Source organism: Pelophylax lessonae (genome assembly GCF_965119305.1).
Source record: "Pelophylax lessonae genome assembly, chromosome: 2".
Taxonomy (NCBI): Eukaryota; Metazoa; Chordata; class Amphibia; order Anura; family Ranidae; genus Pelophylax; species Pelophylax lessonae.
Genome location: NC_138769.1, coordinates 616,478,753 through 616,622,931, shown reverse-complemented (window position 1 = coordinate 616,622,931; position 144,179 = coordinate 616,478,753). Strand labels below are relative to the sequence as shown.

Sequence of the window (144,179 nt, the reverse complement as noted above, 5' to 3'; positions counted from 1 at the left end):
AACAATGAAGGAAGAACTAACCATCCTATTGGAGGGGAAAAAAGAGGAATTAAAAGATTTATTAGAACAGGAAACCAGACAGGAATTTAATAGGGTGGCTAGAGAGAAATATGTGGAGGGGAACAAAATTGTAAAAAATCTAGCTAGGATCCTCAAAAAAAAAAAAAAAAAAAAAAAAACAATGAATTTTATTGATGAGATTAAAAATAAAAATGGGGAATTAGTTCATTCAACTACGGAAATAGCAGGAGAATTTCAAAAATTCTATGGGGATCTATACGCTGTAAGAGGAGATGGCAAACAAGAAAATAAGTCGGATAGAGGCGAGAGGATTAAAACATATCTGGAAAAGGCAAAAATGAAAAAAATAGAAAAAGGAAAAATTAACACTCTTAGAGGAACCAATTACAGAACAGGAGATAATAAGAGCGATAAAGGAAACCACTGTAGGAAAAAGCCCAGGCCCGGACGGGTTCACTATTGGTTATTATAAACAATATAAGGAATTACTGGTCCCAAGGCTGAAAGGGTATATGAATGGCCTAGGCACCCAGTTTAACATGAGAAAAAAGAAGCCCTCTTAGCCTCGATAACAGTCATCTTAAACGAAGAGAAGAATCCAACGCTATGTTCCAGCTACAGACCTATTTCTCTCTTAAACGCAGACACTAAGTTGTATACAAAAATCTTAGCAACAAGAATGAAATGGTTGATGGAGTGCATCCATAATGATCAAGTAGGGTTCATACCAGGTAGGCAAGGGAGAGATAATGGGATTAGAACGATACTCCTGATGAAACAAATGCTTAAAAACAAGACACCAAGTGTGATACTGTCAATTGATGCTGAGAAAGCATTTGACAGAGTCAACTGGGAGTTCATGATAAGAACCTTAGAGGAACTAGGTATAGGACCCAGAATGATGGCATGGATCAGTACATTGTATAGTCGACCATCAGCAAAAATAAAAGTTAATGGGACATTGTCTGAACCATTTGAAATGCTCAATGGAACAAGACAGGGATGTCCCCAATGTTGTTTGTCATCTCCTTAGAACCCTTGCTTGCTACAATAAGAGGATGCCCAGATGTCAAGGGGGTGGAAGTTGGAGAGGTAGAGCATAAAGTCGCGGCATTCGCCCATGACGTCTTGCTCTACGTCTCCAACCCAAGGATTTCCCTACCCAATATAATTAAAGTTCTAAAGCAATATGGAGAAATCTCAAATCTAAAAATCAACCAAACAAAATCTGAGATATTGAGTATTAAAATGAGTACACAAGAGAGTAACAGACTAAAAAGTGAATTCCCTTTCGTATAGAGAAGAGACGAATTAAAATATTTAGGAATAAAATTAACACCAACCCCAGGAAAACTATATAAAGCCAACTTCCTCCCACTATTAAATGAAATAAAAACGGAGATTAACAGATTAATAGCTAGAGCTATATCATGGTCGGGAAGAAATAACCTCATAAAGATTGCAGTCCTTCCAAAGATATCGTATAAATTTCAAATGATCCCTATACAGATCCCGCACGCCTTCTTTAAGACATTGAGAACACTAGTAACTAAGTTTGTATGGAAAAATAAAAAACCACGGATTAAATACACAACACTATGTAAAAGTAAAAGGGATGGGGGGCTAGCACTACCGGATTTTAGGAAATACTATCAAGCATCAAATTTATTGGATATTTCAAACTTTGTTAACAAATAAAAAACTGGAAAATTGGGCGTGCAAAATTATTCAGCCCCTTTACTTTCAGTGCAGCAAACTCTCTCCAGAAGTTCAGTGAAGATCTCTGAATGATCCAATGTTGACCTAAATGACTAATAATGAGAAATAGAATCCACCTGTGCGTAATCAAGTCTGCGTATAAATGCACCTGCACTGTGATAGTCTCAGAGGTCCGTTTAAAGCGCAGAGAGCATCATGAAGAACAAGGAACACACCAGGGAGGTCAGAGATACTGTTGTGGAGAAGTTTAAAGCCGGATTTGGATACAAAAAGATTTCCCAAGCTTTAAACATCCCAAGGAGCACTGTGCAAGCGATAATATTGAAATGGAAGGAGTATCAGACCACTGCAAATCTACGAAGACCTGGCCGTCCCTCTAAGCTTTCAGCTCATACAAGGAGAAGACTGATCACTCTGGATGAACAGCAGAGATCTACAGCTGAGGTGGGAGACTCTGTCCATAGGACAACAATCAGTCGTATACTGCACAAAATTGGCCTTTATGGAAGAGTGGCAAGAAGAAAGCCATTTCTTAAAGATATCCATAAAAAGTGTAGTTTAAAGTTTGCCACAAGCCACCTGGGAGACACACCAAACATGTGGAAGAAGGTGCTTTGGTGAGATGAAACCAAAATCGAACATTTTGGCAACAATGCAAAACGTTATGTTGGCGTAAAAGCAACACAGCTCATCACCCTGAACACACCATCCCCACTGTCAAACATGATGGTGGCAGAATCATGGTTTGGGCCTGCTGTTCACAAATGCTCTCCATCCAACCTCACTGAGCTTGAGCTGTTTTGCAAGGAGAAATGGGCAAAAATTTCAGTCTCTCGATGTGCAAAACTGATAGAGACATACCCCAAGCGACTTACAGCTGCAGCAAAATGTGGGTACAAAGTATTAACTTAAGGGGGCTGAATCATTTTGCACGCCCAATTTTTCCGTTTTTTATTTGTTAAAAAAGTTTGAAATATCCAATACATTTTGTTCCACTTCATGATTGTGTCCCACTTGTTGTTGATTCTTCACAGAAAATTACAGTTTTATATCTTTATGTTTGAAGCCTGAAATGTGGCAAAAGGTCGCAAGGTTCAAGGGGGTTGAATACTTTCGCAAGGTACTGTATTTAGGTAAAATCATTTGGATACCACTAAAGTACAGAAAGTTGAATAGTAATACACATATAATTACACGACAAGCATTAAAAATTTGGGATAGGTTATGCACCAGAGAAAAATGGGAATACAACTCACCACTTATACCACTACAAGACACAAAATTCTTTGCACCAGGGGAGGGGAGGGAATATGGCAAATGGATGGGAGAGGAGGATGTAAGATTAAAAGAAATAATGGAGAAGGGAAAAATTATTACGTTACTAGACCTAAAAAAAAGAAGGTAAATTGGAATCTAATCGAGTGGAGGTACTGTCAGCTGAGACATTTTGTTGCTTCGCTGCCTCAGCCAAGAGAGGCAAATGATTTATCACCATATGAGCAAATGTGTATGTCTCAGAAAATAATAAATAATATTTCAAGCATTTATAAAATACTGAACGTAGGAGAGAAGCTGACAGTGCTCCCACTCCTAGAAAAATGGGAAAGTGAACTAGGGGCCCGAACTGAGGGATTTCAATGGGAAAAAAGTATAAAACTAGTACATAACTCTGCGATAGTTATGAGTACGGTAGAAATGAACTATAAATTCATCTCCAGATGGTATCATACTCCAGATAAAGTGGGAAGATACCTTCTGTGAAGTTCAGATTACTGTTGGAGAGGGTGTCAGGTAACGGGCACAATAGCACATATCTGGTGGGATTGCCCTAAAATCAAAAAATACTGGAAGGAAGTTCTATCCTTAATTAAAAAGATTACCAACATAGATTTAAATGAAGACCCATGGACATGCCTATTCCATGGGACAAAAATGTCAATAAAACAATATAAAAAAACATTGATCCCCCATTTGTTAAACCCAGCAAAAAGTTTAATCCCCTTAAATTGGAAAAAAATAGAACCCCCTTCACTAAAAGAGTGGCTAATACGGGTAGAAAGAACAAGAAAGCTAGAATATCTAAGAATGTGGGGAGAAGAGGAATATGAGAATAGGATAGAGATGTGGGAGAAATGGCAAGATTTTAAAGAAACAAGTGAGTACCAAAGGATCCAGGGGAGGGGGGAGGGGGGGGGGGAGGGGGAGGAGGAGGAGGAGGAGGGGGAGGGGGGAGTTTGGGGGGGGGGGGGGGAAAGATTGGGTGGATATTGGATTAAGAGTTCTTTTTTCTGTTCTTAAAAGGAAATAACGGAATTTTTGTAAAATCTTACCTGTAAAATTCCTTTCTCTGAGTCCTCCGACAGTCGCCGCCCCTTCATATTCGTCACAATAGGGGTTATTGACCTTTGCTCCGTAGGAGTGGCTAGACAACAGAATATGTTAATATCAAAGCTTTTAGCATACCCCACCCCCAGGGGGTGGTCCCCTCAGTCAATACCCTCCTGCTTCCTGCATTCCTACCTCAGTTTCAGTAGCATAGCAGTAGAGTACATAAACAAAACCCCAAAAGAGGGGCGGGGCGGCGACTGTCGGAGGACTCAGAGAAAGGAATTTTACAGGTAAGATTTTACAAAAATTCCGTTTTCTCTTACGTCCTCCGACAGTCGCTGCCCCTTCATATTCGTCACAATAGGGACGTCCCAAAGCAGTGTAGACATGAGGGGTGGGAAAAAAGCAGCCGCGTCTAAGGCAACGCAATACCCACATCAGAGAAAGGAACCTTACCAAAGGAAGGAAACCAACTGGGCAACATGAAAAAAACTTGCTCAACAGGAGCAACAAGCCCAGGAAAAAACAAGTAACCTAGGGGTAAAAATACCCCAACAGCCAAAGACCCAAACCAGGGACCCTAAGGCACTGCCGCACTAAGAACTTTGCGGTCAAAGGAAGCATCTGCCGATGCCTGAACATCCACCTTGTAGAATTTTGAGAAGGTGTGAACGGACGACCAAGTCGCCGCCTTACACACCTGGGCCACAGAAGCCCGATGATGACAGGCCCAAGACGTACTCAGAGATCTTGTAGAGTGCGCCTTCACAGGCATGGGGGGAACTTTCCCCATCAAAGCATAGGCCTGTTCAATGACCTGCCTGATCCATTTGGCGATGGTAGAGGCTGACGCCGCCATGCCCTTCCGAGGCCCTTCTGGAAGGACAAAGAGAGAATCCGTCTTGCGAAAGGATTCAGTCGATGACAGGTAAACCCTGATCGCCCGAACAACATACAAGGAATGCAGAGCCACTTCCTTTGGATGTTTAGGCTTTGCGCAAAGCGAAGGCAAGACAATGTCCTCATTGAGGTGAAATTCCGAGATCCTTTTCGGAAGGAAAGACGGGTTAGGACGCAAGACCATCTTATCCAAGTGAACCACTAAATACGGAGATCTGCAGGACAAGGCAGCCAGCTCCGACACCCTACGAGCCGAGGTGATTGCCACCAAAAAGGCGACTTTCTTGGACAACAGACAACGAGATCTCCCTGATGTTTTCAAAGGGAGCATGTTGCAACACGGACAGAACAAGATTCAAGTCCCATGGAGGCAAAGGCTCCCTCCTAGAAGGACCAGATGCTGCACCCCTTGAACAAAGGTGCCAACTAAAGAATTAGACGCCACAGGGCGCTGAAAAAGAACGGCCAGAGCAGAAATCTGACCCTTAATCGTGGCCAACGCCAAACGCTGGTCCACGCCCGTTTGAAGAAAAGCCAACACCCTCGAAACCGAGTGTGAACGAGGGGAATACCCCCTGGACTCACACAAGGCAAAATAGGCCTTCCAAGTACGGTAGTAAACTTTCCCCGAAGAGGACTTTCTAGCCTTAATCAAAGTGTGAATGACCTAAGGGAAGAGACCCCTATCCTTCAGGATCTGGCTTTCAACAGCCAGGCCGTCAAAGCCAGCGACTGTAAAGCAGGATGAAATATCGGCCCCTGAGACAGGAGATCGTCTCGAAGAGGCAGACGCCACGGAGCGTCGACCGCCAGATTCACAAGGTCTGCGTACCAAGACCGGAGAGGCCAGTTTGGTGCCACCAGAATCACAGTTTTTGGTTCCGAGGCCAACCTCCGAAGGAACCTGGAAAGCAGCTGAATCGGTGGAAAGGCATACATCAGACGATACTGATGCCAGAGCGCCAACAACGCGTCTGAGGCGTCCGCCCGAGGATCGCGCGTTCTTGCCACGAACCTTCCCACCTTGTTGTTCAGACGAGACGCGAACAGGTCCACATCTGGGGACCCCCACTTCTCGCACAAAATCAGAAAGACATCCGGGTGAAGGGACTATTCTCCCTGGTCCAGGGTCTGGCGGCTCAGATAATCCGCCTGTCAGTTTTCCACCCCCGGAATGTGAACAGCAGATATCGCCGGGACATGCGCCTCGGCCCAAGACAGAATGTCAGCCACTTCCCGAGCCGCTCGGGCACTCCTCGTGCCCCCTTGGTGGTTGATGTAGGCCACCGCTGTGGCATTGTTCGTCTGCACCCGAACCGGACGGCCCTGCAGCCTGTCCGACCAACGCCGAAGGCAGAGATTTATAGCGCGTAATTCCAGAATGTTGATCGGAAGGGAGGACTCCTCTTCCGACCAAGTTCCCTGGGCAGACAGAACGCTAAGAACACCACCCCAGCCCGACAGGCTGGCATCCGTGGTGATCACTGTCCACGAGCAAGGGCGAAAGGACTTGCCCCCCGACACCGTCGGGGACTGGAGCCACCACAGAAGGTCCCTTCTGGTGCGATGACTCAACGAAGTCTGGAGATCCAGAGATTGCGGTCGTCCGTCCCACCTGGCCAGAATCTCCCTTTGGAGACCCCGAGTGTGAAACTGGGCAAAGGGTATCGCCTCGAAAGCCGAGACCATCAGTCCCAGACACCTCATGCACGTCCGGAGGGACGAGCACTGAACGTCCCTGAGGGACCCGACTTCTTCTTGAAGCTTCCGAAGCTTGTCTTCCGGCAGGAAGACCTTCGCCTGAACAGAGTCCAGAATCATTCCCAGGTAAGGAAGACGAACCGACAGACACAGCGTCGACTTTGGAAAATTTATCGTCCAACCGAACTCTTGCAGAGTCTGCATCGTGACAGACAGGTCGTTCACCAGGCCCTGACTGGACGCAGACCGAACCAGAATGTCATCCAGATACCCCAGGATCGAGATGCCCTGGGCTGTCAACAAGGCCAGAACCGGCACAAGCAACTTGGTGAAAACCCGCGGAGCCGAGGCGAGACCAAAGGGCAACGCCACGAATTGGTAGTGATCCTCCGCAATGGCGAATCGAAGGTACTGCTGGTTACCCTTGAAAATGGGGATGTGAAGGTACGCATCCTTCAAGTCGATGGAGGCCATGAATTCCCCCGGAACCAGGGCAGCCACCACCGAGCGCAGGGATTCCATGCGGAACTTGCGGACCCGCACAAAGCGGTTCAGAGCTTTCAAGTCCAGAATCGGACGTACCTTGCCCTCCTTTTCTGGGCACAGTGAACAGATTTGAATAGAATCCCCGAAATCTGTCCCGATGAGGCACAGGAATCACCACTCCCTGAGCCCGCAGGTCCCGCACCGCCAGGTGCAGATCCCGTAAGCGCTCCTGAGACAGCTGAAGATTTGAGGGAAAAAATCTGCCCGCCGGCCGAGAGAGAAACTCGATCTTGTAACCAGATCAAACGATTTCCTGAACCCACCTGTCCCGAACTCGGTCCAGCCAGGGTTGAAGAAAACCGAGCAAACCTCCCCCCACCCCAGAACTGGGTGAGGGCGCCCCTTCAGGCCGCATTGTTATGGGCAGCGGACCCGGACTGGCCGGACTTCTGCTTACCTGCCCACGGCTTTTTCTGGGAGCCTTGTCCCTTGAAAGGCTTACCCTTATAGTGCGACCGAAAGGCACGAAAGGACCCCTGAGAGGGTCTAAACGAAGCATTCTTCTTACCGCGAACAAACTTAGACTTGTGAGTCTGGGGCAAAAGAGTACTCTTCCCCCCAGAAACACCCTTGATCAGAGTATCCAAGGATTCGCCAAAAAGGCGAGAACCCGCGTAAGGCAAATTAGCCAAAGTCTTGCGAGAAGATTGGTCAACAGACCAACATTTCAGCCAGATCAGGCGACGGTTCAACACCGCCACACTCTGCAGACGCGCAGCCAAAGGGACCATATCTAGGTCCGCATCACACAAATACATGACACCCTGATGAATCTGATCCACCATAGCCAATGTCGCCGGCGAAGCCACCAGAGTGTGCCTGAGCACCTGCGTCCAATCGGCAATAGCCTGGGCTGCCATAATGGAAGCAAAAATAGGCTTCAGCATAGAGCCCGCAACCGTATAAGAGTGACGGGCCAGAGACTCCAATCTCCTGTCCGTAGGGTCCCGGAACACCGGGGTATCCTCAGCAGGAATCACAGTAGATTTATTCAAAATCGCCACCGCGTGATCCACCTGAGGCTGCAAACACCACCGCTCATCAGTAGCTGGTGTAAAAGGATAACACAGCCTGAATCTACTCGGCACAGCAAAAGGTTTCTTTATGTTGAGCCATTGCTCCTCAACAGCGCGCTGAAATTCCGTAGAGCAAGGAAAAACCTGCGACATTTTGTGTTTTTTCTGCGTCCCATAAGAGGACATCAAAGCAGGAGGACATGGTTTATCCTCCAAATGCAGCGTTTGTTTGATAGAAGCAACCAACTCATCCATGATTGCAAGCTCTTCAGACGAGCCAGGGGGAGAATCATCAACCCCTTCCACCTCAGCCTCCCCTTCAGACCCCGCAAGGTCTAGAGAAGAACGAGACCCTGAGAAGGGCACACCAGCCATAGCATCCCCATCGCCCTCTGAATCAGAGGAAATGGACACCCTGGGCCTTTTTGTGGATCGATCAGCCACCAGCATCTGCACCTGAGCAGCAAGGTTAGCCACAATAGCAGCCAGTTCAGCCCCCTCGGGGGAAGCAGCAGTAGCCCCCTGGCCCCCTACCAAGGAGGGAGGGAACTTGCTTTCCTGAGAATCCATGCCCCAGTAACTCAGAAAAAAAGAAGTACTGCCCCTTTAAGGCCGCGGCGATCGTTCACCGCACTCACAACACACACTGACCCACCGGGCTAGGAACACAAAGGCAAGGAATACAGGAATGGAAGGTAAAAACCTGGAGAGGTCACACAGGCTGCTGCTTCATCGATCGCTGTCCTCAGAGCAAAAGGAAGTTATGCGAGACTGACCGCCCTCATACAGCCTATGTAAGGCTACACAAACATGGCCGCCGGCCGAGGCTAAAGAGGTAGAAACACTGACATGTGGCCCGCGCGATCGCTGCCAAAATGGCGGCGTTTGGCGCCAAAAACGGCGCTCTCACCACACAGGATCAGTCACCACAAAACTGTCACAAAAAAATGGCGGACCGCAGCAGCGGCCGCCGCACAGTATGCCCACAACATGTCTCACAAACACGTCCTTCACAGCACACAGCATGTCACACAGCCTGTTACACAGAGCAGAGCAGGAGAGCCCCCCCTTGCAGCCCACAGAGAGCAGCTATACTGACAGAGAGCTCAGCATTATGCACAGACATGCAGGGTCCCACAGTCCCAGACTGACACCCAAGACAGACAGGTCCCCACACAGAAATATACTTACCATCCGGATGGCGTGGGGAGCCTGCACAAGCGATCAAACCGCTGCACTAACGACAGGGAGAATCGCAGCCAGGACGCAGTGGAATTGCGGTGCGAACCCGCATGGCGTCCAGTGAGATAGCCACCTCACCGCAGCATCCCTGCAGCGGACAGGGATGGGTCATTCATATTTGCCAGGGAAACCTAGCTGAACGCTCGATGGCAGGCTGGGAAGCCACTGGCCCTGAACCCCGGATAACCAGGGAGGCCAGCCCGAGACCCAGCACCGCACAATCATCTTCATCAGAAGATCTGACTAGAGCTGAAAATAAACAGCTAAGTAAAGAAAGAGAAAAAAACTCCAAATAAAATCAAAAAGAGAGAAGAAGCTGAGGCTGAAAAGCCCCAGCACAGGAAACGTCTAACCTACTCCTGAGCTAGACAAATGAAACTGAGGTAGGAATTCAGGAAGCAGGAGGGTATTGACTGAGGGGACCACCCCCCTGGGGGTGGGGTATGCTAAAAGCTTTGATATTAACATATTCTGTTGTCTAGCCACTCCTACGGAGCAAAGGTCAATAACCCCTATTGTGACGAATATGAAGGGGCGGCGACTGTCGGAGGACGTAAGAGAAATTAAATTTTGAATGTGGAAAATTTTCAATAAAGAAAAAAAAAAAGAAAAAAATAATTTTCCATTCTTGTGGTCTCCTGACTCATCCTTATTGTACCTAGGACTCCACCTGTCCTCCCCCCAGTAAGAATCTTCCAACCTGGTGGACCTCGTAGGAAAGCTCCAACGTTTATCTATAGACCTAGATCAATCCTTCGTGTCTTGGGCTGGCAGAATTTATTTGGCCAAAAAGTTTATTTTCCCACACATCCTGTACACCTTTCGCACTCTACCAGTTCGATTTCTTCCGGCACACGTAAAAACACTTCAAGTAATCCTCAACTCCTTTATATGGCAAACTATTCAGGATAAAAATGGAAAACCTATTGACACCGGCCAGATTGGGGGAATGGGAGCCCCCTAATATACACCTTTACTACAAGGCAGTTCTGCTGGGCCAATTTAAATGCTGATGGACACCATCTGCTAAATCCAATTGGAAGCAAATAGAATCAGGTGTTATCTACAGAGCCCAAACTGCTCCTTGGTGCCTTACTTTTGACCCCAATACCTAGACACTTTCCACTGGACACGACAACAGCCTCCTTGCGGGTGTGGACATCTACCTCTCAAATGAAAAAAGGCATACCTTACCCAATTCTGTTACATTTACCACTTAAATTTCTCATCATCATTATCCCTGACCTACAAATACAACCATGAATAACTGAGGGTATAAATACTCTTGAAAACCTCTTTGACGCAACCACCCTACTGTCCTTTGCAAATCTGCAAGCCGCTTATGGCCTCTCCTCCAAAACGTTCTATATCTTAGGATTAGATTCCTTGTCCCCAAACTCCAATGAATCACGTAATACAGAATCGTATGCCAATTGCAAAAATTCTACAACTCATCCAATAAAGTACATAAGTGAATATCATTTATATATAATCTCTTCTCACAAACATCAAGGGACTCCACCCAACTCCAAATCTCACTTGGTCAGTGCATATGACCTTGACACCTTCAATGGACCAATGGTATAAAACATTACCATTACCCTCAAAACTCTCTCAACTCTCTCACTGTCTTACACATTTTAGAATCGTTACAGAAATTGTTCCATCATTGATATTACACCCCAATCAGAATTGCGAAAATTTACCCCAAAACCGCTCATCTGTGCTGGAGGATTTAAGGACTTCCAGGCACCTTATTTCACATTTGGTGGGAAAGCCCAATCCTACAAAACTTTTGGATTCAGATCAAAAATTTCCTTTAATCAGTTATCCCTCATATCAGCAAAACTAACCTCACTTGATCGACTACTTGGACTGGCAATACATCATGGCCTAAACCATTCCAAACAGTGGCCACTCAAATTCTCATTGCTGCAGTTAGCAATCGCCAGAAAATTGAAATTTTTTAATACCTCCAACTCTCCAAGAGGCGATCACAATCTTAATCTCAAAATTGAATACCTTTTCTCCATAACCAAATTATCCACTGCAAAATTCTTCAAGAACTAAGAACCATGGATTACTGATCCACGAAGCACCAAATTGATCTGACTTTCACTTATCAAACTTTATGGCTCATAGTTTGATCGAGTTCACAAGTTCAAATTCTCTATATAGTTTCTAGATAAATGCTCACAGAGCGGGAGCCATGGTTGGGGGTGGAAATGAGCCGCTTCACCCATGGGCCACAGTTTGCTCCCAGTATAGTGCTCAGGAAATCGGTGGCGCGCACAGACTCACCACTGGGTAATGGACTCACCTGCACACAGTGTTAACTTAGTCTCATCTTCAGTTATCTTTTTTTTTTTTTTTCCCTCAAATCCGTTCTTTTACTTCTGTAACATCTACATAACTTATTCTAAGTAGCTCTTATTCGTTCTCATTCCCGTATGCTTAAAAAGAAAACATGTGCTGTTTGAAAACTGGAATGTCTGTTAAACCACAATGCTTACTTTTTTTATTTAATGTTTAAATTCTCTAAAAATCTTCAATAAAACGTATTTAGTTAAAAACAGCAAGCTACTTCGGGTTCCGGCGCCGCATGAACAGGGAGTGAGAGATCGCGGCTCCCACAGCCTGCTTACAAGATCTGCTCCTAACACCGCTCGCACCGCTGACTGACTGGCCCGCCTAATCCCTTCTTCTACCGCTACATCTACTCACCACGCTAGACCGTTTTCTGGTCCACGGTGGGACCGGGACTACCGCATCATCCACACCTGATCCTCTACCTCAGAGCGCACCTACCCCCTCAGGAAATATGGCCGTCGAGGGCCTCATGGACAGCTCTGCCTCTCCTCCTAAGGTTCATCAGCTGGAACAATTCTCTGATCCCCAATGTCAGCAAATGGCCCAGGCGGTGGCTGCGATACTTTCCCCCACCATAGCGTAAACTGTTGAGCGGGCAGTAGCGGCAGGCATCTCCCAGCTCCGCAAAGAGCTGGGTGAACAGGCCAGACGTCTATCTGATGTGCAACACAGAAAGTCAGATTTGTAGGCGATACAATCCACATTCACCAATGACGCCAGGTATGTCCAAACACAACAATATCTGCTGGATAAGATCGATGATCTAGAAAAAAGATCTCACAGGAACAACCTAAGAATTATCGGGCTGCCAGAATCTGTAAATGCGGGCCTGCTCCCTGAGGTCTACTCCCTGCGATCAGATCCCACAGGCCCTGGGTATCAGTTCTGCCTGCACCATAGAATGTGCACATCGCCTGGGATCCCCATCTAATGACCGCAGATCCCCGCGCCGTTACTGGGCGATATTTAAACTATGCGGACAGACTGGCCATGATAAAATTGTTTAAAAATGTCAAATAGTTTATCCTGGATGGCGCCAAATTATTGTTGTTTGCCGATTATTCTCAAGAGGTGGCCCGCAGATGCAAGGCCTTCCAACCATCCAGCAGCGCTTTATACCAGAAAGGTCTAAAGTTTACACTTGCTTATCCTGCTACTCTCCGTTTCACGGATCAATATGGGGAATCAAAATCCTTCACACACCCTGACAAAGCGATGGATTACATCAAATCGCATCTACATCTCTCTATGGAAGTTCAGTCGTCTGCTGCTCCCTCTCTCTCACCCTCCAACAGAGATCTCCGCAGTCCCCACAAAATCTCCCAAGAGAGCCAGACTCTCTGGCAGGCCCTCTTCTAGAGGCAGACCCTGCTGAGCATTTCCTATAAGCCCCTGGGAGCTCAGGGTGCAATTCCACATGTGAGGCTGATATTTTCTCTCAATGAAGGTAACTGCCATTACTCCGTCATTCCTTTAATGTTTAATGCGTATAGGCCCACTAAGTTTTGTTATTTTGTTTGATAGGAGATTTTTATTTCTCTATTATTCACGCCCTTTCTTCCTACACAGCCTTGCCGGAGTCTCTGACTCCTCTCGCTACTTACCTGCATACAGCGGCATAGGTCTTCACGTCTCTCTCCGATCCTGGTGCGCACCAAGTTAAGAGTATTAGCAAGCGGACCCAGTTTTCATACCGGTAACGCTGACGGAGGAGTGTGTTTCATGTGGAAAAAGGTGAGATTACCCCGCACTATGGTGTGTTTTAATTTATTTTGCTGTTTTTTTTTTGTTATTTTGTGTTACTTTCTCAGGTACATCCTAGGACCACTAAATCCCTTATGGCCTGGTATCCAATCCTTACTTGATCAACCTCCCCACCACTATTTGAACTCCCTGTAAACACTGATCTGTCGTTCAAGCATAGCACCATCCCCTCTATCGTTAGTAGTTGCAATATTCTATCCTGCAAGACCCTCTTATATAAACCTCCTTGATCTTACAATAGTGTCCTGGAATGTCAAGGGACTCCGCTCTCCCCACAAACGAATGGCCATACTAAGACATCTTCGGCGACTTGACACTGACGTAGCATTGCTCCAAGAGACGCATCTCCCCTCTTCTGACTTTGTTCGTATGCGAAAACTCTGAGTGGGCAGAGTGTTCGGCTCTGCTTCACCCAGGGGCAAGTCGGGGGTCCTCATATTGGTCCATAAACGGGTCACTTTAGATGTCACCCTGGTTTACACAGACAAGGACGGCAGAATCCAGATCCTTAAATTAGGTCAAGACACTGACTCGCTTGTCCTTTCCAATATTTATGCCCCCACACCCTCCTCCATCCTTTACTCTCAGACTTTGACTGGACTGCTGGCCCCTCACGCCCACCTGCCTATGCTAATAGGAGGCAATTTTAATGCAACAATGGACCACTTGGCTGATAGGTCAGCCGGGTCTCCCTGCGCACTTACCCCCACCAATATTCCCTCCTCCCCTCTTCTCCCTTTTGTAGACAGCTTACTCCTTGTTGATGTTTGGAGACTGGCCAACCCTACGGGCAAAGAATACACTTATTACTCTACCCCCCCACGACTCTTTTTCTAGAATCGATTATTTTTTCAGTAATTCCCTGCTGCTCAACTCTTTACACTCACCCCTTATCTCAGACTTAGTAATCTCTGACCACTCTCCGATCTCCATCCTCTTTTCACCCTCCACCCCTTCGCACTTCACATAAGCCATGGCGGTTCTCCTCCTATCTTGCCAACAACACTGACCTACTGTTATCCCTTCGGGAAACGTGGGACAAATTTCTGGCTGATAATGCCCAACACGCCAGTGACCCGGTCTTGCTGTGGGAGACGGGCAAAACAGTCCTTAGAGGTCGGATCATTGCCTTTGCTTCCTCATACAAGAAGAAAGCGACCCTCAACTATAAGGCGGCAAGTGAGGCCCTACAACAAGCCCATGTTCGTCTCCGACAGCAACAATCTCCTGAACATACAGCTCAGTGGAAAGAAGCTAAACATCAATTTGACAAATGGGCTTTGGACCTAGAACAATTCCACAAATCCACACTTGACCTATATTACCACTAATTTGGGAACAAATCAAGGAAGCTCTTAGCCAGGCTATGCAAAGGCCCCTACAACCCTACTCACATAACTGTCCTTAAAGATTCCTCGGGCACCCTGAATTCTTCTCCTGAAGGCATAACTTCTGTCCTGAAAATGCACAATTATATGGATCATATCCGATTGATGTGCTGGAGGCTACAAACTTTCTGAATGAGGTCCACTTGCCCACGACTTCAGAATCTCAATTAGCCCAACTTAATGCCCCTATCACTCAGGAAGAAGTCACTGCCTCCATATCCTCACTTTCCCCTGGTAAAGCTCCTGGCCCCGATGGCTTCACCTCAGAATTGTTCAAGCTTACGAGAGACCTACTTTCCCCCTCTCTGACCACCCTGTACCAACACATTATGAATGGAGGTAACTACATCCCGACAGGCTCACAAGCATATATTAAACTCATCCACAAGCCGGGCAAAGACCCCACCGAACCTGGCTCGTACGGCCCAATCTCCCTGATAAACTTAGACGCAAAGTTGCTATCTAAAATAGTTGCAAATAGGCTGGCCCAGATTGTCCCTTCTCTTCTTCACCCATCTCAGGCAGGCTTTACTAGGGGGCGCTCAGCGACAGCTAATATCTGTAAAGTACTAGCCGTCCTTTCCCAACAACCATTGAATCCCTCTTCCGACCTTGCCATAATTACCCTTGATGCCAAAAAAGCCTTTGACAATGTAAGCTTTCATTGGCTCCAACTTCAAAAATGTGGCTTCTTCTGACCTTTCCTGCATTTAGTTTCTGTAATGTATGCATCCCCCACTGCCAAAATTTTTACTCTCCATACCACTTCACAAGGGTACTCGTCAGGAATGCCCCCTATCCCCTCTCCTTTTCAATCTCGCTATCGAGCCCCTCTCTCGCTACCTCAAGTTCATTGCCCCCCTATCAGTTGGGGGGAAATTAGATCCACTTTGTTCGCGGACGACATTCTCCTTTTCACCTCCAACCCAGCTCAGGATATCCATACCATAAAAAGCATCTTTGATGAGTTCAGGTTCTGCTCGGGACTCCACGTAAACTATTCTAAAAGCGAGATCCTTCCATTAGGCGCCCCACACTCCTTAAATTGGACTTAATCCTCTCCCTTCGCCATAGCCAACTCCCACATCAAATATCTAGGAGGTCATAGTTGGTAAATCCCCAGCCGCTCTGTTTCACCTGAACTACACCCCACTCTTAGGAAAAATCTCTAGGGAACTAGATAGTTGGGCTTAACTCCCTCTTTCACTTATAGGTAGATGCCACCTATACAAGATGGTCAGTTTCTCCAAAATGATGTATCTCATGCAAACGCTACCCTTACTCATTAAACATGCCAAAATTAAGCGCTTTCACAAGTCTATTTCCACATTCATTTGGTCTACCAAAAAGCCACGCTTAGCCCTTCACAAATTTACCCCCCAGACACAAAGGGGATGTGAACCTGCCAGACATTAGACTATGTAACATTTGTTGTTTACTGAGAGTAGGTACGGATTGGATAAATGGCACTTCTCACTTCTCTAATTTCTCGATAGAATCTCATCTTGTGAACCCTTTTAATCTAGCAGCTATACTCCACTGTAAACTGGGTGACTTACCGCTACCTTTGAGACAAAATGTCCTTCTGAGGGATACCCGAGTAGCTTGGAGGGAGATCAGGAAAAAAACTGCATTACCCCCAATTGATATCTCCATATTTACCTATCAAGGGTAATCCAGCCTTGAGGGCACTGTGCCTTGAACCGATTTATGCCTTGTGGGCCTCCAGAGGCCTGAAATATTTTGCCCAACTATATGACCCCTTATTGGGATCCCCCTATTCCTTTCAGTCTCTCCAAAATATGTATAAGATCCCCTCAAGTCATTACCTTTACATTTACCAGCTTATGGCCTATGTGAATACACTGTGCTTGGACAATGCTGCACGCTTCGCCCCCACAGCCTTGGACTCAATCCTACAGAAGGGGCCTCTAGCATTATCATGCATATACAGTCCCTTACAAACCTTGCTCTTATCAACCTCTAAGGACTCTCTGCATACCTCTTGGGACAAAGCCTTCTCCTGTACCAGATCAAAAACCTACATTTTGGCTGGTTTCAACTCTACTTGCACATTCATATGAAATACATTTTGGAGGGAGCAGCAATTAAAGATTATGCATCATGCCTATGAACCGTTCTCTTCTTCGCCTCTTCATTCCCCTTTCCAAGGCTGCTCTTGGTGCCTGTGCTATCGCCCCACTCTTCATAATCGACTATGGTCCTGTCGTTTAGTATCATCCTTCTGGGACTGAGTTGAATCTCTTGTGCTAAAGGTCACTGGACTACCACCCACGAGGAACCCTATCTCTCTGTTATTTGGCTACCTGGATGAACTTCCATTCTTTCCATCACAGTCCCTTGTAAAGTCTCGAACCTTAATCATCAGGACCCACAAAGCTTGGATAACATGTTTTATGATAGCCAAGAGAGTGATACTAAGAAACTGGACTTCCCCTAACCCCCCCCCCCCCCCTGAACATTCAATCAGTCAAATCGGATATGAATGCTATGTTTACTAAAGAACACCTGGATTTAACAATTAATAAAGCCGATCCTCCACGTTTCTGGAAAAAGTGGTCTGCATACAAGGTCACCCTAAATACATCCCTCCCTTCAGACCGTCTTGTCCGTGCTCATTCGCTAGTTCTCTTGGATATGGCCTCCTCCCTTGACTAGCATTCCTCCCCCCCCCCCTCTTCATCTCTCCCAAACATGATATTTGCTTGAATGATCAGTTTACTCCTACCGCATGTTTGTCTAGATGTTATCGGCATTGTAAGGTCTGCTAGTAGACTTCTACTGTTTCTTACCGCAGGGCTGCTGATATCCCCCTTATCTAAGTCTCACTGGCTGCGGATACCGGAAGCCATGCAAGACTTGGTTACCTGCCTAGGTTTGATTTAATGCTATATTTTATAGGTCCTTCACCCCCCCCCCCCTTTTCCCTCGTGGCCACGAAGTTTTTGCCAGCTTGTGTTATTGTTATCTACATTGTACCTAGGCCAAATATTGATGTATGATCTTTGTTTTATATTTACTTCTGTGGTTTTGTATTTTGGAAAAAACAAAAACACAAAAAAAAAATAAAACAGCAAGCTCAAAGAAAAGAGGAATCAATTTTCCTATGCTATACCTGGGCTGGCAGACAGTTTTTTTTTTGGCTAGTATCCAATCCTGCTGTATAAGCAATAAAACCTGAATGTTATTGACTTCCCGTTTCCCTCAATGGACAAGAAAGAAAGAATAATTGTACAATATCACTATGCACTCCCATTCATGTGTAACAAGACAACACTTACTTTGCCAAAAGCGAGAAGACAAGAGTTTCTCGAAGTGAAGCTGGCATGTCACTTATTTTACTTGTGACAGGCTTCTTCAAATCAACAATTAGTGTATTGCTCTCTTGCCTGAGGATTTTCATTTGCACACTTTTGTTGTTTATCATCTTGAGGATATATTTTCTAACTTCCTTGGTCCATCTTCCATCCTGAGAAAAAATTAAACATGAAACCTATTTAACAAAATAAAACCTAAATGAAACACATTTTGTTTTCTTAAGAGCTGTGTATCATAACTACCAAGTTTTAATTTTGTATGTAATTAAAAAACTGAATTTTTGTAAAATCTTACCATAAAATTCCTTTCTCGGAGTGCTCCGACAGTCGCCGCCCACTCATACAGTCTTCACCAATGGGGTATTGACTTCATCTCCACAAGAGTAACTAGGCATAAGACTTGCATAAGACTTGTTAAAAACCAAAGCATTTACATAGACACACCTATGGGGGCTGTCCCACTGGTCCAATACCCCCTGCAATCAGCCATCCCAACTCAGTTTGGTAGCAAGCAGTTAAGTGTATAAGAACCCCAATAGAGGGGCGGGGGCGGCGACTGTTGGAGGACTCAGAGAAAGGAATTTTACGGTAAGATTTTACAAAAATTCAGTTTTCTCTTACGTCCTCCGACAGTCGCCGCCCACTCATACAGTCTTCACCAATGGGGATGTCCCAAAGCAGTGTAGACATGAGGGGTGGGCAACGCAACCGTCAGAAAGGCAACGCAGTACCCACAACAGAGAAGGAAACTTACGTGAACAGAAAGGTAACCCCCTGGGTAACAAAAAAGGCTCAACAGGAGCAACGACCCAGGAAAGCAAATAACCAAGGGGATGAACAACCCCAACAGTCAGGGACCCGAAATAAAACCAGGTTTCCCTTATGGTACAGCCGCACAGAGAACTTTGCGGCCAAAGGAGGCATCCGCCGATGTCAGAACATCAATTTTGAAAAGATGTGTACTGAAGACCAAGTCGCAGCATTACACACCTGGGCCACCGAAGCCTGATGCCGGAAAGCCCAGGACGCACTCACCGCTCTGGTAGAGTGCGCCTTGACAGGGAACGGAGGTACCCGTTCCTTCAACAAATAGGCCTGTACAATTGTCTGTCTGATCCATTTTGAAATGGTCGCCGCAGAAGCAGCCATACCCTTCCGAGGTCCCTCAGGAAGGACAAAGAGTGAATCCGATGTTCGAAAGGATTCAGTCGACGACAGGTAAACCCTGATCTCCCTGACAACATCCAAGGAATGCAAGGCAACCTCCTTAGGATGCTTAGGCTTCGCACAGAGCGAAGGCAAAACAATGTCCTCATTAAGGTGAAAATCAGAAAACACCTTTGGAAGAAAGGACGGGCTAGGTCACAAGACCACCTTATCCCTATGAACCACCAGGTAAGGGGAGCGGCAAGTCAAGGCCGCCAAGTCCGACACTGCGAGCGGAAGTGATTTCCACAAGAAAGGCAACCTTTCTAGACAGCAGAGGTAACGAGATTTCCCTAATGTTTTCAAACAGGGAACGTTGCAATAAGGACAGGACCAAGTTCCAAGTCCCATGGAGGTAAGGGCGGCCTTCGAGGAGGGGCCAAGTGACGCACACCTTGATCGAAGGTGCGAATCAACGAATCAGACGCCACGGGGCGCTGGAAAAGGACTGCCAGTGCAGATACCTGGCCCTTAATCGTGGCCAATGCAAGGCGCTGGTCCACACCAGTCTGAAGGAAAGCCAGCACTCTCGCCACCGAGTATGAACAAGGAGAGAAGCCCCTGGACTCACACCAGGCAAAATAAGCTTTCCATGTCAGGTAATAAATCTTACCAGATGATGCTTTCCTAGCCTTAAGGTAGGAATGACCTCTGAGGAGAGACCCTTGTCCCTCAGAACCTGGCTTTCAACAGCCATGCCGTTAAAGCCAGCGACTGTAAAGCAGGATGGAAGATCGGTCCCTGAGACAGTAGATCTTCGCGCATTGGCAACCACCATGGAGGCTCGACGGCCAAGTGACCGATCTCCGTGTACCAGGACCGGCGTGGCCAATCCGGCGCCACCAGAATCACCAATGTTGGTTCCGAGGCCAACCTGCGAAGGAACCTGGACAACATCTGAATCGGAGGAAAGGCATACATCAGATGATACTGATGCCAAGGCACCACCAGCGCATCCGAGGCGTCTGCCAGAGGATCGCGAGTTCTTGCCACGAACCTTTCCACCTTGTGGTTTAGCCGAGATGCGAACAGATCCACATCCGGGGATCCACATTTCGCACACAGCATTTGAAACACCTCCGGGTGTAGGGACCATTCCCCCTGATCCAGGGTCTGGCGGCTCAGGTAATCGGCCTGCCAATTCTCTACACTTGGAATGTGAACTGCGGATATTGCCGGGACATGAGTCTCGGCCCAAGACAGAATACTGGTCACTTCCTGCGCTGCCCGGGCACTCTTGGTGCCCCCTTGGTGATTGATTTAAGCCACCGCAGTGGCATTGTCCGTCTGCACCCATACAGGGCGGCCCTGAAGATGGTCCGACCAGTGGAGTAGGCACAGCCTGATCGCTCTCAATTCCAATATGTTAATGGAGGAGGATTCTTCCACCGACCATGTGCCCTGGGCAGACAGGTTGCCCAGGACTCCACCCCAGCCCGATAGGCTGGCATCCGTGGTAAGTACTGTCCACAGTAACGGCCGGAAGGATTTTCCATCCGCCACCGCCGGGGACTGAAGCCACCACAGAAGATCCACTCTGGTTTGGTGACACAGAGATACCCTCAGATCCAAGGACTGCGGGAGTCTGTCCCATCTGTTCAGGATCTCCGCTTGAAGAGACCTTGTGTGAAACTGTGCGAACGGTATCGCCTCGAAGGCTGACACCATAAACCCCAGGACCCGCATACAGGTACTGAGTGACAAGGATTCATTGTTCCGGAGGGCTCTGACCTCGTTCTAGGGTCCGGAGCTTGTCCTCCAGCAGAAACACCTTCGCTTGAGCAGAGTCCAGAACCATTCCCAAATATGGGAGACGAACTGAAGGAGACAAGGTCGACTTCTGTATGTTGATGGTCCATCCGAACTCCTGAAGCGTCTGCACCGTAATGGACAGATCGCGCAGCAGGCTCTGGCTGGCACTCGATCTTAACAGGAGATCGTCCAGATATCCAAAGACCGCATTGCCCTGAGTCCGCAACAGGCCCAGAACGGGAGCCAGCACTTTGGTAAAAACCCTTGGACCCGAAGCGAGACTGAAAGGTAACGCCACAAACTGATAGTGTTCCTCCGCGATAGCGAATCGGATGTACCTCTGATGACCCTCGAGAATGGGGATGTGTAAATACGCATCCTTCAGGTCGATAGAGGCGAGGAACTCGCCTGGACTCAGGGAGGCTACCACCGAGCGGAGCGATTCCATGCGGAACTTCCAAACGCGTACAAAGCGGTTCAGAGCTTTCAAGTCCAGAATAGGACGCACCTTGCCCTCCTTCCTGGGCACGGAAAACAGGTTTGAGTAAAACCCCCGAAATCTGTCCCGATGAGGCACCGGGACGACCACCCCCTGGGCGAGGAGATCTTGCACCGCCTGATGCAGGTCCTGTAACCGCCCTGGAGTCAAATGAAGATTTGAGGGAAAGAATCTGTCCGCCGGCCACGAAAGGAATTCGATCTTGTAACCCGATCAAATGATTTCCTGAACCCACCTGTCCGAAATTCGGAGCAGCCAAGGTTGGAGGAAACCGTGCAAACGTCCCCCAACCCCTGAAACGGGTGAGGGCGCCCCATCAGGCAGAGGCGGACTGGGTCACCGCACCAGCTGGGCCGGATTTTGGTTTGCCTGCCCAGGGCTTTCTCTGGCCACCCTGGCCCTTGAAGGGTTTCCCCTTGTTCTGTGCCTTGAAGGCACGAAAGGACCCCTGATTTGGTTTAAAGGAGGGGCCCCACTTACCGTGGAAAAACTTGCCTTTAGGATTCTGGGGCAGCAGAGTGCTCTTGCCCCCAGTGACCCTTTTAACCAATTCATCCAGGGATTCCCCAAACAGGCGAGACCCCGCATAGGGGATGTCAGCCACCGTTTTTCTCGGAGTCTGGTCAGCCGACAAGCTTTTCAACCATATCAGGCGACGGTTAATCACCGCGACACTGGACAGGCGTGCAGCTAATGGGGCCTCATTTAAGGCCGCATCACACAAATACATGACTCCCTTTTAGATCTGGTCCACCATCGCCACAGTAGTAGGAGGAGCGGAATCAGCCACGAGGGTGCGTCTTAGCACCTTGGTCCAGTCAGCCACAGCCTGAGCCGCCATGACAGAGGCGAAAATAGGCTTAGCATGGAACCCACCACCATGTAGGCATGGCGGGCAAGGGATTCCATTCTCCTATCCGTAGGATCCCTAAACACCGGAGAATCTTCGGTGGGTACCAGAGTGGCCTTGTTCAATCTGGTCACAGTATGATCCACCTGAGGGGCCACACACCAGCGCGAATCCGTAGGAGACACAAAGGGATAAAGGAATTGAAACCTTTTTGGCACCACAAAAGGTGTGTTTCAAATTACACCATTGATCATTCACAGTAGCGTGAAACTCAGCGGGGCCAAAAGAGGACACAATGCCCGGAGGATTGGACACAATGCCCGGAAGATTGGGTTCATCCTTTAAATGTAGGGTTTCTTTAATGGCAAGAATTAGCGCATCCATAGCTGCGCGGTCCTCTGCCGTCCAGGGGGGGGGGAATCATCCATCCCTGCAACCTCCGCCTTCCCCTCAGACTGAGAAGAGCGAGACCCTGCAAGGGACATGTCACCTATGGCAACCATATCAGATTCAGAATCAGAAGACAAGAAAAAAGAGGCCTTTTTCTGGCAGCACTTTCAGTCATCAGAATCTCCATTTTGGACAACAAAGTCGCCACTGCAGCAGACAAAGTAGACAGAGCAGAGGATTCAGAGGAATCAAAGATACTGGCCCTTTAAGCGTGCCGCGGACCCCCGCAGCACACCGCTACGACTGAAAACACAGACCCCTAATCAGTATAAACTGATAGCCAGAAGGAGTGCACAAGTAAAAAGACAGCAGACAGACCCCCACAAGGGTTACCACCGCAGCCGAACTCTCCTGATTAAAAGGAGGAAGTGATGTCACCGCAGGAGGCTGAACTGAGGCTTCAGGCTAAGGAAAAATGGTTGCCAATAGAAAGTAATGGGAGGCTTCGGTAAAATGGCCGCCGACGTGCTCGGAAAGAACGATTTGGCACACACAAGATGGCGCCGCAAGGCACCAAAAACACACCACATACATGCTGTATAAGCGCCCATAGTGAAGCCAGACATGCTGCCCACACCGAAAATGGCGAACCGGCGGTTTTTCACCCCGCAGCGGTCGCAACACGTGTCTGTACCTCCAAAAGCACCCTAAAATGACACAAGAGAGGGACCCCCAGAAACCCACACAGCGCACCGACTGAGAGAAAACCCCCGCAGGGACCGGGATCAGGGAGCCCAAAAACACACAGACATGAATGAGGGGATAACACAGACATACAGGACTGCCAGCCCCAGACAGAGGCCCCACACAGAATGTACTTACCTGCACTCGATGGCTTGGGGTGCCTCACATTGCACAGGAAACCGCCCACCCTCAGATGGCAGGGGCGCCGTCAGCCAAAAAACGCAGGACGCTAACAGTACACGGAGAACCGTGGATGAGACGTCCGAGGAGTGAGGTAGCCACCTCACAGGCTGCATCCCTGAGGACAGGGATGGGTCGTTTGCGAGGCCAAGGCGAACACATAGCCTGCTAAACGCTCGATGGAGGGCTGGGATTCCATCTGGCCCTCTGTCCTGGAGAACCAGGACGACCAGTCCGACTCCCAGCTCCGCAAACGCCGTCTTCATCAGAAGATTCGACTAACTAATGCTGACAAAATAAACAGCTAGTAATGCAAAGAAAAAAACACATTTGCAGTAAATAAAATCATAAACTAGAAGAAGAAGGCTAGAGGGAAGCCTATCTTACTCCTTAACTAGGCAGAAGACAAACTGAGCTGGGATGGCTGAATGCAGGGGGGTATTGGACCAGTGGGACAGCCCCCATAGGTGGGTCTATGTAAATGCTTTGTTTTTTAACAAGTCTTATGCCTAGTTACTCCTGTGGAGATGAAGTCAATACCCCATTGGTGAAGACTGTATGAGTGGGCGGCGACTGTTGGAGGACATAAGAGAAAACTGAATTTTTGTAAAATCTTACCGTAAAATTCCTTTCTCTGAGTCCTCCGACAGTCGCCGCCCACTCACAAGTCTTCACCAATGGGTATTGACCTTTGCTCTGCAGGAGTAGCTAGGCACACGATTTGTTAATGACAAAAGCTTTTAGCATAGACACACCCCTAGGGGCTGTCCCCTCAGTCAATACCTCCCTGCACCAGCATTCCCAACTCAGTTTGGTAGCATAGCAGTAAGAGTACACAAAAACCCCAAAAGAGGGGCGGGGGGCGGCGACTGTCGGAGGAGAAAGGAATTTTACGGTAAGATTTTACAAAAATTGTGTTTTCTCTTACGTCCTCCGACAGTCGCCGCCCACTCACAAGTCTTCACCAATGGGATGTCCCAAAGCAGTGTAGACATGAGGGGTGGGAGACGCAGCCGCATATCAAGCAACGCAGTACCCACATCAGAGAAAGGAACCTTAACATAGTAAGAGAACCAACTGGGCAACAGGAAAACGTGCTCAACAGGAGCAACAACCCAGGAAAAACAAGTAACCCAGGGGTAAAACACCCCAACCGCCAAGGACCCAAAAACAAGGGTCCCTAAGGCACTGCCGCACTGAGAACTTTACGGCCAAAGGAGGCATCGGCCGATGCCTGAACATCCACCTTATAAAACTTTGAGAAGGTGTGAACGGACGACCAAGTCGCCGCCTTACACACCTGGGCCACAGAAGCCTGATGCCGGAAAGCCCAAGACGTACTCAAAGACCTGGTAGAGTGCGCCTTCACAGGGAAGGGTGGAACCTTCCCCTTCAAAGCATAGGCCTGCACAATGGTTTGTCTGATCCATTTGGCGCTTGTCGCAGCCGACGCCGCCATGCCCTTCCGAGGTCCCTCAGGAAGGACAAAGTGGGAATCCGACTTGCGAAAAGATTTAGTGGACGACAGGTAAACCCTGATCGCCCGGACAACATCCAAGGAATGCAAGGCAACCTCCTTCGGATGCTGTGGCTTCGCGCAGAGCGAAGGCAAGACAATGTCCTCATTAAGGTGAAAATCCGAGACCACTTTCAGAAGAAAGGACGGAATAGATCGCAAGACCACCTTATCCTTGTGAAGCACCAAGTAGGGAGAGCTGCAGGACAAGGCCGCCAGCTCCGACACCCTGCGAGCCGAAGTGATCGCCACCAAAAATGCCACCTTTTTGGACAACAGAGGCAATGAGATATCCCTGATCTTTTCAAATGGAGCATGTTGCAACACGGACAGAACTAGGTTCAAGTCCCACAGAGGCAAAGGCTCCCTCCGAGGACCTCAAAGGCTCCCTCCCTGGCGCACCCCTTGAACAAAGGTGCGAATCAACGAATTTGATGCCACAGGGCGCTGAAAAAGAACGGCCAGCGCAGAAACCTGGCCCTTAATCGTGGCCAGCGCCAAAACGCTGGTCCACTCCAGTTTGGAGGAAAGCCAACACTCTCGACACCAAGTATGAGCGAGGGGAATACCCCCTGGACTCACACCAGGCAAAGTATGCTTTCCAAGTACGGTAGTAAATCTTCCCCGAAGAGGCTTTCCTAGCCTTGATCAAAGTGGGGATGACCTCAGGGGAGAGACCCCTATCCTTCAGGACCTGGCTTTCAACAGCCAGGCCTTTAAAGCCAGCGACTGTAAAGCAGGATGGAATATCGGCCCTTGAGACAGAAGGTCTTCCCGAAGCGGCAAGCGCCACGGAGCGTCGACTGCCAGATTGACGAGGTCTGCATACCAAGACCAGCGAGGCCAGTCCGGTGACACCAGAATTACCGTATGCGGTTCCGAGGCTAACCTGCGAAGGAGCCTGGACAGCAGCTGAATCGGGGGAAAGGCATACATCAGACGATACTGATGCCAAGGCGCCACTAACGCGTCCGAGGCGTCCGCCCGAGGATCGCGCGTTCTTGCCACGAACCTTTCCACCTTGTTGTTTACACGAGACGCGAGCAGGTCCACATCCGGTGAACCCCACTTCGCGCACAACATCTGGAAGACATCCGGGTGAAGGGACCATTCCCCCTGGTCCAGGGTTTGGCGACTCAGATAATCCGCCTGCCAGTTCTCCACCCCTGGAATGTGAACTGCCGTTATCGCCGGGACTTGTGTCTCGGCCCACGACAGAATGTCGGCCACTTCCCGAGCCGCTTGGGCACTCCTGGTGCCCCCTTGATGGTTGATGTAAGCCACCGCGGTGGCATTGTCCGTCTGAACCCGAACTGGACGGCCCTGAAGTCGTTCCGACCATCGCAGAAGGCAAAGCTTTATCGCTCGCAATTCCAGAATGTTGATCGAAAGGGAGGACTCCTCCTCCGACCAAGTTCCCTGGGCGGACAGAACGCCCAGGACACCACCCCAGCCCGACAGGCTGGCATCCGTGGTGACCACCGTCCACAACAATGGACGAAAAGACTTGCCCCCCGACACCGCCGGGGACTGGAGCCACCACAGAAGATTCCCTCTGGTGCGGTGGCTCAGCGAGACCCGCAGATCCAGGGACTGCGGTCGCCCGTCCCACTTGGCAAGAATCTCCGCCTGGAGACCCTGCGTGTGAAACTGGGCAAAGGGGATCGCCTCGAAGGCCGAGACCATCAACCCCAGACACCTCATGCATGTCCGGAGAGACGAGCTGTCGTTGTCCCTGAGGGACCTGACCTCGTCCTGAAGCGTCCGGAGCTTGTCCTCCGGTAGGAAAACCTTCGCCTGGACAGAGTCCAGAACCATCCCCAGATAGGGAAGGCGAACCGAAGGGCACAGAGTCGACTTCGGAATGTTTATGGTCCAACCGAACTCTTGCAGTGTCTGCACCGTGGTGGACAGGTCTGTCAACAGGCTCTGGCTGGTATTCGACCTTATCAGGAGATTGTCCAGATACCCCAAGAAAGCAATGCCCTGTGCTCGCAACAGGGCCAGGACCGGCGCCAGCACCTTGGTAAAAACCCGCGGAGCCGAAGCGAGATTGGAGTAAAACCCCCGAAATCTGTCCCGATGAGGCACCGGAACCACCACCCCCTGGGCCCGCAGGTCCCCTACCGCCAGGTGCAGATCCTGCAAGCGCTCCGGAGACAGCTGAAGATTTTAGGGAAAAAATCTGCCCGCCGGCCGAGAAAGAAATTCGATCTTGTAACATGATCGAACGATTTCCTGAACCCATCTGTCCTGAATGCGGACCAGCCAAGGTTGGAGGAAACCACGCAAACGTCCCCCCACCCCTGTAGCGGGTGAGGGCGTCCCTTCAGGCGGAATTGGCATGGGTTGCAGAGCCGGCATGGCCGGATTTCTGCTCACCCGCCCACTGCTTCTTCTGGGAGCCTTGGCCTTTGAAGGGCTTGCCCTTGGATTGCGACCGAAAGGCACAAAAGGACCCCTGAGGGGGCCTGAACGAGGAGTTCCGCTTGCCACGGAAGGGCTTGTGCTTGAGATTCTGGGGTAAGAGAGTACTATTGCCTCCAGTAACACCTTTCACCAGATTATCCAATGCCTCGCCGAAAGGGCGAGATCCCGCGTAGGGAAAATCCGCCAACGTTTTGCGAGAAGATTGGTCGGCCGACCAACTTTTCAGCCATATCAGGCGACGGTTGAGCACTGCCAAACTAGACAGGCGTGCAACCAAAGGAGCTAAATTCAAGTGAGCATCACACAAGTACATAACTCCCTGATGGATCTGATCCACCATATCCAGCGTGGTCGGCGGAGCCGAATCAGCTACCAGGGTGCGCCTGAGCACCTTCATCCAATCGGCCACCGCCTGGGCCGCCATAACCGAAGCAAAAATAGGGTTGAGCATAGAGCCAGCAACCATATATGCATGACGGGCAAGAGACTCCAACCTCCTGTCCGTAGGATCCCGGAAAACTGAAGTATCCTCAGTAGGAACCAGAGTAGCCTTGTTCAAAACGGCTACAGCGTGATCCACCTGGGGTGCCACACATCAACGCTCGTCGGTGGAAGGCGCAAATAGATAAAGCAGTTTAAACTTATTTGGCACTGTAAAGGGCTTCTTTAAATTGCGCCACTGCTCATTAACAGTATGATGAAACTCTGCAGGGCAGGGAAAAACCTGCGCTGATTTGCGAGTTCTGTGTGTCCCAAAAGAGGACACCCTAGCAGGAGGAGTGGGCTCATCCTCCAGGTGCAGTGTATCCTTTATGGAGGCGATCAGCTCATCCATGAGTGCAAGCTCTTCAGGCGAGCCAGGGGGAGAAGTATCAACCCCTTCCACCTCAGCCTCCCGTTCAGACCCCATAAGGTCCAGAGATGAGCGAGACCCTGAGAAGGGCACGCCAGCCACAGCAGCCACATCGCCCTCTAAATCAGAGGAAATGGATAACCTGGCCCTCTTTGCAGATCGTTCAGCCATCAGCACTTGCATCTGAGATACTAAGGATGCCACCACAGTGGCCAGATCAGCCCCCTCGGGGGGTGCAGCAGCCCCCTGGTCCCCCACCAGGTTGGGGGGAAACTTGCTATCCTGAGAATCCATGTGCAACAGCAATGAGAGGAAAAAAGGTACTGGCCCTTTAACACTACGGTGAGCGCAGCCCACCGTATACTACTGTATGCACCGACCCCGCAGGGACAGAGAACACAGCAAGGAATGACAGGACAATGAAGGAAAAACCTGGAGAGAGCACAAACAGGCTGCTGCCACCAATCGCTGTTCCAGAGAGAGATGAAGTGATGCAATAACCGGCTGACTTATATAGCCTATGAGGCTCCGGCAAAATGGTGCTCGGCTGAGGGATAGAGGCTACAAGAAAATGGCGCCGACGTGCTCGAAAACTAGCGTGCCTCGCCAAAATGGCGCAGAATGGCGCCAAAACACAGCGCTGCACAGGGTCAGAGGAAAGCTGGCCACCCACAGCATTATGCAAAAAGATGGTGGACCGCAAAAGCAGCCGCCGCTGCAGCATAGCGGGAGGGCCCCCCACCCCCCACAGCCCACAAAGGCCTGCTAACCCATACAGGGATCTGTCAGGGAGCCCGCACTTTACACAGACATGGGGGTACACACAGCCACAGACTGACACCCCACACAGAAGGTCCCCACACAGAAGGTGCTTACCGTACCGGATGGCGTGGGGAGCCGTCTCCAAGCGAACAAACCGCTATCCTTCATGACAGGGAGAGTCGCAGCCGGGACGCAGCGGACCGCAGCACAAGACCGCAGAATGGCGTCCAGTGAGGTAGCCACCTCACAGGCAGCATCCCTGCAGCGAGCAGGGATGGGTCGTTCATGGCGCCAGGGCGAACCGTAGCTGAACGCTCGATGGCAGGCTGGGGATCCATCTGGCCCTCAGCCCTGGGATCCAGGGCGGCCAGTCCAAGACCCAGCTCCGCACGATGTATCTTCATCCGAAGATCCCTAACTAAGAGCTGACAAAAAAACAGCTAGTAAAGAGAAAACTCCTGAAATAAAATAAAAAAAAAAAAAGGGTAGAAGGCTGAGACTGAAGCCCCAGCACAGGAAAGCCTGCTACTCCTAAGCTAGGCAAGATCAAACTGAGTTGGGAATGCTGGTGCAGGGAGGTATTGACTAAAGGGACAGCCCCTAGGGGTGTGTCTATGCTAAAAGCTTTAATTAACAAATCTTGTGCCTAGCTACTCCTGCGGAGCAAAGGTCAATACCCATTGGTGAAGACTTGTGAGTGGGCGGCGACTGTCGGAGGACGTAAGAGAAACTGGATTTTTGTCTTACTGTAAAATCCTTTTCTGAGGTTCACTGACAGACACACACAACTTCAATTCTTCAGATCACTGGGCTTTATGCCGCATCTCTTCAGGAGTAGGACTAGGGGGAAACTTTTTTGGTTAAGCCCCTGGAGCAGTCCCAGAGGGTATACCAACACTTCCTGCTGTAGGACTCCAGTTTGTAAAGAGCAGTGTCAGAACAACAAATAATTCAACCCCAGAGGGGCGGGTGCTGTGTCTGTCAATGGACATCAGAGAGAAGGATTTTACAGTAAGACAAAAATCCAGTTTTCTCTTTCGTTCACTGACAGACACAGCTTAAATTCTTCAGACCAGTGGGATGTCCTAAAGTAGTGTCAACATGAGGGGTGGGAATAAAGACAGCAAATGCAGAATTCCCAACAAGGCTAAACATAGCCAACCAGATAACAACAGGAGCTCAACTAGGAACAACTGGAGCTCACCACAATCAAGAAGCAGAAGCCTTTGCAATCACGCCGCATCCAAAGATGCAAGTACATCCATCTTATAAAATTTTGGGAATGTATGGACAGAGGACCACATAGTCACCTTGCACACCTGAGCCACAGACCCCTGATGATGGAAGGCCCAGGAGGCACTAATACACTTTAAACAGGGAAAGGAGGAACCTGACCCTTAATGGAGTAGGCCTGCACCACTATCTGCCTGATCCACTTGGAAATGGTCACAGCAGATGCGGACTGCCCTTACAAGGTCCATCCATAAGAGCAAACAAATGGAGTTTCTAATCAGTTCAGTCACCGCCTGGTACACCCGAATCGCCCTTACCACATCTAAGGAATGTAAGGAAATTTCCATAGGATGTTTTGGCTTAAGACATAGGAACGGTAGCACAAGGTCTTCATTCAAATGAAACATGAGACAACCTTAGGAAGAACGCCTGAAAGGGTCGCACCACCACCTTGTCCCTATGAATTGCCATGTAAGATAACCGACAGGACAACGCAACCAACTCCGACACGCCACATGCGGAAGTAAAACGTAAGGCACCTTTTGCGACAGAGTGAGAAGAGGAATTTCTCTAATATTTTCAAAGGTAGGCTTTTAAAGCACCTACAAAACGAAAATCGAGATCCCATGGAGATACCAGAGATCGCACCGGAGGAGCCAGATGGCAAACTCCTTGCACAAAAGCGTGAACCAAGGACTACGCCGCCAACGGCCTTTGGAAAAAAATAGACAAGTAAGAAATCTAGCTTTTGATGGTGCCCAAAGCCAAACGTTGATCTAAACCCAATTTTAGAAACTCCAACAGGCGAAAAACCGAAAAGGAGCGCCCCCCCCCCCCCCCGACTCACACCAAGTAACGTACGCCTTCCAAACTCGATGATAAACCTTCCTGGAAGTAGATTTCCCAGCCTTCAATCGTGTAGGAATCACCGATTTTGATAGCCCTCTATCTTTAAGCACCTGGCTTTCAATAGCCAAGCCATTAAAGCCAGCGACCGTAAGGCAGGATGGAAGATAGGTCCCTGAGACAGGAAGTTTCCAAGGGACGTCTGCTACCAGTCTTACCAGGCCTGCGTACCAAGACTTGCGAGGCCAGTCTGGTGCAACCAGAATGACTGGAATTCCTTCTACCTAGATTCTACGTAGCAGTCTCGACAGAAGTTGTATTGGAGGAAAGGCGTAAATCAGACGATACTGACCCCAAAGGGGCCACCAGAGCGTCTGCGGTGTCGGCAAGAGGATCCCGAGACCTTGACACGAACCTCTGCACCTTCCTTTTAAAACGGGAAGCCAGCAGGTCCACATAGAGGGTCCCCCACCAAAGAAACAGTTGAAGAAATACCTCCAGGTGAAGAGACAATTCTCCCGGATCCAACGTCTGCTGACTGTGATAGTACGCGTGCCAATTCTCTACCCCCAGGAATGTGCACAGCAGAGAGGGCCGGAAAATATTGTTCTGCCCACCTCAAGACGTTGGTCATTTTCCAGACTGCCAGGGCACTTCTTGTGCCCCCCTTGATGATTGACAAATGCCACAGCCATAGCATTGTCCGATTGCATCTCACAGGGAATCTCTGCAGATTATACGTCCATTGAGACAAAGTCTGATCGCCCGAATTTCAAGGATGTTGATTGGCAACCTGGATTCCTCCTGATTCCAGACACCTTGGGCCGAACACACTCACAAGACACCTCCCCATCCGGACAGACAGGCATCTGTGGTGACTACAATCCAATACAGGGGAAGAAGAGATTTTCCCAGGCGTAGAGCCAGGGATCTGAGCCACCATAGGAGAGACTACCTCAAACCCCCACTCAACCTTGTGCCATTTGATGAGAATCTCCCTTTGCAAAGGTCTGGTGTGGAACTGCGCCAAAGGAACCGCCTCAAAGGTGGAGACCATCAGACCCAGCACTTGCATGCAAGTCCTGAGTGATGATCGATGGTTGGACAACAGGAACCCAAAAGCATCCTGTAGCTTAAGAAGTTTTGTCAGAGGAAGAAACACCCGGGCTGATGCTAAATACAGTTTCAGACCCAAGTAGTCCAGCTTTGTGGATGGAGACAGTACCGATTTCTGAAAATTCAGTGTCCATCCGATCTCCTACAGAGTTTGCACCGTAACCTCCAAGACGCCTTCTAGAGCCGAGGAAGACTCTGTACGCAGAAGCAGATTGTTCAGGTAACCTAGTACTCCAATCCCCTTCTGCCACAACAAGGCCAACACTGGGGCCAAAATCTTTGTGGACATCCAAGGAGCTGAGGCGAAACCAAAGTGTAACTTCACAAATTGAAAGTGCTCCTCGCCAACTGCAAAACGCAGAAAACACTGATGCTCGACATTGGAATATAGACGACATCCTCCTGATATGGAGGGGTATTCATAATTCACTGGACTCCTTCATGTCATTTCTTAATACCAATGATCGAGGTATCCAGTTATCCTATGAAAGTGACAACAAAATCATCCACTTTTTAGATTTAGAAATCTCACTGGTGGATAATCAAATTATTACCAGTACGTTTTTTAAGATTGACCACAATTCTTTTTTACCTATAGATAGCGGTCACCACAGGAATTGGTTGAGATCAGTGACTAGAAGCCATTTCACGAGACTCAGGCGAAACTTCACTTAAATTACAGATTTTCATAGACAGGCATCTACTCTAAAACAAAGGTTTATTGCTAAGGCCTACAAATCTACCGATTTGGAAGCCAAAATGAATTGAGTCGCACAAATGGACAGAGACAGGGTTCATACACATTTTTACAAATAAAATTCCATTACTTTTCCATGACTTCACGTAAATATTCATGACCTAAAGTTTCATGAAATGTCTATGTATACATGTTAAATAAGAAGAAAATCCATGTCACACCCAGCATATTTTTACTAAAATAAATGACAAGCTTTGTAATGAAGTACCTCTGCAGTAAGGGTTTTGTTTCTGGATACAGCGCGACTCAAAATGGTCCCTAGTTTTACAGTGGATGAGATGGAAGCACCGCTGCCGCAGCTGGGAGCCGGTGTCACTTCAGGCGCACGGGTGAAAAAAGCCAGCGATCGGATTGGAAGCTGTCGAGCACGCAGCTGCAGACTGGGACTTTGCACCTTTAGCGTGGCTAGACAGCGCTGCCTCTCCCATGTTTGAAATGTCAAACGTTTTATGACACAGTGTACATTTAGCACGTCCCGGGTCCTGATCTTTCTCCAGCCACCTCTCATACTTTTCATCATAAAGCCATACATTTTAAAGCTGCATTTCCCTGGCATTGCTAACCTGTGAACACACTAACTTTAGCTGAAACTGTGTTACCCCCATAAAGTTAACTTGTAATTTGACCAATATACTGTAACTGGAGAAAGAAGATTAATGGACGCTCCTGCTTGCGGATAAAGCTTCAGTTCAGGCAGTCATGATGGAGCTGCAGCCGGACTGGTATGGATGGCACAGTCAGATGCACCAAATGTGGCGCTTACTCTTTAGGCCCAAGCCACAGTCATGATGTAGGTGCAGGTGGACTGGTATGGATGGCACAGATGCACAAATGCGGCGCTTACTCTTGTCTATACTCAGGGGTCAAGTCCTGGGGAAAAAAGTGTGGGGCTGTGGACATGATACAGGAGGTGGTCAGGGGCTGCGGACATGATACAGGAGATGGTCAAAGGCTGCAGACATGGTACAGGAGATGGTCAGAGGTTACAGACATGGTAGAAGAGATGGTCAGAGACTGCGGACATGGTAGAAGAGATGGTCAGAGACTGCAGACATGATACATTAGATGGTCAGAGACTGCAGACATGGTACAGGAGATGGTCAGAGACTGCGGACATGATACAAGAGATGGTCAGAGACAGCGGACATGATACAAGAGATGGTCAGAGACAGCGGACATGATACAAGAGATGGTCAGAGACAGCGGACATGATACAAGAGATGGTCAGAGACAGCAGACATGATACAAGAGATGGTCAGAGACAGCGGACATGATACAAGAGATGGTCAGAGACTGCGGACATGACACAAGAGATGGTCAGAGACTGCGGACATGATACAAGAGATGGTCAGAGACTGCAGACATGATACATTAGATAGTTAGAGACTGCGGACATGATACAGGAGATGGTCAAAGGCTGCAGACATGGTACAGGAGATGGTCAGAGGTTACAGACATGGTAGAAGAGATGGTCAGAGACTGCGGACATGATACAAGAGATGGTCAGAGACAGCAGACATGATACAAGAGATGGTCAGAGACAGCGGACATGATACAAGAGATGGTCAGAGACAGCGGACATGATACAAGAGATGGTCAGAGACAGCGGACATGATACAAGAGATGGTCAGAGACAGCGGACATGATACAAGAGATGGTCAGAGACTGCGGACATGATATAAGAGATGGTCAGAGACTGCGAGCATGATACAAGAGATGGTCAGAGACTGCAGACATGATACATTAGATAGTTAGAGACTGCAGACATGATACAGGAGATGGTCAGAGACTGCGGACATGATACAAGAGATGGTCAGAAACTGCGGACATGATACAAGAGATGGTCAGTGACTGCGGACATGCTACAAGAGAAGTTCAAGAACTGCGTACATGATAAAAGATAGAAGAGCACTAGGGGGGCCGGAGAGCACAGGAGAAGCAGAGAGCACAGGAGGAGCTGAATGGCACGGAGGGGGGGGGGGGGACTTGAGAGAATTAAGGGGGGTTTGGGAAGCATTGCAGGGGGGTTGGAAGGCGCAGGGGGGTGGAGAGAACTGGGGTGGGGGGGGGGAGCAGGCAAAACCAGGGGGATGGAGAGCACAGGGGGAAGAAACTGGAGAGCACTGCCTGGGGGGAACTTGAAATCACTGAGGGGGGAGCCAGGGAGCATAGGGGGGTGGAGAGCACTGGGGGAGCCAGAGCGCATGGGGGGCGGGAGATGAAAAGCACTGTGGGGAGCTGAAGAGCAACGGGGGGAGCTAAAGAGCAACGGGGGGAGCTGAAGAGCAACGGGGGGGAGCTAAAGAACACTGAGGGGGGGGTTAATAGTACTGAGGGGGTGGGGGTTAATAGCACTGGGGGGGTTATTAGCACTGAGGGGGGGCTAAAGAGCATGGGGGGGGGCTAAAGAGCACTGAGGGGGGCCAGCAAAGGAAGTTGTATAGGAGGGGGATGGGGCAGCTGCATATAGATGAATCGAACTTTCCATATTCCTCCTGCAGCCGCTGAGAGGAGTAACAAGCATTCAGCGACAGCAGGAGGAATATGGAAAGTTCAATTCATTTCTAAGCAGCTGCCCCATCCCTCTCCTATCCAGCACACAAAACAAGGCTGCTCAGACACTCTCACTGACCTTCTTCCTGCTGCTGCAGCTGCCTTCTTCACACGGAGATGCGGGCGGCCCGGCGGACACCGGCCTGACACACCCCAGTGTGACCTGACACCCTCAGTGCGGCGATGCGGGTGGCCCGGCTGACACCCCCCAGTGCACGCCCCCCCCTCCCTCAACGCTGGTACGCCCCTGGGAGCGGGGACAGTAAGTGCACTATTTCTTGGTTTCAGGTTTAGGCAGATCGATCCGCCGCAGAGTTCCTAACCTGTCACGGTCTATTCATATTGAAGAGGCCAGTGAACAGGCTTCAGCTGTGCAGCGCGCTGCGACTGGTTAATCTACCTAAACCCGAAACAGAGAAAATTGTCCACTTACTGTCCCCCGCTCCCACAGAATACAGGGGGCCCGGAGACATTTTCCAAATTAAATAGTTGCACAAAATTCCATGACTTTTCCAAAACTTAGTGGGGTTTACTCCTTTTCCATAACTTTTCCAGGCCTGGAAAGTGTCATGTCAAAATCCCATGACGTTCCCAGGATTTCCATGACCGTATGAACCTTGAGAGATAAATTACTATCTCCAATCAACCCAGGAGGTCAATTTATTCCAACTTTGCGAGGTGGTCTTCACAGAATTTTCCAAACAACACAGACAGATCAAAAATATTTTCAACAAATACTGGGATAAATGATCGAGTTCTTGGCCCTCTACTTTCTGAATGGGCTATGGCTACTTTCAGAGGAGCCCCTTCTTTGAAAGATAGCTGAGCTCCCAATGTATTTGATCCATTGGTTAAACCAAGATTTTTTCAAAGTATGGTGTTTTCATTTCCCCCTGTAGAAGGTGTAATGTTCGCAGGTGGAATTGTAATAAAAAGAAAATTTTTGACGTTTCAATCTACAGTAACTAATTCCATTTATCACATTTTTTTTTCGACATATACTAAGACCCATGTTGTTTATTTATTAACATGCCCATGTAAAAAATAATATGTGGGTCGTATGATTAGGACGTTTTCCATTAGGGTTAACGAACACATCTCTAATATCATCAAAGGGAAAACCAATCAGTGTCCCCAAACATTACTTGCATTACCATAAGAAGCACCCTACAGGTACCTCTTTCCAAGTGATTGATCACTTTGTGGCTCCTTGGGGGGATCTAGGATTTACACCCTTCAATCATATACGCCTTTTGGACTCAACCTCAAGTGAGACATTAAAGTGTTTATTAAAAATGTTTATATATATAGTCCCATGTCATAGGAGGGTTGCATGACAATACCATAATCTAGACAACTTACTTTCATCATTTGGACCTTTTTTAAGATCGGTTATCCATCCACTCTATTTTTTTATGTTCTATATTTTTTTAATTCTACAAATTTCACCATTGTTTTAATTGTGATGATAACACCATTGATTTGATTATGGTACTATCCTTTTATTGCTGTGTATCTATTTTTATGCATTTGAGGCTTTTTATGTTAAGAATAATGATGGTGGGTGCAGAGGCTGTGTCCCTGTGTATTTAGTTGTTCACTCTAAGTTCACCTCAGACTTCCTGTGTGTAATCCCCGGAAGTTGGTCTGATCGAGAAGCGATGTGTACTGCTTCTTAGATATGCTGGAGCCGCGCATGACGCACTTCCTGTAGCGGTCTTCACAGGGAACCTTGCGATTACTGGGCTTGAAACGCCTCGTTCCCGGAAGTAAACACCGCTATTGAGATGGTTTGATTCCAGAATGAGGCTTGGAATGCACACCGACGCCATGTTGAGCGTACGGCGGGATACAGAGCATTGGAGGGTTGTACACAGAGGTGATCTATTTGGCATTGATTTATTTCCTTATAAATACTCTTGGAATGACTACAGATTCTGGCTACATCCTTTGAAGGAGTTCTATCAGACGAAAGGCGTCAGGGCCATACAATCTGTCATCCGCCATCATTCCCTATTGTGTCTATTGACTATGCCATTTCATATGGACGTCTAAGTAGTTTTATCCTTTTAATAAAGCAATTAATTAAGCAGTATCACAATATGTTCGTGTCATCATCTTTTATATATGGAAAATGGATTCCCTGGAAGTTGGAGTCATGTATTCCCAGAGATCTATCGTTATAGTGTGATCGATTCTACCCAGGACTACCATACATTGTGGGAGCCGTGGATCAATACTAAGAGTGTTAGACCCATTTGCTATAAAGGCACCTGGATCCAGTGTCTGGTGAGCATATATCTATATCCCCCTTTCGCTGGTGTGGGCTCTTCACTTGCTTTCCATTACCTGCACAATATTGGAAGATTCACATCTCACGGTTTGGAACTATCCATTGAATATTTTCACTTTATTAAATCATCCTTTATCTAAAGACTTTATTGTACTACTTATTTTTTTAAGTTTTCACTTTTGATGCATTGGTGTCAGTGTATCGATCATGACTTAGCGCTGCACTTTATATTATATCATATATTGGAATATGAAGGTAAGCTTCCTTGAAATCGATTGAAGCTAGCAGATCTCCTTGAATAAGGATAGCAACTACTGTGTGGATGGACTCCAACCAAAAATTCTGAACCCACACAAAGTGGTTCAAAGCCTTGAAATCCAAGATTGGACGAACCTTGCCTTCCTTCCTGGGAACTGTAAACAGATTTGAATAAAAACCTTTAAAACGTTCCGACTCTGGAACCGGCACAATAACTCTTTGTGCAAACAGGTCCTGAACTGCTTTATAGAGGCCCTGTAGCCACTCAGCAGACTGGCATAAGTTTGAAGGAAAGAACCTTGCCGGAGGCAAGGACCAAAACGCGATCTTGTAATAAAACCGAATCCGTTCATGGACCCATTTGTACTGAATGAGTGAGGTTCACTGATCCGGAAAACAGCAAAGACGCCCACCTCCCCACCTCAAACTTGGGTGAGGGTGTCCCCTCAGGCTGATGAAGGCTTGTCTGTTGAACCAGAAGTGCCCACTTTGGACTTACCATTCCAGGGTCTCTTGGAGCCTCCCGATCTCGAGCCCTTTTCCTGCGATCCAGACGGATGATAGGGCCGCTTGTGAGCCGAAAAGAAGGGACCCTGCTTACGGCGAGGTTCCTTGCCCTTAGCAGCCTGCGGAAGCAATATACTCTTGCCTCCCTTAATGATTTCTTCCAAAGAGACTCCGAAAAGAAGGTCACCTACAAAAGGAAGGTCAGCACCTTTTTAGAAGTCTGGTCAGCTGACCAGTTCTTCAACCAGATCATGTGGCTAAGGATCACCGCCGTTACAGAAACCCTGCCGGCCAAGGGGGTTTCCGCCAGGTCTGCCAGCTCAGAAGGGTGTTGACTGCACTCCAGATCATAGCGCAAAATCTTGGCAGATTCCGTTAAGGTATGGGATACCAAGGTGATAGCAAACACCGGTCTTAAAATTGAACTAGCCATGGTGAAGAGGTACTGGACCTCTACCGGCAAAAGTGTGGCCTTATTCAGCCTGGAAACCTGAGAATTCACAGACTGTTGAACCGTTAGCTTCTTCAGAGGAGGCTCCGCAAAGGGATATCTCAGAGAAAAACACTGAGGTATTCCAACCATGCGTTTCGGAGAACTCCACTGACTAGTGACAATTTCTTCAACATAAGCAGGAAAGGGAAACACCTTGGTCACCTTGGACAATTATCGAGTGCCAAACTGCACCGGCGTCGCCGACTCAGCCTCAGCGGTTTCCTCCAACTTTAAATATTCTCACACTGAAACAATCAGAACCTCCACCAGCACTTTTTCATGCGCGGCTGTAGAGGAGGAGGACTCATCCTCACTATTAGAGCACTCAGCGTACGTGGACGCAGACCCAAATGCCAAATCTACCTCAGAATCAGAGGAAGCAGAGGATACAGGTGAATACGGGGGCGCTTCTTGCCAGGCCTCCTCTGCATGGCCAAATAAACTTTGGCTACTAGTGACTGCAGGGCTGCTGTCATGGCCGCCAGGGCAGACTGAGCCCCAGAGGGTCCCGCAGCTTCCAGGAGTGGATCCGGTGGTGAAACCCGCTCCAGAGGCTCCTTGACCACAAAGGGTTAAACTAAACCGTGCTGCTAAGCAAATAACATTTATAAATATAGATTTTTTATTTTTTTTTGGGGGGGGGGGGGGGAGAGAGATGGGAGACCCCTCACCCTGTGCATCGCTGAGGCACCACAATATTCGTCGCACCCGCAGAGCAGAGGAAGGATATATACCTCCAGAGACTCACTACTCGGGCTGGAAAGCGCCAAAACGGTCTGCCACGCTGCTGGAAGGAGGAAGAAGAAACACTGACCTGACACTACAGGCCCCCGCAGCCTTCGCACTGTCTCAAACTACTGGAATATGGCCGCTATAGAAACTCTATGGGGAAACCAAAAAACATGGCCGCTGGTCTACATAAATATGGCTGCCAAAGCCAGGAATACAGAATTCACGACAAAATGGCGACACCACCTGCCGCTGCACGGGACCCTGGACCCCACAGAAAATTTCACAGACCCCCGAAGTGGACCCCCCGCAGCACCTAGCTACGGACACCTGGGGGCCGACAGCGGTATCAACCACCGCTCCTCCATCCCAGCACCATGCAGCCCCTGTACCCAAATTCACCCATGCCCCAAAAGAGACAGGGGGGGGGGGGTGTAATGGGACAGATGACGGCATTACCTCAGGGAGGAACCCCAGCAAAGGAGAAGGGGGAAAACACAAGGGGGAGGAAGGACAAAGCAAGGGGCCTACCATCCCCTGGGGGACCGTCGACCACCCCAGCATTTCCACAGGAAAAACTACTCACCATACCACGGTCACAAGGTGGGCGCCACTTCTAGCAGTCCACCGCACCATCTTGGAATGGGGGTGCTGCGGCCTGAGGTACCCTGCGACTCTGATAGTGACTGCTGTAGTGACCAGGGCTATGCAACCTCGCAAGGTGTTTCAGTAGCCGGTCAGCCCACGTCCAGTGGGGCTATGTTGCAGCCAGCCAATTTTGGAGCGAATAGTTGGTTCGTGCTCGCAGGCCAAACTGGCAAGACCATAAGCATCTAAGATACCCAGTGTGTCGCTCAGTCTGCCTGTTTATTGCAGTTCACACTGGAACAAAAATAATAAAAAAAAAAGTAAAAAATTCCATTTAAATAGGAAAAAAATGCAAGGATCGCAGATCCCAGCAGAGAGCCAGGTCCTTACTCCTGACTAGGTAGAGTTTTACAGCAGAAGTGATGGTATACCCTCTGGTACTGCCCCAGGGACGTACCCAAAAAGGTTTCCGCCTAGTCCTACTCCTGAAGAGAGACCGCATAAAGCCCACTGGTCTGAAGCGGTGTCTGTCAGTGGACGAAAGAGAAATAGGATTTGTGTACATGCTGTATATATCCTGTTCTTTGAGTTTATCAGGGGACTAAGAATTCAGACATTTTAAAGGAAGATTTTAACATCGGAAAATAAAATAAAAAATAAATTAAAAAAAGCGAACAGCTTGGAATCACCCTTCACACTCCTAACATTGCTCAGATTTCTAGAAAAACAGTATTAGGAATACAATCACAAAAATAAGGGTAGGATATATGTTACTAAGTGAAATTAAAAAAAAAATAATCTACAGCAAGTCCAAATATCAAATTTGATTTTGCTTTCATCAGAGGACACAGGAGTTGGCAACAGCAACAAAGCACAAACAAGCCCAAACAGCAGAAATTAGGAAACTGAAGGCTGAAGCAATAACACATCTAGTAGAGAGAGAGCTTTAAAATGAAAGAATGGAACACTATTTTTATAATCAAAGGTTTGAACAAAGATATAACCTAATGAGAAAAGGTGGTACGACAAGCTGGATTCCCTTTATGGGGACCATCAGGGAAGACAAAAGGAGCGAGTCTTGTGAAGCAAACCTCCACAGCTCGAGCTACATCTAGACAAGAGGATCAACATAAAAGTAAACCCTCTAAGCCAAAGAAAGGAACACTAGCATCCATTAAAGAAAAATTGTGATGGCTGAAATAAGTTCCTTGATAGTACTCCAAGCCAAATGAGTTTAAAACTTTATAAAGTTTAAAAACTTCAGAAACATTACCACAGAGCATTACTTGGGTGAAATGTTCTTTCTCGTAACAGGCTAAAATGCTTTTAATTTGTAATGATATACTTTTGCAAGGGGTAGACCTTCTAGCTTTTAACAGCATAGAAATTAGATTCAGAAAAGCCGGTCTCTTTGGGCTTCAACAGCCTAACTTTTAAAGATCTGTAAATTTTTAGTTTTGCTTTCCACAAAAGTTTAGCTTAAAAAAAAAGAAAAAGTTATCCTTTTCCATTTCATAGCTGTAGAGTGACAAAGCATTCTTATGCTGTTACTTTGCCACCCAGCACAGAAGCCAGACTGGGCTGTGAAACTGAAATGAAGAAAAGATTACCCTTAAAAACTTGGCTATCATCAAGCGCCTAGTAGGTTATAAAGAGCAATGCAACAACCAGCAATTTAACGCAATCAATAGTTAAGTGTAAAGAACAGATGTTGTCCGATACCAGCTTAGTGAAGTAATCAGCCAGACTCTGGTAGATTAACCACTTCCCGCAAACCGATGTACCAGTACATCGGCTTGAAGAAGCGGTTGTACCAGGGTGATGCCTGCAGCTGCAGGCATCAATGTGATACCGTTATTTAGAGCCAAGGGTCGGCTTTCTGGAGATAATCGATGCAACTTAGCAGAACCGAAGCGGCCCATGCTTATTTCAGCATTTTGAATACTTTGACGTACAGTGGAGGGGTCTGGGGTCTTAAAGATCCCAGATCCCTCCATAAAGAATACCTGTCACTGCCTATTACTGTCACAAGGGATGTTTACATTCCTTGTCAACATAAAAAATTATCAGATTTTTATTTTTTTTTTAAACATTGTTAAAAAAAAAAAAAAAAAAAAGTAAGGGGAAAAAAAATAATAATTGAATGTGTCCCTGTCCTCATGAGCTAGCGTACCAAAGAAATTGCATACGTAAGTCGCACCCGCAAATAAAAACGGTGTTCAAATCACAAGTGAGGTATCTCTGCGATTGTCAGAGTGACAGCAATAATTCTGGCAAAAAACCTTCTCTGTAACTCAAAACTAATAAATCAATTTTCTCTATCGTTCATCGACAGGCGCAGCTCCAAATCTTCTTTAGACCATTGGGATGTCAAAGCAGTATATTCATGAGGGGTGGGAAGACAACGCAAAGAAGAAGATAACTCCCCAATGGATAAATGTAGCCAACCAAGTAATATGGAGCTAAACCAGGAACAACTGGAGCTCACCTAGCAAAACATACACCCTCAAAAGAACAAAAAAAAATTATCTTTAAACAGAAGATTGCAAAATCTTGCGGCCAAAGGAGGCATCCGCAGATGCCAACACATAAACTTTGTACAATTTTGTGAAAGTATGCAAAGACGACCAAGTTGCAGCTTTGCAAACTCGCATCACTGACACCTGATGGCGAAAAGCCCAAGAGGCACTCCGTGCTCTCGTAGAATGAGCCTTCACAGGGAAAGGAGGAACCTGAACCTTCAGCGAATAAGCCTGAACAACGGTTTACCTGATCCACCTGGAAATGGTCGCAGCATATGCAGCCAATCCCTTATGAGGTCCCTCAGCAAGGACAAAAAAAAACATCAGATTTTCTAAAAGACTCAGTAGCCGCCAGGTAAACCCGAACCACATCCAAAGAATGCAAGGCAATTTCCTTAGGATGCTTGGGCATGGGACAGAGTGAAGGAAGAACGAGGTCTTCATTTAAAAGAAAATCAGAAACCACCTTAGGGAGAAAGATTGATTTGGGCAGAGCACCACTTTATCTCTGTGGACCACCAGATAAGGTGAACGGCAGGACAACGCCACCAATTCAGACACTATGCGATCAGAAGTGACAGCGACCAAAAAGGCAACCTTCTGATACAATGAAAGCAGAGAAATATCATGAATGTTCTCAAAAGGAGGCTTATGAAGAATGTATGATACCAGATTTAGATCCCACAGAGGTAGCGGGGACCGCCTCGGAGGAGCCATATGGTTCACTCCCTGAATGAAGGTACGAATCAAGGCATGTGTAGCTAATGGGCGTTGAAAATATATTGCCAAGGCCGACACTTGGTCTTTGATATTGCCCAAAGCCAACCGCTGTTCAACCCTTTTCTGCAGAAAGGCCAAAACCCTGGCAACCCAAAACAAGTGAGGGTGCACCTTCAGCGACTCGCACCATGAAATGTACGATTTCCAAGTACAATGATGATATATATTCCTATAAGTCGACTTCCTAGCCTTCAAGAGCGTAGGAATCACAGAGTCAGAAAGACCCCTATCCCTCAACACCTGGCTTTCAGCAGATCGACCTCGGGTTTCCCCCACGTGAGACAAAGGAGAAGAAATACTTCCAGGTGTAGGGACCACTCCCCTTGATCCAACACCTGACTCCTCAGGTAATCCCCTTGCCAGTTCTCCACACCTGGGATGTGCACAGCAGAGAGGGCTGGAACAAACTGTTCCGCCTAGGCCAACATTTAGGCCACCTCCCTGGCCGCCAACACACTCTTGGTGCCCCCCTGGTGATTGATATAAGCCACAGCTGTGGCATTGTCCGATTGAATCCGAACCGGACAATCCTGCAAACGAGTTGTCCAGTGGCTCAGACAAAGCTGTATTGCTTTGAACTCCAAAACATTTATTGGTAGTTTGGACTCTTTTACTGTCCAGGTTCCCCAGGCACAAAACTTCCCCAGTAGCCCGCCCCAGCCTGACAGGATGGCATTCATGGTTACCACTTGGCATAGTGCTGGAAAGTGAAGCCACCATAACAGAGCACATCTTGTGTTGTGGCTCAACCGAATCAAAGTGTCTAAAGATTTTGGATCTTTGTTCCACTTGACTAGAATCTCTCTTTGCAAAGGTGTGGTATGGAACTGAGCAAATGGAACCACCTCGAAGGTTGATATCATAAGAGCCAAGGCCTGCATGCAAGTTTGCAGAGAGGACAGATTGTTTGCCAACAACCGGATCGTCCCCTGCAAGCTCTGCAGCTTGTCCAGGGGAAGAAAGACCCTCGCCAAGGCTGAATCCAGAGACAGGCCCAGATAAGCCAGTCTCAAGGAAGGTATCAGGGTGGATTTCTTTTAATATGAGGGTCCATCCAAATTCCCGCAGGGAGCTAACAGTGATCGTCAGCTCATCAGGGCTGAATGAGAATCTGCGCTCAACAGGAGATCGTCCAGATACCCCAGTACCGCAATCCCCCATTGGCGCAACAATGCAAACACTGGGGCCAGTACTTTGGTAAATACCCTAGGAGCGGAGGCGAGACCAAAGGGCAACTCCACAAATTGCTAATGTTCTTCTGCTAGGGCAAAGCGTAGAAACCGCTGGTGACCAGCGTAGATAAGGATGTGTAGATATGCGTCCTTGATATCTATGGAGGCCAAAAAGTCTCCCTGGTGTAGTGACGCCACTACCGTTCGAATAGATTCCATGTGAAGCCTCTGTACCTGCACAAAGTGGTTCAGAGCCTGGAGATCCAGATTTGGATGCACTTTGCCCTCTTTTCAGGGCAAAGTGAACAGGTTTGAATAAAACCCTTGAAAGCGTTCCTGAGGGGGAACTGGTGCAATCACCCCTTGCGACAGCAGATATTGTACCGCCTCACGTAGATCCCTTAACCGGTCTAGAGAGAGGCGCAGGTTGGACAGGAAGAATCTGTCCAACGGACAAGACCGGAAATTCGATCTTGTACCCTGATTGGATCAGTTTGTGAACCCATTTGTCCTGAATCATGGAAATCCAAGGTTCCGGAAAGAAGCAAAGACGTCCCCCCCCCCCACCCCAGAAGCAGCTGAGGGCGTCCCTTCATGCAGATGAGGATTTGTCCGCAGATTGGGACTGGCCGGTCTATGATTTACCTGATCATGGCTTCTTGGCATTCCAAGAAGACCTGAACGACTTTCCCTTTTCTTTGCGACCCGGAAGTACGGAAAAGCCGCTTATGAGCAGTGAAGGAATGCCCCCCGTCTGACGTGGCACCTTGCCTTTAGAGGACTAAGAAGAGTACTTTTCCCCCCAGAAGGCCTTTGATCAACTCGTCCAGAGAGGATCTAAACAACCTCTCCCCCAAATAGGGAAGATCTGTCAAAGCCTTTTTGGAAGCCTGGTCCGCAGACCAGCTTTTCAACTCCATGCGTCCAATCGCAATCCCCACTGCCGACACTCTGGCCACTAGGGGAGCCGCTCCAGGGACGCATCACACATGAACAGCAGGGCTTGAGCCATCTGGTTCATTAATTCCAGCACTGCTGGGGGGAGCTGCTCAGCTACCAAGTTACCTCTTAGTAACTTTGCCCATTCAGTAACCGTCTGACACCATGACATTCACAAATATTGGTTTTAAAATGGAACTCGCAAGCACATGCAGATGGCGGGATAGAGACTCCCCTTGTCTATGCACAGGGTGCGTGAAGGACGGGAATTCTTCCACCGGAACCACAGTAGACCTATTCAGCCTGGAAACCGGGTGATCTACCTTAGGTGGCACAGTCCACCTAGAGGAAACTACATCTGCAAAAGGATAACGGCGTTTAAAGCGCTTAGACACCATTAGCATGTGCTTGATGCGCCGCCATTTATCATTGACAATTTTGTCAAAAAGTTCCGGACAAGGGAACACCTTGCCCTAATTTGCAGGATTTACAGGGAGCCAAAAGACATCTGCGAACCAGACGCTGTAGATTATCTGACAATTTTAAAGTTAACATGAAACTATAAGTGCTTCCACCAATGCACATTCCCACGTGGCGGCGGATGAGGACAGGTCCTCTTCACCATCAGAATGCAAAGCCACGACCCCTCAGGGTGGGGAGCATCTGCGGCGGCCAAATCTGCCTGCGAATCTGAGGAAACTACCGTGGGAGGCGAAGGCAGAGGGCGTTTGCGGCTAGCAACGCTTTTACATACAAAATCTACCTTAGACACAAGGCTTTCCAAGACTGCTGTAAAGGCAGACAGGGGCTGCGACCCAGAAGATTCCACAGCCACTCCTAGTGAGTCTGTAGGTGAAATAGCACCCTGGGATCCATATTACACTGATATGAAAAAAATGCAGTGTTCACTTTAAAAGTTGCAAAATTGCGATCACATTGCTAACTTAGCAGTATACCTAGACCCAATACAATACAAGCCAATAGAGTGTGTGTCTAAAACCTATAAGGGACTCCAGAAAAGGTTACCAGACCGCTCAGGAGACTGCCAGCAGGTTATTGTGAAAGTAAAACATTCCTTCACAGGAAATGACAAGCACAGCCTGTCATTGATAGAGGTTTATGTTATATGCCGTTTGCCTGTGCAGCTATTGGGGACTAAAAGAAAATGGCCGCCCCATGCATTCCTATGGGGAACTAAAAAAATGGCTGCCCATGCATTTCAATGGGATAATAAAAAGTATGAATCTACAGCAAAATGGCAGCCCCCATGGAGCACCATGTGGTCTCTCAGACCCAGACAAGAGGCATCAAAGGGTCCCCACCAGGACAAGGCCACCCCCGAAGAAAAAAATTGTGCCGCCGTGGCCACAATAGCCCCCCCCCCCAAGGTAGGACCTGCTATGGGTAGGGGAAAAGACTTGAGGGGGTAGGCCCAGTATTCCAGAGGCCACAGGAACCGAGTCACAAAATAAAAAAAATCCCTTTTTAGCAGAGGCTGAATTCCCAGCAGGGAACTAGGTCCTATTCCTAAACTAGACAGAAACAAACTAGATGCTGTAGCAGAGTGTGTGGGGTTATGCCTGCATGGACAGCCCCCATAGGCATGGCAACATTTTTTCCTGCCTAGTGTCCTATTCCTGATTAGAGGAGCAAAACCCAATGGTTAAAAGAAGATATGGAGCTGTGTCTGTCGATGAACGATAGAGATATTTGGGCTAACTTTACTGTTTAGTTCTTTTTTTTAATTCAGTGAAGTGCATTTTTTTTAGAAACAAATTAAGTCTGAAAGACCGCTGTGCAAATACCACGTGACAGAAAATTTTGCAATGACCACCATAATATTCTCCAAAGTCTTTGCTAAACAAATATAGATGTTTGGGGGTTCTAAGTAATTTTCTAGCAAAAAATACTGATATTAACTTGTAAACAACATGTGTCAGAAATAGGCTTGGTCCTTAAGTGGTTAACAAGTGGATGATGATGAAAAGATCTTGAAGTGAAGCTATAGGTCTCTAAAAATAACGCCCAGACACCTGATAATGAAGAAACACACAGCCTAGATTTAAAAGAAACAATTTTCTTCTGCCTTGTAGAAAACAAGCACTGACTGAATTTCAACTTTAACCAGCCATAGATGGATTGAATCTTGGCTGATTCAGCAGGGAACGACCAAGATTAGATCCATCTATGGGCAGGCTTGTTGTACCCAAGTCGACTTGAGTACAACCCGCCTGCCGGATTTTTTACATGCAATTACTGCAGGTGGCTATAGCCACTAGCACTAATCGTGTTCTGCATGAGGGATAGGCTCCCTGGGGCAGAACACAATAGCTTGAGGATTTCCCCATCAACACTGTTTAAGAGGGAAACAAATGATTTCTTTCCTTCCACCCGTGCTAGAAGGAAAGAAAATCTAATAAACTCTGACTTGCTTAACCACTTGCCGACTGCTCACAGTAATCCTATTGGGGCAGTGCGGCTCTCCTGGGTCCAGCAATGCAGACCTACGTCACGGGAGCTCATGTGATTCCGGTGGCGCGCGCCGCCGCTGTGTTTAGCTGCAGCGAGAGTAAGGCTGAGGGAGGAGAGGCGGCGATTGCCACCTCCCTTCGCCGATTGTCGTGGAAACGGTGAGACGACCGCCTGCTTCTGTAAACAAAGCAGGCGTAGCTTCTCAGTGACAGACAGGAGGGGATCACAGGATTCAGCATAGCTGAACCTGAGATTTCTGTCTGTGTCACAGAACCCCCCCCCCCCAACCCGGCAGTAAGCATGAGGCATACATTTAACCCCTTGATCACCAACAGTGTTAACCCCTTCCCTGCCAGTGTCATTATTACAGTAACAGTGCATATTGTTAGCACTGATTACTGTAGTAAAGTCACTGGTCCCCCCAAAAGTGTCAAAAATATCAGTTAGGGGCTCTATCTGTCCGCCGCAATGTAGCAGTCCCGCAAAAAATCGCCATTACTAGTAAAAAAAAAAAATAATAATAAAAATGACAAATCTTTCCAGTAGTTAGTAAGCGCGAAAACTTTTGCTCAAACCAATCAAAATACACATTGCGATTTTTTTTACCAAAAATATAATTTAATATGGGTAAAGCGTTGCACGACCGTGCAATTGTCCGTTAAAGTAACTTAGTGCCGAATCGCAAAATAGGGCCTGGTCAGGAGGGGGGTAAAATCTTGCAGTCTTAAAGTGGTTAAGAAAGAGAGGACCTTAGCATCCAACAAGTTCTATGTAGAATCAAAGAAAACAGAATTTTTGTAAAATCTTACCTGTAAAATTCCTTTCTCTGAGTCCTCCGACAGTCGCCGCCATCTTCATATTCGTCACAATAGGGGTATTAGACTTTGCTCCGTAGGAGTAGCTAGGCAACAGAATATGTTAATATTAAAGCTTTTAACATATCCCACCCCCAGGGGGTGGTCCCCTCAGTCAATACCCTCCTACTTCCTGTATCCATACCTCAGTTTCAGTGGAATAGCAGTAGAGTATACAACCAAACCCCAAAGAGGGGCGGGGACGGCGACTGTCGGAGGACTCAGAGAAAGGAATTTTACAGGTAAGATTTTACCAAAATTCCGTTTTCTCTTACGTCCTCCGACAGTCGCCGCCATCTTCATATTCGTCACAATGGGGACGTCCCAAAGCAGTGCAAACATGAGGGGTGGGAAACGAAGCCGCGCCTAAGGCAACGCAGTCTCCACATCAACGAAAGGAACCTTACCAAAGGAAGGAAACCAGCTGAGCAACATGAGAAAAAACTTGCTCAACAGGAGCAATAACCCAGGAGAAAAACAAATAACCTAGGGATAAAAATATATCCCAAACAGCCAAGGAGCCCAAAACAAGGGGCTCTAAGGAACCGCCGCACTAAGAACTTTGCGGCCAAAGGAAGCATTTGCCGATGCCTGAACATCCACTCTGTAGAATTTTGTGAAGGTGTGCACGGTCGACCAAGTCGCCGCCTTACACACCTGGGCCACAGAAGCCCCATGACGACAGGCCCAAGATGTACACAGAACTGGTAGAGTGCGCCTTCACAGGCACAGGGGGAACTTTCCCCTTCAAAGCATAGGCCTGTTCAATGGTCTGTCTGATCCATTTGGCGTTGGTAGAAGCCGACGCCGCCATGCCCTTCCGAGGGCCCTCTGAAAGGACAAACAAAGAATCCGACTTGCGGAAAGATTCAGTCGATTTCAGGTAAACCCTAATCGCCCGAACAACATCCAAGGAATGCAACTCCACCTCCTTCGGATGTTTAGGCTTCGCGCAGAGCGAAGGCAAGACAATGTCCTCATTGAGGTGAAAATCCGAAACCCTCTTCGGAAGAATAGAAGGGTTAGGTCGCAAGACCACCTTATCCAGGTGATTGACCAGATACGGAGACTTGCAGGACAAAGCTGCCAGCTCCGACACTCTGCGAGCCGAAGTGATCGCCACCAAAAAGGCGACCTTCTTGGACAACATAGACAACGAGATCTAACTGATCTGTTCAAAAGGAGCATGTTGTAACACGGACAGAACAAGATTCAAGTCCCAAGGAGGCAGCGGTTCCCTCCTAGGAGGGACCAGATGTCGCACCCCTTGAACAAAAGTACTAACCAAGGAGTTAGACGCCACAGGACGTTGAAAAAGAACGGCCAGCACAGACACCTGACCCTTGACCGTAGCCAGCGCCAAACGCTGGTCGACACCCGTTTGAAGGAAGGATAACACCCTAGACACCGAGTATGTGCGAGGTGAAAACCCCCTGGACTCACAGCAGGCAAAATAGGCCTTCCAAGTACGGTAATAGACCTTCCCCGAGGAAGATTTCCTCGTGATGATCAAAGTGTGAATGACCTCAGGGGAGAGACCCCTATCCTTCAGGACCTCGGTTTCAACAGCCAGGCCGTCAAAGCCAGCGACTGTAAAGCAGGATGGAATATCGGCCCTTGAGACAGGAGATCTTCTCGAAGAGGCAGACGCCACGGAACGTCGACCACCAGATTCACGAGGTCTGCGTACCAGGACCGGCGAGGCCAGTCCGGCGCCACAAGAATCACTGTGTGTGGTTCCGAGTTCAACCTGCGAAGGAACCTGGACAGCAATTGAATCGGTGGAAACGCATACATCAGTCGGTACTGATGCCACGGAGCTACCAACGCGTCTGACGCGTCTGCCCGAGGATCGCGCGTCCTTGCCACGAACCTTTTTACCTTGTTGTTCAGACGAGACGCGAACAGGTCTACCTCCGGAAGACCCCACTTCGCGCACAACATCTGGAAGACATCCGGGTGGAGGGACCATTCCCCCTGGTCCCGGGTCTGGCGGCTCAGATAATCCGCCTGCCAGTTCTCCACCCCCGGAATGTGGACCGCCGATATCGCCGGGACGTGTGTCTTGGCCCAAGACAGAATGTCGGCCACTTCCCGAGCCGCTCGGGCACTCCTGGTGCCCCCATGGTGATTGATGTAAGCCACCGCCGTGGCATTGTCCGTCTGCACCCGAACCGGACAGCCTTGCAGCCTGACCGTCCAACGTCGAAGGCAGAGAATTATTGCACGCAACTCCAGAATGTTGATCGGAAGGGAGGATTCCTCCTCCGACCAAGTTCCCTGGGCGGACAGAACTCCCAGAACACCACCCCAGCCCGATAGGCTGGCATCCGTGGTGATCACCGTCCACGAAAGAGGACGAAAAGACTTGCCCCCCGACACCGCGGGGGACTGGAGCCACCACAGAAGATCCCTTCTGGTGCGATAGCTCAACGAAATCTGGAGATCCAGAGATTGCGGTCGCCCGTCCCACCTGGACAGGATCCCCGCTTGGAGTCCCCGCGTGTGAAACTGGGCGAAGGGAATCGCCTCGAAAGCCGAGACCATCAAACCCAGACACCGCATGCACGTCTGGAGGGACGAGCACGGAGCGTCCCTGAGGGACCCGACTTCCACCTGAAGAGTCCTGAGTTTGTCGTCCGGTAGGAAGACCTTCGCCTGGACCAGGATCATTCCCAGGTAGGGAAGACAAACCGATGGACACAGCGTCGACTTTGGATAATTTATTATCCAACCAAACTCCTGTAGAATCTGCATCGTGACGGACAGGTCCTTCTCCAGACCCTGGCTGGTCGCAGACCGAACCAGAATATCGTCCAGATACCCCAGGACAGAGATGCCCTGGGCTCTCAACAAAGCCAGAACCGGTGCAAGCACCTTGGTGAATACCCGTGGAGCTGAAGCGAGACCAAAAGGTAACGCCACAAATTGGTAGTGATCCTCCGCAATGGCGAATCGAAGGTACCTCTGGTGACCCTCGAAAATCGGGATGTGAAGGTACGCATCCTTTAAGTCGATGGAAGCCATGAATTCCCCCGGAACCAGGGCAGCCACCACCGACCGCAGGGATTCCATGCGGAACTTGCGAACCCGCACAAAGCGGTTCAGAGCCTTTAAGTCCAGAATTGGACGTACCTTGCCCTCCTTCCTGGGCACGGTGAACAGATTGGAATAGAACCCCCGAAATCTGTCCCGATGAGGCACCGGAACCACCACCCCCTGAGCCCTCAGGTCCCGCACCGCTAGGTGCAGATCCCGCAAACGCTCCGGAGACAGTTGAAGATTTGAGGGAAAAAATCTGCTCTCCGGCCGAGAGAGAAACTCGATCTTGTATCCAGATCGAACAATTTCCTGAACCCACCTGTCCCGAACACAGGCCAGCCAGGGCTGAAGAAAACTGAGCAAGCGTCCCCCCCACCCCAGAACTGGGTGAGGGCGCCCCTTCAGGCCGCATTGTTATGGGCAGCGGATCCGGACTGGCCGACTTCTGCTTACCTGACCACGGCTTCTTTTGGGAGCCTTGACCTTTGAACGGCTTGCCCTTATAGTGCGACCGAAAGGCACGAAAGGATCCCTGAGAGGGCCGAAAGGAAGCATGCTTCTTACCAGGAGCCGCCTTAGCCTTGTGGGATTGGGGCAAGAGCGTGCTCTTACCACCCGTGATCCCCTTTATCAGTGTATCCAAGGATTCTCCAAAATGGCGAGATCCATCATAGGGCCGATTGGCTAAGGTCTTGCGCGAAGATTGGTCCACAGACCAACACTTCAACCAAACTAGGCGGCGAGACAATACCGCCACGCTGTGTACGCGTGCAGCCAACGGTACTATATCCAAGTCCGCATCACACAAATACATGACACCCTGATGGATTTGATCCACCATATCCAATATCGCCGGTGAGGCAGAATCAGCCACCAGGACGCGTCTAAGCACCTGCGTCCAACTCGCGACAGCCTGGGCTGCCATAAGAGAAGCAAATATAGCTTTTAGCATAGACCCCGTAATAGAATAAGTATGACGGGCAAGAGACTCCAGCCTCCTGTCCGTGGCATCCCGGAATACCGGGGCATCCTCTGCAGGAATCGCAGTGGACTTATTCAAAACCGATATCGTGTGATCCACCGGAGGCGGTACACACCAACGCTCATCAATAGCGGGCGTGAAAGGATAACGCAGCTTCAACCTACTTGGCACAGCAAAAGGCTTGCGTATATTGCGCCATTGTTCCTTAACAGCGCGCTGAAAATCATCCGTGCAGGGAAAAACCTGTGATGTCTTGCGTCTTTTCTGCGTCCCATAAGCTGCCAGGGCAGCAGGAGGACATGGTTCATCCTGCAAACGCAGTGTTTGTTTGATAGAAGCAACCAATTCATCCATGAGTGCAAGCTCTTCAGACGAGCCAGGGGGAGAATCATCCACCCCTTCAACCTCAGCCTCCACCTCGGACCCCACAAGATCCAGGGAGGAACGGGACCCCGATAAGGAGACCCCAGCCATAGCAGACCCATCACCATCACCCTCTGAATCAGAAGCAATTGAAACTCTGGGCCGTTTTGTGGATTGAGCAGCCACAAGCATCTGCACCTGAGCAGCAAGGTTAGCCACAATCTCAGCCAAATCCCCCCCCTGGGGGGGAAACAGCAGTCCCCTGGCCTCCCACCAAAGTGGTAGGAAATTTGCTCTCCTGAGAATCCATTGCCCCCAAAAAATATGCTGGAGAATAAAGGGTTAACTGCCCCTTTAACAAGCGCGGCGAGCGCAGCCCACCGCACACACACACTAGCACAAGTAGACCCCCACAGGAATAAAAGCTCAACTCAGGCAAGGATATAGGGATAGCGAGGATAAAAACCTGGAGAGACCACTGCTGCTGCCTCGATCGGTGCGCCCAGGGAAAAGGAAGTGATGTAACTCAGGGCGCTCTATTAAAGCCTATGGAAGGCTACAAGAAAATGGCCGGCTGCAGTGTGAACATGCGGCCGGGGCGAGCGCTGCCAAAATGGCGCTGTTTGGCGCCGAAAACGCCGCTCCTCCACCACAGTGAGGACCGCTGAAAAACACTACAGTACAGTAAAACATGGCGGACCGCCGCAGCGGTCGCTGTAATGTGCCCCAACACGATACAATCATGCCCCACAGCACACAGCCTGCCACACAGTCACAGTCTGACACAGAATAGTGCAGCACAGCCCACCTCCTTGCAGCCCACAGAATGCAGCCAGACAGACAGGGAGCTTAACAGTGTGAACAGAGGTAGGGTTACACAGTCCCAGACTGACACCCCCCAAACAGACAGGTTCCCACACAGATCCACTTACCTCCTAGATGGCGTAGGGAACACGCACAGGCGAACAAGCCACTGCACATGTGACAGGGAGAGTCGCATCCAGGACGCAGAAAAAACTGGGGTTAAGAAACCGCACAGCGTCCAGTGAGGTAGCCACCTCACCATAGCATCCCTGCAGCGAACAGGGATGGGTCGTTCGTTGTGCCAGGAGCATTACCTGACTGAACGCTCGAAGGCAGGCTGGAAAGCCACTGACCCACAACCTGCAACCAGGGGGATCAGCCCGAGACCCAGCCCGCACGAATCCTCTTCATCAGAAGAACTAACTAATGCTGACAAAAACAACAGCTAAGTAAGGAGAGAGAAAAAAACTCAAACACAAATCAAAAAAAGAAGAGAAAGGCTGAGACAAAATGCCCCAGCATAGAGACATCCAGCTACTCCTGACAAGCTAGACATTGAAACTGAGGTATGGATACAGGAAGTAGGAGGGTATTGACTGAGGGGACCACCCCCTGGGGGTGGGATATGTTAAAAGCTTTAATATTAACATATTCTGTTGCCTAGCTACTCCTACGGAGCAAAGTCTAATACCCCCATTGTGACGAATATGAAGATGGCGGCGACTGTCGGAGGACGTGAGAGAAATAGGATTTTTGTCTTAACGTAAAATCCTTTTCTCTGATGTTCATTGACAGACTCTATTTGACCACTGGGTTATGCTGCCCCCTACATGAGGACACTAGGCAGGAAAAAGCTTTACCACGCCTATGGGGCAGTCCCAGGAGGTATACGCCAACTTCCTACTATAGGCCAGCAGTTGTGTTGCAAGCAGTGTAAGAAGAAAAATAACCCAACTCAATAGAGGTGTGGGTGCTGTGTCTGTTAATGAACATCAAAGAAAAGGATATTAAGGTAAAACAAAAAGAAATCGGAATTTTTGTAAAATCTTACCGTAAAATTCCTTTCTCTGAGTACTCCGACAGTCGCCGCCCATTCACACAGTCTTCACTTATGGGGTATTGACTTCATCTCCACAGGAGTTTCTAGGCATAAGACTTGTAAAAGAACAATAAATCTACATAGTCACACCCATGGGGGCTGTCCTAGTCCAATGCCCCCCTGCAATAGCCATCCCAATTCAGTTTGGTCATAAGCAGTGAAAGTGTATAAAAAAGACCCCAAAAAGAGGGGCGGGGGCGGCGACTGTCGGAGGACTCAGAGAAAGGAATTTTACGGTAAGATTTTACAAAAATTCAGTTTTCTCTTACGTCCTCCGACAGTCGCCGCCCATTCACACAGTCTTCACTTATGAGGATGTCCCAAAGCAGTGTAGACATGAGGGGTGGGCAACGCAACTGCCAGAAAAGCAACGCAGTACCCACATCAGAGAAAGGTACCTTACAAGAAGGTAATCTTCTGGGTAGGGCTGAAACAACTAATCGATTAATCGACAACTAATCGATTATGAAAATAGTTGTCAACTATTTTCGTAATCGATTAATCGGTCAGCCGATTAGTTGTCCTGCATTCAGAATGCATTATTTGTTTACATATCAGAAAATACAGTGCAACGCACATACAGCTCAGTACACCATCCATACATGTATATAGATGGCAGAGAACTTGTGAATGTGTGAGGAGCAATGCCCCATGGCAAATGTAATCCTGGGCAAGAGAAGGAACCAATTGATTCTAAAAGCAGGAGGTTTTTTTTAACCTTGCTATAGGAACACTCTATACAGTACTATACTTTGCTGCTTCCTATAGGGGCACCTTGAAGGCAGGAGGGGCCAGAAGTGCAGTGGGGGGGGGGGGGCAGAAGAGGAGAATCAGTGCTGCTCTGTGCAAAATCATTACCCAGAGAGGGTAAGTATGACAAGATTGTTGTTAAAGCAGAGTTCTGGGCACAGAAATCATTTTTCCACAAACATACCCCCGGGAAAGTCAGGGCTAGTACATTCCACAATGGCTAGCCTCTGATCTGTCCCGGTTCGCACTTACCTTTTAGAAGAAATACTTACTTATAAAATTTCTTCCACAGCGTTTCCATCTCTCTTGTGGGCAGCTGAAGCCGGCGCGGTCCTCTTCGGCGTCTTCTTCTCCCAGAATGCGCCTGCACTGGCCCCTCTCGTCACTTCTGGTGCGGCACCGCATTCCTCCACAGCTTCTGGGCATGCCCAGAAGCTGTTTAGCAGGGGAATGCGGCGTCGCCCCGGAAGTGACGAGCGGGGCCGGTGCCGTCGCATTGATTCCTGGGAGCGATGACGTTCAGCTCCCAGGAATCAGTGCAAGCCAGGAAGTGACGGCGGAGCCGCGGCGCTGAGGGAGGAAGTGAAGACTAGGTGAGTATATTCGATCTTCAATTACAAGGTGAGTAAATAAAAAAAAAAACCTAACTATCCAATTCCTTTTCAGGTGAAGGGGAACAAGCGGACGGGCACAAAAAAAAAATATTGATTTTGTGCCCGGAACTCCGCTTTAAAAAGAAAAAATCCAACGTTTACAATCACTTACAGCCCCCGTTCACACTGGGGCGACCTGTCAGGCGGCCTGGTCGCCGTAGGTCGTCTTCCATAGAGAAGCTGCGGACCCGTTCTAATAGGAGCGACACAAGTCGCTCCGACTTAGAAAAAGGGTCCAGAGCTTCTTTGGGGCGACCCGGAGCGACCTGCATAGACTTCAATGTTATGAAGTCCATGCCGGCCGCTCCGAGGTCGCGGTGCGAGCAGCGCGCCGCAACCTGTGAGGTCGTCCCGGGAAGTCGGATCGCCCCAATGTAAACTGGGCCTAAGGGCTCTGTGCAGGGAAGATCAGCATCTGGACCCAGAGAGGTGGAGGCCGATAGACTAGAGGTGATATCAGGCATTACAATTACATATAAAGTAAAACTTTACTAGTATTGTGCATTTAAAATTATTATATCTATAAAAAAAAGAAAAGTCTCAGCTTTTAGTACTACTTTAATATAAAATCGTTATTTTGCCCCCTCCACCCTTCATATAGCTTCATGTTTGACTCCCAGTTAAAATATCCTGCATATCCGATTTCTGGGCATATTTTTTTTATATACATACACATCATACAAGATATAATAATATTTGCATCTATATTTGTACAAAAATGATTTGTATAATTGTTGAATGGACGAGTGTTTGAAAATTCCACTTACATTTTAACATTAAATTTTAAAATAAATATAACTTCTGAGCAAAAACCACATACACTATTTGAAGATTCGTTTGATCGAGAAGTTTTCTATTCTGCTCCTTCAAATTTTCTGGTCACTGTGGTTGACAATGAACACCGAATAGACCCCACTAATGGTTAGAAAAATTGGATAAATGTTGTTTTCTAAAAAAATTTGAGTTTGTGTATGGCCAGCATAGGTGACAGCAGGTGCAGGGAGCTTGTTTTAAGCTACCTGTCTATTAATAAGGGAGTCTATCATGAATATTATATACCAATCCAGTCTGACAATTTGCAAAACAGTGTTTTAGGTCTTTTAAAAATATCGATCTCGGAGTCTGATATGTACCACAATTAAACCTCCTAATAATACCTATATCTGTCTCAGAGTGGATTAAATATCCAACTAGATAGCTAGATATTTATATTTACCACTGCATATAGATATTCAAGAATATTAACTAATATTATACACCAACCTTTTTTTGAGGTTTTTATCCGATTAGTCGATTAATCGAAACAATAATCGGCCAAATAATTGATTATGAAAATAATCGTTAGTTGCAGCCCTACTTCTGGGCAACAAAAATATGGCTCAACATGAGCAACAACCCAGGAAAACAAATACCGGTAACCAAGGGGAAAAACAACCCCAACAGCCAGGGACCCGTACAAAACCAGGGTGCCCTTTGGAACGGCCGCACAGAGAACTTTGCGGCCAAAGGAGGCATCAGCTGATGCCAGAACATCAAGTTTGGAGAACTTTGAGAAAGTGTGCACCGACGACCAAGTCGCAGCCTTGCACACCTGAGCCACCGAAGCCTGATGCCGATAGGCCCAGGACGTACTCACCGACCTGGTAGAGTGCGCCCTGACAGGGAAGGGAGGAACCCGTTCCCGCAACGAATAGGCCTGTACAATGGTCTGTCTGATATATTTGGCAATGGTTGCTGCAGATGCAGCCATACCCTTCGAGGTCCCTCAGGAAGGACAAATCTAGAATCCGATTTTCGAAAGGATTCAGTCGACGACAGGTAAACCCTGATCGCCCGGACAACATCCAAGGAATGCAAGGCAACCTCTTTTGCATGCTTAGGATTCGCACAAAGCGAAGGCAAAACAATGTCCTCATTCAGGTGGAACTCCGAAACCACCTTTGGCAAAAAGGACGGATTAGGTGGCAAGACCACCTTATCCCTATGAACCACCAGGTACGGGGAGCGGCAAGACAACGCCGCCAACTCCGACACTGCGAGCAGAAGTGATCGCTACCAGGAACACAACCTTCTTAGATAGCATGGCTAACGAAAGGTCCCTGATATTTTCAAAAGGGGAACGCTGCAACACGGACAGAACCAAGTTCAAGTCCCATGGAGGTAAGGGCTCCCTCCGAGGAGGAGCCAGGTGACGCACACCTTGAATAAAGTTGTGAATCAAGGAATTAGACGCCACAGGGCGCTGAAAAAGAACAGCCAGTGCAGAGACCTGGCCCTTAATCGTGGCCAACGCAAGGCGCTGGTCCACACCAGTCTGGAGGAAAGCCGACACTCTCGCCACCAAGTAGGAACATGGAGAAAAACCCCTGGACTCACACCAGGCAAAAACTGAATTTTTGTAAAATCTTACCTGTAAAATTCCTTTCTCTGAGTCCTCCGACAGTCGCCGCCTCCTCTAAGTCATCACTGTTGGGTATTGTCCTCTGCTCCGCAGGAGTAGCTAGGCATATAGACTTAGGTCAAAACAAAAGGCATTTGCATATACACACCCCTGGGGGCTGTCCCATCTGGTCAATACCCCCCTGCAGTGATCACTCCCAACTCAGTTTGGTAGCATAGCAGTAGGTAAAAAGAACCCCAAAAGAGGGGCGGGGCGGCGACTGTCGGAGGACTCAGAGAAAGGAATTTTACAGGTAAGATTTTACAAAAATTCTGTTTTCTCTTACGTCCTCCGACAGTCGCCGCCTCCTCTAAGTCATCACTGTTGGGATGCCCAAAGGCAGTATAGACATGAGGGGTGGGAGACGCAACCGTAGAAAAGGCAACGCAGTACCCACATCAGAGAAAGGAATCTTACATGCACCGTAAGAGAACCCACTGGGCAACAGAAAAAACAATGCTCAACCGGAGCAACAGCCCAGGAAAGCAAATACCAACAGCCAGGGACCCAAAAAAAAACTCAAGGGTCCTTCAAGGCAGATGCCAGAACATCTACTTTGTGGAAATTTAAAAAGGTGTGCACCGACGACCAAGTCGCAGCCTTGCACACCTGGGCCACCGAGGCCCGATGCCAAAAGGCCCAGGACATTCTCAAAGATCTGGTAGAGTGCGCCTTAACAGGGAAGGGTGGAACCCGTTCCTTCAAGGCATAAGCCTGCTAAATGGTCTGTCTGATCCATTTAGCAATTGTTGCTGCAGACGCAGCCATGCCCTTCCGAGATCCCTCAGGAAGGACAAAAAGGGAATCCGTCTTACGAAAGGATTCCGTAGACAACAGGTAAACCCTGATCGCCCTGACAACATCCAAGGCAATCTCCTTAGGATGCTTGGGCTTCGTACAAAGCGAAGGTAGGACAACGTCCTCATTAAGGTGGAACTCAGAGATCACCTTAGGAAGAAAGGACGGGGGAGGTCGCAAAACCACCTTATCCTTAGTGAATTATCAAGTAAGGAGAGCGGCAAGACAACGCCGCCAGCTCCGACACTCTGCAAGCCGAAGTGATCGCCACTAAAAAAGCGATCTTTTTAACAGCAGAGGCAACGATATCTCCCGGATGTTTTCAAAGGGTGCACGCTGTAACACGGACAGAACCAAGTTCAAGTCCCATGGAGGTAAAGGCTCCTTCCTGGGAGGAGCCAAATGTCGCACACCTTGAATAAAGGTGCGAATCAAGGAATGAGACGCCACAGGGCGTTGGAAAAGGATAGCCAGTGCAGACATCTGGCTTAATCGTGGCCAGCTCCAGGCGCTGGTCCACCCCAGACTGGAGGAGAGCCAACACTTTTGAAACAGAGTACGAGCGAGGGGAAAACCCCCTGGACTCACACCAAGCAAAATAGGCCTTCTAGGTACGGTAATAGATCTTACCCGAGGAGATTTTCCTAGACATTATAAGAGTAGGGATAACCTCAGGGGAGAGACCCCTGTCCCTCAGGACCTGGGTCTCAACAGCCAGGCCGTCAAAGCCAGCGACTGTAAAGCAGGATGGAAGATCGGTCCCTGAGACAGAAGATCTTCCCGCATTGGCAGTCGCCACGGAGGCGCCACTGCCAGGTGAACAACGTCCTCGTACCAGGACCGGCGAGGCCAGTCCGGCGCCACCAGAATCACAAGGTGCGGTTCCGAGGTTAACCTGCGGAGAAACCTGGACAGCAACTGAATCGGAGGAAAGGCATACATGAGACGATACTGATGCCAAGGGGCCACTAACGCATCCGAGGCGTCCGCCAGCGGATCTCGCATTCTTGCCACAAACCTTTCCATCTTTCGGTTTAGCCGAGATGCAAACCGATCCACGTCTGGGGATCCCCACTTCGCACACAGTATTTAAAAGACCTCCGGGTGTAGGGACCATTCTCCCTGGTCCAGGGTCTGGCGGCTCAGATAGTCGGCCTGCCAATTCTCCACACCCGGAATGTGAACTGCTGAGATCGCCGGGACATGAGTCTCGGCCCAAAACAGAATGTCGGTCACCTCCCGGGCCGCCCGAGCACTCCTGGTGCCCCCTTGGTGGTTGATGTAAGCCACCGCGTTAGCATTATCCGTCTGTACCCGGACAGGATGACCCCGAAATCAGTACGACCACTGGAAGAGACAGAGTATTATCGCTCGCAATTCCAGTACATCGGGAGGGAGGATTCCTCCTCCGACCAAGTGCCCTGGGCAGACAGGTTGCCCAGGACCCCACCCCAGCCCGACAGGCTGGCATCCGTAGTAATCACCGTCCACACCAACGGACGGAAGGACTTGCCCTCCGCCACCGACGGGGACTGGAGCCACCACAGAAGAGCCAATCTGGTCTGACGACTCAATGAGACACTCAAATCCAGAGACTGAGGCAGTCTGTCCCACCTGGCCAGGATCTCCGCCTGGAGAGACTGCGTGTGAAACTGAGCAAAGGGTATCGCCTCGAAGGCCGACACCATTAACCCCAGGACCCGCATACAGGTCCTGAGTGACGAGGACGGATTGTCCCTGAGGGACCTGAGCTCGTCCTGCAAGGTCCGGAGCTTTTCCTCCGGCAAAAACACCTTTGCCTGAGCAGAGTCCAGAATCATCCCCAGATAGGGAAGACGAACCGATGGTGACGTCGATTTACGAACGTTGATGGTCCGTCCGAACTCCTGGAGCGACTGCACCGTGGTGGACAGATAGTGTAATAGGTCCTGGCTGGCACGTGATCTCAGTAATAGATCGTCCAGGTAACCCAAGACTGCAATGCCCTGTGCCCTCAGCAGGCCCAGAACCGGCGCCAACACTTTGGTAAAAACCCTTGGTGCCGAAGCGAGACCCGAAAGGTAACGCCACAAACTGGTAGTGGTCCTCTGCGATAGCAAACCGAAGGTACCGCTGATGACCCTCGAAAATGGGGATGTGCAGGTACGCATCTTTGAGATCTATCGAGGCCAGGAATTCTCCTGGGTTTAGGGAGGCCACCACCGAGCCTCCATACGGAACTTCCGAACGCGCACAAATCAGTTAAGTGCTTTCAGGTCCAGAATAGGACGCACTTTGCCCTCCTTTCTGGGCACAGTGAACAGATTTGAATAAAATCCCCAAAATCTGTCCAGATGAGGCACCGGGACAATCACCCCCTGAGTAAAAAGGTCCTGTACCGCTTGGTGCAGGTCCTGCAGACGCCCCGGAGGCAAATGAAGATTTGAGGGAAAGAATCTGTCCGCCGGCCGGGAAAGGAATTCGATCTTGTACCCCGATCGAATGATTTCCTGAACCCACCTGTCCGATATCCGGAGCAGCCAAGGTTGGAGGAAACCGCACAAACGTCCCCCCACCCCTGAAATGGGTGAGGGCGCCCCTTCATGCAGAGGCGGACTGACCCGCCGAGCCGGCATTGCCTGACTTCTGCTTACCCGCCCAGAGCGATTTCTGGCTGCCCTGGGCCTTGAAGGGTTTGCCCTTGGATTGGTTCCGAAAGGCACGAAAGGACCCCTGAGTGGATCTAAGCGATGAACCCTGCTTGGCTCGAAAGGGCTTGTTCTTCGGGGTCTGGGGCAGCAAAGTGCTCTTGCCCCCCGTGACACCTTTCACCAGGGTATCCAACGCCTCGCCAAAAAGGCGAGAGCCAGCATAGGGAAAATCAGCAACTGTTTTCCACGAGGACTGGTCAGCCGACCAGCTCTTTAGCCATATCAGTCGCCGGTTAAGTACCGAGACACTAGAGAGGCGTGCTACTAAGGGGGCCTCATTTAAGGCCGCATCACACAGATACATGATTCCCTGGTGGATTTGATCCACCATTTCCAGCCGGGCAGGCGGAACATCATCAGACACGAGGTTGCTCCTAAGCACCTTAGTCCAATCAGCCACCGCCTGAGTCACCAAAACGGACACGAAAATGGGCCTGAGCAACGAGCCCGCCACCGTATAGGAATGGCGGGCTATTGACTCCAACCGCCGGTCCGTGGGAACCCGGAAAACCGGGGTATCCTCAGAAGGAACCACCTGTGGAGGCACACACCATCGTGATTCCGTAGCCGGTGCAAAGGGATAAAGCAATTTGAACCGACTAGGCACCAGGAATGGACGTTTTAACGTGCTCCACATTTCATTAACCGGTTGCCGACTGCTCACAGTATATTTACTGCGGCAGTCAGCCCCGGCCAGGCAGAGTGACGTAGGTCTACGTCGCTCGCCTGTCACTCCTTTTAGAGCCAATAGCGGGTGAGCGCGCGCCCGCTGAGGCGCGTGCCCGCTGAGGCGCGTGCCCGCCTCGGCTCATTCACAGAGGAGTGCGGGCATGTGACCGGCGGACCCGATGTCCGCCGCTCACACTACGATCGCCGGTACAGCGGGAGAAAGACAGAGCGGCTTATGTAAACAAGCAGCCTGTCATTCTCCCCTGTGTAAAAATGAAGATCAGAAGGTTCTACTATGTAGAACCATTGATCTTTGTTTTTACACTAGGAGACCTGTCCCCCTACAGTTAGAATCACGCCCCTAGGACACACTTAACCCCTCCCTGTCCAATACAGTTAGCCCCTTCCCTGCCAGTGTCATTTTTGCAGTAACAGTGCATATATATAGCACTGATTACTGCAGTAATGTCACTGGTACCCCCAAAAGTGTCAAAAATGTCAGTCAAGGGTCCGATCTGTCCGCCGCAATGTCGCAAAAAAAAAATTGCAGATCGCCGCCATTACTTGTTAAAAAAATAAACACCAAAAATTACAAAAATCTTTCCCTTTGTTAGTAAACGCGATAACTTTTGTGCAAACCAATCAAAATACGCTTTTTGCGATTTTTTTTACCGAACATATGTAGCGTAAAACAATTTGGCCGAAAATGTTAAAAAATTTTGATTTTTACATTTTTTTGGGGGGGAATTTCATATAAAAAAAGTGAAAAATATTGTTATTTTTGCAAAAATTACGCTCTTTTTTTGTTTATATCGCACGATCAAAAAAAATCGCACAGGTGATCAAATACCACCAAAAGAAAGCTCTGTTTGTGGGAAAAAAAAGGACGTGAAATTAGTTTAGGTACAGCGTCACACGACCGCGCAATTGTCCGTCAAAGTCACGCAGTAAAAAAAAAAAAAAAAAAAAAAAAAAAAAAAAAAATCGCAAAAAAATCCCTGGTCAGGAAGGGGGTAAAATCTCCCCGGGCTTAAGTGGTTAACCGTGTAATAAATCTCAGCTGGGCAGGGAAAAACCTGCGCCGACTTGCGGGTCCTGTGCATCCCAAACGAGGACACAACACCCGGAGGACTGGGCTCATCCTCCAAATGTAGTGTTTCCTTAACAGAAACAATTCATCCATGGTCGCCCGCTCTTCAGGCGACCCCGGGGAGGAGGTATCAACCCCCTCCACCTCTGCCTCCCCTCAGACCCCAGCGGGTCTAAGGATGAGCGAGACCCTGAAAAGGGCACGCTCGCTGCAGCAGCCATATCACCATCTGAATCAGAGGTGAGAGATAATCTGGGCCTCTTTTTAGCAGCACGTTCAGCCATCAGCATTTCCATATTGGACACCAAAGTCGCCACTACAGCGGCCAAATCCGGTCTCTGAGGGGCCACAGGAGAACTGGGGACCCCCACCAGAGCTGGGGGGAATTTGCTGTCCTGAGAATCCATTGCCCAAGGTGACAAAACAACAGTGCAAGAAAGTTTGTACTGCCCCTTTAAGATCGATGCGGAGTGCGCAGCCCACCGCTACAGCTACAGTGACAAAGACCCCCAAACAGAAGAAGAAAAAACTGAGCCAGAAGCGACAATACATAAAGATATTGAGAGCGATAACCTGCAGAGCCCCACAGAGTGTTGCCACCGATGTCCTGCTTCAGAGGAAAAGGAAGTGCTGCTAGAGTAGGCTGAACTTATAGCCTGCATGACTCAGGGAAAATGGCTGCCCCATAGGATTGCATGGAAGGCTCCGCCTAAATGGCCGCCAGACATGTGGTCGGAACGATCGTTCTGCCACCGTAAAATGGCGGCGGATGGCGCCAAAACAGCATGTAGTATTGCCCATAGATAAGCCAAACATGCCTGCCCATACCTAAAATGGCGGACCGTGCGGATTTACCCCGCTGCAGCCGCCACGCACACAGTCTGCACCCCCAACAAGCACCAAAGTGACACAGGGAAGGGGACCCCAAAAAACATACAGCACCGCAGCGCATGCACAAGCGATCCCCGCAGGAACCACATCAGGGAGTCCCACAGGCACAGACATGGGGGACACACAGAAACACAGGACTGCCACCCCAGACAGAGGCCCCACACAGAAGTACTTACCTGTACCAGATGGCGTGGGGTGCCTCTATGAACGGAAAGCCACTGTCCTCATCTGACAGGGAGTGCCGTAAGCCAGGGACATGACACTGCAGCATCGCAGATGTGTCCTGTGAGGTAGCCACCTCACGGCTGCATCCCTGCTGCGAACAGGGATGGGTCGTTCATAGTGCCAGGACGAACCACGGCTGAACGCTCGATGGCGGGCTGGGGGTCCATCTGACCCTCTGCCCTGTAGAACCAGGGCGGTCAGTCCGAATCCCAGCACCACATGATCCATCTTCTTCCGAAGAGTCGACTAAAAACTAAAAGCTGACAAAATAAACAGCTAGTAAAGTACGAAAAAACTGACATTTTCAAAGAAAATCAAATAAAAGATTAGATAGACTGAGACTGTAGCCCCAGCACAGGGAAGCCTAACTACTCCTGACGCTAGGCAGAATGAAATTGAGTTGGGAGTGGTCACTGCAGGGGGGTATTGTCCAGAGGGGACAGCCCCCATGGGTTTGTATATGCAAATGCCTTTGTTCTTTTGACTAAGTCTTTATGCCTAGCTACTCTTCAATACTCAACAGTGATGACTTAGAGGCGGCGGCGACTGTCGGAGGGTGTAAGAGAAATAGTTCTGCTTCTGTCCGGTTTTGCCCCTGCCCCTTGTGGTCCCTGGTTGAGGGCCGCCGTCCTGGTGCGTTCCTGGGCCATCGGGACTGTACAACCCATACAGTCTGTACTTGTCAAATTTAGGATATAAGGCTGAGTGGACCACATATTTATATATGCTTTACAAGGAGTTGTGGAACAATATACCCCCTGAGGAAGACTTTATCAAGTTGAAATGCGTAGGGGTTTGGGGTCCTATGTAGAGAAGTACTCCTTGCTCTTCAAATACGTCTATGTGGTATCTGCCTCTTCTTGACATTGTACTGAGGTTTTATATAAATGTATGTTATATTTTAAATTGTTTTGAAAAGCTATATACAAGATTGTATATGAAGTTTTGACATAAAGTAATTTTTTTTATATCTATTGCCTCATACATTCTATATGGATTCAGCTACTTTTCAGGCATCACAAACATCCCCTTCCCCCGTTTCCTTGGAGAAATCCAATGTAGGGATCTCTTCCGTTTTTCAAGATTTTTCTAATGCTGGGAATATAGAAGCCATTTCTCCCTTTGTGGGCAGTTGGGCGCTCACTGTTTGCTCTGCAGTGCGGTCCAACTCCGAGTCAGTCGCTAGGTCTCATTCCACTCTTGACTGCCCTGTGGTGTCCATACCTGATGCTGACCTGTTTTTACCACTCTTTTCTCTTTTCTCTTACTTCTATTTGTCTCGCACGGTTTCCTTGTTGTTTCTCTAGGATCTTTTTAACATCTATTCTTGTCATCTTCTTGTGTCATGTACTTTTTAATTGATCCAGGGCTTGAACTCACTTTGGGTGATTTTGCAGTCGCTCCACCTCTTGCGGTTTTACCTCTCATAGTTTTAAGCTTTGCTATCCAACCCCTTGAACTCAAAGTCACTGGTAGTTTCTATCTCTCCCATTTAGTTGGTTAGAATCAACATTTAGTGCAAAACAAGGTCAGCAGTCATATTAAATAAAGGAAAAAGAGAAGTAGAATGGTGTCACCACTCTGCTGGGGAGGTCTGCGAGGATATGGTTGATGTCCGTTGGTGGGGTGGATGTTTCCAATTTAGGGGGTTTCAGAGTTCAGATGTACTCTGTTACACTTTTCCAGTTTGACTCCTTCCCCAAATAAGCTTATTTGTCTGTGAGTTACCAGGCTGTCCCCCAGTCTCAACACCAGCTCTCCTGTTACTCTCAAGAGATCTCCCAGCCCTACTGACTCTGGCGGCACCCCCCACCTTACCCCACTCGGCTTACTCTGCGCCACATGTCTGTCCAAGACTTACATTCCGGCAAACAACAAACAGCCCGGGATCGTTCGGGTGTACTAACTGACTCGCGCCTTTCGGCTTGTCGGGTCTGTGCCTCACTGCTGCGGCTGTCATGACCGGTCTTGGCGAATTGCCTAAGTCTTACTCGTACCAAGACAAAACCATTGCTGCATATCCGGATGGTAATTTAGAGCTCCTAGCGAGCCCTCCAGGCGCACACGCCATGCAGGCTCCTTCACCATCTACACCTCCTCCCTCTTCTGCATCTCACTCTTTATAGTATTTCGTCGCAGCATTGTAGGCTGTGGTGTAAAGACTGCTATGTATACAAGGGATTTCCATTGATTGATTTGCTATCCATATGTGATTAGCCACCCGAGGCTTAGCCCGAAGCGTGGTTAAGCTGTATAGTATATAGTGTGACTCAGCGTGCCGCCCTTGTCCCGGACGATGTCATCTTATGACGAGACGCGTAGGGCGGATCAACGTGCTGACGTGATTGCGCTTCTTGGATCCTGGAAGTATGGGTAGCTGTGAATAGCTGGCCGGCATGTGTATCCAATGGTCTATGTCATAAGTGCAATACTTTATATCTTTAATAAAGTTTTAAGGATATTTTACACTATGTCGAGTCTTTTATATTTTGGGGACCATCTGCGATACGGATACCTGGATGGGGACTCTGCATGCCCTAAGAGGCTCCTGTGACGTTTAAAGGCCCTGGCTGGGTTTAGAGCCACAAGTTTCACTGACCTTCCGTAGAAGGTCCTTGCAATCTGGTAAGCGACCATTTTGCCTATGGTGGAGGTATTGTCATTGGGTCATACAATTAAAGGTGGAGGATGGTGCAGATGCTGTCACAGAATCCTCTTTATCACTTCTGGGACTGTAACTTTCCACTGGTGTCTGAGTCAATATTTTTTAATGCAATTCAGTATATCTAAAAAAAAAAAAAAAAAAAAATGTACGACAATACAGCTTACAGTTCCTTAAATGTAGTGGCTGTATTAGTTGTCCTTAAGGTTTTCTTGTTTATTTTAACCTGGTGATAATGCCAGCAAGTCGGTTATATTTTAACTTCAACAGGCAAATTGGCATTTAGAAGGTTGAGACAAACCATTTACAAATGGTTACAATATTATGAATTTATTCTCTTATGTAAAAATTGTTATAACTTAACAAGAGTTTACTGGAGTCCGATTTTAAAGAAGAACTTTAACCAAAATTTAAAATGGTTAATAAATCCCCCTTGGGGACCATTTTCATGTAACATGTTTAAATCTGTTCATAGGTCACAGAGCAGCAGTTGTTTGATAGCTGGAACAGATCAGAGCTGGAAAAGGGGCATGACACACAGTGAACACAGCACCACCAGCTTATTAATGCCCACATTTTAAGCTACCGGGAAGGTGGAGCTACAGCAAGCATTGACAAAAAAAAAAAAAAAAAAGAAAAAGATACATTAATTTTATTTTTAATTTACCACACTAACTTGAACATGGATATGTGCTATGTGCACAGAATTCCCAGGGGGATTTATTAACTCTTCATTTAGGGAAATAGTTTTTTATGTGTTAGTCAAATCCATGTAATTTGCTAGTGCATCCAAACTACTCTCCCAACAGGTAGACAGAGCTGGTGTCCATGTGTGGCTCTATTGCTTTCCCATGAGGTGGAGTCAGTTGCCAAATCACCAGGTAAAAGTGGGAAAAATGTCTATGAAAAGAAAATACAGGGATAACATTAAGGGGCTGGTAAACTGCAATACATTAGTTTTGTTCTGGTCCTCTGATATGCTTTAGTGTTTACTAATTAGGTCTTCAAAATTACGTAATTTTGCGTACCAATAACATTCAAAATGAAATAAAAATGATTTGTAGACTTCAAACACTGCTGCAACATTAGGAACAATGTAACTTACTGCGGTCTGAGGAACAATATCCAGTGAGCAATGGACTGCAAAAGGAGGCATTGTCCTCAACCTCTCAAATTCAAGTGAGTTAATTTTTGTCAAAACACGGCATAAATCATTTACTTTACTTAGGCAACTGGACACCGGATCACCTTTCTTCAAACAGTCTCCTGCAAATCTACAGAAATATATAAAAATTTAATATTTCGTTATGGGAGAACTACACTTTGAAAAGATAATTAACATGTCATCAAATACAATTTCTCCCACTCGAAAATACGGGGTATTTGATGTCAGTCACATCATTAACCATCTCAATACCGGCCCCTAGTATATATACGTCCTGAGTTTAAAGCTAAATACCGGTGTTATGGCAGCAGATAGCTGCCATAACCCTGGTATTTTTTTAAACTGCAGGCGATAGGCTTTCCGATAAGGGTGGTCCCAGCGGCGGATTCGCCGCAAGATCACCCTCCGGGATGGCGGAAGGGGGGCTCCCCCCCCTCCCGCCGCGTCCCGGTCCTTTTCCCCGCTTACCGGACCCGCCGGCAGCGGGGAAAACGATCGGGTCCCGGATCCTCACAGACAGGATGTCGAGTGAGGGCAAGCTTGCCCTCACTCGATTCTATTGTCTTGGAGGACCGGAGCGACGGCAAACGTCGTTGCCGAGCAACCGGCTTAAAGGTCCTTTTTTTTTTTTTGTCTTTTTTTCCTTTCTATCTTTATTAGTGTACTTGTAAGATCTGAGGACTTTTTGACCCCAGATCTCACAAAAAGAGGTCCTGTCGTGCCTATTTCTATTACAAGGAATGTTTACATTCCTTGTATTAGAAATAAAAGTGATCAATTTTTTTTTTTTTTTTTTTTAAACGGTGTAAAAATAAAAAATAATAAATAAAATAAATGTTAACAAAAAAAAAAAATTAAAGCGTCCTGTCCCCATTAGCTCGCGCGCAGAAGCGAACGCACACAGAAACCCCGCCCACATATGTAAACGGTGTTCAAACCACACATGTGAGGTATCGCCGCGATAGTTAGAGCGAGATAAATAATTTGAGCCCTAGACCTCCTCTGTAACTCTAAGATGGCAACCTGTAGAAATGTTTAAAATGTCGCCTATGGGGATTTTTAAGTACCAAAGTTCGTCGCCATTCCGTGAGCGTGCGCAATTTTGAAGCATGACATGTTGGGTATCTATTTACTCGGCGTAACATTATCTTTCACATTATGGAAAAAAATTGGGCTAAATTTACTGGATTCTTATTTTTTAATTCAAAAAAATGATTTTTTTCCAAAAAAATTGCGTTTGGAAGACTGCTGCGCAAATACGGTGTTATAAAAAATATTACAATAATCTCCATTTTATTCTCTAGGGTCTCTGCTAAAAAAAAAAATATATAATGTTTGGGGGCTCTAAGTAGTTTTCTAGCAAAAACTTATAAACACCAAATGTCAAAAATAGGCCTAGTAGGCAAGTGGTTAAGAAAAGACGAAGTATGTAAGCTTGAAAGAATGAAGGCCTTGATTCCAAGGTCAAAGCCCAGGTTGATACATTTGTGTTTGAAAAAACATACGCATACAAACAATGTTTAAGTGGAAATTGCTTATCATTTGTATGCATCTGAAAGATGAGGTACTTTTTTTATTGTTTTTTTTATTAAAAAAAAAAAAAAAACTAAAAACTCCCCACACCCATCTTCTTGCTAAGATGTAGAAAATGTTGGCTTGGCTTTCACTCCTGCAAATCAAGGGGTGAGAGGCCAATGATTTTCACATCCTAGTAAAGCAAGACATGGGAATCACTAACCAAATTTTTCAGCCAGGTCTCCAGGGGGCCCAAATGGCCTACAGATATGACAAAAAATAATGAACATTTTACAAAGCTGCAAAATGTATCATCTATTGTGGCATCTTGCCTGAAAAGGTAAAAACTGAAAAACAGTGTTGTAACTTTTTGTGCTTTTGCACACTTGAAGATGTAGATGCCACGTGCTGTTCCTCCCAAAACAGATTATTGCACTTACAATACTTTCTACTGTGGGATTAAAGGAGTTGTAAAGTCAGGAAGGTTTTTTTATCTTTATGCATTAGGCTAAAAAGCCTTCTGTGTGTAGAAGTAACCCCCCCCCCCCCTCCAAGCATTGCTAATACTTACCTGTGCCCCCTCTCTGTCCAGCGATGTCCACGAGTCCCTCAGAAATCCCCAGGGACTCTCCCTGCAGATTGGCTGAGATACAGCCGCTGGGTCATTGGCTCCAGAGGCTATCAAAGTCAGTGAGCCATACAGCAGAGAGAGGGGGCGGGGAATGTATACACGGAGCTGCAGCTTGGCATCTGAATGGACACGCGGAGCTGCAGCTCGGCTCAGGTGCCTCCACCACAGCAAGCTGCTTGCTGTGGGGGCACTCGATAGGAGAGAGGGAAAAAGAGCCGGATGGAGGGACTCAGGAAGAGGAATATCCGGGCTGCTCTGTGCAAAACCAACTGAACAGAAGAGTTAAGAATAACGTTTGTTATTTTAAAGAAAAAAAAAAAAAAAAGGCGAGATTACAATCACTTTAAAACTGAATTTTTGTAAAATCTTACCGTAAAATTCCTTTCTCTGAGTCCTCCGGCAGTCGCCGCGTCCTCCAAGTCATCACTATTGGGTATTGACTTCCGCTCCGCAGGAGTAGCTAGTCATAAGACTTAGTCAAAAAAACAAAGCATTTAGCATAGACACACCCAGGGGGGCTGTCCCACTGGTCAATACCCCCTACAGTGATCTATCCCTACTCAGTTTGGTAGAATAGCAGTAGGTGTACAAGAAAAATACCCAAAAGAGGGGCGGGGGCGGCGACTGTCTGAGGACTCTGAGAAAGGAGTTTTACGGTAAGATTTTACAAAAATTCAGTTTTCTCTTATGTCCTCCGACAGTCGCCGCCTCCTCTAAGTCATCACTATTGGGATGTCCCAAAGCAGTGTAGACATGAGGGGTGGGAGACGCAACCACAGAAAAGGCAACGCAGTACCCACATAAGAGAAAGGAACCTTACACGCACAGTAAGAGAACCTTCTGGGCAATAGAAAAGGCTCAACCGGAACAACAATCCAGGAAAAACAAATACCCAGGGGATAAAACACCCCAGGGACCCACAGCCAGGGACCCACAAAAAACCGCACTGAGAACTTTGCGGCCAAAGGAGGCATCAGCTGATGCCAGAACATCCACCTTATAGAATTTGGAAAAGGTGTGCACCGACGACCAAGTCGCAGCCTTGCACACCTGGCCCACCGAGGCCTGATGCCGGTAGGCCCAGGACGTACTCAATGATCTAGTAGAGTGCGCCTTAACAGGGAAGGGTGGAACCAGTTCCTTCAAGGCATAGGCTTGTTCAATGATCTGTCTTATCCATTTGGAAATGGTCGCCGCAGACGCGGCCATGCCCTTCCTAGGTCCCTCAGGAAGGACAAAGAGGGAATCCGATTTCCGAAAGGATTCAGTGAACGACAGACAGGTATACTCTAATCGCCCTGACAACATCCAAGGAATGCAATGCAACCTCCTTGGGATGCTTAGGCTTCGCACAGAGCGAAGGCAAAATAATGTCCTCATTTAGGTGACAATCAGAAACCACCTTAGGGAGAAAAGACGAATGAGGTCGCAAGACCACCTTATCCTGGTGAAAAACCAGATAAGGAGAGCGGGAAGACAACGCCACCAATTCTGACACCCTGCGAGCCGAAGTGATCGCCCCAAGAAAGGCAACCTTCTTAGACAGCAGAGGTAACGATATCTCCCAGATGTTTTCAAAGGGAGAACGCTGTAATGCGGACGGAACCAAGTTCAAGTCCCATGGAAGCAAAGGCTCCCTCCGAGGAGGAGCCAAATGTCGCACACCTTGAATAAAGTTGCGAATTAAGGAATGAGACGCCACAGGGCGTTGAAAAAGAACAGTGCAGATACCTGGCCCTTTATCGTGGCCAGCGCCAGGCGCTGGTCCACACCAGTCTGGAGGAAAGCCAACACTCTCGACACCGAGGATGAGCGAGGGGAGAACCCCCTGGACTCACACCAGGCGAAATAAGCTTTCCAGGTACGGTAATAGATTTTACCAGATTAGGCTTTCCTAGCCTTGATCAAAGTAGGAATGACCCCTGTCTCTCAGGACCTGGCTTTCAACAGCCAGGCCGTTAAAGTCAGCGACTATAAAGCAGGATGAAGATCGGTCCCTGAGACTAGATCTTCCCGCATTGGCAGCCGCCAAGGAGGCGCTACTGCCAGGTGAACAAGGTTGGCGTACCAGGACCGGCGTGGCCAGTCCGGCGCTACCAGAATCACCAAGTGTGGTTCCGAGGCTAACCTGCGAAGGAACCTGGACAATAACTGAATCGGAGGAAAGGCATACATCAGATGATACTGATGCCAAGGGGCCACCAACGCATCAGAGGCGTCCGCCCATGGATCGCGCGTTCTTGCCACTAATCTTTCCACCTTGTGATTTAGCCGAGACGCGAACAGATCCACGTCTGGGGATCCCCACTTCACAGCATTTGGAAGACCTACGGGTGCAGGGACCATTCCCCCTGGTCCAGGGTCTGGCGGCTCAGATAGTCGGCCTGCCAATTCTCCACACCCGGAATGTGAACTGCTGAAATTGCCGGGACATGAGTCTCGGCCCAAGACAGAATGTCGGTCACCTCCCGGGCCGCCCGGGCACTCCTGGTGCCCCCTTGGTGGTTGATGTAAGCCACCGCGGTAGCATTGTCCGTCTGTACCAGAACAGGACGGCCCCAAAGTCGATCCGACCACTGGAAAAGACAGAGCTTGATCGCTCTTAATTCAACAACGTTGATCGGAAGGAAGGACTCCTCCCCCGACCAATTGCCCTGGGCAGAAAGGTTGTCCAGGACTAAAACCCAGCCCAACAGGCTGGCATCTGTGGTAATCACCGTCCACAGTAACGGACGGAAGGATTTCTCTTCTGACACAGTCGGGGACCGAAGACACCACAGAAGATCCATTCTGGTCCGACGACTCAATGAGACACTCAGATCCAAAGGACTGAGGTAGTCTGTCCCACCTGGCCAGGATCTCCGCTTGGAGAGACCGTGTGTGAAACTGAGCAAAGGGTATCGCCTCGAAGGCCGAAACCATCAACCCCAGGCCCCGCATACAGGTCCTGAGTGACGAAGACGGATTGTCCCTGAGGGACTTGATCTCGTCCTGCAAGGTCCGGAGCTTGTCGTCCGGCAAGAACACCCTTGCCTGAGCAGAATCCAGGATCATTCCCAGATAGGGAAGACGAACCGATGGAGACAATGTCGACTTCTGTACGTTGATGGTCCATCCGAACTCCTGGAGCGTCTGTACCGTGGTGGACAGATCGCGCAGTAAGTCCTGGCTGACACTCGACCATAGTAGGAGATCATCCAGATACCCCAAGACCGCAATGCCCTGTGCCCATAGTAGGCCCAGAACAGGTGCCAGCACTTTGGTAAAGACCCTTGGAGCCGAAGCGAGACCGAAAGGTAACGCCTCAAACTGATATTGGTCGTCCGCTATTGCGAACCGAATATACATCTGGTGACCCTCCAAAATGGGGATGTGTAGGTACGCATCCTTCAGGTCTATAGAGGCCAGGAATTCCCCCGGACTAGGGGAGGCCACCACCGAACGGAGAGATTCCATACGGTTCAGTGCTTTCAGGTCCAGAATAGGACGCACTTTGCCCTCCTTTCTGGGCACAGTGAACAGAGTGGAATAAAACCCCCGAAACCTGTCCCGATGAGGCACCGGGACAATCACCCTTCACCCCCTGGGCAAGGAGGTCCTGCACCGCTTGAGGCAGGTCCCGAAGACGCCCTGGAGGCAAATGAAGATTTGAGGGGAAAAAATCTGTCCGCCGGCCGGGAAAGGAATTCGATCTTGTACCCTGATCGAATGATTTCCTGAACCCACCTGTCCGGAATTCAGAGTAGCCAAGGTTGGAGGAAACCACGCAAACGTCCCCCCACCCCTGAAACTGATGAGGGCGCCCCTTCAGGCAGAGGCGGGTTGACCCGCCGAGCCGGCATTGCCGGACTTCTGCTTACCTGCCCAGGGCTTCTTCTGGCTACCTTGGGCTTGAAGGCCTTGCCCTTGGTTTGGTTCCGAAAGGCACGAAAGGACCCCTGAGTGGATCGAGAAGTGGAACCCTGCTTGCCGCGAAAGGACTTGTTCTTCGGCTTCTGGGGTAGCAAGGTGCTCTTGCCCCCCGTGAAGCCTTTCACCAAGGTATCTAACGCCTCACCAAAAAGGTGAGAACCAGCATAGGGAAAATCAGCAACTGTTTTCCGTGACGACTGGTCAGCCGACCAGCTCTTCAGCCAGATCAGTCGACGGTTAAGCACCGCAACACTAGATAGGCGTGCTACCAAAGGGCCTCATTTAAGGCCGCATCACACAAATACATGACTCCTTGGTGAATTTGATCCACCATAGCCAGCCTTAGTCCAATCAGCCACCGCCTGAGCCACCAAGACAGACACGAAAACAGGTTTGAGTAAGGAACCCGCCACCGTGTAGGAATGGCGGGCTAGAGACTCCAATTCTCTGTCCGTGGGATCCCGAAAAACGGGGTTTCCTCAGTAGGAATCAAGGTAACCTTGTTCAACACGGCCAGTGTGATCCACCTGTGGAGGCACACACCATCGCGACTCTGTAGCCGGTGCAAAGGGATAAAGTAATTTAAACCGACTAGGAACCAGGAATGGACGTTTTAAAGTGCGCCAGAGTTCATTAACAGTGTAATGAAACTCAGCGGGGCAGGGAAAAACCTGCGCCGACTTGCGGGTCCTGTGTGTCCCAAATGAGGACACAATGCCCGGAGGACCGGGCTCATCCTCCAAATGTAATGTTACCTTCACAGAAACAATCAATTCATCCATGGTCGCGCGTTCTTCAGGCGACCACGGGGGGAGAATCATCAACCCCTTCCACCTCCGCCTCCCCCCTCAGACGCCAGTGGGTCCAAGGATGAGCGAGAACCTGAAAAGGGCACGCCCGCAGCAGCAGCCATATCACCATCTGAATCAGAGGATAGAGATAACCTGGGCCTATTTCTAGCAGCACGTTCAGCCATCAGCACCTCCATTTTGGACACTAAGGATGCCACTACAGCGACCAAATCAGACACAACAGGGGCCCCAGCAGGACTGGGGTCCCCCGCCAGGGCTGGAGGGAATTTGCTTGTCAATGCACTCCTTAGTCACGATAGTGTTGAGCCCTAGGGGCGTGACCAGGCGACGCTCAACACCATCGTGACAGAGTGCATTGACATCCGGCTGTTCCGTCTTCCACGGCGTGGAGCCTGGAGACAGCGTCCGAGACGGGTGCAACCTCCTTCATGGAAATAATTTTATACATGCGCTTTTTTAAGGCATACCAAGTGAGTGTAACTTTACTGTTTGGCTGAATAAATACAAGTGTAAAACGCTATTGCACTAGTGGGATCTCACTTTTTTCTCCACATGACTGATGAGATGACATGATCAGTACCTTGCCCATGGGAGTGTGACTTTGTGGTCATTTAACTCTTGCGTTTCTGCTTGGTTACGAGAGTAATTAAGCAACAACATTTGGCGAGTGTGTCTTTCAGCTACGACTTCAGACACGGTGATGGTGGAGTATTGGGTGACCCATTAAGCCTCTGCACTTCTGTCAACATTTCACTCCTTGGCTTATGTTATGTTCATCCTATGGACTTTTAACTGTCTGATGTTAATTCAATTTTACCCTATGTTTATTTATGCTTCATTATGATTACGTCTATGTGATTCTCTGGTTTTAATGCAACAGGGGGTTGCCACCATTATTGCACTACTGATATTTTAAGTATTCTGTTTATGTGAATTATGACCACAATGTGGTAGGAGGGTGCCACCATCATTGCATCACCTATTTGCGCTACTGGATTTTTCTAATGCAGTTAAGAGGATCCCTTGGTTTAGTTTATTCCTATTTGCATTTGACATTTTTTTGCACATTAATTTTTATCATTGGTATAGGTTTTGATATCTACTCATGAAGTCGTTTTAATAATATTGCCTCTTTTGCACTGTATTATAGAACTTTATTTAGAATTTTTGCTAGATACATAGATTATTTATTTGTAATTAAAGTGGTGCAGCACTTTTATTGATATTACTAGTGATACGGTATGCGGCCGCTTATTTATTTACTTATTTATATACACTCAACTTGTAAATTCTCAATAGGTGATCTATTGCCTGCACTGATTTTTGTTCCATTCATCCATAGGGCCACCAGAAAAAACGTGAATCCCTTCTGTCTTGACCCTGTACAACATTTGAGGAAGAAGCTTGACAAGAGGGAAGGCGGAAATCAGACGATACAGGCTCATGGGGCCATCAGAGCATCTGTGGCATCTGCCAGAGGATTTTGATACCTTGCCAAAAACCTCAGTACCTGCCTGTTGAACTGAGATGCCAAAAGGACAACCTCAGTGGTACCCAACCTCAGACATATCAGATGAAATACATCTGGATAAGAGAACACTCCCCTTGGTTTAACGCCTGCCGGCTGATATAATCCGCCTGCCAGTTGTCCACACCTGGAATGTGTACGGCGGAGAGGGCCGGAACAAAGCGTTCTGGCCACTGGAGAATGCTGGCTACCTCCAGAATGGCCAACAATTTTTGTTCCGCCCTGGTGATTGACATAAGCCACTGTTGTGGCATTGTCTGACTGGATCCATACAAGGAGCCCCTGAAGCCGATCCGTCCAGGGATCCAGACAGCCAAAACGCTCAATTCCAAGACATTGATCAGTAGTCTGGATTCTTCCAGCATTCAACAACCCTAAGCGGAGCTCAGCCCCAGGACACCTCTCCACCCGGACAGACTCGCATATGTCATGACCACTTTCCAATACAAGAGTAGAAAAGACTTGCTCTGACTTTAGAGACAGAGAGCGAAGACACAAGACCAGGGAACCCCTGGTTTCCCGGCTCAGCCGAATCGGATTGCCCAGATAATTTGGATTTCAACAGCATAGCCCTCTGGAGGGAACTCGTACGGAACTATGCAAACGGAATTGCCTCGAAGGTAGACCCTATCAGACCCAGCACTCTCACGCGAGTACGGAGGAGAACTCCTGCGGGATAGCAACAAATAAATTGCAGCATGCAACTTCTGAACATTGTCCAGAGGAAGAAACACTCTGGCTAAAGCTGAATGCAGAATCAGACCCAGATAATAAATATTACTGGATCAAATCAGAGCAGACTTCTGGTAGATTAGAAGCCAACTGAACTCCTTCAAAGTCTGGATAGTGATCTCCACGCTATCCATCAAAGCAGAGGGCGACTCCGGTCGCAAGAGGAGGTTGTCCAAGTAACCCAGCAATTCCCCCGCTCACGTAGAAATGCCAGAACGTTGGAAGGAAAGAACCTTTACAGAGGGCAAGAACGAAACTATCTTTTAGCCAGACAGAATTAATTGTGAACCCATTTGTCGTGCACCAGGAAGGTGCATGGGCCTGGAAACAAATGATGCCGCCCCCCCCCCACCCCAGGTATCGGTGAGGGCACACCTTTATCCTAAATGGGCCATGTCCGCGGGTCTAAAGAATTACACTCTTGGCTTACCAGACAAGGGCCACTTGGTACCTCCTGAGGAGGGTTTGAAAGCTTTTGAACCCTTGTCAATGGACCCGGAGGAATGAAAAAAAAGTTTGTGTGTAAGTAAGAAGGGCCGCGTCTGCGGCGAGGCTCTTTCCCCTTCCCAGACTGCGGAAGAAAGGTGCCCCCCCCCCCCCCCCGAGACTCTTAATGTCATCCAGGGTAGCCCTAAACAGGTGATCGACTAGAAAGGGCAAATCAGTTAAGAGCTTTTTTTTTTTAGAGGTTTGGCCTGCAGACCAACACTTAACCCACAACACACGCCTAAGCACCACTGCTGAAACAAATTGCTTAGAAATCAAGGGTGCCAAGTCCAGAGAGGCATCGCAGACAAATTGCACCCCAAGACCAACTGGTCGTCCAACTCAACAAAAGCAGGGGGAATCTACTCTCCCCCCAGATCATGGCGCAAAAGTTCAGTTAGAGTTTGTGAAACCAGGGCAATGGCCATGAACGGCCGAAGCGCCGGACCGGCAATAGTAAACATATTAGGGGCACCAGACTCCGCTTTTCTGCTAGCCAGATCTTCAAAGGCCCGGGATTCCTCTACCGGCAGGGTGCCATATTTATCCTGGAGACATAAGGGTCCACCACGGGTGGGACAGTCCAATTCTACAGAAAGGTATCCTCATCGCAAAGCATTTAGGAACCACAAAGGGACATTTTGGACACTCACATCCCTTGTAGACAAACTTGTAAAAATAGGAGGGATAAGGGAACACTTTTGCTGTGTGAGATGGCTTGTGAGTGCCAAAAGGAACGGCTACCTCCACAACCGCCACAGATGCATCCTCCATCTTTAAAGTCTCCTACACGGATGTTATCAGTGCGTCAACCAGCGGCATTTTGTTCTCCACTGCAGCTGTCGAGGAATCATCCTGCTAGATCAGCGAGCGTGGCTAGAAGCCCTGCAGGAAGGGTCACTTCCGTGGCAGGCTGAGCAAGATTCAGGACATAATGAGAGATGGAGCAGAGGAGGGCAGGGGTGCTATCTGCTAGCCTGGCGCCCAATAACCACCTCTCCTAGGGAAACAAAGGACTTGAGGAACCCTGTGAGTGCATCAATGGAAACCAGGGACTCAGCTGCCTCTGATAAGGGGTCAGGTGGGTTAACATGCTCCTGAGACTCCATGAGTGACAAGGGAGAACCCACCAGCCAAACGTATCCAGCACCGCTAAAGGACTTGGCCACCTGAGGCACTGTACCCACACTATCATAGGGGTACCGAAAGGCAAAGCACCCTGCAACCTGAAGCAGAGAGACGGAGGGACCCACCAAGACTCATCACCCCACTGGAGTAGCGCTGCTCTACACCAGAGATAGAAAGGGATCCAAGTGCGGCACCCAGGGAAAAAGGAAATCCAGGAGTCAACACTAGGGAAAAGGGAGGGGGCCCTCACAGCCATAGTAGCCACCCCAGGGGCTCCACTGTCATGGCCGCAGCTCCTGTGCACGCCGGATAAACCAAAAATGGTTGCCGGAATACACAAACAAGGCCACAAGGAAACACTCAGAGGCCTCAAAATATTTGCACCTACCACTGCAATATGGCCACCACACGTGGTGCACACGAGGCTCCCATGGACCAAGAGAAAAACCTTGGAGCCTAGGACACAAATCTGCAGCGGGAGGGGGACGCGGGTAGCAAGACCAATACACTGGCAACGCCCAACCCCATCAGGGAAGTCCATCCCACTGGTGGCTTTCCGCCTGCCCCCCACCTAATACTGTGCTGCACACTTCAGCCCACATCTACCACCTTTCCAACGTGCTACTGGGGCGGGGCAAGGGGGGACACAAAAAGACCACACAAAACAGAGGGGGAGAGGAGGAAAGGAGGGAAACCCGCAGGTCCGACCATCCCAGGGGGGAGTGCCAGAGTCCACCACTCACAGCATCCAGGGGAAGAGGTGGGACATCTTACCATAACATGAAACCAGACAGACACCACTCTAGACAGAACCTCCTGCTACCTGAAATGGCAGGGGTCTGTTTGCAAAACAGGCCAAGACCTGGTCGTAAGCGACCACGTAAGACGTTTAACTTGCAGGCTAGCACCCATCCAGCGGGAATATGCTGTTGCCGACCCAGCGAGGAGCTCTGGTCTGGACACTCTCGCTGGCCAGACTCGGGGGGGGCCACTGGATCTAGCTATCCAGCCCGTTTCCCAGCCCGGCAGTTAATTGTAGATCTCACATAAAAAAAAAAAAAAAAGAGACCAAATGCTATTTAAAAAGAAAAAAATTGCCAGAACCAAAAGGGGGCTAGGTCATTACTGCTGACTAGGCAAAAAACTGAAGGCCTATAGCAGGAAGAGGGATGTATACCAGCTAAGTGTTGTTTTTTTTTTTTTTTTTGCCTAGAGTCCCACTCCTGTAGGGTGAGATATGACCCAACGGTTCTGAATATATAACGCTGTGTCTGTCAATGAACTAAAGAGAAATTAATACTGTCATTCTAAAAAAAATGCTTGGCCACAGCTGTACAAAGCGGTAGCCTCTGGTGGTCTGTGGAGAGACCTCCCTGGGAATCCCTCTCTTTCTGCTGGGCAGCACGGGGATGGTCTCTCTCCAGCCTAGTACCTTGGGAGCCTCAGGAGCATGCTACCCCCTCCCTCAATATACTGGGTGTAAATCGGCTTGATGAAGAGGAAAGTTTATGATTCACAGGAGCACTAGCAATAATGCTCAGCTGTTTCCTGCTCAGTGACACAAATATCCTGAGTGTAAGTTCAGATTAAAAATAAACAGTAAAAATACAAGTATTTACATTTATTTTTACATTTACTAACACACTGCTTACATAGCACAAATAGGGCCTGGTCACACCAGCAAACCACACTGAACGCACAGCTGCTGGTGTGCACTAAAAGACACAGTACCAATGCACCAATCCCAGTGAATTGCATTGGTTTACTTCCTTTTTTTTTACAGAACTTTAATGAAATATAGTACTATTCACCACAGCACCATTGGGGTATGGTGGCTTGCATTGCGTTGAGCTGAAAAATGAATTACTGCAAACAAAACTGCAGTGTGACAAGACACCCCTGTCAACGAGGCATTGTTCCTTGTCTAAGCTTACTGTCTGCTATGGAAATAGCTGACGGCATAGCCCCAAGGCATCTGGTGTAAATAGACCCACAGGGAATTGTTAAAGATGCACTCATAGAAATTCAAAATGAAATCTAGTGCAGAAAAGCATGTTAAAATGGGAGTAAATGTTATATAAATGTAAATTTTTCGTAAGCCCAGCTGGTCAGTGCTATACTGGACGGTATTATCAAGAACCTCACAGGTGGCAAAAGTACCACGTAGGAAGACAGGAACAAACTTCATGGTTTACAAGGGTATTTTTTTTACCCCCTGGGTCTGCGACAAAGGGCTCCCAATGTCCCTGGTCCCAGAAGCCCGCTAAGCCTGCGGATAAGTCCTCCTCAGCATGAAGGTTTGCTCCTGCCCTCATTCCCAGGGTGGAGAGAATGCCTTCATTTTTTTCTGAGGTCGTGGACTTGCTTCGTTCCCAAGTGAGGCCACAAAATTATTCTTTCAGGTTACAAAATAGAATTCCATTCCTTTTTGCCGGATAAGTTATTTCCATCCAATCTGCGGCTCTCACGGAACGCTCTGCGGGCCCTGTACAAGGCTGTGCTGGACTCTCTCCAAGGAGTGATTGTTTCCCTGCTCGAGTCAAAGAGGTTCAGGGGGGTTTTACTCGAAACCGATTCACAGATCTCAAAACAGACAGGGTTCGCCCGATCATGGACCTAAAGGACCTGAATGCCTTCATCTGGGTTTATATTTCAAAATGGAGTCCATTAGCTCAGTGGTGATGTCTCTTCACCAGGGGAAACTTTACTGGCGCCTATAGACATCAGAGATGCTTACCTGAACATTTCAATCTGCGAGGGACATCACCTTTGCCTGTGCTTTGCTATTGGGGACGCACAATTTGTAGCGCTACCTTTTGGCCTGGCCTCCCCTACATGAGTATTTACGCATAAAGAAAGAAGGGTGCCAGGTCATAACAGTAGGTGCTAAAACCAATCCTTTAATACTGAACACATACATAAAAATGAGCAAAGCTTAATGTGGTAACAGGCAACATCAGGAGGCGTGAAATACCCAAAGGTTGGTGAACAGGAGGGTGACAAGGGACCCATGGTGACAGTGCTGCCAATGATCAGGAGCGGAGAACAATGAAACAAGGAGCAGTGTCCCTCCGCACCTCCCCCAAAGGCATCAGCAACACAGCGACGGCAGCCGGAGAGAGGACGTCACCCCGAGTATTTACCATGGTCCTGGCCTTGCTGAGATAACGAGGGAACGTTGTGATCGGCTATCTGGATGACTTGCGGGGACCAGTTTGTCCCTGTGGGACCGTGTGGTGATCACCTTGAATTCCCTTCAGGGCTTCAGCTGGATCTGCAACCTTAGTAAATCCGCGTTGGTCCCATCCAAATGCCTGCAGTATCTGGGACTGATCCTCGATTCAGAGCAGGCCAAGGTGTTGCTCCCGTCAGACAAACTACAGAAGCCCTGGTCAGCAGTCTGGCAGCTCTTGGCTTGCAAGCGTACCTCCCTGAGTTCTTGCATGCAGGTTTTGGGTCAGATTGTGGCTACTTTCAAAGTGGTTCCTTGTGCCCAGTTGTATAGAACACCGCAGAAGGAAATCTTATCCAAGTGGAACAGATTTCTGCTGTGCATGCTAATTTTCCCGGACCCGTCGCAATGGTTTCTGTCCTCTGGTGGCTGAGGGCACCGACTTCACGAAAAAGGTGAACTGTGGTGACGACGGATGCTAGCCTGTTGGGGCGTCTTGGGATCGGAAGATTAAAAAGTTGCTGACTCATTGGACGGATCGGAGGAGGTGGCTCAACATTCCTTGGGCGTGATTCGTCTGTACCTTTAGGTGACGGCTGCTTTTTGGAGGTGCGATACTCTTCTGCTCACGGATGGTCCAAAGAAAAGCCTGGTGGCCTCTTCTGCCACCATTTTCCTTTAGATTCGGCAGATGATTATGCAAGCTTATGCCATTAAGGGGCAGGAACCCCCCTTCCCTGTTACAGGGCACTCCACCAAGGCGAATTAGCACCTCCTGTGCATTCCGAGATCAGGCGTCTGTTTGACAAGTTTGCAAAGTGGCGACCTGGCTGTTTGTGCACACGTTTACTAAGTTCTTTAAAGTTGATGTATTTGCATCTTCCGATGCTAGTTTTGGTCACAAAGTTTTGCAGATGGCTGTTTGGGATTCCTGGACTCCTCTTGGGCTGGTTCGGTGTGTCGGTATGTTCCCCTGGGGTTTTTCTCCATTCGTTGATTTGTCAACCCCTCATTTTGGCACTGCCTATGGACATCACCTGTTTGGTCATGGATAAAGCAGCAGCTGTGTCAGTCACAAGAACATAGGAGAAAGGGGATTTTTTGTTACCAAAAAATGCCTCTTAGTTCATATACAGACACAGCACACACCCCTCTATGGAGTTTTTCTCCGACACTGCGTGTGACGGACTGGAGGCCTATAGCATAAAGTGGGTTTCATACCCAAAAGATGAATGCCCATAAGAGGTGCCGAGTTGATTTTCTGCATTTTGTCCTACTCCTGTAGGTGGATACATAAAACCATTTTTGGTTATGGATAAAGAAACAGCTGTGTCCGTCAATGAACTCTGGGAAAGGGATTTCACAGTAAGTAACAAGAAATCAAGTTTTACCAATTGCAAGCTTCCCATTTCCTCGCTTTAGCACTAACCCCCTTTTTGTGTTTTCACTAGAGTGGTTTTAGTCTGGGGGACAATGTTAACAAAAACAAATTTAAAGTGGTTAAAGGTTTATTTTAAGAAACGAAAAAAAAAAAAAAAAATTATAAAAAACACAACAACCAAGACCATGACATACTTACCTGCTTTGTTCAGTGGTTTTGCAGACAAAAGCCCCGAACCACCTCTTCTTAGGTCCCCCGCCGACGCTACTGTCACCTCTCCCTTGACCGATTCCACAAATAGCACTGACCCCTGCACTCTCCTTATTGGCTCTCTGTGATTGACAGCAGTGCGAGTCAATGGCTCCTGCTGCTGTGTCTCATACAATGAGAGAGAGACTGCGGAAAGCCTAACCTCCCGTGCATATCGCTGGATCAAGAGGGGCTTAGGGTGAGTATTGTGGAGGAGGGGCAGCACACATAAGGTTGCCTTTAGGTAAAAAACCTTCTGCCTTTACAACCACTTTAAGGATCTGGCTTTTACCCTTGTAGAGTCTATATAGTTCAGGCATCTTCTAGGCATGTCTATGCTATCTTTAAAAGAGGAACTATTGCTGACAAGGCTCCTGAAAATATGTCCTTCCTCCTAAAGAAACTGTAAGGTAAAGTCACTGGGGTTAGCTGTCCGCTTTCTTTCAACAAGGCTGCAATCCTCATTGGGCAACAATTTACAGGATTAACAACCAATTTATACAGTGTTTCCCTTAATCATGAACACATCAATAACTCAAAAATTTGAAGAAAAATATATGCCCAACATAGCATACTTTTTTTTTTTGGCGCAAGATCTAGGGATAGCATTCTTATACTTGCCTCGTTGCTTGGTGTCATTGGCCCACAATGAGCATGTGTAATATCAGATAACCCGCACATTTAACATACGTGTCCAGCTTATTGACTCACTAAACAGGGAGTCAACAATGATAATGTAAGCCATCCCTGGATCTTGCAAGGTCACAAACATGCCAGTATCTCTATACTCACAGAATCCTTTTACATAATTCAGAAATGTTATGTTATCAAATACATACCAAAACCTACCTTGTTACAATGAATATCTCAGAGTTTCCGTGGTCAAGCAGGAAAAGTGTAATACGTGAAATATCTTCAACCCGATATCTGGCTGGGCCACAAGGTATCTGAATGTATTTAGTTTCTATTGGAATCAGCTCAGTAATCCTTCCACGGTACCAGGATTGGCGCTTTACACTTTGAAAAGCTAAAATTTCTCCTATTTACAACACAACAGATTTAGTGTTATTTTTAAGTTAAATTCTAGCTAATTACCTAGGTTAAAGAGCATTTAGGTTATAGAGAATCTACCACTTTGTCCTTTCATTCACTTTGTCCAAAAGAGATTGAATTGTGTGAGAACAAATACCGTAGTAGACCATGATTTTCTATAAATGAAGCACTGTATTTATGCCCAAGTACTGTTAGGACTGTATTTTTAAAATATATGGGTTTGGGACAAATTAATCTCCTTCAAATGATTGCTTTCCCACTGTGTTTAGACAAGTTCCATACAGTTAAGAAGCCCCTATATAAATACCTTTTTTATTCTTCTTTTCAAGCAATCACATGACCTTATGAACTTCTGGCTTTTTTTTTTTATAGCCAGGTGAACCAGACAATGGGGCTGAATTACAGAAATTTGTGACATCACCTGCTAGCTTCAAAGTGTAACTCCAATTTATTGACAAAAAAAAACATTCCCCTATGGGTTATCTATGTACATTATAATGATTTTATCAAACTTTGTTGCAGATTCCTACCTTTTGTTATTCTGAAGAAAAAAAGATTTTTGTAAGAGCTTACCGTAAAATCTTTTTCTCTGATGTCCATCGACAGACGCAGACTCATCTCTATGAAATGAGTAGGTTTATGCTCCTCCCATCAGGAGCAGTATAGGAAGGAAATTTAAAAGTACACACCCACGGTGATGTCCCTTCAAGCATAACCACCACTGCACAACCCCGCACGTCAGTTTTAAGCAATGTAGACAAAAGAACCAACCCCAGAGGGGTGGGTGCTGCATCTGCCGATGGACATCAGAGAAAGAATTTACGGTAAGATCTTACAAAAAACTGAATTTTTGTAAAATCTTACAGTAAAATTCCTTTCTCTAAATCCTCCGATAGTCGCCGCCCATTCACACAGTCTTCACTAATTGGGATGTCCCAAAGCAGTGTAGACATGAGGGGTGGGCAACGCAACCGTCAGAAAGGCAACGTAGTACCCACATCAGAGAAAGGAACCTTACATGAACAGAAAGGCAACCTTCTGGGTAACAAAAAAGGGCTCAACAGGAGTGACAACCCAGGAAAACAAATAACCAAGGTGAAAACAACCCCAACAGCCAGGGACCCGTACAAAACCAGAGTTCCCTATGGCACTGCCGCACAGAGAACTTTGCGGCCAAAGGAGGCATCAGCTGATGCCAGAACATCAATTTTATAGAATTTGGAAAAGGTGTGCACCGACGACCAAGTCGCAGCCTTGCACACCTAGGTCACCGAAGCCTGATGCCGGAAGGCCCAGGACGCACTCCACGACCTGGAAGAATGCGCCTTGACAGGGAAGGGAGGAACCCGTTCCCGCAACGAATAGCCTTGTACAATGGTCTGTCTTATCCATTTGGCAATGGTTGCCGCAGACGCAGCCATACCCTTCCGAAGTCCCTCAGGAAGGACAAAGAGAGAATCCGATATCCAAAAGGATTCAGTCGACGACAGGTAAACCCTGATCGCCCTGACAACATCCAAAGAATGCAAGGCAACCTCTTTTGGATGCTTAGGGTTCACACAAAGCAAAGGTAAAACAATGTCCTCATTCAGGTGAAAATCCGAAACCACCTTTAGCAGAAAGGACGGATTAGGTCGCAAGACCACCTTATCCCTATGAACCACCAGGTAAGGGGAACGGCAAGACGCCGCCAACTCCGATACTCTGCGAGCAGAAGTGATCGCTACGAGGAATGCAACCTTAGATAGCATAGGTAACTAAATTTCCCTGATGTTTTCAAACGGGGAACGCTGCAACACGGACAGAACCAAGTTCAAGTCCCATGGAGGTAAGGGCTCCCTTCTAGGAGGGGCCAAGTGACGCACACCTTGAATAAACGTGCGAATCAAGGAATTAGACGCCACAGGGAGCTGGAAAAGAATAGCCAGTGCAGAGACCTGGCCATTAATCGTGGCCAACGCAAGGCGCTGGTCCACACCAGACTGGAGGAAAGCCAACACCCTCGCCACTGAGTAGGAACGAGGAGAGAAACCCCTGGGCTCACACCAGGCAAAATAAGCTTTCCATGTACGGTAATAAATCTTACCAGAAGAGGCTTTTCTAGCCTTGATCAAAGTAGGAATGACCTCTGTCTCTCAGGACCTGGCTTTAAACAGCCAGGCCGTTAAAGCCAGTGACTGTAAAGCAGGATGGAAGATCGGTCCCTGAGATAGTAGATGATCTCGCATTGGCAGTCGCCACGGAGGCTCTACGGCCAGGTGAATGATGTCCGCATACCAGGACCGGCGAGGCCAGTCCGGCGCTACTAGAATCACCAGTGATTGTTCCGAGGCCAACCTGCAAAGAACCCTGGACAACAACTGAATCGGAGGAAAGGTATATATCAGTTGATACTGATGCCAAGGCACCACCAGTGCATCCGAGGCGTCTGCCAGAGGATCGAACGTTCTTGCCACGAACCTTTCCACCTTGTGGTTTAGCCGATACGCGAACAGATCCACATCCGGGGATCCCAACTTCGCACACAGCATCTGAAACACCTCTGGGTGTAGGAACCACTTCCCCTGATCCAGGGTCTGGCGGCTCAGATAGTCGGCCTGCCAATTCTCCACACCCGGAATGTGAGACAGGATACCGGTCACCTCCTGGGCCATCTGGGCACTCCTGGTGCCCCATTGGTTATTGATGTAAGCCACCGCAGTGGCATTGTCCGTCTGCACCCATACAGGACGGACCTGAAGACAATCGGACCATTGGATCAGGCACAACCTGATCGCTCTTAATTTCAAAATGTTTATCGGGAGGGAGGATTCCTCCACCGACCAAGTGCCATGGGCAGACAGGTTGCCCAGAAGGCCACCCAAGCCCTACAGGCTGGCATCCGTGGTTATCACCTTCCACAGAATTGGCCGGAAGGATTTTCCGTCCGACACAGCCAGGGACTGAAGCCGCCACAATAGATCCATTCTGGTCTGGTGACTCAGAGACACCATCATGTCCAAGGACTGAGGCAGTCTGTCCCACCTGGCGAGGATCTCCGCTTGGAGAGCTCGCTTGTGAAACTGTGCAAATGGTATCGCCTCGAAGGCCGACACCATCAATCACAGGGACCGCATACAGGTCCGGAGTGACGAGGATTCGGTGTCCATGAGGGACCTGACCTCGTCCTGTAGGGTCCGGAGCTTGTCCTCCGATAAGAACACCTTTGCTTGAGCAGAGTCCAGAACCATTCCCAGATACGGGAGACGAACCGAAGGCGATGAGGTCGACTTCTGAATGTCGATCGTCCAACCGAACTCCTGGAGCGTCTGGACCGTAGTGGATAGATCGCGCAGCAGGCTCTGACTGGCACGCGATCTTAACAGGAGATCGTCCAGATAACCTAAGACCGCAATGCCCTGTGCCCGCAACAGGCCCAGAACAGGCACCAACACATTGGTAAACACCCTTGGAGCCGAAGCGAGACCGAAAGGTAACGCCACAAACTGGTAATGATCCTCCGCGATAGCGAATCGGAGGTACCTCTGATGACCGTCGAAAATGGGGATGTGCAGATACGCATCCTTCAGGTCTATAGAGGCCACGAACTCCCCCGGATTCAGGGAGGCCACCACCGAGCGGAGTGATTCCATGCGGAATTTTCCAACGCGCACAAAGCGGTTCAGAGCTTTTAAGTCCAGAATCGGATGCCCTTTGCCCTCCTTTCTGGGCACAGTGAACAGATTCGAATAAAACCCCCGAAACCTGTTCCAATGAGGCACCGGAACGACAACCCCCTGGGCGAGGAGATCCTGCACAGCCTAATGCAGGTTCTACAACCGCCCTGGGGTCAAATGAAGATTTGAGGGAAAGAATCTGTCTGCCGGCCGTGAAAGAAATTCGATCTTGTACACTGACCGAATGATTTCCTGAACCCACCTGTCCGTGATTCGGAGCAGCCAAGGTTGGAGGAAACCGCGCAAACGTCCCCCCACCCCTGAAAAAGGTGAGGGCACCCCTTCAGGTAGAGGCGGACCTGAGCCGCCGTCCCAGCTTGGCCGGATTTTTATTTGCCGAACCAGGGCTTTTTCTGGCCACCTTGGCCCTTGAAGGGTTTTCCCTTGTTCTGCGCCTTGAAGGCACGAAAGGACCTCTGATTAGCTTTAAAGGAGGAGCCCTGCTTACCGCGGTAAAATTTACCCTTAGGGTTCTGGGGAAGCAGAGTGCTCTTACCCCCCAGTGACTCCTTTAACCAATTCATTAAAGGGATTCCCCAAAAAGGCGAGACCCCGCATAGGGGATATCAGCCACCGTCTTCCTGGATTTCTGGTCAGCCGACCAGCTTTTTAACCAGATTAGTCGACGGTTAATCACTGCGACACTGGACAGGCGTAACGCCAAAGGGGCCTCATTTAGGGCCACGTCGCACAAATACATGACCCCTTGATAAATCTGATCCACCATCTCCACTGTAGTGGGGGTTGCAGAGTCAGCCACGAGGGTGCGTTTGAGGACCTTGGTCCAATCTGCAGCAGCCTGAGCCACCATTACAGAAGCAAAAATAGGCTTGAGCATGGAACCCCCCACCATGTAGGAATGTCGGGCAAGAGATTGTAGCCTCCTATCAGCAGGGTCCCTAAACACCGGAGAGTCCTCGGTGGTGACCAGAGTACCCTTGTTCAATTTGGCTACCGTGTGATCCACTTGAGGAGGCACACACCAGCGCGCAACCGTAGTAGCCGCAAAAGGGTAGAGAAGTTGAAACTTCTTAGGCACCACGAAGTTGTGTTTCAAATTACGCCATAGCTCATTCACCTTATGGTGAAAGTCTGCGGGGCAAGGAAAAACCTGTGCCGTCTTGTGGGTCTCCTGTGTGTACCAAATGAGGACACAACGCCCGGAGGAGTGGGCTCATCCTCCAAATGTAGTGTTTCCTTTACGTCAAAAATCAGCGCATCCATAGCTGCGCGTTGCTCAGGGGGGGGGGGGATCATCCACCCCTGCAACCTCCACCTCCCCCTCGGACTCTTGCGGGTCCTGAGAAGAGCGAGACCCTGAAAGGGTCACGCTACCTACCGCAATCATGTCACACTCGGAATCAGAAGAAAAATAAATCCTAGGCCTTTTTCTAGCAGCATGTTCAGTCATCAGCACATCCATTTTTGACACCAAAGTTGCCACAACAGCAGTCAAATTAGTCAGGGTAGAGGATTCAGAGGAACCTGAATCCCCCACCAGAGCTGGAGGGAATTTGCTGTCCTGGGATTCCTTAGCAGAAATAACTTTTTTTTTTCTTTTTGTACTGGCCCTTTAAGAGCGCCGCGGACCCCCGCAGCACACCGCTATAAGGACTGTGAGACACAGGGACAAAACTGACCAGGAAGATTGCATAAGTAGGAAAGGAAAGGAACAGCAGGACAGAACCCCCAAGTGTGTTACCAGCTCCTTCGGTCGGCTCTGTGAGAAAGAGGGAAGTGATGTCACCGCCGGAGGCTGCAGACCAAGGGAAAATGGATGCCTATTGAAACTAATGGGAGGCTTCGGCAAGATGGCCGCCGACATGTGCTCGGAACGATCGTTTGCCACACGCAAGATGGTGCCGCAAGGCGCCAAAATACACTACATAGCATCCAATGGGGTGACGGATGACACTGGACCTAAAACTCCACTGAACCCGCCAAGACAGCCTTTTTTGGGGCGGGGCAGGGGCAGGGGGAGGGGCAGGAGTCGACCATACAACACCCAATATGTACAACCGGACAGACAATTGTATCGGGAAAACATGGGCCCCGAAGAGGAGTACGGGCAGGAAGGAGGATACAGCTCCAAAAAAAGAAGGCGAGACTGGTAAATGAGGGGATATTTAATATCAGTAGTGTATCTTTAAGTAAAAAGGAACTTCACATTTTGGACCAAGGTCTGAAATGTGCCCCAAAAAGGCCAATTAATAAATTCAATACATACATTGATGTACATAAATACATCAGAAAAGTGAATTTAAAGAAACACTTTCTGAACAATCCCATTACATCAATCAGCAACAATAACAGAGGGATGGTAAATAGCGGTTTACGCAATAAATCTATTTATAACCCACCAGTGACTAATAATCACTGTGTGGAAGTTTTCAAAAGTCTAGTCCTGCGTGATCTTCAAACCCTGGAACCGGGATTTGGGGTCATTAAGAAGTACAGACATATACAGGAGGGACTAGATTCACTTGAATCTCGTAAAGAGATTATCATCCGTCCAGCTGACAAGGGCGGGGGAGTGGTTGTGATGGACAAGCAGTTTTACCACGATCAGATCATAACCATGTTAAGTGATACCGCAACTTACACCAAATTATCTAAAGACCCAACTGGTGATTTTGTGGGTGATCTGAAACGATTGGTACAATCGGGGTTTAGGGACGGGGTCCTAACAAAGAAGGAACGTAACTTCTTAACACCTAGTGCATGTCGAATCCCGATCCTATATACGCTGCCAAAAGTCCACAAGGACGCAACCAACCCTCCCCCACGACCCATTGTGAACGGGATTGGGTCAGTGAGTGCCAGACTGGGCCAATACCTGGACCAGTTTCTACAGAAGAGTGTGGTTCAGACGAAAGCTTTTCTGAAGGACACCACGGATCTTCTTCTCATGCTGGATGGTGTTGTACTTGGGGACGACTCGCCGGTCTTTCTCGTTACAGCCGACGTGTCGTCCCTGTACACCATCATCCAGCATGATGATGCTCTACTGTCCTTAAACTGGGCATTGAGTCAAAGGGACGACTTACCCCGGGAGCAAAAAGTGTTTATTGGTAGGGCTTTAGACTTCTGTCTAAGCCATAACTATTTTTGGCATCACAGTCAATTTTATAGCCAAAAAACGGGTGTTGCCATGGGCGCCAAATTTGCCCCAAGCCTGGCAAATTTGTTCATGTCGGAGTGGGAAGACAAGTTTGTCTTCAACCAGGTACGACATGAACTTAGGCTGTACAAACGTTTCATTGATGACATCATCTTCATCTGGCAAGGGGAAGAGGAAGATCTGGTAGCCTTCATGGAACACCTGAACACCAATAACAATAATATAAAATTAGAGTTCCATCATAGCCCTGATGAAATTAACTTCCTTGATGTCACTATTAGAAGAGAAAACAACAGATTAACTACGAAAGTATTCTTTAAAGTGACAGACAGGAATAGTTATTTGGCCATACAAAGTGGGCACCACCCTAACTGGCTCAGGAATATTCCCAGGGGTCAGTTTATCCGTGTGAGACGGAACTGTACCTCTGTTGATGACTACACTGAGCAAGCAACGGTTCTGAGGGACAGGTTTGTCGCCAAAGGTTATGATGAGAGTGATCTAAATAGAGAAATCACCACCATTAAAGATGCTCCTAGACCACTGAGACCTGTAGTCAAACCGGTTAGGATGGATGACGACCCCAAACAATGGAGCTTCTTGTCAGATTTTTCTAATGATTACAAGAAGGTCGAGGAAATCTTTAGACAACATTGGTCCATACTACAAATGGATAAAACGTTAGGCTCGGCTTTACCTGCTAAGCCATCGTTTATCTACAGACGAGCTCCTAATTTTGGGGATCAAATTGTCAAAAAAATACTGGATCCCCCCAGTGTCTCCTTCTTCCCGGACATGAGAGGGTTCTTCACCTGTGGTAGGTGTAGAGCCTGTTCATTTACGCCTACCAATTTCAGGAGGAGGGACTCTTTCACAGTTCGGGCCATAAACAAAACTTTCAAAATTAAAAATTTAATTACATGTGATACTACACATGTTGTTTACGGACTAATGTGCCCCTGTAACTTAGTTTATATTGGCCGCACTAAACGGGCTTTAAAAGTAAGAGTGGGTGAGCATATCACCAACATCTTAAAGGGGAAGCGCGAACACAATGTGCCCGCACACTTTCGCCAGTTCCACCAGAGGGACCCTAGAAGTCTTCACTTCTGGGGGATCGAACGTGTTACCCCGTCGTGGCGGGGGTCGAATTGGGTGAGGGAATTATCCAAATGTGAAACCAAGTGGATTTTCCTCACCCAGGCCCTCGCACCGACGGGGTTAAACATTGAACTGGATTTGAATTGCTTTATTAGCGATTCTTAACTTTTCTTCCCCTACTATCGTTACAGCCTGTTTAGTGAGGCTTGATCATTTGTTTTTTGTTTTATTTATTATGGCATTTCTTTCAGCTGCAATGTCTCTAATTAATATTGTTTTACGGTATTTTGGTATTTATATGTATTGAAATGGGTATTGTAATACTATTTATGTATAACATTCTTAGTTACGATATGTGTGGATTGTCCAGTGTATATGCAGATTGTTACTGGTAACATTCTACAGGTTCATATCGGCAAGGAGCGGTTTTGCACTGCAACCATTCCTTTTTTATCTTTTTATATTTTAATTTTTTTTGGCGCACAGCCTAGGGTTAAAATTGTTTTTATTATCGCTTAACTTTATGCATAAAAGTTTTTTGCAAAAAATTTTTTATTATCCATGGTGCCTAAGTAAATTGGTATCCTGCAAGGGACGTCTCTTTATTTGGTTATGTTGATGTCGGAAGTTCCGCGGCGTAGTGAGCTGGCTAAACTTCCGGTTTTTCACCTCGTTGCCGATTGGACGTAGAGCGTTCCAGCAGGGCTATTTAGATGCCGGATGTTGTCGTTCTGGTCACGCCTCCAGTTGAAGTCGGACATGACGAAACCGGTCGGGGCGTGACCAGACTACACATCCGACATCACGTGACGGTGAGGGACCTACCCGGAAGGTATAGGGCTGGCGTGGAGTGAGCCCGAGAACTGGACGAGTTAGGTTTCCTTCCACCGAGCATTATGTGGTTACATGCTTTCTGATCAGCCTATACATGTGAGTGCAACACATTTTTACTTTTAATAAAGCATTTTGTGGTTACGGTACTTCACTATGTGGGGCCATTTCTTTTTCTCCATGATATCCTGATACTGAGGGAGTGCGTGCAAGGATTTGTTATGAAGCAGTGGTGAACAGGTTCTGGCTCTATATCCATCTAACATTTCTGCGCAGTCTGCTCTTGTGTGAGAACACCTGAGCATTGAGTTCTGGTGAGTGGCCAATCCTACTATTTTGTGGTGTGACACCTGGTGGTGGATGGTGACCTAGCAATCCAACTCATTTCACTTACCCTTGGATTTCATGGACTAAATGGACATTAGTTCTTCTCCTTTTTTGATTACTTTTTTGAAATGTTTGTTTAGCAATATTCTTCATAGCTTGCTTACAACATCTTGAGTCACTTATAGTTGATCTCGTGCGCTACTCTTTTTCCATTTATACACTACATAGCATGCTGTATAAGCGCCCATAGTGAAGCCAGACATGCTGCCCACACTTAAAATGGCGGACCGGCGGTATTTAACCCCGCAGCGGTCGCCGCATGTGTCTGTACCTCCAAGCACCCTAAAGTGACATTAGGAGAGGGACCCCCAAAACCCCACACAGCGCTGCTGTGAGAGAATAAAACCCCCGCAGGGACCGGGACCAGGGAGCCCAAAACGAACAGACATAGGGGACACCACAGACACACAGGACTTCCGACCCCAGACAGAGGCCCCACACAGAGTGTACTTGCCTGTACCCGATGGCATGGGGTGCCTCATATCAAACGGGAAACCGCCCACCCTCAGATGGCAGGGGAGTGCCGCTAGCAAGAAACGCAGGACACTAGTAGTGCACGGACGAACCTATGCTGTGTCCAGTGAGGTAGCCACCTCACAGGCTGCATCCCTGAGGACAGGGATGGGTCTTTTGCGAGGCCAGGGCGAACACATAGCCTGCGAAACGCTTGATGGCAGGCTGGGATTCCATCTGACCCTCTGTCCTGGAGAATCAGGACGGTCAGTCCGATTCCCAGCTCCGCAAAGGTCGTCTTCATCCGAAGATCCAACTAACTAGCGCTCATAAAATAAACAGCTAGCAATGTAAAGAAAAATTACATTTTCAGAAAATAAATCATAAAAGAAAAGAAGAAGGTTGAGACTATAGCCTCAGCACAGGGAAGCCTATCCACTCCTAAGCTAGGCAGAAGACAAACTGAGTTGAGATGGCTATTGCAGGGGGGTATTGGACTAGAAGGACAGCCCCCATGGGTGTGACTATGTAGATGAATTGTTCTTTTACAAGTCTTAGAGAGGAAGCAATACCCCATTAGTGATGACTGTGTGAATGGGCGGCGACTGTCGGAGGACGTAAGAGAAATCTTATTTTCACAATCGTCCATCAACAGACACAGCCTAATCTCCATGAGCTGAGTGGGACGTCCCAAAGCAGTATATTCATGAGGGTTGGGAAAAACGCAAACAGACAGTAACGTCAACTCCAAGAGGCTCAACGTAGCCAACCGGGAGTTCACCCAGATAAAAGATCTCGAAGAGAAGTACAAACACTCTCTTCTGAAACCGCAGAATGCAAAACCTAGCGGTCAAAAGAAGCTTCCGAAGATGCCAACAAATCCAACTTGTAAAATTTTGTAAAGGTGTGCACAGACGACCAAGTTGCTGTTGCCTTACTAACTTGTACAACAGAGGCCTGATGGCGAAAGGTCCAAGAGGAATTCAGCACTCTAGTAGAATGCGCCTTCACAGGGAAAGAGGGAACCTGACCCTTGATTGAATAACCCTGAACAACCGTCTGCCTTATCCATTTCGAAATGGTCGCAGCAGACGCAGCCAAACCTTTGCGAGGACCATCCAAAAGGACAAAAAGAGTTTGACTTCCTGAAGTACTCAGTTACCGTCAGATAAACTCTTATCGCCCAAATCACATCCAGAGAGTGCAAGGCAACTTCCTTGAGATGTTTAGGCTTACAACATAAGAAAGGCAACACAAGTCCTTATTCAGGTAAAATCCAACATCACCTTAGGAAGAAAGGACGGAGTAGGTCGGAGGACAACTTTGTCCCTGTGGACCACTAAATGATGCCAACGACAAGACAACGTCACCAACTCAGAGAATGTGCGAGCGGAAGTGATAGCCACTAGGTAGACCACCTTCTGTGACAAAAAAAGCAGAGAAATCTTCCTAATATTCTCAAAAGGAGGCTTTTGAAGAACAAACAAATCCAGATTGAGATCCCATTGCGATAACAGGGATCTCCTTGTAGGGGACAGGTGACGACCCCCCTAAATGAAGGTACAAATAAAACTAGCCAGTCGACATTGGAAGTAAATAGCCAAGGCCAACACCTAGCACTTAATAGTGCTCAACGCCAGGCGCTGCTCAACCCCTTTTTGTAAAAAGGCCAAAACCCTAGCAATAGAAAACAAGCGAGGATGCAGCTGCAGCGATTCACACCAAGAAATGTACGATTTCCACGTACGATAATAGATCTTCCTAGATGTAGTTTTCCTGGCCTTCAAAAGGGTAGAAATCCTTTCCACAGTCAAGCTGTTAAAGCAAGTGACCGTAAAGCAGGATAGAACATCAATCCTTGAGACAACAGATCTTCCCGCAGAGGAAGTCTCCATGGAGGATCTACGACCAATTTCACAAGGGCTGCGTACCAAGACCGCCGAGGCCAGTCTGGTGCCACCAGAATGACTGAAATGCCTTCCAAAGCTACCCGGCGAAGAAACCTCGGCAGGAATACAAGTGGAGGGGGAAGGCATAAATCAGCCGATACTGGCTCCAAGGAGCCACCAGATCGTCTGCGGCGCTGGCCAGAGGATCCCGAGACCTGGCCACAAACCTCTGGACATTTCTGTTGAAGCGAGATGCAAACAGAACCACCTCTGGAGTCCCACACCGGGCACACAGGAGGTGAAACACCTCCGGATGAAGGGACCATTCCTCTTGATCCAACACCTGACGACTCAGGTAATCCGCTTGCCAATTCTCCACATCCGGGATGTGGACTGCGGTAAGAGCTGGAACATTGGCTTCCGCCCAAACCAGAATCTTGGCCACCTCCTTGGCCTCCAGGACACTGTAGGTGCCTACTTGAAGATTGATGTAAGCCACAGCCATAGCATTGTCCGACTGTATCTGAACCGGGGAACCGCATAGCCGACTCGTCCAGAGGACCAGGCAAAGCTTGATTGCTCTTAGCTCCAGAATGTTGATCGGCAAGGAATACTCTTCTGTCGCTTAAGTCCCTTGGGCACAGAGCTTCCGCAGCACTCGCCCCAGCCTGACAGGCTGGCGTCCATGGTGGCCACTGTCCACAACAGCGGCAGGAAGGACTTGCCCTGACACAAGGCAGGAGACCTGATCCACCAGGATAGAGCTCACTTCGTGAGATTATTCAAACAAATCTTATGGTCCAATGACAGAGGGTCCCTGTTTCATTTTGCCAGAATCTCTTTCTGCAGAGGCCAGGAATGAGACAGAGCAAACAGGACCACTTCGATGTTGTCACCATCAGACCCAGGGCCCTCATGTAGGCCCGCAGGGAGGGCTGATAGGATTCCCTCAGCAAACTGATCGCCCTTTGATACTTCTGAAGCTTTTCCAAAGGGAGAAAGACCCTCGCAAGAACGGAGTCGAGCGTTAGCCCCAGATAAGTGATCCATACGGATGGCGATCGAGCAGATTTCTTGAAAATGATCGTCCACCCGAATTCTTGAAGAGTCTAAACTTAATAGAGATGTTGTCCAACAGATCCTTATGAGAGTCTGCTCGCAAAAGGAGATCGTCCAGATATCCCAAAATTGAGATTCCTCTCTGACGCAACAAGGCCAGCACAGGGCCAGGACCTTGGTAAAAACTCTAGGAGCGGAGGCGAGACCAAAGCGTTAACGCCACAAATTAAAAATGCTCCTCTGCCATCGCAAAGCAGAGGATTCGCTGATATCCCTCGAATATGGGAACGTAGAGATGTGCATCCTTGAGATGGGAGGCCAGAAAATCCCCCTGATTCAAGGATGCCACCACCGACCGAATGGACTCCATTAGAAACTTCTGTACCCACAAAAAAGCGGTTCAGAGCCTTGAGATCCAGGATTGGACGCACCTTGCCCTCCTTTCGGGGCACAGTGAACAGGTTTGAATAGAAACCTTGAGAGCGTTCCTGCGGAGGAACCGGCGCGATCAATTCTTGAGCAAGGAGGTCGTGCACACCTTCCCGAAGATCTTTGAAATGCTCTGGAGACAGGTGGATATTTGACTGAAAAAACCTGTCCCCTGACCGGGACCAAAGACTGGATTTTTGTAAGAACTTACTGTAAAATCCTTTTCTCTGAAGTTTATCGACAGACGCAGCTCTTCCTATTCATAGACTCATAAGGGTATGCTCCTCCTTCTAGGGATAGACAGTAGGTGGAAAAAAAAAAAACTTCTCCACGCCTATGGGGGCTGTCCCAGCAGGCAAAACCCCTCAGGCTCCATTATTCTCTAAATAGTTTGGTTGCAAGCAGTGTTAGAAAAAAAAAAAAAAAACATAACTCAGAAGTAGAGGGGTGGGTGCTATGTCTGTCGAACGTCAGAGAAAGGGATTTTACGGTAAGTTCTTACAAAACTCCAGTTTTCTCTGTCGTTCTTCGACAGGCACAGCTCTTCCTATTCATAGACTCATAGGGATGCCCCAAAGCAGTAAATTCATGAGGGGTGGGAACAAGACAAACAAAAAGCTGGATTCCCCAATGGCTAAAGTAGCCAAACAGGTAAAATAGAGCTCAACCAGGAATAACTGGAACTCCCCCAGAAACAATGGAACCCTCAAAGAGAAACAAAAGAAATCCTTTTAAACTGCAGCCTGCAAATCTTTGCAGCCAAAAAAAAAAAAAAAAACATCGGCGGATGCCAACACATCTACCTTGTACAATTTAGTGAACGTATGCACAGACGACCAAGTTGCCGTCTTGCAAACTTGTAACACTGACGCCTGACGGCGAAAAGCCCAAGAGACACTCAGCCCTCTCGTAGAGTGAGTCTTCACTGGGAATGGAGAAACCTGACCCTTCAGTGAATAGGCATGTACCTCCGTCGGCCTGATTCAACTGGAAATGGTCGCAGTAGACGCAGCCATACCATAACGAGATCCTTCAAAAAGGACAAAAGGAGCGACCGATTTTTGAAAGGACTCAGCGAAGTGAAATTTAGGACAAAGTGAAGGCAATACAATATCTTCATTCAGATGAAAATCAGAAACCACCTTAGGAAAGAACGACTGATTAGGTTGAAGTACCACCTTATCTCTATGTACCACCAGATAAGGAGATTGGCAAGACAACGCCGCCAGTCAGACACTCTGCGGGCAGAAGTGGTAGCCACCAAGAAGGCAACCTTCTGAGACAAGGACAGCGGTGAAATCCCCCGAATTCTTTCAAAAGGAAGCTTTTGAAGAACAGATAACACCAAATTACTATCCTATGGCGGTAACAGGGATTGCCTCGGAGGAGCCAAATGGCGCAATCTCTGGATGAAAGTCCGAATTAAAGCGAAGTGCAACCCTATTTTTCAACTTCGCATTTTCTGTTAGCATAAAATAACCTGAAAAAAATAGGATAGTATTTTTTTTTTTGTTTCACTTACCTTATTTTTTCTAAAAATTAAATGACCTTCCTTCCACTTCCTCCCTCTGTGGCCGCGGCCCCCGACGTCACTTCCTCCTTTGCATTGACTCCTGGGACATGAGCATCATCAATCCCAGGAGTCAATGCGCCTGCACCGGTGTCACTCGTCACTTCCGGTGCAGGCGCGTCATTCCCTGCTGAACAGCTTCTGGGCATGCACAGAACAAGCTGCGGGATGACGCACCTGCCCCGGAAGTGACGAGCAGGGCATTCTGGGACTCCGACATAATGGAAGAGGACACGAAGAGGGACGCAACGGCTTCAGCTGCCCACAATGCAGATGGCAGCACTGGACAAGACATTTTCAAGGTAAGTTTTTCTGCTTACAGGCAAGTTAAACAGGGGACAGTTCAGAGACTATTGTTGATTAAATGCACTAGCCCTGACTGTCCTAGAGGTACTTTTTGTTAAAAAAACATTTTTTAGGCTGGAACTTCACTTTAAGACATGCGTAGCTAAAGGGCATTGGAAATATATAGCCAGAGCCAAAAACCTGTCTTTAGATAGTGCCCAAAGCGATCATCCGTTGTTAAACTCCTTTCTGCGGAAAGCCCAAAAGCCTAGTGATCGAAAAACGGGCGAGGGTGCACCTTCAGCGATTCAAACCATGAAATGTACGATTTCCACGTACGATAGATCGATCTTCCTGGAAGATGACTTACTGGCCTTTAATAGCGTAAGTGTCAGAAAGACCTCTATCTCTCAACACCTTGCTTTCAACAGCCACGCCGTTAAAGCCAGTGACTGTAAAGCAGGATAAAAGATTGGGCATTGGGACAGCAGATGTTTCCTGAGAGGAATTCTCCAAGGAGCATCGGCGACCAACCTTACCAGATCTGCATATCAAGACTGGCGAGGGCAGTCTAGGGCCACCAGAATGACCAGAATTCCTTCCACCCCTATCCTGCGTAGAAGTGTCAGCAGGAGAGTCAAAGTATGGAAGGCATAAATCAGTCGGTACTGACCCCAAGGAGCCACCAATGCATCTTTGGCGTCAGCCAGAGGATCCCGAGACCTGGCTACGAACCTCTGAACCGTCTAGGTTAGGCAAGAAGCAAAACTCATTGACCTCAGGTGCCCCCCACCAGACACACAGGAGAGAAAAAAACCCTCCGGGTGAAGGATCCACTCCCGGGCACACATTTGGTGCCCCCTTGGTGATCACAATAAGCCACAGCCGTGGCACAGACCGATTGAATCTGGACAGGACAATCTTGGAGACGAGTTGCCCAGTGGCTCATGCGAAACAGATAGACTGCCAACAGCAAACAGATAGTGCTCTGTAAATTTTGCAGCTTATCCAAGGGAGGGAAGACCCTCACCAAAGCGGAATCCCCTATAAAGCATACTTGAGAGGGACCCGGCTCCGGAAAGAATCAAAGACGCCCCCTGCCCCACCCAAGAAACGGGTGAGGGCGTCCCATCACGCAGACGAAGATTCATCTGCAGATCCGGCCTGGTCCATCTCCGATTTAACTGAACAGGTCTTCTCGGAACCCCCAGAAGACCGGAAATGCATAACCGTCGCTTGCGACCTGGAGGTACGAACTGGCCGTCTACGAGCAGCAAAAGAAGACCCCCGTCTAACACGTGGTGCCTTGCCCTTAGAGCATTAAGGAAGAAGAGTACTCTTACCATGTGAGGCCTTTGATCAACCTGTCCAGAGCGGATCCACACAGCCTTTCCCCTGGAAAAGGAAGATCAGTCAAGGCCTTTTTGGAAGCCTGGTCAGCAGACCAGCTCTTTAGCCCCACCATGTTCCTAATAGCAATCTCCACTGCCAACGCCCTGGCCACTAACAGGGCTACATCTAAGGACGCATCACACTTGACTTGAACACCAGGGCTTGAGCCCAGGGGCCCATCAGTTCCAGCATTGCGGGGGGGGGGGGGGGGGGGTCGTTCAGCTTCCAAGTTACTTTTACGTAACTTCACCCATTCAGTAGCAGTCTGCGCTACCAGAACGTTCACAAAAGGTAGCCTTTAACATGTGACCTGCTACCACATGTAAATGGCAGAACAAGGATTCCACCCGTCTAGCCACGGGATCCGCAAAAGTTGGAGACTCTTCCAGTGGTACCAGAGTCGCCTTATTCAACCTGGCCACAATAAAGTCCATTTTTGGTGGTACAGTCCATCTAGTCTTCGCACAGGGGTAACGGCATGCAAAACGCTTAAGCACCACCACCATGTACTTAATGCTTCACCATTGTTCATCCACAATAGTGTGAAAAAAATCTGGACAAGGGAACAAATTGCTCGACTTATGGGATTTGCGGGAGCCAAGACACATGCGTATCTGGCGTTGTGGGTTCATCAACTATTTTTAAAGTTTCCCACACTGAAACTATCAGGGCGTCCACCAATGCGCGTTCCCGCGCAACTGTTGATGAGGACAGGTGCTCTTCACCGTCAGAATGCTAAGACACCGACCCCTCAAGGTGGTCTGCGGCGACCATATCTATCTCAGAGTCCGAGGACGCACCTGATGGAGGTGAGGGTGGAGGACGTTTGCGGCTGGCAACGCCAGAACAGACAAATTCCACTTTTTACATCAGGCTTTGAAAAAAAAAAAAACACTGCAATGTCTGGCTGCAACTGTGAACCGGAGGGTCCCGCAGTCGTTTCCAGGGGGTCTGCAGGTAATCCTGAGAGGTTATGCCTGCTGGGACAGTCCCCACAGGTGTGGACAAGTTGTTTTCCGCCTAGTGTCTATCCCTAGGAGGAGCATAACCCTATGAGTCTATAAATAGGAAGAGCTGCATCTATCGACGAATGATAGAAAAAACGGAATTTTTGTAAAATCTTACCTGTAAAATTCCTTTCTCTGAGTCCTCCGACAGTCGCCGCCTCTTCATATTCGTCACATATGGGGTATTAGACTTTGCTCCGAAGGAGTAGCTAGGCAACAGAATATGTTAACATTAAAGCTTTCAACATATCCCACCCTCAAGGGGTGGTCCCCTCAGTCAATACCCTCCTACTTCCTGCAACCATATCTCAGTTTCAGTGGAATAGCAGTAGAGTATACAACCAAACCCCAAAGAGGGGCGGGGGCGGCGACTGTCGGAGGACTCAGAGAAAGGAATTTTACAGGTAAGATTTTACAAAAATTCCGTTTTCTCTTACGTCCTCCGACAGTCGCCGCCTCTTCATATTCGTCACATATGGGGACGTCCCAAAGCAGTGCAAACATGAGGGGTGGGAAACGCATCCGCGCCGAAAGGCAACGCAGTCTCCGCATCAAAGAAAGGAACCTTACCAAAGGAAGGAAACCAGCTGGGCTACAGGAAAAATAATTGCTCAACAGGAGCAACAACCCAGGAAAAGACAAATAACCAGGGGATAAAAAACTTATCCCAACAGCCAGAGGTCCCCAACAAGGGACCCTAGGGAATTGCCGCACTAAGAACCTTGCGGCCAAAGGAAGCATCCGCACGTGTGCACGGTCGACCAAGTCGCCGCCTTACACACCTGGGCTACAGAAGCCCCATGACGACAGGCCCAAGACGTACTCAGAGATTTAGTAGAGTGCGCCTTCACAGGCACAGGGGGAACCTTCCCCTGCAAGGCATTGGCCTGTTCAATGGTCTGCCTGATCCATTTGGCGATGGCAGAGGCCGACGCCGCCATGCCCTTCCGAGGACCCTCTGGAAGAACAAACAAGGAGTCCGTCTTTCGAAAAGACTCAGTCGATTTAAGGTAAACCCTTATCGCCCGAACAACATCCAAAGAATGTAATCTCACCTCCTTTGGATGTTTAGGCTTCGCGCACAGCGAAGGCAAGACAATATCCACATTAAGATGGAATTCCGAAACTCGCTTCGGAAGAAAAGAAGGATTAGGTCGCAAGACCACCTTATCCAAATGAACAACCAGATACGGAGACTTGCAGGACAAAGCCGCCAGCTCCGACACTCTGCGAGCCGAAGTGATCGCAACCAAAAAGGCGACCTTTTTGGACAACATAGACAACGAGATCTCCCTGATCTGTTCAAAAGGAGCACGTTGTAACACAAAGAGAATGAGATTCAAGTCCCAAGGGGGCAGAGGATCCCTCCTAGGAGGAACCAGATGCCGCACTCCCTGAACAAAAGTGCCAACCAAGGAGTTGGAAGCCACGGGACGTTGAAACAGAACGGCCGGCGCAGACACCTGACCCTTTATCGTAGCCAGCGCCAAACGCTGATCGACACCCGTTTGAAGGAAGGACAGCACTCGGGAAACCGAGTACGTGTGGGGTGAAAACCCCCTGGACTCACACCAGGCAAAATAGGCCTTCCAAGTACGGTAATAAACCTTCCCCGAGGAAGACTTCCTCGCGTTGATCAAAGTATGAACGACCTCTGGGGAGAGACCCTTCTCCTTCAGGACCTCAGTCTCAACAGCCAGGCCGTCAAAGCCAGCGACTGTAAAGCAGGATGGTATATCAGTCCTTGAGACAGGAGATCGTCTCGAAGAGGCAGACGCCACGGGGCGTCGACCGCCAGATACATGAGGTCTGCGTACCAGGACCGGCGAGGCCAGTCCGGTGCCACAAGAATCACCGTGCTGCGTTCCGAGTGTAACCTGCGAAGGAACCTGGACAGCAACCGAATCGGTGGAAACGCGTACATCAGCTTGTACCGATGCCACGGGGCCACTAACGCGTCCGACGCGTCTGCCCGAGGGTCGCGCGTCCTTGCCACGAACCTTCTCACCTTGTTGTTGAGACGAGACGCGAACAGGTCCACATCTGGAAGACCCCACTTCGCGCACAACAACTGGAAGACAGCCGGGTGGAGAGACCATTCCCCCTGATCCAGGGTCTGGCGACTCAGATAGTCCGCCTGCCAGTTCTCCACCCCCGGAATGTGAACCGCCGTTATCGCCGGGACATGAGTCTCGGCCCAAGACAGAATGTCGGCCACTTCTCGAGCCGCTCGGGCACTCCTGGTGCCCCCTTGGTGGTTGATGTAGGCCACTGCCGTTGCATTGTCCGTCTGCACCCGAACCGGGCAGCCCTGCAGCCGGTCCGTCCAGCGATGAAGACAGAGATTTATCGCACGCAATTCCAGAATGTTGATCGGAAGGGAAGACTCCCCCTCCGACCAAGTTCCCTGGGCGGACAGAACACCCAGAACACCACCCCAGCCCGACAGGCTGGCATCCGTGGTGACCACCGTCCACGAGATAGGACGAAACGACTTGCCCCCGGACACCATCGGGGACTGGAGCCACCACAGAAGGTCTCTTCTGGTGCGACGACTCAACGAGATTTGAAGATCCAGAGATGGAGGTCGCCCGTCCCACATGGACAGGATCTCCGCTTGGAGACCCCGCGTGTGAAACTGGGCGAAGGGAATCGCCTCGAAGGCCGAGACCATCAATCCCAGACATCTCATGCACGTCCGCAGAGACGAGTGCGGAACGTCCCTGAGGGACCTGACTTCCTCCTGAAGAGTTCTGAGTTTGTCTTCCGGCACGAAGACCCTCGCCTGCACCGAGTCCAGAATCATTCCCAGGTAGGGAAGACGAACCGACGGGCTCAGTGTCGACTTTGGAAAATTTATCGTCCAACCAAACTCCTGCAGAGTTTGCATCGTGACAGACAGGTCCTTCTCCAGACCCTGGCTGGTCGCAGACCGAACCAGAATGTTGTCCAGATACCCCAGGACAGAAATGCCCTGGGCCCTCAATAATGCCAGAACCGGTGCAAGCACCTTGGTGAAGACCCGCGGAGCCGAGGCGAGACCAAAGGGCAACGCCACGAACTGGTAGTGATCCTCCGCAATGGCAAATCGAAGGTACCTCTGGTGACCCTCGAAAATGGGGATGTGAAGATACGCATCCTTCAAATCGATGGAGGCCATGAATTCCCCCGAAACCAGGGCAGCCACCACCGACCGCAGGGATTCCATGCGGAACTTGCGAACCCGCACAGAGCGGTTCAGAGCCTTCAAGTCCAGAAAACGCACAGTTGAAGATTTGAGGGAAAAAATCTGCTCTCCGGCCGAGAGAGAAACTCGATCTTGTAACCAGATCAAACGATCTCCTGAACCCATCTGTCCCGCACGCGGGCCAACCCGGGCTGAAGAAAACCGAGCAAGCGTCCCCCCACCCCAAAACTGGGTGAGGGCGCCCCTTCAGGCCGCACTGTTATGGGCTGCGGATCCGGATTGACCGGACTTCTGTTTTCCAGACCAGGGCTTCTTCTGAGAGCCTTGACCTTTGAACGGTTTGCCCTTGTAGTGCGACCGAAAGGCACGAAAGGACCCCTGAAGGGGCCGAAAATTAGCATGCTTCTTCCCAGAAGCCCCCTTAGCCTTGGGGAAATGGGGCAAGAGAGTGCTCTTACCTCCGGTGATCCCCTTAATCAACACATCCAAGGACTCCCCAAAAAGGCGAGACCCATCATAAGGCAGATTGGCTAAGGTCTTACGTGAAGACTGGTCCACCGACCAACATTTCAACCAAACCAGGCGGCGAGACAACACCACCACGCTGTGCACGCGTGCAGCCAACCCGACTAGGTCCAAGTCCGCATCACACAGATACATGACACCCTGGTGGATTTGATCCACCATATCCAGGGTCGCCGGCGAGGCCGAATCGGCCACTAGGACGCGCCTAAGCATCTGCGTCCAACTTGCGACCGCCTGGGCCGCCATGAGAGAGGCAAACAGAGCCTTAAGCATAGAACCCGTAACAGAATAAGTATGACGGGCAAGAGACTCCAATCTCCTATCCGTGGCATCACGGAACACAGGGGAATCCTCTGCAGGAATCGCAGTGGATTTGTTTAAAACCGCAATTGCGTGATCCACTGGGGGTGGTACACACCACCTTTCATCAGTGGAAGGTGAGAAAGGATAACGCAGCTTGAACCTACTTGGTACAGCAAAAGGTTTGCGCAGATTGCGCCATTGTTCCTTAACAGCGCGCTGAAAATCATCATTGCAGGGAAAAACCTCCACCTCGGACCCCACTAGATCCAGGGAGGAGCGGGACCCCGATAAGGAGGCCCCCGCCATAACAGCCCCATCACCTTCACCCTCAGAATCAGAGGAAAGAAAAACTCTGGGTCTTTTAGTAGATTGAGCAGCCACCAGCATCTGCACCTGAGCAGCAAGGCCAGCCACAATAGTGGCTAAATCCCCCCCTGGGGGGGAAACAGCGGTCCCCTGGCTTTCCACCAAGGCGGTAGGAAATTTGCCCTCCTGAGAATCCATTGCCCCCATTACAAATGCCGGATAATAAAGGGTTAACTGCCCCTTTAACAAGCGCGGCGAGCGCAGCCCACCGCACCACACACAAGCACAATGAGACCCCCAGGGACAATAAAACTGACACAGGCAATGGATAGGAAGGATTTAACCTGAGGAGACCCTCGCCGCTGCTGCTGCCTCGATCGGTGTTCCTGGAGAAGAGGAAGTGATGCTGCCAGGGCGCTCTATGAAAGCCTATGGGAGGCTACAAGAAAATGGCCGCCATGCATGTAGAACATGCGGCCCGGAGCGAGTGTAGGCAAAATGGCGCCGTTTGGCGCCGAAACCGCCGCTCCACAGTACAGTAATGCACACATGTCATTATAAAAAAACACGTCAGATCGCCGCAGCGATCGCTGTATAGTGCCCAAACATGCCCAAAAACATGCCCCACAGCACACAGCTTCTCACACTGACAAGGCTGACACACACAGTGTCACACAGCTCCCCCCCCCCCCCCTTGCAGCCCACAGCATGCAGCCGAGTGATAGGGAGACAAACAGTGTGAACAGAGGCAGGTTACACAGTCCCAGACTGACACCCCCCCAGACAGACAGGTCCCCACATAGATACACTTACCTCACAATGGCGTGGGGGACCCGCACAGGCGAACAAGCCGCTGCACATGAGGCAGGGAGAGTCGCATACAAGACGCACAGAATGGGGGTTAAGAAACCGCACAGCGTCCAGTGAGGTAGCCACCTCACCAATCATCCCTGCACCGAACAGGGATGGGTCGTTCACTGTGCCAGGAGCGTTACCTGGCTGAACGCTCGATGGCAGGCTGGGAAGCCACTGACCCACGACCTGCGACCAGGGGGATCAGCCCGAGACCCAGCCCGCATGATCCTCTTCATCCGAAGAACTAACGCTGACAAAAAGAACAGCTAAGTAAAGGTAGAGAGAAAACTCAAACAAAAAATCAAAAAAGAAGAAAGAGTCTGGGGCACAAAGCCCCAGCACAGAGAGAGCCAGCCACTCCTGACAAGCTAGACATTGAAACTGAGATATGGTTGCAGGAAGTAGGAGGGTATTGACTGAGGGGACCACCCCCTGAGGGTGGGATATGTTAAAAGCTTTAATGTTAACATATTCTGTTGCCTAGCTACTCCTTCGGAGCAAAGTCTAATACCCCATATGTGACGAATATGAAGAGGCGGCGACTGTCGGAGGACGTAAGAGAAATTGGATTTTGTATCCAGAACAAATCAGTTTGCAAACCCATTTGTCTTGAACAAAGGAAAAACAGGGTTCCTGAAAGAGGTGGAGACGACCCCCCACCCCAGAAACGGATGAGGGCGCCCCTTCATGCTGAAGAGGACTTGTCCCCACCACCAGACTGACTGGTCTTGGACTTGCCCCAATGCTTCTTAGACTCCCAGAAGCTCTGAACGGCTTACCTTTTTCTTGTGCCCCGGGGGTACGAAAAAAACATCTGAGCAGTAAAGGAAGGATCCTGCTTAGCACGGGGAATTTTACCTTTGGAGGCTTGAAGAAGAGTACTCTTCCTGCCGTCTGATCAACTCCTCTAGTAAGACGCCAAAAAAAGGCTCTCCCAGAAAAGAAAGATCCATCAGGGCTTCCTTGGAAGCTTGGTCAGCCGACCAGCTCTTTCGTCAAACCATGCTCCAAAGGGCAATCCCCACAGCCGAAACTCTGGCTACCAGGGGCGCATCACACAGGAACACTAGGGCTTGAGCCATCTGTTCCACAAGTTCCATCAGTTCCGGGGGAACTACATCAGGGTCCAAGTTCCCTTTCAGAACCCTAATTTAAATCCGCCTGACCACCGGATCCATAAAAACCGGGGAATCTTCCACAGGTACAATGGTATATTTGTTCAACCTGGAAAAAGGGTGGTCCACCTTAGGTGGCACCTTCCAACGGTTGGAGACTATCAGCAAAAGGATACCGGCATTTAAAGTGTTTTGCCACAACTACAGTCAGGTCCATAAATTTTGGGACATCGACACAATTCTAATCTTTTTGGCTCTATACACCACCACAATGGATTTGAAATGAAATAAACAAGATGTGCTTTAAATGCAGACTTTCAGCTTTAAGTTGAGGGTATTTACATCCACATCAGGTGAACGGTGTAGGAATTACAACAGTTTGAATATGTGCCTCCCACTTTTTAAGGGACCAAAAGTAATGGGACAGATTAACAATCATAAATCAAACTTTCAATTTTTAATACTTGGTTGCAAATCCTTTGCAGTCAATTACAGCCTAAAGTCTGGAACGCATAGACATCACCAGACAGGGGGTTTCATCCCTGGTGATACTCTGCCAGGCCTCTACTGCAACTGTCTTCAGTTCCTGCTTGTTCTTGGGGCATTTTCCCTTCAGTTTTGTCTTCAGCAAATGAAATGCATGCTCAATCGGATTAAGGTCAGGTGACTGACTTGGCCATTGCATAACATTCCTCTTCTTTCTCTTAAAAAACTCTTTGGTTGCGTTCGCAGTATGCTTCGGGTCATTGTCCATCTGCACTGTGAAGAGTCGTCCAATGACTTCTGAAGCATTTGACTGAATATGAGCAGATATTGCTCGAAACACTTCAGAATTCATCCTGCTGCTTTTTTCAGCAGTTCCACTGGCAGCCCACACCATGCCACTACCACCACCATGCTTCACTGATGAGATGGTATGCTTTGGATAATGATCACTTCCTTTACTTCTCCATACTCTTCTCTTCCCATCACTCTGGTAAAAGTTGATCTTGGTCTCATCTGTCCATAGGATGTTGTTCCAGAACTGTGAAGGCTTTTTTAGATGTTGTTTGGCAAACTCTAATCTGGCCTTCCTGTTTTTGAGGCTTTTGTTTTCCGTTGTCTTCCGGTGTTGCTGAGTTCACCGGTGCATTATTTATTTTTAAGGATGTTCCAAACAGTTGATTTGGCCACACCTAATGTTTTTGCTATCTCTCTGATGGGTTTGTTTTGTACTTTCAGCCTAATGATGGCTTGCTTCACTGATAGTGACAGCTCTTTAGATCTCATATTCAGAGTTGACAGCAACAGATTCCAAATGCAAATAGCACACTTGAAATTAACTCTGGACCTTTTATCTGCTCCTTGTAAATAGGATAATGAGGGGATAACACACACCTGGCCATGGAACAGCTGAGCAGCCAATTGTCCCATTACTTTTGGTCCCTTAAAAAGTGGGAGGCACATATACAAACTGTTGTAATTCCTACACCTTTTCACCTGATTTGGATGTAAATACCATCAAATTAAAGCTGAAAGGCTGCAGTTAAAGCACATCTTGTTCATTTCAAATATATTGTGGTGGTGTATAGAACCAAAAAGATTACAATTGTGTGCATGTCCCAATATTTATGGACCTGACTGTAGCACGTTCTTAACGCGCCGCTATTGGTCATTCACAATATCATGAAAAGTCTCGGAACAGTGAAAAACCTTGCCAGACTTTTTGGGTTTTACCGGAGCCAAAGGCCACCCGGGTCCCTGCTGGCATGGGCTCATTAGCCAATTTTAAAGTTTCCTGAAATGAAATAATCAGGGCTTCCATCAAAGAGCGTTCCTGCGCTGCAGCTGAAGACCGGTCCTTTTCACCATCTGACTGCGAAGACAGCGATCCTTCGGGTAGGGGGGCGTCCACGGCGACCACATCAGCCTCTGAATCAGGGGACTCCACCAAAGAAGAAGGCGGCAACGGCCATTTTCAGCCATTAACCTTTTTCATGAAAAATTCAACTTTTGTTGCCAGGCTTTCCAGAGCTGCTGAAATCTTGGCCAGTGATTGCGATCCGGACTGTCCGGGAGTCGCACAGAGTGGGTCTGAGGGTGAAACGACAGCCTGGGACTCCATATTTAAAGTATGCAAGGCATACTCCTTAGGATGCTGAGGTTTAGAGCAAAGTGAAGGCAACACAATGTCTTCATTCAGATGAAAATCAGAAATCACCTTAGGAAGGAATGACTGATTAGGTCAAAGTACCACCCTGTGTACCACCAGATAAGATGAGTGGCAAGACAACGCCACTGATTCAGATACCCTGTGGGCAGAAGTGATCGCAGGCAAGAAGGCAACCTTCTGAGACAAAGAAATAACAGGTTATGTTGGCGCTCCAAGTATATGGACAAGAAAAGACAAATTTAAAACCATATGTAGAGAGATAAAATATTACAAATCAATAGTCAATGAACAAGGTCCATAAATTAAGTTCCAGGTGGGCTGATGGAGAATAGGCAACAAAGGGCATAGCTCTTCAGAAGAGTGAAGTCAACCCTGTATGTAAGGAGACAGGAAGAGTGCCTCTAAGTGCAGTAGTTCAATGGGTACAAAATTATTGTAGGACTCACATAAGTAAAAATGAAAGGCTGGGGGGGCATGACCGGAAGCCGACCATGCAAGACGTGCTGGAGAGGAGCTCCGCTACATGGCCACTTCAATCCACTGCCATCCACTGATTTGGCCCTACCATCGGCCCTAAAATCAACCTCAGATGCTCGCCCTGTCCATCTAATCTCGGCAGTCCCCTGAAACTCCTCGCAAAACTCGGATCCAGCTGCACAAGGCCCAAGGCCTACCTCCTCAGTCCCCACTCCACTAGCCGGAACCCTCCATCGACTGCCATCCGCTGCACCTGGCCGGCCATCGGCCTTACAATCACATTCAGCTGCCTGTCCTCACCTTCCAGAACAAGCCATTACCTTTATTTTCCGCGCAGGATCCCGGAACCAGCCGCACAGGACCCGAGGCCTACTTCTTCCTCTGCCGCCCCGGCCTTTCCTGCCCTAGGCCGCACATCTGGGGATCCGGTAAGGCTAATAACTTACACTAGCTGCCTGAAAGCCTCTTCACCCCCGTGCCCGGCCTGATCACACTGCCTGTAGCCCTGGCCCATCCAGGGGACCCACTACTTTCCACAAGCCACCGCCATCTTGGCAGCAAATGAGCTCCCTGCAACTGAGTCGCACCAGCTTCCTCTCCATCAGCCACCACTTTCACCCCATCTACCGAAAAGGCCACTACAGCACCTACTGTTTTGTCTCTCACAGCCTTATCACTATTAACTCTTTTTTACAACCCGGTCACTGCAACTACTAGTCGTACATATGACCTATTAACCCTTACAGACCGGCTCATCAGTCTATCAACTATAAGCAGGATCTTGCCTTTTTCATTGACAACTCCCTTCCTGCCTTTCCTTATCTACCATGGCATCTAAGAACAGAAAACACACAGAAACCAAGGAAACTGACCCACTTTTTCCATGTGCCACAAAAATTTAACTTCCAAGATGACACTAACCTAACACGGGGTCCAACTAATCACTTACCCAGGCGCCAAAACTCCACTGTCCGCAAGGGGACCTCCACTCGAGTGCCTCCTCTACTTCTTTTAGCCCAGCCAAGGCTAAACCTAAAATACACCATGACACTTATCATAATGATCACCCTCCAGTGAACTCCTCGCTAGATTTAACAAGAGAACTAGAAGATTCTATTCTAGAATTCCCCACTTCAAACCAACCCGTCATGGATACCATCTTAAAGGACATGTTACTTTCCTTACGCACTACAATTCATGCGTATATCATGTCTTTGGCACATCAATTCAAGTCTGAAGTGGCAGAAGTCAACCACAGAGTTTCCCACATAGAAAACAAAACTTGGAGAATTTGCCGATACCTTCAATGAAATGGTAGATGCCCATAATGAGAGAGATGAAGAAATCCATAAGATCAAGCTAAAATTAGCAGATTTGGAAGACAGATCCCGACGCAATGACGTCAAAATTAGAGGAATACCAGAATCTGTAAAACCGCACAAAGGTTATTTACTAAGTATACTTACTTAAAGATGCCATCCCAGAAGCCCCTCTGGAGGATCTGGTGATAGATTGTATCCTCAGGCTTCCTAAACCTAAACATTTCTTCCATGTCAAAGAAAAACTCCTGGCAGTGGCCAGAAACAAAGACGCTCTCCGGGACAGCAGGTCAGATCTCTCCTTCTTCGCCGACCTTTCGGCCTACACCCTGCAACAACGCCAGCAGCTGGAGACTATTACCAAACCTCTCCCCAACTACCATATTTCTTATAGGTGGATCTACCCGGCGAAATTGATGATCACACACAACGGTTCATCTCACGTTATAACCTTGAAAGAGGGTCTTCGACTGCTAAAAGACTGGAAGATTCTCGAATCTTGATCCACAACACAAACCTCGTCCATCATCACCGAGCATTCCTCATGGATCCCAGCGTCTCTCAGATGTGGATTCAGGGTAAAATCTGCTTCTTATTACCCACCTACTTGGCGTGAGGCAAAATGTCTCCATTCAGATATCCTTTGCCTACAGGAGACTCCTTTTTCTTCTCTAAATCCCCCCTCCTTCTCCAACTGTCATTTTGCCCACATATTTTTATGCTAACTATTCTAAGAAGAAAGGTGGGGGTAGCTATTGCTATTAGAGATTCAATCTCCTTTGGGCAAAAAAAGTAATATCTGATGACTAGATACCTTGACTAGATAAGGTAGATACCTTATTCTGATATGTAAAATCAATAATATTACCTACACTATAGTCAATGTATATCTCCCAAATAACCATCAGCTACGTTACATTAACAAACTGTGGAAGAGTATTATCCCCTTACGTCAGAGGTACATCTGATTGTCTGCGGAAGAGGATTATCCCCTTATGTCAGAGGGACATTTGATTGTCTGCAGAGACTTCAAAGTCATCCCAGACTCAGAGCTAGATTACACCTCAACCCGCATTTTGAGATTGTCAAGACCTTCCCTTAAAAATGTTATTTCTCAATCAGACATCTTTGACGTCTGGAGATGCCACCATGCCTCTGAAAGGGACTTCTCGTTCCCACATCCACCATTCCTACTCTAGGATTAATTTTTTTTCTTAGTTGTTCAAGTTCCTACTCCAGAAAACAACAAGATCTGATATTCATAACATATCGTGGTCCGACCACGCCCCCGTCTCTATTAACCACTAAGCCCCGGAGGATTTGGCTGCTTAACCACTTTACCACCGGAGGATTTTGCTGTCTTCCGTCCAGGCCACTTTTTGCGATTCGGCGCTGTGCGACTTCAACTGACAATTGCGCGGTCGTGCGACGCGGTACCCAAACGAAATTTACGTCCTTTTTTTCCCACAAACAGAGCTTTCTTTTGGTGGTATTTGATCACCTGTCCGATTTTTACTTTTTGCGCTATAAACAAAAAAAGAGCGTTTATTTTGAAAAAATAACAATATTTTTAACATTTTTTTATATGAAATTCCCCCCAAAAAAGATGTAAAAACCAATTTTTTAAAAAAATTTTGGCCAATTTGTTTTCTGCTACCTATGTTTGGAAAAAAAAAAAATCACAAAAAGCGTATTTTGATTAGTTTGCGCAAAAGATATTGCGTTTACTAACTAAGGGAAAGATTTTAGTCATTTTTGTGTTTTTTTTTTTTTTTAACGAGTAATGGGGGCGATCTGCGATTTTTTTTGTGGGACTGCGACATTGCGGCGGACAGATCGGACCCTTGACTGACATTTTTGGGGTTACCAGTGTCATTACTACAGTAATCAGTGCTAATACATATGCACGGTTACTGTAAAAATGACACTGGCAGTGAAGGGGTTAACTTTGAGAGGGAGGGGTTAAGTGTGTCCCTAGGGGCGTGCTTCTAATGTGATTGGATGTGGCTTGAGGTGGAAGAACAGAGATCAACAGTCCTACATAGCAGAACCATATGATCTCCATTCTTACACAGGGGAGAATGACAGGCGGCTTTGTTTACATTACATTGCCATTCTCCCGCTGTAACGGACAATCGTGAGTGCCCGGCGGACATCGGGTCCGTCGGGCACATGCGGGGGGGGGGGGGGGGGTCTGTGAGCGAGCGGAAGCGCGCCTCCGGCGACGCGCGCTCGTTCTCCAGATCCTCACAGGCTAGCGACGTAGTACCTGTGAGGGGCTAACTGCCGACGTAAATAGTTGTTAGGCAGTCGGCAAGTGGTTAAAGCCCTGCAGGATTTCTTTTGCATTAATGCTTCCTCAGTTTCTGATCCCTTCATCCTATGGAATTCCCAGAAAGCAGTTTTGAGAGGTGTCCTTATCCAAATCAGCTGCAGAGCCAAAAAACAAAGACAAAAACAATTCGATGACCTCCTCACGAAAATAGACAACTTTGAATCACAAAATAAACAACATCCTTCCTAAGCTGTGAGAGAGACTATTTTTCAAACCAGACATGACCTTTGCACGCTACTTATCCAACAACATGACAAATCACTTAGATCACTTAAAGCGAACTCATATGGTCATGGCAATAGAGCGGGAAAATTGTTGGCTAACCAATTGAAACATAAGCTTGCCAAACAAAAAATTCCTCATCTCCTACATCCCCGTTAGCAACACCAAGATCTTCAACCCAAAAGACATAGCCAATTCCTTCTAATCTTACTATGAATCTCTCTACAATTTAAAAGATGACTCAAACACGCTACAACCAACCACTTCACAAATTGAAGAATTTTTGGCCCCACTTAACCTTCCATCCCTAACAGAAAAAGACATACAGTTTTTAAACTCTCCCTTCACCTCTAGAGAAATCAAACAACTCATCCAGTCCCTGCCGTTAGGAAAATCTCCTGGCCCTGACGGATTTTCCTTTGACTATTACAAAACCTTTTCTTGGACACTGTTATGAGGCAGGTGGAAGCCTGTCGTGCAGAGAAGGCTTACCGTTGCCGTTGGGCGGAGCTTGGTTGGAAACCCGAGGTGAGTAGCACAGGCTAACCTGAGGTGCGGGGTCTAAGCATCCACCGGTCTTCACCAGGGCCTCTGAAGGTGAGGATGGATTTGGCTGCAGGTGGATACCAGGTCGCGGTCCCCAGGGTCGCCCCACCAGGGGGTAACCGGTCAAGGTCCGAAGGTGGATGAGCCGACAAGGAGAATCCAGAAGAGTAGTCAAAACGAGCCGGGATCAGGACAGGCAGCAAACAAGCGAAGTCAGGGACGAGCCAAAGGTCAACAGGTATCAGACAGGAAATCAACAGGAAGAAGGTTCAGAACACAGGAAGCTAAAGACAACACAGCAATGTGCAGTGCTGTTGAGCTGTTTAAATAAGGCAGCCTGTTTGCCAATTATTGCAATAAGTCTTCTCTGGATTAACCCTTTAGGTTGCAGACAGCACATCATGACACACATCAGTGTGCTCAGGAAGCGTTCCTAACATTGCACCCCCCTTAAGGGCAACCCCCGGGTGCCCAACAAACTGCTTTTCTGAGGATGGGCAAGAAAAAACGCCTGGATTAAATCTGCAGCATGGATGTTCCTCTCCGGTTCCCAGGAATTTTCTTCCGGCCCATAGCCTTTCCACTTGATCAGGTACTGGAGCTGGTTACCTCTCTTCCGACAGTCAAGTATGGCCTCCACTTCATACTCCACACCTCCATCAATAATCACAGGTTCGGGAGGTCCAGAATTTCTGCCAGGGAAGGCATCAGGAACCACGGGCTTTAAGAGGGTGACATGGAATACAGGATGGATCCGCAGGGTATCAGGTAAGGATAGTTCGTAAGCAACGGCATTGAGTCTCCTTTTAACTGAAAATGGACCGATAAATTTGGGAGCCAACTTCTTGGACGGGCAGGCCAAGCGGAGGTTAGCTGTGGACAGCAAAACCCAATCACCGGGCTGGAGGATTAACTCTCCCCTCTTTTTCTCGTCAAAGGTTTTCTTGGACGCTGCCTGAGCCTTGCTCAACGTTTCCCGCAGAAGTTTGTTATTGCTGGTGACAAAGTTGAAAATGTCCTGGACTGCGGGAACTCCAGATTCAGAGGAGATGTCAGGCAGGAAGGAGGGATGGAACCCGTAATTGGCGAAGAAGGGGGATTGCCCGGTGACGGAATGTTTGGAATTATTATATGCGAATTCCGCAAATGGCAATAAGGTTACCCAGTCATCCTGGACAAAGGTAGTGAAGCAACGGAGGTATTGCTCCAGGGTCTGGTTAGTCCTCTCGGTTTGACCGTTGGTCTGTGGATGGTAGGATGAGGACATAGCCAGGTCGATCTTCAGGAGCCCACATAATGCCTTCCAGAAACGGGACGTGAATTGCACCCCTCTGTCAGAGATGATACTGGTAGGTACACCGTGTAGCCTTACTACCTCCTTGAGAAAGATGTCTGCGGTCTCTTTCGCGGTGGGAGTACCCTTGAGGGGTAAAAAGTGTGCCATCTTGGAAAGCCGGTCTACGACCACAAAGATGGCAGAGCACCCTGCTGAAAGAGGCAGTTCCACGATGAAGTCCATGGCGATTGTCTGCCAGGGCCGGTCAGGAACTGGGAGTGGTCTGAGAAGCTCCCAAGCCTTGCTTCTTGCGGTCTTACTCCGGGAGCAAGTGGTGCAGGAAAGGACATAGTGTCTGCAGTTCTTTTCCATCTCGGGCCACCAAAAGGTGCGCTGCAGAAAGTCAAGAGTTCTTTGGATGCCAAAATGACCGGCTAGAAGATGATCATGACAGGCACCCAGAACTGCCACTCTGACGTCCTCTGGAACAAAAATCTTGTCCCCGGCCCATAACAAGCCATCCCTGCGTGACAGGAGAGTTCCCGGTGGGTCAGAAATTTTAGCCGAGGCTTGTTCGAGACGGGACCTCAGACCTGTGAGAAGAAGCAGAAAGTTCTTTTCAGACAGAATGGTGTCAGGTACTGGGACCTCTTTAGGGTTGTCAAACATCCGAGACAGGGCGTCTGGTTTGACATTTTTGGATCCAGGTCGGTAGGTGATGTGGAACGAAAACCAGAGAAGAACAGTGCCCATCGTGCCTGACGGGGTCGCAGACGTTTGGCAGATCTCAGGTACTCAAGGTTTTTATGGTACGTGAAAATGAGAATAGGGTGTGCCGCACCCTCAAGCAGATATCGCCATTCTTCCAGGGCGGCTTTAATAGCAAAAAGTTCCCGGTCTATCACATCATAATTCCTCTCCGCCGTGGAGAGTTTTCGGGAAAAGAAAGTGATTGGGTGCATCAGGTCCTTGACCCCCTGTCTTTGGGAGATGACTGCCCCAATAGCGACTTCTGAGGCATCTACCTCAAGGAGGTAGGGTAAGGTGGGATCTGGATGGCTCAGGATAGGAGCAGATGTAAAGAGCTTCTTTAAAATCATGAAAGTGGACTGGGCCTCAGGAGTCCAAGAATAACGGACATCTTTCTTGGTGAGCTGGGTGATAGGGGAGATGATGTTGGAGAATCCCCTTATGAACCTCCTATAAAAATTGGCAAAGCCGACAAAGCGCTGCACTCCTTTCTTATCAGATGGCGGAGGCCAATCCAGAATAGCAGAAACTTTCTGGGGGTCCATCTTTATTCCTTCCGTGGAAATTATTAGCCCCAAAAATGAAATGCTGCTTTGCTCGAAGTCGCATTTTTCAGCCTTGGCATATAGACCATGCTGGCGGAGGCGGATGAGAACATTTCGGACATGCTCGCGGTGTTGTTCCAGGGATGCGGAAAAAATCAAAATGTCATCCAGGTATACAATGACAAAGATGTCTAACCAATCCCTGAAGATGTCGTTCACGAAATGTTGGAACGTAGCCGGAGCATTACAGAGGCCGAACGGCATCACTAGATACTCAAAATGTCCGAACCGGGTGCGGAAAGCCGTCTTCCGCTCGTCCCCCTCTCGGAAGCGGACTAGGTTATAGGCCCCACGAAGGTCCAATTTTGTGAACAGGGCAGCGGACCTGAGTCTCTGAAAAAGCTCGGGAACCAGAGGAAGGGGGTAGCGTTTCTTAATAGTGATCTTGTTTAGATCCCTGTAGTCAATACAAGGTCGGAGAGAGTGATCTTTTTTTTCCACTAAGAAAATATCTGCTCCCGCCGGAGAAGTGGATGGGCGGATGAACTCTTTCTTTAGGTTTTCGTCCACATAATCCTTCAGCACGTCCAGTTCCCGTTCAGATAAGGGATAGATCCAGCCGAACGGAATCGCAGCCCCAGGCAGCAGTTCGATGGGACAGTCATACGGACGATGCGGGGGCAAGGTCTCGGCGCCCCGTTTACTGAACACGTCCAGAAAGTCGTGGTAGGCCTGGGGCATGATGGAGCGTAGTTCAGGCTCAGACTCGAGACAGAGTAGGGCTTTGGAAGCTTGGAGCGGCATGGGTAGGCAGGAGTTTCTGCAATATGATGACAGGAATTGGATGGCTCCTGTGGTCCAATCGATCTGCGGGTTGTGGGCCTGCAACCACGGCAACCCCAGGATAACGGGAAATAAGGTAGATGCAATAATGTCCAGACTTATCATCTCCTTGTGGCCAGACGAGGAGACCATGGGAAGAGGAGGGGTTTCCTGGGTCACAGGTCCGGATTTAATGTGGGATCCGTCAGCCAGAAAGATGGTGAGGCCTTGGGTCTTCGGCTGGAGAGGTATGCCGTGTTGAGCAGCGAAGGTGCGATCAATAAAGCAGCTGCAGGCTCCTGAATCAATGATCGCTGTAACCGGGACGGGACCTTCCGAGAGCTGCAATGACACAGGGAAAGCTAGGTGAGAGGTATTGGTAACAGATGCCACACAACTGGGTGTAGGAACAGAACGAAACTTGCAGAGTTTTGCAGGGCAGGAACGCACATAATGGCCGGCTTCTCCACAATAGAGACAGAGGTTACCCATTTGCCGACGATACCTCTCTTCTGGAGACAGGGCTGGTCGCATGATCCCGAGTTGCATGGGTTCAGGCATATCTGGAGTGGCACCGGTAGGAGCAGGACAGACAGGGACTGGTCCAGTCGGGGAAAAACGTGCGGGAGTAGTCACCCGTGGCAGCATCCAGGTTGGCCGAAACTGTTGTGGAGGCCGCTCTGCCCGGCGCTCCCGGAGCCGGCGGTCGATCCGAATGACCTGGGAAATCAGATCTTCCAGGGTGTCAGGTATACCCACTCGGGCTAGTTCATCCTTCAGATAAGCCCAGGCGGAACTGGTAGCGCAGTGCCGCCTCGTTCCAGGAGGTATCGGAACTCAGGCGGTGGAAGTCGGTGACGTAGTCCTCAATGGGCCTGCGACCCTGCTGGAGAACGTGAAGTGCAGCTTCTGCGGTGGAGGACCGCTGCGGATCATCATAAAGTTGAGCCATGGCCGTAAAAAATGATGATAATGAGTCCAGATGGGGACTGCTCTCCTCTAGAAGCCGATGGGCCCAGGATTGAGGCTCGCCTAGGAGCAAAGAAATAACAAACCCCACCTTGGTGACCTCCAGGGAAAAGGTCCGAGGCTGCAAGGAGAAGTACAATTGGCAGGCATTACGGAAGGCTCGGAATTTACCCCGGTCTCCGGAGAATTTTTCGGGGTTAGGAACACGGGGTTCCGGTGGCAACATCACTACCGTGGGACTAGGAGCAGATCCTGTAGACGCTGCAGAGGTCAACGGAGCTGATAACACTGGAGGGTTCCCCGGGAGAGTGGCGGATTGTAATCGTCCCTCTAGCTGTGTGTAACCATCCTGGAGGGTCTTCACGGCTTGTGACAGGGCTGCGAGGTGCTGGCAAATTTCCTCCAACGGTGAGGCCTCTCTTGCAGGCTCCGACATGGCTGTGTTGTACTGTTATGAGGCAGGTGGAAGCCTGTCGTGCAGAGAAGGCTTACCGTTGCCAGTGGGCGGAGCTTGGTTGGAAACCTGAGGTGAGTAGCACAGGCTAACCTGAGGTGCGGGGTCTAAGCATCCACCGGTCTTCACCAGGGCCTCTGAAGGTGAGGATGGATTTGGCTGCAGGTGGATACCAGGTCGCGGTCCCCAGGGTCGCCCCACCAGGGGGTAACCGGTCAAGGTCCGAAGGTGGATGAGCCGACAAGGAGAATCCAGAAGAGTAGTCAAAACGAGCCGGGATCAGGACAGGCAGCAAACAAGCGAAGTCAGGGACGAGCCAAAGGTCAACAGGTATCAGACAGGAAATCAACAGGAAGCAGGTTCAGAACACAGGAAGCTGAAGACAACACAGCAATGTGCAGTGCTGTTGAGCTGTTTAAATAAGGCAGCCTGTTTGCCAATTATTGCAATTAGTCTGCTCTGGATTAACCCTTTAGGTTGCAGACAGCACATCATGACACACATCAGTGTGCTCAGGAAGCGTTCCTAACAGACACTCATACCACACTTACTACCAGTCTTTCAAGAAGCCTCAAACACAGCCTCCCTCCCCCCAGAAATGCTGTCAGCCACTATTATTACAATTCCTAAACCGTGGAAAACCCCCGACAGACCCCAAAACTTCAGGCCAATTTCACTTCTGAACGTTGATGTTAAACTTTACACCAAACTTATTGCAAAAAGAGTCCCTAAATTACCCAATTCTCTGATTAGACATGACCAGGTAGGTTTTGTACTGGGCAGACAGGCTTCAGATGCCACGAGATGAATGCTAACCTAATCCACCTGTCCTCGGTCACAAAAAGGCCTTCTCTGCTCTTTGCTTTGGACGCAGAGAATGCCTTTGACAGGGTCCACTGGGGATATATGTTCAGTGTGTTGGACAAATTTGGCTTTAAAGGTTTAATCCGCACGGCTATTCTGGCATTTTATTCCTCACCTTCGACCCATGCCTACACAGACGGTTTATTCTCCTCCTCCTCCTCTATCACGAATGGCACACGACAAGGCTGCCCGCATACACCATTGATTTTTGCCCTCATCATGGAACCACTAGCCGAAAAGATTAGAACACATTCTGAGATTTCCGGTACTGTCTGTAGGAAATAACATCATCAAATAACTCTTTTCGCAGACGACGTCATTCTTTCTCTTTCAAACCCCACCCGTTCTCCCGAGGAGGTACAACAAATCCTATCCCAGTTCAATGCGATTTCCTTTAACAAAATGAACGCCTCCAAATCCCAAATGCTAGGCCTAGATCTGTCCGAAGAGACAATACACACCTTGACAGAAAAAATTCAATACCAATGGGCTCAGGAAAGTATAGATTACTTAGGTGTTCACCTAACCCCTGCAATCTCAGATATGTATCGCCACAACTTTCACCCTCTAATACAAGACACTAAACGAGAGTTAACCGATTTGAAACCCCACTTCCTGTCATGGTCGGGACACCTCACAGCTTTCAAAATGATAACACTACCAAAACTTTTATATTTCTTCAGGACCCTGTCTATCCACATCCCTAACTCCTTTTTCATGTCCATGCAGTCTACCATCTCTGACTTCGTATAGGCAGGGGAAAAAACCTAGATGCCAAGCTAAAATTCTAATTAAAAAGAGATCAGCGGGTGGCATGGGCTCTCGATTTTAAAAGACTATTACACTGCATGAATAAGAAAAAAAAAACAAAGTAGTTGGGATTAGTATAGCGCTTGCTGTTAATAGCCAGGGGTAAACCAATTGCTTGTTAATAGCCTGGATAAAAATGTGTGAGGATAATATAAATTAATTATAGATGGGATATAAGTAAATGCAAAATAAATTGATTTTATGACTCAACAAATAACATATACTAAATACTGGTAAATCACACAAAATTGTAGTGCAAGATCAATAAATAATCATAAAATATCAGGTGATAAAAAATCAATCAAATACCATAAGTGCCTAAAAGTACAAATAAGTGCCAAACAAGTCCAAATAAAGTTCATATGTGACTTGTGTGCATATAAAATAACTTCAGTGCCAGAAGGGAAGAAAGTGCAAGTGCTTGTGCCGGATCCTCCAGTAGTACAACTGCTGGTACTTGTAATGGGGCTTTAAGAAATAATGGGGGTGCGCACTCACCAGAGGTTGTGGGTCTTAGTTGCAGTATGGCAGAAAGACCTTAAGAGCCTTGTGGCCTCCTAGGCCACAGAGATGGAAGACAATATCTAATCTATAGCAGCTGCTACTACCACCCCTTCCCCCACTTATTTATATATTTATATAATTACTTTCACACTCCCCCCAGAATAGGCCATCCATAGGCGCAAAGAATATACACCTATTGGAGTATATACCTTCATCATTATTACACTGCATCACTACTAGACCAACTAGGATATTGGATATCCCCCTCTCATTCCAAACCAAGGTCGTCTCTAGAAGGTATTTCCCAACCCCTTACGAAACCTATTACTGGCAGCCTCACACTCACCAAAACATACTTTTGCTGATCACCCACTCCTCTCTGCCTCAACGGCAGCATGGTGATACTTAATTCTTCAAAACCACCTACCCCTCACCCGAACAGAATTCCCACACCTCTCCTTTCTTTACCATACCATACTGAGGACCTGGACCTTTAACAATGGGTCAACTCTGGCATACAATGTGTTTCTGACCTCTATCGTCATGATAAATTTCTCTCTTTTGCCGACTTCACACATTTATACCCGCAATTGGGAAAAGAGAGGTTTTCATATGTTAGATTTGTCCACCTTCTTACGCACCTCCACCCCCTCTATACGAGTATCTCTTCTACAGCTTGGTACCTTTGGAACGCAGCTGCCCCGAAACGTGGGGGCATCTCGCTGTGCTAAGATCTAATGCACACCAAAACTATCTTTACCAAAACTGCCTAAATGCTAAAATGGGAAAGAGATCTCAAAACTAGCAATACGGATACTCCATGGCGCCAAGCCATTTATCAGAATTATAAATACACTAAGGGCATCAACCCTTGGGAAATTGCCCAGAAACTTCACCAATGGTGGTATCTCACCCCTTACCTATTGGCTATATTCCTGAACCTGCCTAGTAAACCTTTAGACCAGTGTTGATGGGGCTGCGAACATGTAGACACCTTAATACATATGTTCTGGTCGTGCCTCCATCTCCACAGCTTCTGGGCAGCGGTATTTCGCCTGATGTCCGAGGTCACAGGACTTATGCTAAAAACAGATCCTGCTCTTGCCATTCTGAGTCTAAACGCCTCTGACATTCATTCCTCCCTCTGTCCTACCTGTATGTATATCCTTAACGCTTCTAGGCTCACTTTAATGAGAAAATGGAAGTCCGCTGAACCTCCCGAAGTAAGGGAAGTCATTGGACTGGTAAAAAAAAGTGCACGTGTGAACTTCTCCAAGCAATTAAAGATGGCGGATTTTCTAAATTCTCTCATGACTGGCTCCCATGGTGCTCTAACTTTAAAAAGCACATACTCTTAACTTGAACTCTTTGATTTATTTGCTCTTACTGGTGTTCTCCTAGTCACCCTGCTATGCTTTTTATTGATTCTTATATTGTTACATTTATGTAATATGCATGTCTTGAATTGTAACGTGCCCCCTTGATTGAATCTTGCACTGTTATCTATATGATTTGTTACTGTTGTTGCTTGCAATGCTATGAATCGATTTTTTCTTTTCTCTTTGTCCACTCTGTTGTACTCCCTTTCTTGCTATAAAAATACAATAAAAATATTTGGGGGGAAAAAAACAAAAAACTAAAGGCTCATCAGATGGAACAGGGCCCAGTGGTGATCGTCGCACGGTGTGACCGGGATCCAAGACTGCAGCTCAAGGATGTGTGCAGGAGACAGGAAAGGTGCCGGCACTCGTCTTAGCCCGGGTAGGCTACGTCTGCAGAGAGGCTTGAATTGCAGCGCCAGAGCGCGTGACGTCACCGGAGGCGAAAGAGGAACACCGTACGTTTCAGAGGATGTGCAATGGCCAAACTGGGCACCTGCGCTCCTTTTTCAAGTGTGTGGGGCAATGAGAAAGCCGAACAATTTAAGTCTGATGGATGGGGATGTTATATTCCATCATTTATCTAACATTATTTATTTCAGGTACCTTCCATTTTCCATATTCAGCCGCCCCTTGATAACTTATATAGTTTAATTTGATCAAGACTCCTATCCCGCAAGTACTAATTTTATGCCATTAAATTAACTGTCGAGTTGCCTACATACATTTTTTATGTCTATACACTCATTTATATATTTACATTTTTGTATATATTCTCTTCCTTATACTTTTACATTTACACTTGTTTGTGTGTACGCGGGTGCACAAATGTCGCACGGATACACACGCAGATTTTTTATCTTCTCTTATTACTCCACATGAGCATATCTTTGTAAATGATCTTTATTATTATTTATATATATTCATTATTTTTATTATCAGCATTTATTCCACCTGTTCCATCCGTTCTATGCTGTAGAGTGTTAGGTATCTTCCTATTGTTATAAAGTGTGCATATATATTTAATTTCAGCCATGTATCCTTTTACCTTTTGGTACAGTGCCTTTATTAAATGTTATCTCATATTGTTTTGCTTCCGTTGCTGGTTGTTTTTTTATTTCTGTTTTTTCCTCGTATCATGTTAACCAGTTGTTGCCACTTTAAGGTTTGCTATCAGACCATATATTGCCCCTTTAAGACCTGTTTATATGCCCATCCATCAGACTATAATTGTTCGTCTTTCTCATCGCCCCGCACACTTGAAAAAGCATGCATGCCCAGATTAGCCGTCACGCATGCTCTGAAATGCATTGTGTTCCTCTTCCGCTCCTTCGGTGACGTACCACGCTCTGACGCTGCGATTCAATTATCTCTCCAGACGTAGCCTACCCAGAAGACAGTGACTGCCGGCACCCTCCCTGTCTCCCGCTGACATCCTTGTGCAGCTGTCGCTTGTAGTTTACCAGGAGGATCCCCCTGACACTAGCTAGCGATAGTGAGTAGAGAGAAATAAACAAACATTCTTAAAAGAATATAAAAACTATGACCAAAGTCCCCGCAGAAAATCTAGGTCCTACTCCTTCACTAGGCTGCAAGAAACTGATATATGAGCACAGTGTGTCTGGGCTTATGTCGTGAGGGACAGCCCCTATAAGCGTCTTGAGTGAAAACTTTTCACTGCCAAGTTTAATCCTGTAGATGGCGCATAACCCAATAGTGAAGAAGCATAAGAGCTGCATCTGTTAATGGACGATAAAGTGTAGCTGCTGACTTTTAACATACACTCACCTGTTCCACGGTCCAGCGATGTAGCCGCCCAAAGCCTCGCTTCAATCCCTCTCCTCTCCACGGAAACGGCATTGCGAGTGTGGGCACCCAGCTGTGACAGCTTGCGGCTTCACAGCCACAGCCGGGGTTGAGCCAGGCAGCGCCTCCCCATTGGTCGGATAATCTTCTGGGACCTGTCCAAGAAGATTGTAAAGAGGGAGGGGGAGAAGAGAACTTGGTGACATGTCAAATGTGGCATATTTGGGGGAACTTAAAGCGGAGCTTGCCCTTTTGGCTGGAGCTCAACTTTAAGGTAAATTAACTGGCGAGCTCTTCCATGGAGCACTAGTGTGGAACTTCAAATTTCATGGAACAGGATTTGGCACAGTGATTTTTACAGTAGCTAAAAAAACAGGAGATATTGCTTTGGGGAGATTATGTCCAAATGAGTCTCATTATAACACTAGATAGGATTTTGGTAACGTCAGTATTCACATTTATGCATTACAAAGTCAAGTCAAGTCAAATCTACTTTATTGTCAATTCTTCCACATGTACAATACATACATACAGAGAATCGAAATTACGTTACTCTTAGACCCCCGGTGCATACAGATAACACTAACAATATAGCCTAAAAATCTAAAAACGCTAAAAAATAAATAAAAATAAGGTTAAAATAAAAACAGCGCAAGGCACAGATAAAGTGCAGACCAATGACGTTCCATGGTGAATGAGGTAGTGAGCAGACCAATGCTGCCAAAGTGACTGGTGCAAGTCATTGAATGCTAGTGGAAGGAGGGGATGGAAGGACCTAGGGATATGGGATCTAGGGAAGGGGAGGTGCTTAGTTCAGTAGTGCCTATGGCAGAAAAGGGACAAAGGGGCAGGTTTGGAGCGAGATCAGCTTCCTGACAGCCTGATGGATAAAGCTGTCCTTCATTCTGCTGGTCATGGCCTGGAGACTCCGCAGTCTCCTCCCTGATGGCAGCAGACTGAAGAAGCTGTGTAATGGGTGGGTAGGATCACCTGCAATGCATAGAGCTTTGCGAGTGAGACGGGTTCCATAAATATCCTGAAGGGAGGGGTGGTTTCATAAAACAAAAGTATCATGTAAAACACACTTTATTGGCTGCTGTCTATTTTTTCCCATTCACTGCAACAATGAAATCTTTCAAAGCATTTCAATAAAAAAATATATATTCACCTAGCTCCAAGATGTCACAAGGGGAACAATGGCTGCATGTGCGGCACAGCGTAGATAAACTCCGCTCAAGCATGATAAGCTGCTTGCTTTGAGTTAAACGGTGAATGTAAAAGTTGCAGGGATTAACAAAGTGACTAAGGCATACAAGTTCCACATTGCCTGCAAAAAAGAAACATTTATTAAGAAAAATTTATTTTTGTAAGAACTTACCGTAAAATTATTTTCTCTGAGTCCTCTGACAAGACGCAGCTCTTCAATGTTTCTTCACCAATGGGTTATGCGCCCTCTACAGGAGTAGACTAGGCAGTGAAAGCTTTCACTTGGCACGCCTATTGGGGCTGTCCTACACACATAACCTCTGATACACTGTGCTCATAGATCAGTTTTGCAGCAAGCAGTGAAAGAAAACACAAACCAAACCCAGAACAAAGGAGTGGGAGCTGTGTCTGTCAGAGGACTCAGAGAAAATAATTTAACAGTAAGTTCTTACAAAAATTACATTTTCTCTAATGTCCTCTGACAGACGCAGTTCTCAAATGTTTCTTCACCAAAGGGACATCCCATAGCAGTGTAGGCATGAGGGGTGTAAAGAACGCAAAAATATTGGAGTACACTGGCCCTTTAAATTGCGATTGCGGTCCGCACCGATATTCCGCGCTACCGCTTGGGTCCCCCTTTAAGCTAGCATGTGTCCTTACAGGAGTCAAGTGTGTCCGAGGAATGCCCAAAGGACTAAGGACTAAAAACCCCTTACTGTGCCAGCAACCTGGAGAAGCAACCGCTCCGCAATCTGTCTTCAGCAAGTGAAACCTCTGGGAGGAAGTGAACAAACAAGCACTAGAGGCCCAGCTAATAGAATCTAGAAAGGAGGCACAGGGAAAATGGCTGCCGCCCTCACAGCGCGGCCTGCCCACACTAAAGATGGTGACCAAAAACGGCGCCAAACACTCAGGGAGACAAGAAAAATTGGATTTTTGTAAGAACTTACAATAAAATCTTTTTTTTTTTTTTTTAGTCCTCCGACAGATGAAGCCCTCAATGCTTCTTCACTAATGGGTTATGCGCCATCTACAGGAGTACACTAGGCAGTGAAAAACTTTCACTCGACACGCCTATAGGGGCTGTCCCTTAAGGCCTAATCCCAGACATACTGTGCTGTGAAATCAGTTTCGTAGCAAGCAGTGAAAAAAGACACAACCAACCCCAAAAGAGAGGGGCGGGAGCTGCGTCTGTCATAAGACTCAGAGAGAAAAGGATTTTATGGTAAGCTCTTACAAAACTTCAATTTTCTCTTTCGTCCTCTGACAGACGCAGCTCTCAATGCTTCTTCACTAATGGGACGCCCCAAAGCAGTGTAGGCACGAGGGGTGGGAATAACGCAACCAAAAACAGTAACGCAATTCCAAGGCTAAAAACCTCGCCAATAGGGCAACAAAAAAAGCTCAACCAACACCAACAGGAGCTTACCCCAAAAACAAAAATTAACCCCCAAAAGAGAAAACCATGTCTCTTCGTCAAACAGCAGCCAGCAAAACTTTGCGGCCAAAGGAAGCATCCGAGGGTGCCATCAAATAAACCTTGTAGAATTTTGTAAAAAGGGTGTATAGACGACCAGGTCGCCGCTTTACACATCTGAGCCACAGAAGCCTGAAGGCGAAAAGCCCAAGAGGCACTCCGCGCTCTAGTAGAATGCGCCCTCACAGGGAAAGGAGGAACTTGAACCTTTAACGAAAAGGCCTGAACAATTGTCTGTCTGATCCACTTTGATATGTTTGCAGCAGCCGAACCCTTATGAGATCCCTCAGGAAGGAAAAACAGAGACTCAGATGTCCGAAATGACTCCGTGGCCGACAGGTAAACCTTGACCGCCCGAACCACATCCAGCGAATCCAAGGCAAATTCCTTGGGGTGCTTGGGCTTAGCACAGAGCAAAGGTAAAACAATATCTTCATTGAGGTGGAAAGCGCATGCCACAATGTCATGGAAGTCTTCGGGACAAGAGAACACCTGAACCGACTTCTGGGCTTTGCGGGAGCCAAAAACTACCCGCTTTCCTGACTGTGTGGGCTCATCATCCATTTGCAATGTTTGCCTTAATGAACGAATCAGTGCTTCCACCATAGCGTTCTCGCGCTGCAGCCGAGGACGACACATCCTGCTCACCATCTGACTGCGAGGACAGACAACCCTCAGGGATGGGATTGTCCGTGGCGACCATATCAGGCTCTGGAGCCAAATGACGCACCCCTTGAATAAAGGTGCGAATCAAGGAATTAGTCGCCAAGGGATGTTGGAAGTAAATGGCTAAGGCCTACACCTGACCTTTTATCATGCTTAAAGCCAAACGTTGCTCCACTCCTTTCTGCAAGAAGGCTAAGATCCTCGCCACCGAAAAAGAGTGAGGATGCAACCCTTGCGACTCACATCAGGCAATATACATCTTAAAAGTATGATGATGAATCTTCCTGGAAGTCGCCTTCCTAGCTCTCAGCAAGGTAAGAATCACAGAAACAAAGCTGCAGGAAGGAGACATACAGCGCAGAGCCGACCCCACGTGATAACGTTTATTGTAAACACATAACACAATACAGGTCAATCGCACTCACAGGCGTTTCAGCAAGGACCTTCTCCCCCTCTCCCTCTCGGATGACCTACGGTGAGCCCTGCAACCGACGATCAGCATAGGACACCACCGCTGCTGGTCCGTCTGTCTCCGGTCTCCCCGCCGGATGTCTGCATGCGGGTCAACTGAGCGACTGAGCACAGACAGACCCCCCCCCGGCTACTCCCGACTGTACACGTATGCCTCAGTCTCGGCCAAGGTAACGCTGGATACCAGACAGACAAGGGTAGCAAGGATCACTTGATGGTTACCAAGACAACATGTTTCGGAGGCTAAACCTCCTTCAGGCCCCGCCCCTGCTCCTCTCCAGTCCTTTTTTATACATGACCCCACCAATCTCAATTATCTTAAAGGGCCAGACCCGGAGGTAATCCATCCCATGTGGGAAGGGAGGAAAATTAGGGACTTACAAGCAACCCAATGTAGATTGCCCAATACAGTTCCATATGGAGCCAATAGACACTACCATAAGATTAATGAAATGTTAAAACTTTTTTTAAAAACTTTAAAAAATTATATAAACTAATTTATATATAATTATCATAGCAACAAGCCACAAAAAGATTAAAAAAAAAAATTACAGAATCAGAGAGACCTCTGTCTCTCAACATCTGGCCTTCAACGGCCATGCCGTTAAAGCCAGCAACTGTAAAGCAAGATGGAAGATTTGCCCTTGAGACAGATGATCCTCTCTCAGAGGCAGTCGGCAGGGAGGCTCGATGACCAGCTTTACTAGGTCTGCGTACCAAGACCGACGAGGCCACCAGAATCACCTGCACCTTCTCCACCGCCAACCTGCGGAGAAACCTCAACAACATTTGTATAGAAGGGAAGGCATAAGTCAGCCAATACCAGCTCCAAGTTATCACCAATGCATCTGTGGCGTCGGGCCAGAGGATCTCGACCCTGCCAGTTCTCCACTCCTGGAATGTGAACTACGGAGAGAGCCGGAACATGTGCCTCGGCCCAAGTCTGAATCTCGTCCACTTGCTTGGCCGCTCGGGCACTCTTGGTTCCCCCTTGGTGATTGATGTAAGCCACAGCCGTGGCATTGTCGGATTGCACCCGAACCGGAAGACCATGCAGCCGAGGCATCCAATGGAGCAGGCAGAGTTTGATCGCCCTGAGCTGCAGGACATTTATCGGTAAAGACGATTCCACCGGCGACCAAGTTCCTTGGGCACGAAGGGTGTGCAGCAATCCACCCCAGCCCGTCAAGCTGGCATCTGTGGTGATAACTGTGCACAACAGCAGCAGAAAGGACCTACCCTGGTTAAGAGCGGGCGACTGAAGCCACCACGATAGCTCCAACCTCGTGAGACAGCTTAGACATATCATCCTGTCCAAGGACTGCGGATCCTTGTTCCACTTGGAAAGAATCTCTGCTTGTAGAGGCCTTGTGTGAAATTGGGCAAGCGGGACCGCCTCAAAAGGCAGACACCATCAGCCCCAGGGACCTCATACACATCCGCAGGGAGGAAAGATCATTGTCCATCAGGATCTCATGATCTCGCCCTGCAAGGTCTGGAGTTTTTCTTCTGGAAGGATGAGTCTAAGACCATGCCTAGATAACTCAGACGTACTGACGGTGTCAGCGCAGACTTCTAGAAGTTGATGGTCCACCCGAACTCATGAAGCGTCTGAACCGTGAATGTCATTTCATCTGACAGGGTGGTACAAGAGCTCGCCCTTAACAGGAGATCGTCCAGATAACCGAGAACCGCAATCCCCTTATTGTGTAGCAAAGGCAGCACCGGGGCCAAAACCTTGGTGAAGACTCTGGGAGCGGAAGCTAGACCAAAGAATAATGCCACAAATTGAAAGTGCTCCTCCGCCACCAAGAAACGGAGATACCACTGATGACCCTGAACAATAGGGATGTGCAGATACGCATCTTTAAATAAAGAGGATTTTCTGGCCTCCATCGATTTTAAAAGACGCCACCAACGACCGAATGGATTCCATCCATAACGTCTGCACCTGCACAAAGCGGTTCAGCGAATTGAGGTCCAGAATTGGACGCACCTTGCCCTCTTTCCCGGCACTGTGAACAGGTTTGAGTAAAAACCCGAAACCTGTCCTGCTGAGGAACCGGGATGATTACGCCCTGTGCAAGGAGATCCTGCACCGCCTCCCTGAGATCTGTCAAATGATCCAGAGACAAACAGAGATTTGATGGAAAGAACCTGTCTGCTGGTCGAGATTGAAAATCGATCTTGTACCCTGTACGAATCGGTTTGTTAATCAGAGATGTCCAGGGTTCCTGAAACTAACGCAGACGTCCCCCCACCCCTGAACCAAGTGAGGGCGTCCCTTCATGCAGAGGAGGATTTATCCGCAGCACCTGACTGGCCGGCCTTGGGCTTACCCGACCAAGCCTTCTTGTGTCCTCCGGAGGCTCTGAACGGCTTGCCTTTCTGCACCGAGGCACAAAAAAGCCCTATGTGAGCCTTGAAGGAAGGACCCCGTTTACTGCGAGGTACTTTACCTTTTGTGGATTGGGGAAGAAGAGTACTCTTACCCCCCATTAGACCCTTGATTAACTCACCTAAGGAGTCACCAAACAAACATTCACCTAAAAAGGGAAGATCAGTTACGGCCTTCTTAGAAGCCTGGTCAGCCGACCAGCTCTTCAGCCACACCTGTCGGCGTATGGAGATCCCCACCGCAGTCACTATGGCAACCAGAGGAGCCGTGTCCAGGCCGCAGCACACAGGTACACCATGACCTGGGCCATCTGATCCGTGAGCTCAATTAGAGTGGGAGGAACCGACTCAGCGTTCAAGTTGTTCCTAAGCACCTTGACCCATTCTGTAACCGTCTGAGTAACCAGGATGGATGCGAACACAGGTTTTATAAGCGAACCCGCCAACAAGTGCAGGTGGCGGAAAAGGGATTCCATTTGCCTGTCCAGCGGGTCCTTAAACAAAGGGGAGTCTTCAACAAGGTACCACAGTAGATTTATTCAACTAGGAAACAGTGTGATCCACCTTAAGTGAAACTGTCCAACGATTGGAAACTGAGTCTGCAAAGGGGTAACGGCGCTGAAAACGCTTGGGCACCATGTGCATGTGCTTAACGTGCCACCATTGCTCATTCACAATATCATGAAAATCCTCGAGACAAGGAAAAATCTGACCCGACTTCTGGGCTTTGCGGGAGCAGAAGACAACCCGCTTTCCTGACCGTGTGGGCTCATCATCCAGTTACAATGTTTCCCTTACTGGAGGAATCAGTGCTTCCACCAGAGCGCGTTCCTGCACTGCAGCTGAGGACTCATCTTCCTTTTCACTGACTGACTGTGGACAGAGATCCCTCAGAGATGGGATTGTCCGTGGCAATCACACCAGGCTCTTATTTAGAAGACATAGGCCGTTTGTGGGTAGTAACTTGTTTAATCACAAGATCCACCTTTGACGCCAGAGTTTCTAAGGCTGCAGACAGAGAAGGGAGAGATGGCGATCCGGATGGTCTGGATGCACAAATAAAATAAGAGGGGAAATTTTCACCTTGGGACTCTATTTTGCAGCAAAGAAAAAAATTAGTACACTGCCCCTTTAAATTGCAATCGCAGTCCGCACCACTATAACGCACTAAAGTCGGAGTCCCCCTTTAATGTTTTTATGTGCCCTGACAGCAGCGAAGTGTGTCTGAAAAATGCCCAAATGACTAAAGACCCCCTTACTGTACAAGCAAAACGGAGAAGCAACCGCTCTGCAGTCAGTCTTCAGCATGTGAAACTTCTGAGAGGAAGTGGCCAAACATCACTAGAGGCCGAGCCCACCTGTGTAGTCTACAAGCTACAACAAAATGGGGGCGTGGCCAGGATGTGAAGCTGAGCAGTCACACTGAGCTCGAGCTCTGATCCTGACGTAATCCTATCATACTTCCTTCCATCTATTTCTCATCTCGGCACCACTTAATCTTCACCCTGGGTTCCAAGAAGGCGGGCGGCACCTCGCGGGCTCCTCCACTGTCTCCGGAACTCCCTCCCGTCTCCCGGGCCCTACGACGGCCATCTTGGGCACACGGCCATCTTACTCCACCATGTCTACGGGCACACAGACTGAAGCCAGACCAGGCGGCTCCATCTCCATCTGACATCCTGGAGGCCAATAAAGCTTGTAAGAACACCCTCACAGTCAAAATTGACTACTTGACGACTGATATTCTTATCCGCCGTGACCTTGATAAATGTCGGTCCAGGATGACGGAGGTGGAGGATCGCATCTCCCAGCTGGAAAACTCTACGCGGGCTGACTCCATGGAATTACATGTCCGACAAGTGCAAGTCGAGGCTCTTCAGGACCGGGCGATTGATACAGAAAATCGCCTCAGGCGTAACATTATCCGCATCCTGGGGCTGCCGGAACGCCTTTTAAATCTGAAGTACTTTATACTGTCCTGGGGAGGGTATCTGCTTATTGTCCTTCTTAAGTTACTTCTGCTGGGGGACTTCCTCTACCCGGACCTGGGCAGGAATACACCCCCCAAAGCTTTCTCGGGGAACTCCTTAATTGGACGGTGGTGGCAGGAGTCCGGGAGGTGTGGCAGTGGAAGTACCCCCTGCAGAGAGTCTATGCCTGCTTTTCTACCACCTACAAAGTGTCCTCCAGAATTGACTATGCTTTGCAAACCCGGCCCTGTTGTCCGATGGGAAGGAGGTTTGGTACCTGCCTAGCTGTCTGTCTGTCCGATCATAGCCCTATGTTGGTCGTTTTGCGCTCCGGTTGTGACTGCAGCAGCTCACTGTGGCGCCTGGGCACCCAGTGGATTGACCAACCGGACATCTCAACACAAACCCAGCCCGTGCTGCGGGAGTACTGGGACATTAATGCTGGATCGTCTTCTGGAATAGTGTGGGACGTGTTCAAACCATTTACACGGGGCCACTATATATATACGCTATTAAGGCTATTAAGCTACAGCTGTCTGTCCACTCAGGAGGAGGCGGTCGAGGAGGCTTCTGTCCGCTATGGGCGCCACCCCACGGCTTCCACCTTCGAGGTGCTTCAGGCTTCTAAGTTACACCTGCACCTACAACTCTCGGAAATCAAAAGGTTGTCTATGAATCAATCTAACAATTTTTTGAGCAGGGTGACCGGAACGGTAGGTTACTGGCAGTTTTGTCTCAACACGATGCACCCCTAACCCTGGTACCCGTGAGCTTACCTGCCCCACAGGGGGAGCCATCACCTCCCCGGAGGCTATCTTAGAGGAATTCCGTGCCTTCTACTCTATTTTGTACACCACCACTCTCCCCCCTGATCTCCGCCCAGAAGACATGTACCCTCTCTTGGATGCGATAGCTCTGGGCTGGCTGTCTGTCCAGGAGAAGTCCAGGCTGGTCCAACCGGGTTACTGCGAAGGAGGTGGGGGCTGTGATTCGTTCTATCCCTGGAGGCAAGGCTCCTGGCCATGATGGATTACCCATTGAGTTTTACAAGGCCCACTCCAGCCTTCTAGCCCCCCTTTTGGCCTTGTTATTAAACGATTGCCTCGAGTAGGATGCTCTCCCCCCCCCCCCCCTCTATGGCTGAGGCACATATTCTGATCCATTAACCTCCTAAATATACCAAATTGTGTGCCTCTTACAGGCCTATTGCGTTACTTAATAGTAACCTCAAAATTCTCACCAAGCTCCTGGCCTCCAGACTCCAGCCGACACTTCCCTCCGTCATTGTTTAGGACCAGACCGGCTTCATGTCACATAGGTCTATGGACATTAACCTTCGTAGACTGTACACAAACTTACAGGCGCAACATGAAAATCTAGGCATGAGAGTCGTCGCCTCTCAACATTGAATGGATGTTTCGGTGGGAGAGCCTTAGAAGCAAGGGTTTCCCCCTTCTGATCATCAGGTGGCTGCAAATCATATATAGCTCAACAACTGCTGCTATCCTTCCGGGTGGTAGACTGTCCCCCCTCGTTCACATTGTCACGGGCACGCAGCAGGCCTGCCCTCTCTCTCCGGCCCTGTTTGTCATAGCCATGGAACCACTGAATGATGCGCTTCGCGTCTCTCCACACATTAAGGGCCTACAAGTGGCCTGGCTGGAGGAGAGGGTGGCACTGTAGGCGGACGACCTACTGCTGTTCCTGAACGCTGCAGGGCCCTCCCTTGGGGGCGCCCTGCAAATCCTGAATGCCTTTTCCGAGGTGACAGGCTTAAGAGTCAATTAGTCTAAGTTGCAGCTGCTAGCGATTTGACGACGAGGCAAGGCGGCAGGCCCCGTCCAATATCTCGTTGCAGTGGGAGGAAAGTTTTACTTACCTAGGGGTGCAGGTGTCCCAGGATTTTACTTCTCTTAACCTTGACCCGAAGGTCTCAGGGATTAGGGTAAAACTGAAGGCATGGCACTCACCCCAATGGACCCTGGGGGTCTGTGGAGGCGCTGTCCCACTTACTCTTCAGGGGCCCCAAAGCCCCCTACGCCCTGACTACCTCCATGAAGACAATTCGGGCTTGGAGGCAGGGCCTGATACTGGAGGTGTGCCCAAGCACCGCTGTCTCCCCCAAAGCGCCCCTGTGGATCAAACCCTCCCTGCCACACCTATTTCATCTCCCCCATCCAGCGGCCTGGACCAAATACGGTATTAGAAAGATCTCAGACTTCACCCTCCCTCCTTTTGGACAACTGCTCAACTCTAAAAATGTCCCACCCTCCCACCTTTTTCGCTACTTGCAGTTGTCTCATGCCTTCAGAGCCCAGATTCCCAACCCCACCCCCCCAGGGCATCGCAGTCAGTACAACCAGATCTGGAAAGTGTCTAGAGGTATGACTGCTCTGAAAGCGCCACCTCGTTCTGTCATGCTCATCTCCTTTGGGTCTCCGCTCCGGGGCTCTCTGGCCTCCATTCTCGCTAAGCTAGACCCGGAAGGGTTGAAAGTATGGGATTTTCCCTTCAAAATCTTAGCTTCCCTCAGAGACCAGTTGATTCAGTACAAGATCGTTCATAGGGCCTATCTTACCCCTCACCGCTTGCACATCATTCACACCTCTCACTCTCCAGACTGCTGGAGATGCGTTCAGACCCCAGCCGATTTAATACATATCCTCTGGACTTGCATGGAGCTCTCCTACTACTGGACACAGGTGTTGTCGGTGATTGCCACCTTCCTACAGATTTTAATTGACCCCTCTCCTAGACTTGTCCTATTGGATGATCTGCTGCCCAGGGTGGTGGATCATACTCTCATGGGCCTCTTGCTTCTTTATGCTAGGAAAAACATTGTGCTTCACTGGAGACAGCGAAACCCCCCCACCCCCAAGCGTTGGTGGATTCGGTGATACCACTATACCGGGAAACTTACCATCATAGAGGTTGTCCTAAAAACATGACAGAGTCCGGACCAAGTGGCTGGCGGACTCTTCCTCGGCATTAGTTACCTAGCTGACGAATGTGCCTTTTGGCCCTTGATGCGGCCAGTGCTTTGGTGATTGCTGGCTAGTCTATGATGCTTCCTTCGCTCCCCACATAGCTGGTTGCCTTCCTTTACTCAGTTACCTTGGCCTTGAAATCCACTGTTATTTCTAACCCCTGCATGGATGATTCGCAGCTGCCTTCCATAAAAACTCTACTTGTAATGTGAACCTGTTGCACTAGGTTGTTTGTTGTTGTGTTTTGAAACACCAATAAAAAGATTTTTAAAAAAAAAAAAAAAAGCTACAACAAAGTGGTGCCAATAGAAAAGGATAGGAAGCAAAGGGGAAATGGCCACCGCCCATACAGAGCGGCCTATGCCCACACTTAAAATGGTGCCAAGCACTTAGGTATCCAGGAAAGAGGCCACCATGGGAATCCACCTAAAAGGACCACCCAGGACAAGGTTACATCTTCAATATCCCCCCTAGGCGTCAGACACCGCTCTAGCGCCCCCAGCGGGAGCAGAGAGGGCAGGATCTGCCCTGGCAGGAGTGGGGGATCTTCCAGGGAAGCACAGCCCTGCTATTCCTAGGAGTGGGCCCCATCTCCCCCCTCAGAGGTCTGTCTCAGTGACACGAGGGACATTGCATCACTCACCATACCATGTAAAAGGGGGCTCCGCTCCGAAACAGCTTGCCTCCCACCCTGAGTGGGGGTGCTGCCAGCCAGAAAAAGCGTTCCAGGTCGATGCGTCCCAGCGAAACATCCGCTCGCAGGCTCGTCCCCATCCACCGGGAATCCATTGTGGCGAGGCCTGTGCAGACCAAAACCTGCTCACGCTCGTTGGCCAGGCTGAGATACCGTAAGGATCTAGATTATCCAGTGTCAAACCTAAGCACGACTGTCGCTGGTAGTTCACCAGGAGGATTCCCCTGACACTAGCTAGCGATAGTGAGTAAAGAGAAATAAATAAACTTTCTCAAAAGAAAAAAAAAAACTGAGTCAGAAGTCCAAGCAGGGAACCTACAGTAGGCCCTACTCCTAAACTAGACAGCAAGAAACTGATTTTACAGCACAGTGTGTCTGGGGTTAGGTTGTGAGTGACAGCCCCTATAGGCGTGTTGAGTGAAAGTTTCACTGCCTTGTCTACTCCTGTAGAAGGTGCATAACCCATTAGTGAAGAAGCATTGAGAGCTGCGTCTGTCAGATGACGAAAGAGAAATGGCTGCTGCCCTTACAGAGATGCGGCTGGGGGTGCTATGGCGGCCAAAAATGGTGCCAAGCATTCATGAGCCAAGAGAATGAGGCCACCACGGAAAACCACTTCATTGGACCCCTCCCCCAGGACAAGGTAACAGCTTCACACCCCCCCTCCCCAGGCGTCAGGTGCCGCCATAGCACCCCCAGCGGGAGCATGACCTGTCCTAACAGTCCAGGGGGACACAGCCCTGTTATCCCCAGCAGATAGCACACATCAACCCCTAAGATATCTGTCCCAGGGACACAGGGGGTGTTGCATCGGTCACCATACCATGAACCTTGGGGCTCCGCTCCGAGACAGTTCACCTCCCACCCTGAGTGGGGGTGCTGCCAGCCAGAAAAGGGTACGCTGCAACTCAAGAGCGTTCCAGGATGATACGTCCCAGTAAAGCATCTGCTGGCAGGCTCGTCACCATCCGTTGGGGCTCAGTCGTGGCGAGGCCTGGGGGTTCCACAACCTGCTCACGCTCGGTGGCAAGGTAGGGAGACCGTAAGGATCAAGATTATCTAGTGCGAAACCTCAGCCCAGCTGTCACTTGTAGTTCACAAGGAGGATCCCCCTGACACTAGCTAGCGATAGTGGAGTAAGGAAAAATAAACAAACATTTCTCAAAAGAAAATAAAAACTGAGACCAGAGTCCAAGCAGGGAACCTAGGTCCTACTCCTGAAACTAGGCAGCAAGAAACTGATCTATGAGCAGCACAGTGTGTCAGGGGTTGTGTGTGTAGAACAGCCCCTATAGGGGTGCCAATTGAAAGCTTTCACTGCCTGCTCTACTCCAATAGAGGGCGCATAACCCATTGGTAAAGAAACATTGAAGAGCTGCATCTGTCAGACGACGTAAGAGAAACTAAGCTTTTCATATTAGACAACTACATTCTGAAGCAATAATCAGCATGAAATGAGGAGAATGCAACGTGTACACAGTTACATTTGTCCAGTTGCTTCTCCAGGTTGCTGGCACAGTAATGGGATTTAGTCCTTTAGGCATTCCGCGGACACACTTAACTCCTGTCAGGACACCTGCTAGCTTAAAGGGGGGACTACAGCGGTAGCGCAGTGTGGACCGCGATCGCCATTTAAAGGGCCAATGTACGCAATTTTTTTGCGTTCTTCCCACCCCTCATGCCTACACTGATATAGGATGTCCCATTAGTGAAGAAACATTGAAGAGCTGCGTCTGTCAGAGGACGTAAGAGAAGATTGAAATTTTGTAAGAACTTACCATAAAATTATTTTCATGAGTCCTCTGACAGACGCAGCTCCTGCCCTTCTGTCCTGGGGTTGGTGTGCGTTTCCTTTCACTGTTTGCTACGAAACTCATCTATGAGCACAGTGTGTCAGGGGTTATGTGTGTACAACAGCCCCAATAGGCGCGTCAAATTAAAGCTTTTACTGCCGAATCTACTCCTGTAGAGGGCGTATAACCCATTGGTGAACAAACATTGAAGAGCTGCATCTGTCAAGAGGACTTAAGAGAAACTAGGCTTTTCATATTAGACATCCACATTCTGAAGCAATAACAAGCATGAAATGAGGGGAATGTAACGTGTAAACAGTTACATTTGTCCATCCATTCTGAAGGCATTCAAATCTCATCTAAAAACTATTTTCTTTATTCATTTCTTTCCTTACCAGTGCCCAGACTATAGTTACATAGTAGGTAAGGTTGAATTAACACAATAGTTCATCCAGTTCAACCCGTGCATGTGTACAGTATCTCACAAAAGTGAGTACACCCCTCACATTTTTGTAAATACATTATAGGTTTTCATGTGACAACACTGAAGAAATTACACTTTGCTACAATGTAAAGTAGTGAGTATACAGCTTTTATAACGATGTAAATTTGCTGCCCCCTCAAAATAACTCAACACACAGCCATTATTGTCTACACCACTGGCAACAAAAGTGAGTACAGTACACCCCAAAGTAAAAATGTCCAAATTGTGCCCAATTAGCCATTTTCCCTCCCCGGTGTCATGTGACTCATTAGTGTTACAAGGTCTCAGGTGTGAATGGGGAGCAGGTGTTTTAAATTTGAGGTTATCACTCTCACTCTCTCATACTGGTCATGGGAAGGTCACCATGGCACCTCATGGCAAAGAACTCTGAGGATCTGAAAACTTGATTTTTGTAAGAACTTACCGTAAAATTATTTTCTCTGAAGTTGACAGACGCAGCTCCATGTTCATTACTAGTAGGGTTACGCTCCTCCCATCAGGAATAGGCACTAGGCAGGTAAAAAGCTTAACCACACCTATGGGGCATGTCCCTGCAGGCATAACCTCTCACACTCTGCAATCATTAGTCAGTTTAGTTGCAAGCAGAATTTAGAAGACAAAAAACCCCATACACTTAGAAGTAGAGGGACAGGTGCAGCGTCTATCGAACTTCAGAGAAAAGGATTTTTAAGGTAAGTTCTTACAATAATCCAGTTTTCTCTATCATTCATCGACAGACGCAGCTCCATTCATTACTAGTAGGGATGTCACAAAGCAGTATATTAATGAGGGGTGGGCAGACAACACAAAAAACGAACGTACGTCTCCCAAAGGATAAACATAGCCAATCAAGTAACATGGAACTAAACCAGAACAACCTGGAGCTCTCCCAGAACATAATTACACCCTCAAAGAGAAACACTCCCTGTATAAAGGTATGAATCAAAGCATGCGTAGCCAAAGGAAGTTGGAAATATATAGCCAAAAAAGACACTTGGCCTTAAATAGTGCCCAAAGCCAACGGCTGTTAAACTCCTTTCTGCAGAAGGCCAAAACCCTAGTTATCGAAAACAATCGAGGGTGCACCTTCAGTGATTCACACCATGAAATATACGATTTCCAAGTACGATGATATATCTTCCTAGGAGTCGACTTCCTAGCCTTTAATAGCATAGGAATCACAGAGTCAGCAAGGCCTCGATCTCTCAACACCAGCGACTGTGAAGAAGGATGGAAGATCGGACCTTGAGACAGTGTAACGCTCCTACGTTTTTATTATAGGCTGGATTTGCAGCTGCAAAATCTCCACTCAGTAGTCATGTAGAGATGTGTTGAATACCAGATCCAACTCTCCAGGACTCATCACCGTGGGCCTGTCAGCTTCAACATACAGATATATACACACTCAATGAGATGTTCCTGGAGTGATAGGATGTATATGATAGTATGAAGGTGATGTGCTGAAGGGACAGGTGTGAACAGTGACAAGGATGGTAATCACTTGATAGGTTTTGTATAGGAGAGTTCAAGATAGGTTAGTATCGAGTATGCTAACAGGTGGTGAGGACAGCAGATGACAAATACAGGATAGACTAACCCAGTGCAAGGATAGATAGTAGTAGGCTCAAGAGCTAGCAATCTATGTAACAGTGCCGATGATAGGATAGTACGGATAGGTAGTAACAGTCCTTAATGTGCATAGGTAGATAGTGCAATAAGGTTATGGAGGGTTCCCCTGCGGGGTACTTATCACTTGTAATGTTAGTAGTTTAGAGAGGTCCAGTAGATAAGGAATGATCCGGTAGCGAGATACAGGGATCAGTAGCGAGGTTCCGGTCTGCTCCAGGTAAAGGGAATAGCTGGAGGTTCCGATCGAGAGACAGGCTTAAAAAGCATGTGGATAACAAGGCAGGTTGAACGAACAATGTGAGTGAGACCGCCGGCGGTTGAAATAGCCGCTCTGCGGCTCTCAGCAATGACATCATCGTTCTTAAAGGTATATGCGTACCACCTGAAGAGAAAGGTGGGACGCATTACAGAGAAAGTGGTGATTAAGGCTCCGGAAGGCCTATAGGACAGGTTTCTCTGGGTGTTTCGAGTGAAAGTTCCGTATAAGTCTAGGCGCATGAATATCAGAGGTATCTAGCCCGGTGTCGTCTTGGGGTCCATAGTTCTTCCATCTTATGAGATACTGGAGTCTTCCTCTATGGATGCGAGAATCCAAAATTTCCTTGATCTCATACTCTTCTCCGCCTTCAACTTGTATTGGAGGTGGAGGCAAGATGGTAGGCCTTATTCCTTGGTTAGGAACATGGGGCTTCAGTAGCGACACATGGAAGATGGGATGGATCTTGAGATCTGCTGGTAGGGTGAGCTGTACTGCAGCTTTTCCGATAAGTTTTTTAATTGGGAAGGGTCCCAAAAATAAAGGTCCAAGCTTCTTGCTAGGGATTTTTAATCTTAAGTTCTTTATCGATAGCCAAACAAGGTCCCCAATAGCATACTGAGGAGAAGGTCTTCTACGAAGGTCGTAGTACTTTTTTTGTTGACTGTGAGCGTGTGATATAGTGGTATTGAGTAAGCCCAAAGAGTCTTATTTGGGTAAGGTAATCCAAAGCTACTGGGTTACTCGATGGCAGGATGCGTGGTGGAAGAAGAGTGGGTTGAAACCCATAGTTCAAGTAGAACGGACTTTGCTTCGTGGTACTGTGGGTTGCGTTGTTG

The 144,179-nt window shown here is 48.4% G+C and overlaps 1 long non-coding RNA gene across 1 annotated transcript; it reads right to left on the bottom strand.

The window, feature by feature from the left end:
- Positions 1-69,966: 69,966 nt before the first annotated feature.
- Positions 69,967-128,558, bottom strand: LOC309547707. Its single transcript, XR_014224979.1, has 3 exons — positions 128,479-128,558; positions 86,346-86,535; positions 69,967-70,059 (listed from the first exon to the last, which is right to left on the bottom strand). It is a non-coding gene; the product is annotated as an uncharacterized lncRNA (long non-coding RNA).
- Between the last annotated feature and the right edge of the window lie 15,621 nt (positions 128,559-144,179).